This window comes from Artemia franciscana, chromosome 14 (genome assembly GCF_032884065.1).
Source record: "Artemia franciscana chromosome 14, ASM3288406v1, whole genome shotgun sequence".
Taxonomy (NCBI): domain Eukaryota; kingdom Metazoa; phylum Arthropoda; class Branchiopoda; order Anostraca; family Artemiidae; genus Artemia; species Artemia franciscana.
In genome coordinates this window covers 40,839,722-40,962,743 of record NC_088876.1, presented here as the reverse complement: position 1 = coordinate 40,962,743, position 123,022 = coordinate 40,839,722, and the positions used below count along the sequence as shown (strand labels likewise).

General features: G+C 35.1%; 2 protein-coding genes across 4 annotated transcripts; one reads left to right on the top strand and one right to left on the bottom strand.

Annotated features, from left to right (window-relative positions):
- Positions 1 to 17,010: 17,010 nt before the first annotated feature.
- Positions 17,011 to 88,245, bottom strand: LOC136035714 (translation initiation factor eIF2B subunit epsilon-like). 2 transcript variants are annotated; one of them, XM_065717665.1, is made up of 10 exons: positions 88,176 to 88,245; positions 80,886 to 80,995; positions 73,329 to 73,399; positions 67,713 to 67,904; positions 62,718 to 63,016; positions 55,338 to 55,416; positions 45,375 to 45,508; positions 36,256 to 36,554; positions 21,577 to 21,714; positions 17,011 to 17,129 (listed from the first exon to the last, which is right to left on the bottom strand). In XM_065717665.1, the coding sequence occupies exons 2-10, from the start codon at positions 80,973 to 80,975 to the stop codon at positions 17,070 to 17,072; spliced, it is 1,362 nt and encodes a 453-aa protein (XP_065573737.1). In that variant the 5' UTR covers positions 80,976 to 80,995; positions 88,176 to 88,245; the 3' UTR covers positions 17,011 to 17,069. The 2 variants fall into 2 exon arrangements, with proteins under 2 accessions (XP_065573737.1, XP_065573738.1); XM_065717666.1 differs by lacking the exon at positions 21,577 to 21,714.
- Positions 88,246 to 101,625: 13,380 nt separating this feature from the next.
- LOC136035713 (telomerase RNA component interacting RNase-like) lies at positions 101,626 to 118,117 on the top strand. Of its 2 annotated transcripts, XM_065717663.1 has the most exons (4): positions 101,626 to 101,725; positions 110,468 to 110,675; positions 111,434 to 111,508; positions 117,912 to 118,117. In XM_065717663.1, exons 2-4 carry the CDS (start codon positions 110,475 to 110,477, stop codon positions 118,014 to 118,016), a joined length of 381 nt encoding a protein of 126 aa, XP_065573735.1. In that variant the 5' UTR covers positions 101,626 to 101,725; positions 110,468 to 110,474; the 3' UTR covers positions 118,017 to 118,117. The 2 variants fall into 2 exon arrangements, with proteins under 2 accessions (XP_065573735.1, XP_065573736.1); XM_065717664.1 differs by lacking the exon at positions 111,434 to 111,508.
- Positions 118,118 to 123,022: the final 4,905 nt, after the last annotated feature.

Sequence of the window (123,022 nt, the reverse complement as noted above, 5' to 3'; positions counted from 1 at the left end):
CTCTTAGATTAATAGGATTTCGATTTTTATCGGGTTTCTTTTCAAAAGACTTAATTATTGAATCTTCAGAGGGCCTATGTATATTAATTCCTAGTGTACTCATATTAGTCTCATGTCTTTTAACAAGAACTTATTCTTCCCGAATTGCAGTAATATGTTTATGTTCCTATAATTATAATTTAAGTTGCCAGTACAGGGACGAAGAAGGGGATTATTTAACTCCTCTTTTTGTTCTTTATTGAGAGGCTGTTATAGGAGGATACATCTTTTATTGATGTTTTCTGGGGGACGTAAGAATCGTCTTTGGCTCATTTGAAAAGATTCTCCTTCTCTCTCTTATCATAGCAGGGGTGATCTTACCCTACTTTGTCAGATCATTTAGTTTAAGCGTGAGACGTTATGTAAGTAGAATATTATTTTTACCATTTATTACGGGGCGAACAAGCTTCATACCCTTAGTTATGGGTGAAGTCCTTTATCATGAGGGTGATTGTGGTTTGGTAGAAGAAGCGGGGCCGTCACTAATCTATCAGAATAGCTTATGGGGCTCATTTCTATTTTCGTTCTTAACCTCCTCCCCATGTAAGGTACTTATCCTAGCTTCTTTATTATTCACATTATTCATATATTTCTATAGCTTAACAAGAGCACAACACTGAAGATGTTGGGGTGGATGATTCCTGGAAATATTTAAAGGACATTTGTCCATTTATGCATTGAAAATGCATCGTATTAAATATACTATATAAATACGCAGTGAGTAGAATTTAACTACCCGGTTGAAGAGTTAGCAGCTCCCATCCTTCTTCCTGCCTCTTAACAGGGGCCATCCCTTCCTGTTCATTAACAATGAAGCACTATTAATTAGCTTCTGCTAAAGAGTGGGGGCCGAAGGGCCTAAATCTGAGAGAAGGAATACCCCTCTTTTAGGATGCAAAAAAGGGGATAAAAGGGATGGCCATCCTCTTTTAGGATGCAAACCCAATGTTCTATTTAAACTATTCTCCTGAATAAAGCAATCTTTAATAAAGTTAACAATTATTTAATTCATCTGAGGACACCTTCCCTTCACTCATAAAATACCCCCGCAACAAGGATGAAAGAAAAGAAGATAATTAGGTAGGTTGTCGGGTAAGACATGTTCAAATATACTATAGGTAGGAGTAGAGTAATCTCTACATCAAAATAAGAAAAATTAGAGTAATAACAAAGAACCGAATAGAAAAGGGGGTACGAGAGGAATTCAAAGGATCGAATCCGCATTCAAATGGGGAACTCTTTTCGCGATCCAGAGAGACTTTTTTATTCACAAACACTCCGAGGGCTAACATGATAAAAACAAGCATACACATTCTTAATCAAATTAAAATAATTATCTTTCCCTAATAGGATCCCTTGATTGGAAGTCAAGTATAATATTTATACTAGAAGGATTCTATTCCCCTCATCAGTAGATAGAAAGATAGAGAAATAATCACACAACGTCAACAAAGTGTCAATACCAAGCTGCTGCCTCAAACCCGAAATGATGTTGGGGGGAAAAGTAGCACTTAGCACGACGTAAAATATAAATTATGAGAAAAATAGTACCAATAAGTACATGTAAACCATGAAGACCTGTCGCTAAAAAGAATGTAGACCCATAAATTCTATCTGCAATAGTAAATGAGGCTTCTATATATTCCAACCCTTGGAGAAATGAAAAATATAATCCCAGCAACCCAGTAATTAGAAGTCCCTGGAGGCATTGACCAAAATTATTTTCTATTAAGGCATGGTGGGCTCAAGTTACTGTAACTCCTGAAGCCAGGAGGATACTCGTATTAAGCAGGGGTACTTGAAATGGATTAAAGCTCTCTACTCCAATTGGGGGTCATAAGGCCCCAACTTCAATATTTGGCGACAAAATTCTGCGAAAAAATGGTCAAAAGAAAGAGACAAAAAAAAACTTCAGAAATAATAAATAAGATTATTCCTCATCGTAACCCAAATCCAACCATCGTTGAATGTATTCCTTGAAAAGTAGCTTCTCGTGATACGTTCCGTCATCATTGATACGAAACAAATATGATTGTGACTAATCCTGTAAAAAACAGCATTCTATCAAAAGAATGAAACCATTTGACAAGTCCTGAAGTCATTGCAAAAGCTCCTATTCCTGTAGCTAAGGGCCAAGGTCTAATGTTAACCAAATGGTATGGGTGATTTAATTGATTCATTATTCTCTTGCGTAGAGAGTCATTAGAGTCATAAAACATAAGATTGAATAATAGCCACAGAGAATTCCAATATCAATAAGATAATCTGTGAAAAGACTACAATTGCAGTAATATAGATATTTTCTAGGCTACCTTGAGCTCCTAAAAGAGTCAATAGGAGATGGCCGGCAATTATATTGGCCGCTAGTCGGACAGAGAGTGTAATAGGCCGAATTATATTTCTAATGATTTCAATTACTACCATGAAAGGCATTAAAGGTGCCGGTGTTCCTAAAGGTACAAGATGGGCTAAAGCATTTGTGGTTTCCCTAATCCAAGTATACATGATAAAAGAGATTCACAGAGGAACTGCGAGTCTTAAAGTGACCGTTAAATGTCTAGTAGCAGTAAAAATATAGGGGAATAAACCAATAAAATTATTTAACAAAATAAATAAGAAAAGGGCAATAACTAGGATATTGGCACCAAATCTTGCCGGGCCTATAAGGAGGGATATCTCCCGATTCAATCCCATTAAAACTCTCTTAGCTAAAAATTGAGGTCGTGAAGGGATTAATCAAAAAGATATTACTATAAATAGGAGTGGAGTTAGTATTCACTATATAGTATTCACTGTATAGACACTATAGTCTTTCTAAGTCTTTTGAGGAAATCGGCCTCAAACTTAGCATTGAAAAATGTGAATATTTAGTTTTTATGATCAACATCAAAGTAGTGATCCTGCTTATGGTTCTTTTTCATTTAAGCTTGTTCCTTCGATTCGGTGGCTTGGCATTAGTATTTGTTCATCTTTAAAGTAGCGACAATTGTATTTATTATTATTGGCGGTGGTTTTTATTTGTTTTTAGTTTAGTTTTCTTTTAATTTTCTATCTTGTGCTGAAGACGCCTTGTTTGGATACAGGCGAAATATCCGCGTTGTTTTAGTGTTTCAATTCTACTGGCCGTCGTCTCGTTTGAAGTTTTCTTTTTGTGGAGTTTTATCTGTCTCGGTTGTTTATTGTCATGTCTGGCCAGTTCGGCTTAAGAACTTTCATTGTTCATCTTTATCGGCTTTTCGATCTTGTGGGCTTAATTATATTAAAAGTAAACTTAAAATTGGGTACGCGAAAATTGTCCCGAACCCAGGCAGATTTTCTCGAGAGGCTTTATTCAGACCTTATTGTACATACTGCGAACACTATATTGTTTCTTCTTGATTTGCGCCCGTTTTTTAACAATCAAGATTTGCAAGGTATAAGAGTTCTGTATTTTCGTTATTGCAAATATTTATTGTATCTGCCGCGTTCTTATAGAAATAGGAAGCTCTGTGCCCCAGATACTATTTTTGTTTATAAAAAACTCTATGCTAGATTAGGTGCTGAGGCCTGTCAACGCTTGGGTCCTTACCACCCTTTGATTAGAGTATATTGATTGTGTTGCCCATGTTATTTTGTTTTTCTTTCCTTAGCGTTTTTACTCCGCTTAAATTGTCAAAACAAGCGGGTAACAAATAAATTATTATTATTACTAGGCCCTCTCCCACGCTCATTTTCCTCCCAAAGTCACCGGATAAAAATTGAGACAGCAATTTTGTTCAGCATAGTCGAGTTATCTAATAACTATATCTTTGAGGACGACTTAATCCCCCATAGTCCCCATGGGAAGGGCTGCAAGTAACCAACTTTACCCATTGTTTACATATAGTAATGGTTATTGGTAAGTATACAGACATTTTCAGAGGGGTTTTTTCTCGTGGGTGGTCTTGGGGATTAGGTTAGTCTCTACTTTTTAAAACAATAAAAAAAAACTTCCGTGTACAGACCGAGGTATTGAGGAAGAGACAGCCTCTTTCATGTACGGAATAATTTCTGTTCGTTTTAAGTTTTAATGTCAATCCTTTCTTTCAGTTAAAAAACTTCTTTTTTTCTATTTAATAACTTAAAAAGAATGAAAAAATTGTCTGATTTCCCTACCATTGTCATTTTTGCTGACAAAAAGATTTTTTTTTTTAATAAGACCGAAAAGTTTTGTTCAACTTAAAAAATTGAAAAAAAAAGAATAAACAAAATAGACGGACAATCACACATGAACACAAAAACACACTTTAATGAAAATAGTATAAAGACCTATTTATCACAATTTTACCAATAAACCTAAATGCATTACTTAATCTGAGGACAATTAACAGCAGTGGGGCCGGAGTGAAGCCAAAGCTTAACTTTGCAAAGTTTACGTTTGCAATTTTTTTTTCTTGTAAAATTTAAAAATATAGCAAAAAACATTTATAATGGGATAAAATCAGGGCAGTAAGCAAACGCAAACAGCAGCATATCTACTAATATAGAAAAACAGTATCGTGGTTGCGGTGTCAGACGCAAATTAGTAAAGAATGAATTTAGTAAAAGACCGGAATTTACAAAGGATAGATTGTAACTCCAAGGCCAAACCACACCTTCTCACAGCTCCGACCCTGAGAAGTAACTTCGACAAGAGAGAGCCATGGAAAAGAAACACAAATTTAAAGTGTACTTACGTTGAGATTGTTCTTGGTGCATGTTCTTTAGCATCCATAATCCAGCCAACCTGAATTTTCTGTTTCTTTTCTGCTGTCGCCCTCAGGTTTGCCAGCTAGTTTTGAAACTGGAATGAAACGAAGAGCAACCGGTTTGTTTTTTGTTGTTAATTTTTTTTTTTTTTACTTAAATAAAAATTCCTTGAATTTTTACTTAGGTTATAAAAATTTCAGAATTCGACAAGTGACGTCATATTCGTTTAAAAGTGACTTTATGAAGGCAAGTGAGCAAAGGCCTGCGCTTTTTATTGGTATTTAAGATAAATCGTGACGTCATGTATGACGTCACCTACTATATATAAAGCGGTTTGTGATTATTTTGCGTCATATGATTTTATAGATCCAATCAAGTAAGTTAGAATGCTTTTAAGTGAAGATCCTTGCCAGGTTGGGCAAACTTTAATTCATCAAAATACTGCTTTTCCAGTGTACAAGGATATAGATGCGGATCTGAATGACTGCAGTCTAGTTGGGTTCAGCTTTGGAAAGCCGAAAGTGAAGATAGTCAAGAGGAAACCAATCATTGAGAGTGTGGAGAAAACAGAAGTCTATGAAGAAGAGTGCGAAAGATTTATGCTTATTTTTAGAGCCTTTACGGCAGAGCTGACGGATTGTATTATAGAGAGAAAAGAGAAGGCAGCTTTTCGGGCGAAAGAAATGGAGAAGCTGATGGACCCTTGTATTAAACACCTCAAAGCTGAAACCAAAATAATGAAACGTCGACGTGACTTTAAAAATGAAATGAAAAAGTATGAAACGTTCGTCAAAATCTACACAGATGGCTCTGCGGCAGGAGAAGGAGTGGGTGGATGCGCAGTAGCTATACCTGAACTAGGACGAATCCAAGTCCGAAAAATCGAAAGCGAAAAAGCGATTCAAGCAGAGCTACAAGGCCTCTTAGAAGCTCTCAAAGTCATTTTAAATCCGACGTGGAAATTGGGCGACTCTGTTGTTATTTGCACGGACGCACTGACTGGCTTAGAATCCCTGGTCAGTATCAAGGCTTGCAAAAGAGAAAGACTAATACCACGGATTCAAGATACAGCCATTAGAGCTTCCAATAAACTTAAGGTTTTAAGGTTTATGTGGGTACCAGCACATATGGGAATAGTAGACAACGAACAGGCTGATTTTGGTGCAAGGCACGCGATAAACGTCATTGACAGTAAGGCAGACATCATATATTATGATCCAAGAGGAGAGAAGGATTTCTTGCGTGACAATTTAGCCAAAAAAGCGAAATTTCTTCCGAAAAATGAAAAGCTTGAAGTAAAAAAGAAAAAGCTGTTGAAAGCTGACCAAAATATGACAAATACGTACTACTAGGGTTCCAGAGGATACTCAACTATTTGTAGTCTATTAAAAAAGAAAGATTTTAACATTTACCACCGAAATAAATGTTACCAAGACGATAATCCTGAGTAGAGTATTCTCATTTATTTGTGTGATTTTCAGCGCTTTGAGGCCAAATTTGTCTCTATTGTTCAAATAAAATATGATTATCAACCTCTTTTATCTCTAAATTAGGAATACCTTAGCCTTAGCGATTATTGGCGTAGGTTATAATTATCAGGTTAAAAATTCTGCAAATTACACAAGTTATTAAATTGTTAAATTAAATTAGGAAGGGCTTACCTCAGCCTAAGCCGTTGCGGATGTAGGTCACGATTAGAGGTTTATGATAACATAAATTAATATTACAAAGGTTTAGGATTATTACTCTTTCTGGATGGCTTAGTCGACCTCTTTGTGGGAAAAGCAGTGGCTCATAGACGCTGCGCCGGTTTTCTTTTCGGTGGCGAATAGCTGATTTTTGATTTTTTATTAGTATGGAGTTTCGCTGCTCAGAATACTTCAGTGACATATTGGTAAAATTCGAACAGGTAGATGAGTCTGCTAAAGTTCGTTATAGCTCAAAGAGCATGTACTACATAATAGCCAACGTAAATTCGAGGAAGGGGTGACACAATAAACAACACTAATAAATCTGTAGAATCAAGAGTTTTTTTTCACAATTTTTAATCTATTATTTTTCAATAAACAGTAGCGTTTGCTTCCCTTCGTGTCCGTGTTTTCATGATACCTTTCGTTGTACTCAATGAAATCCAGTAATCACAGTATCATACCTTTCAGCCCACTGTGTGTCACAATGGTGGAGTAGCTTTTGATGACAGATTAACAAAAATTGTCCTTTTTGGCCAATTGTCTTGGCGGAAGCTGAAAGTAGGTCGTCCTCGAATGGGGTTGGAAGATGCCATCATGAAATATTTGAAGAACCTTCTCTGAGGAGGTAAAGAGGTAGGCTTTGGATAGATTGGGACGGAGGAAGAGTATGCATAGCGATCTTAGCCTCAGACGGCTTAGTGCTGCGGTAAGTAGTATCCCCATAAGGTATTCAATGGGAGCCCTATCCCTAGTTTTAGAGGGTGCCCTATCCCTGGATTCAAGCGGTGCCCGTTATTCCATGGCAGTCAGCAGGTGCGCGTCATAGGTAATGTTTATTCAATGGTTGTTATGCATAAAAAACTGAGTTGTAGGGAGAAATCTTCAGGGGCCTTCTGGACCCCAGGATTTCCATATAAAAATTTTCAGGGCTTCTTTACCCCAGAATATCTTTGAATGCTCCTTAAAAAAAACTTCAGGACCCGCAAATTTGGGAACCTTCAAGACGCCAGACCCTAGGGAGCAATCCCTCCAGGCCCCCTAGATTCCAATTTCGTCAAGCCCCTAACCTAACCACCAGGGACCTTAGCATCCAATTTCACTGGGGGCCGCAGCATCCAATACTATCGGGGCCTTAACATCAAATTTCACCGGGGGCCCTAGCATCAAATTCTTTTGGGGGCCTAGCATCCAACCACCATGGGCCCTACAAACTTCACTGGGGGCCTAACATCCAATCTTAACGCGGGGTCCTAGCATGCAATTTCACTGGGCCCCTAGCCTGGCCGCCAGGGTGGCCGTAGTGAGCAATTTGACACAGCAGGCACTTATTACGTAATGGGTTTTGATTACTTTTGACAATTATGTAAAGGGATTTGTTAGAGTCCGTTAGTCAAGCGGGGAATCCCCGGTCGTCGCTTAGGGTGGGGAGGCACACATTACGCAATGACGATGTACATGTTGGGTGTTATATAATGCTTTAAGAGATTTCCTTTTTTCAGGATTTCATTTTTCTTCCAGACTCCATTGTCTTTCAAGGCGTTTTCCTCAGGAAAATTTATTAACTAAAGATTATTGTCAAAATTAGGATTTGAAAGAGCCATTTCCATCCAATGGAATGGTGCCCCGGACATCTCGACCATGAAGGTCTTTCTAACATTCTGTTTTGAGGAATACTTTCTACAGGATAGCCTAACAAATGTACAAAACATTATTAAAACACAGCAAAAGCACTTAAAACTCAACAACGGTAAAAACAAAAGGTGAAAAAAGTATATAAAGAATACAATATAAGCAAAAATAACAATGAACTAAAGAAAGATGGGAGTCCTAGCAACCAATTCCAGAGGGGGAGAGATGATATGATAAGTAAATTTAAGCTATATTAATGCTATTTCTTAGAGCTCTTAATGGAATCCCACGTTTCTTTAGCCCCAGACTATGCATATTCACGCCACTACAACAATATGTGGCTAGCTCATACTAGGAATCACTTCCAGGGGGAGGGTTGTTATTAAAGGTAAAGTTTTATTTACGCTTTTCGGCCTTCTTTTGGCTAGAAATATTGTCTTGCACCACAAATCGGCTGAAAACTCCGCTTTGCTGTGGGAGTCTTTTTGGCTAAAATAAATGTTTATGTTAACCCTTGTTTTGTAGGACTACCTGCACGATTGGAATAGAATGCGCCACCGTACATCATTAGTGACGCTCTGGCACTTCATCATCATTCCTAAGACATTTTTTCAAATATATATTTGGTTTAACAAAGAGATATCCAATTCCATTTCCCCCGCTTCTGACCCACGGTTACAACGGTTGCACCTCCGATTAAACCGGTTTCCACCCCGATTCAACCGATTCCAAATCTGGCTCCACTTGCGTCAGTTCGGGCTCCCCGACTTCCGTCCGCAGTACCGCAATTCCGATTCCACCAATTCCGCTCCAAGTTCCGTCAATTTCAAGATTTTTAACGAAGCTGTACCCGCGGCAATTTACGACTGTTCATTTAAAATAGCTAGTTTTTTATTCGTTTTCGATCACTATCATTTTACATTGGAAGGATAAACACTTACATGAGACTAGTTGCAATCTGATTTTTTTTTTCGTTAAATCTGTTGCATGCTGATTTTTCTCTTCGTAAAACTTGTATACTGATTTTCCTCCTCGTGAAACTGATTTTGTTGCGTGCTGATTTTTGTTCGTGGTGCTTGTTGAGTGCTGATTGTTGTTCCTGAAACCTGTCGTATGCTGATTTTTCTCTTCGTGAAACTTGTAAATTGATTTTTCTCATCTTGAAACTTATTTTGTTCAAAGAACTTGTTGTGTGCTGATTTTTGTTCGTGAAACCTGTTGCAAGTTGATTTTTCTGTTCGTGAAACTTTTACATTGATTTTTCTCATCTTAAAACTCGTTTTATTCATGGAACTTGTTGTTTGCTGATTTTTTTTCTCGTCAAACCTGTTGCATACTGATTTTTCTCTTCGCAAAAATTGTACATCGATTATCTTCTTGTGGCACTAATTTTGTCCAAAGAACTTCTTACGTGCTGATTTTTGCTCGTGGAACTTGTAGAGTGCTGATTGTTGTTCGTGAAACTTGTTGCATGTTGATTTTTATCTTCATGAAACTTGTACATTTGTTTTTCTCCTCATGAAACTGATATTGTTCATGGAACTTGTAGGGTTCTGCTTTTTGCTCATGCGTCTTGTTGTGTGCTGATTTTGGTTTGTGAAACTTATTGCATCTTGATTTTGCTGTTCGTGAAAATTGTATATGATTTTTCTATTCGTAAAACTGAATTTTTTATGGAACTCGTTACGTGCGGATTTTTTTGGTTAGTGCAACTTGTTGCGTGATGATTTTTTTCCAAAGAGACGAATTGCATGTTGATTTTTCTTTTCGTGAAACTTTGCACATTGGTTTTTCTCCTCCTGAAACTGATTTTGTTCATGGAACTTGTTACATGCTGATTTTTTTTTGTTCGTGGAACTTGATGCATGCTGATTTTTTTTTGTTCGTGGAACTTGATGCATGCTGATTTTTGTTAATGAAACGTCTTGCATATTGTTTTTTCTCTTAGTGAAACTTATGCATTGATGTTTCTCTCCTTGTGAAACTGATTTTGTTTATGGAATATGTTGCGTGCTGATTTTTGTCCATGGAACTTGCTGCGTCCTGATTTTTCGTTCGTGAAACTTTTTAGATATTGATTTTCTTCCACAAGAAACTTGTACATAGATTTTCTCTCCTTGTGAAACTGTTTTTGTTCGTAGAACTTGCTGCGTGATGATTTTCGCTGATGAAACTTCTTGTATTTTGGTTTTGCTCATCGTGAAACTTGTACATTGATTTGTTTTTCCTCATTGAACTATTGTTTTGTTCATGGAAACTGTTGCTTGTTGATTTTGTTCATGGAACAGGTTGCATGCTGATTTGTATCTTCATGAATCTTGTATATTGATTTTTCTTCCTCACGAAACTGATTTTGTTTATATGTTTTGTTGTGTGTTGGTTACTGTTCGTGGAACCCGTCGTATGCTGATTTTTGTTCATGAAATATGTTGCATGTTCATTTTTACTCCTCGTGAATTTTTTACATAGATTTTTCTCCTCATGAAACCGTTTTTTTTGTTCATGAAACTTGTTGCGTGTTGGTTTTGTCCCTGGAACTTGTTGCGTGCTGATTTTGTTCGTGAAACTTCTTGCATGTTGATTTTTTTTCTTCGTGAAACTCAACTCATACATTGACTTTTCCCCTTGTGACCCCCTTTTGTTCATGGAGCTTGTTGCTTGCTGATTTGTTCATGGAACGGATTGCGTACTAATTTTTGTTTGCGAGACTTTTCGCATGTTGATTTTTCTATTCATGAAACTTGTACATTGATTTTCTCATGGTAAAACTGATTTTGATTTTGTTCGTGGAGCTTCTTGCGTGCTGAATTTTGTTCGTGGAGCTTCTTGCGTGCTGATCTTTGCTCGAAGAACTAGTTGAATGCTGATTTTTCTTCGTGAAACTTGTTGAATGTTGATTTTTCAATTCGTGAAAATCATACATTGATTTTTCTCCTCCTGAAACTGATTTTGTTCCCGAAACTTGTTGTGTGCTTTTTTTGTTCATGGAACTTGCTGCGTGCTGATTTTTTTCGTCAATCTACTTGTATGTTGATTTTTCTTTCCGTGAAAGTTATAAATTGATTTTTTGTCCTGGTGAAACTAATTTTCTTCATGTAACTTGTTGAATGCGGATTTTTTTCGTGGAACTTGCTGCGTCCTGATTTTTGTTCGTGAAAATTGTTGCAAGTTGATTTTTCTCTTCGTGAAACAGTAAATTGATTTTTTCCTCATGAAGCTGATTTTTGTTCATGGAATTTGTTGCAGGACAAGTCATAAAACCTAACTTGTCCTAACATACCATGGGTAGGTTAGGTCTAGATTCCACCACAGTTGGTACGGTCCCCCTAACCTAACCTACTACAGTTTCTATGACAAAATCAATTTCACGAGGAAAAAAAAATTAATATACAAGTTTCACGAGGAGAAAAACCGATATTCAACAAGTTCCACGACCACAAATCAGCATACAACAAGTTCCACGAGGAAAATATTAATCTGAAAGTTTCACGAAGAGAAAAATCAACATGCAACAAGTTCACGAATAAAATCAGTATGCAGCAAGATATACGAACAAAAATCAACAGGCAACAAGTTTCATAAAGAAAATCAGTTTCACGAGGAGATAAAATAGATGCACAACTTTCATGAAAAGAAAAATTAACATGCAAGAAGTTTCACGAACAAATAATCAGCACAAAGCAAGCTCCACGAACAACAAAAATGAGCATGCAACAAGTTTCAGGAACAAAATCAGTTTCACGAAGAGAAAAATGAACATGCAACAAGTTTCACGAACAAAAATCAGCACTCAACAAGTTCCAAGAAAAAAAAATCAGCACACAAGAAGTTCCATGAGCAAAATCACTTTCATGAGGATACGAATCAATGTACAAATTTCACGAAGAGAAAAATCATGATGCAACAAGTTTCACATAAAAATCAGCATGCAACAGGTTCCACGAATAAAAATCAGAGCGCAACAAGTTCCATGAATAAAATCGGTTTCACGAAGAGAACAAATCAATGTATAAGTTTCACGAAGAAAAAATTAACATGTTCACGAAATAAGTGTCACGAAAAAATTCAGCACGCTACAAGTTCTATGAACAAAATCGGTTTCACGAAGAGAAAAATCAATGTACAAGTTTCTGGAAGAAAAAATCAATATGCAAGAAGTTTCACTAACAAAAACCAGCACGCAACAAATTCCACGAATAAAAATCAGCACGTGATAAGTTCCGCGAAGAAAATCAGTTTCACTAGGAGAAAACTTAATGTACAAGTTTCACAAAGAGAAAAATCAACATGCAAGAAGTTTCGCGAATGGAAATCATCACGCAACAAGTTTCACGAATAAAGATAAGCAAGCAACAAGTTCCATTAATAAAATTAGATTCACGAGGAGAAGAATCGATGTACAAGATTCACAAAGAGAAAAACCAATGGACAAGTTTCCCGAAACAAAATCAGCACACAACAAGTTCCATGAACAAAAATCAGTACGCAACAAGTTTCATGTGCATAATCAGTTTCACGAGCAGAAAAATTAATATACAAGTTTCACAAAGAGAAAAATCAAGATGCAACAAGTTTCACGAACAAAATCAGCACACAACAAGTTCCAAGTACATAAATTAGCACCCAAAAAGTTCTTTAAACAAAATCAGTTTCACGAGGGGAAAAATCAAAGTACAAGTTTCACGATAAGAAAATTCAATATTCAAGAAGTTTCACAAAAAAAAATCAGCACGCAATAAGTTCCAGGAACAAAAATGAACACGTAAGAAGTTCCATGAACAAAATCAGCTTCAAAGAGAAAAAGTCAACATGCAACAAGCTTTACGAACGAAAATCAGCGGGCAACAAGTTCAACGAAGAAAAAAAAAATCAATATGCAAGACATTCCATGAACAAAATCAGTTTCAAGAGAAAACAAAATCAACGTAGAAGTTTCACGAAAGGAAAAATGAGCAACAATTTTCATGAGAAAAATCAGCACTCAACAAGTTCCACGGACAAAAATTAGCACACAAGAACTTCCATGAACAAATTCTGTTTCAAGAGGAGAAAAATCAATGTGCAAGTTTCAAAAAGAGAAAAAGAAGCATGCAACAGGTTTCATGAACAAAAATCAGCACACAACAAGTTCTACGAAAAAAACCAGTTTCACGAGAAAAAAATCAATGTAGAAATTTCACGAAGAGAAAAATGAACATGCAACAATTTTCACAAGAAAAATCAGCACTCAACAAGTTCCACGAACAAAAATCAGCAAGCAAGAGCTTCCATGAACAAAACCAGTTTCACGATGAGAAAAATAAATGTAAAAGTTTCACGAAGAGAAAATCAGCTTGCAACAAGTTTAACGAATAAAAATCAATATACAACAAGTTCCATGAACAAAACTAGTTCCACGATGAGAAATCAATTTACAAGTTTCACGAAGAGAAAAATCAGCATGCAACAAGTTCCATGTGAGTGTTTATCCTTTCAATATAAAATGATAGTAACTGAAAACGTATAATAAACTAGCTAAAGTAAAACAGTTCAAAATAGGGATGATACCTTTTTATTGACAGTATAATAGATACTTATAAGTTATAATATATATAAAATTTTTTAACTGGATATTTCGAACACATATACAGGGTTCAGCATCAGCAGTAAAACTAAAAGACATGAATAAAAATAAATAAAATTTATGCCTAATAAACTAATTACATATAGTTTATTGCTCTTATTTTTTTCAATGCAACAGCCGAGGCAAATCTCTTGGACCTTTTCGGTTCCGGTTCATTAGAATTATCTGACATATTACGTGGACAGAGGTCATAGCTCTTAGGTGAGGTGATATTTACTTTATTTGACCTCAGTAAATTATCATAAATTGAGTTCAATCCAAATTCACCTGTATCTCTGTTTATGGAATTATTCTTGAATAGAATTTTTTTTTAATTTCAATTGTTTCCCTGAAAGTTTGCTTTAAACCTTGGGCCCTAGAAATCAAAGAAACATTTTCAAACAAAATAAAATGATTTGGAAAATTAAAGATATGCTCCGAGAGGAGCGACGTGAAATCTTCAGGTTTGGTATTTTGCTTTAAAGACGATGAAATAGAATTATGATATTGTAGCAATCTCGTTTTTAAATTCTGGTTAATAGGTCCCACATAAGAGCTTCCACAAGTACATGGGATTTTATAAACCCCACTTTCGTCATGGAAAGGCAGTGTGGTCTTCGAAGTTATCTAAATAAACTAGCTATTGTCAATGACCAGCCATAGATTACCACGGAGGTAGCTGCATAAAAATCTTGGAATTGGCTGAACTTGGAGCGGAATTGGTGGAGTCCGAATTGGGGACGGAAGCTGGGGAACCCAAACTGACGCAAGCTGAGCCAGTTGTGGAATCAGTTGAACCAGGGTGGAAACCCGTTTGGAAAAATGTCTTAGTAATGATGATGGGGTGCCAGATGGTCAGTAATGCCGTACGGTGACCCATTCATTTCTAAAGGTGCAGGTAGTCCTACAGAATAAAGGTTAACACAGTCATTTATTTTAGCCAAAAAAGACTGTCCCACAGCAAAAAAGCGTTTTCAGCCGATTTGTGGTGTACAACAACAATTTTAGCCAAAAGAACGACGAAAAGCTATTGCGTGAAAATTCTGAAATATTAAATTGATTTAGAATTATCAAAAAATTGTACGCATATTGAGGCTCGAGCTTCAGAGGCAGTAATGCCGTACGGTACCACATTCGTTTCTACAGGTGCAGGGAGTCCTACAAAATAATGGTTAACATAGACATTTATTTAAGCAAAAAGTCTGTTCCCCAACAAAGCAGCATTTTCGGCCAATTTGTGGTGCGATTCAGCAATTTTAGCCGCTAAACTAAAGAAGGCGCGAAAAGCTGTTGCGTAAAAGTTCTGAGATAATAATTTAACTGTTTTTCATTGCATTGTTTCCTTCTTTCACACATACATATACATCATTACAATGATATATATATATATATATATATGATATACATTATATAGATCATTACAAGCACACACAATGTGGAAAACTAAAAAAAAAAAATTCAGGAAATATCTAATTTTTCTTTTTTAAGTTTCTAACTTTGACAACTCCCGAGCCTTCGGAACTTCTGTGTCCGTCACGTATTCGCAAAATTGCCTGAAAATGCTGCCAAAATCGACTTTACGAAAAAAAGACAAACCATTCAGATTTTACTAAAAAAAGTATGAAAAAATTCTTCTTCAATAGCATTAATTGTAACAGAAAAATTTGATAATAGAGAACAGAGGTTACGCATCAGTTCATATTCATTGTCATCTAGAAGAAGGCTAGTTTCCCAATTTGACACAAAACAATTGCCAGAGGGCAAGTGCAAAAACAATAGCCTAATATGCTACAGCCAGGCTGTCACTATGGCCACATAAGCTCCTTTCTAAAGGAATTATTTTAACAACCCCTGACTATTCAGCTTCGGCTATTTTATAATGCTGAGCTATGTATCATACCTGAACAGATCATCCTAAGACGCAGAAGATTTCTCGGTAAAGGTGCAGCAGTGGTTCAAGTTCTTTATTGATCAAAGAGAAAAATGTTTTCACATAACTATCAAATCAATGGCCCATAATGAGGATAACCTGTGCATTATATACACAAGTAACAATAAATAAATAACAGTATCTCCAGATACAGTATAATATATATATATATTATATATTATATATATATATATATATATATATATATATATATATATATATATATATATATATATATATATATATATATATATATATATATTATACATTTATAAATACATTTATTTTTCTATATATTTCTCTTGTTCTCATTTCCTGCAAAACATTCAATCAGAACTATATACATGTACAAGTCATGGATGCATATTTATTGGTTCCTTTTTTCTTTTTTTTGTCAAGGTGATCGTGTCAAACCAATGATCATATATAATCAGTACAGGGCTTGCTCGAACGAAAACTACATTTGTGGTTAATGGTACCTCTGTTTGCGATGGTTTCTTTTTTATTTCAAGTTTGATTTGATTATTCATTGTACTTTTTGTCGTTGTCAATCTCACTTATTCATTGGTAATGATTTGTGTTTGTTTTTGATTAAAATTTTTATTATTTGAACTTACTTTTGCTTGCCTTTGGCTAATTGCCAGCTTTCTGTATTTCTTTGAAAAACTTCTTTATTGAAAAACGTTCTTTTAAAATAATTTTCAGTTCGTCTTTGATTAACTTTATTTTTCTATTGTTAGATAGTTGGATTAAATATGTTTCTATATGTCGGATTGAATTTTCCGTTGAGATTCCCATGTGCGTACAATTTAGTTGCTTGAAGCCTATAGTCATTTTATTATCTTGAATAAGTGATTCAGAAGGTAACGATAAGTGGTAAGGAGGGTAAGTGGATCCTCTTTCTAGTTGTTTTGTCTATTCTCTTAGATTTTGAGAAATACAAGAGTGTATTTCCAGCCAAAAATTATCTGATTTCAATTTAATACATTTTCTCGAAATACTTAAGGCGACGGGAAAGAGCAATTTGTTTTCCCTCTACTGGCTTGTTTATTTGGCTTCTCTTAATGACCTACGCTGAAAGAATAATGTTATTAGCTCAAAAAGTGACTTCACGAAAATAAGCCAGTGAAATTACAGCACTTTTAAATACGGAAGGAAAAGGCGACAGTCTCTCTTTTTTAATTATTTTGAAGTCATTGTACAGCACCAGGCAATAAGAGCCGTGGTGCACAAAGTAAAAACTGCAAAATTGTAACTAGGCATGAAATAGTATTCCTTTGGCTCCGCCCCTCAGAAGGTCTCAGGATCGTTCTTCTAAGAAAACTTGACAAATTGTATTTTTGAGCATATTAAAGTTGTTTTCTAAAGAACCCCTGATTTTAGTTCGTTTTTTCTAAATGAATAATTCAAAATTAAAAGGAAACAAAAATTTAATTTTCGTCAATGTTGATTTGAACCAAATGTTACTGAGTTATTCTTCTTCTTCTTCACTCTCTGTTTCTTGCTGAAGCCAAGTCACCAAGGCGGATACCTGAAAAAAAAATTCATTGCCTCAAAAACAGGTTAGAGTTTGAATCTAATATCTTGGGGGTAACAATAACAAAATGTACTTTTTGCTTTAACAAAAGAAAAACAGCACTAGCTTTCCATTGCCTGGGGAACAGGAAGCATTACAGCAACTTTCGTCGATAAAAAACTTCCAAGAGCAATTCTTTGGTTTCTTTTCTTCACCGTCAATTTAACCCTGCAGTTTTCTATCCCCCCCCCTAAATTTTAAGAAAGTATATTCTAAAAATAGTTTTCCTTCAGAACAAAGACGACATGTTCTTTAAAGACGGTTCCAAAATACACTTTAAAACAAGTACATTTCTCAAAAGAATAAAAAGCTGGCAGGGGTAGAGAGAGGAGAGAGAGAGGAGAGGGAGAGAGGAGGAGAGAGAGAGAGAGAGAGAGAGAGAGAGAGGAGGAGAGAGAGGAGAGAGAGAGAGAGGAGGAGAGAGAGGAGAGAGAGAGAGAGAGAGAGAGAAGAGAGAGAGAGAGAGAGAGAGAGAGAGAGAGAGAGGAGAGAGAGAGGAGAGAAGAGAGAGAGAGAGAGAGAGAGAGAGAGAGAGAGAGAGAAGAGAATACCACCAGTCGGCTAAGAATGATAAGAGCCAGTATTGGAAGAAAATCGCTGAAGACATGGAAACCGCTGCCTCCAGATCCGACCCCACGAAGATGTATCAGCTCCTAAAAACAATCAGGGGTAGATCAAAGAGGTCTACTGGTGCGTCCATCGAAGATGAAAACGGTAAGTCACTCTCAAATAATTCAGAAATGATAAATCGCTGGAAGGGGCACTTTGACAAGCTTCTTAACCAGCACCAACTCTCCAGAGCAAGGGATCATAATCAGCGTTGCCATAATTCAAGTCGCAGCCCTGATGACCTGCAGGAACCAAAATCACCCAGCAGTATTTACAAAGACGTGAACGTGGCTCCACCCACGTTAAATGAAGTCCAACAAGCAATAAAGCCTCTGGTGCTGATGCTATTCCAGCTGAACGTTACATGTATGGAGGGACAGCACTTGTCAGCAGGCTGCATAATCTAACCTGTCGTTTATGGGAAAAAGAGGTCGTTCCACAGGACTGGGGAGACTTTTATCACCCTTACGTCTTCAAAAAAGGGCTGAAGACAAAATGCAGCAATTATCGCAGGATCTCTCTCATCTGCACTGCTTCCAAAATATTTGCCATAGTGCTACACAATAGTTTTCGTATCCAGCGCAACATGAACACAAGGCCCAATCCTGCGAGATTCCGCCCATGCATGGGACCAATCGACCAACTATTAGTCTTAAGACAAACCCATGAACACAGGGCAAAACACCAGAAACCGACAGTGTCTCTATTCATAGATTTTATTAAAGCTTTTTATTCTGATCTAAGGAATGGAATCTGGAAGGCAATGACAGAGGATGGAGTACCAAGCAAGACAGTCAAACTCATCAAAGCATACTACCAGCATTCGAGAACCCAAATTCAGATCGGTAGGGAGCTCTCCTCGATGTTCCAAATTGAGTTTGGTGTCCGACAGGGATGTATATTGTGTCTTGTCTTATTTAATTTCGTAATCGAATGGATTATGACCAGAGCAATCGCAACCTTTTCAGGCGTTGAAGTAAGTCCCAACTTAGTAATCACCGATCTGGGCTACGCCGAGGATATCTGTTTATTAGCTGAATCTTGTTCAGAAGCATAATACATGCTATCAAAGGTAGCTAAAAAATCCCCTCTAGTCGGCCTGAAGATAAGCTCCTCGAAGATCAAAGTCATGGTGTCTTGTATGTGAACTCCAGACCCCCCCCCCTCCATTTTACTAGAACAGTCACCCATAGACAAAATTCCTGAATTCAAGTACCTAGGCTCTCTGGTAAACCCAATAGGAGGATGCACATCAAAAATTCGGTCGATAATTGCTTCAGCAACTGGAGTCCTCATCCAGCAAAATTACTCTCTATGGAACCAGAAAAATGTTCGTTTGAAGACAAGAATAAGGATATATCAGGCCCTTATTGGGTCTGCCTTACTATACGGCTGTGAGACGGCTCTGAAAGCATCCGACATTCAAACATTCAACGTATTTGACCATTCATGTCTAAGGAGAATCATTGGCATTAATCTCCGTGTTCGAGTCAGCAATGACGAATTCCCGCAAAATCTGCCATCAACAGTTTGATTTGGCCACTATAATTAGTCAAAGATGAGTCTGAAGGTTCGGTCTTACAATTCGCCGCCCACACCACACCTTCTTCAATAAAGCCCTCAGATGTAAATTTCTTCCGGGATGGAAAAAGCAACATGGGGCCATAAGAAAACGTGGTTCACCAACCTCAAGGCTGACCTAGACCCAATCGGTAGCTTGAAGAAGTATGGACGAAGATGGGAAAAGTCCTGGCTCAAATAGATTGAACCACTTGCGAACGACCGAGAATCTTGGCTTACTACAATGACGAAGCTATTGGACGCCAGGGAGAGCTGAGATGCTTGAATCCTGCTACAAGTACAAGCATAGTCATGGAGCATGACAGCTTTCTGGTATCCAGGAACTTAATGGTGAAAGGTAAAAAAAAGGTAAAGGATACGGCATTAGACTTTACAGTCTGTACCGGCGGTGCTGATCTCCGTTTCTTGGCCCTTCAGCCAGGAAGTGCAATGGGGGGTTGGGGGCCAGCCAACCTGTGCTTTCGCACACCCTTCCTGTTTACCTTCCCCAGATTTCTCCAGGTACCCATTTAGAGCTGGGTCGACTCTGGCTAAGCTTACAGAGTCACGCCACTGACCCCCGTCCCAAACCGAAGAATTGGGTACACCGGGATTCGAACCCGCGTCCTCTCAGACAAGGGGTCCCGAATCCAACGCACCAACCCATTCGGCCAGGGCGGTGAATAAATGTACTGATTCTCATTCATAATTGCCATAAACAGAATTGCCAAGTTTCCAGGAATTATAGTGTGTAAAACGAATTTCTTTTTATCAAGCTGTTTTTAACGATTTTTTACCCAATTGGGCTAATATCTTTAAATTTCAAAAGCCAATTTCATTTTTTAGTAAACCAAGTGGCAGAAACAATCTTAACCTCACAAAAGGGTTATAAGATATAAAAGCAGAAAAAATTATTTCCACCTGCTATATACTCTTTTTAGCATTTTTTTTTGTCGAAAGACGTTGAATAAGAAAGTAGCACCGTTAAATACCCTTAATTTTTTGAGCTTCTTACCGTTTTGACACAACAATCATTAAAATCGTGCCATCTAATAACAGAGACTGAAAACCGATTCATTTCAACATTCTTTTTATTTCGACCTCATTTCAACCAGGTATAAAATTCCTACTTTTCTTCATAAACGTGAAAAAAGGTCATTTGCATAGCACTTTTACCACTAAGGGTGTAATTATGATGTCACCTGGAGTCACAGATGTTCTATCTTTCAAATGTCTAGATTAAAAATATTATTTAAAATTTATGTGGCTTATCTTCTGGGGCTGTGAGCGCACCCTGGAAAACATAGGGCATTGAATGAACGCCATTCTTGCGCTTGATAGCCCTCCCTCCTTTAAAAGATCTCCCGGACGAAAAATTCCCAATCAAAGGAGCTTTATTTTCATGAGCAAACCTTGAGTTCAGTACGAAGGTTAATTCTCGAATTTCTGAATCCCATTAAGGCTATCAGAGTATGAAATTAAATTGATTGGCGCTAAAAGCCCATAGGTCATGGCAAAAAACATAAAACAAGGAACAATTACATAGTACACAAATCTTAGCATAATCCTGCGGAACCTAGCTCTATGATTCATTGCGAGACAAAGGAATCACGCCAAACTTCTGACACCCATAAAACATGCATCAGCACACACTCTCACCAACCCCTCAAAATAGAAATCCCCCCACTACCAAACACTTCAAATCTCCACTCATTCAGCTCTTCACATTCACATATCAAGTTTTATACATTCTCTTAACCCTCGACACATAGGACAAAAATAAGGACCAGACTTTGACCTTTCCCTCCAGATAAACTTTCTTCTTTGTTTCAGTGGAAAACAACCAGTCCTCATTTCAATCAATAGCTTTATTTCATTTTTATTGAAACCCACCTTAAACAACAAAACCTTGCTCCATACTGCCTTCAGCCGACAATTAAACACCCGTGAATTTGAAAGCACGCGCTAGGCCTGCATGCCTGTGTTTCCTATAGCATATCATAGTTAATAACACCTTTCTACAAGGATAAAGGGGAAACATCTTCCTAAACGGAACTATAGGGGGAGGGGACAAGGTATTTTTTTACGATTCATGAAAAAAACTATATAATTCGAAACGATTGGGACAGGAAATCTAGGGAGGGGGGATTTTTTTTTCTATGTTAAATTAGAGCCCCTGTACAAGGAGAGTAAACAAAGGTCTAATAGGGTAGTAAATTGGGCTATTTCTTACTGATTTTGAAACTTTTTCATTCTCCAAATTAGAATGCCATTCAATAATAGCCTCAGACGTGAGGACATCCACATCATAAAGCATATGCAGTGTATGCTTCAAGTAGCTAAGCGATTCAACCCGTGTTGAAAAGAACTCCTGCAAAAGAAAAAAAAACATCAACGGATCGTAAACATTTAAACACCACTATCGTTTCCGCGTGCCACCTGACACCAGCGCCAGTGCCACACCGTCAACTGACACATCTGCCACTGTCAACCGTCAACTGACTACAGCCATGCTTGCCTATGAAATAAAAAATTGCACACAACAACAGCGCTAACGGATTAGTAAGGAGACACTTTTACATAATTTAATCACCAGAATCAAGTTCTATCCCTGTAGTGTATTGCTACAGCTGAGTTTAAACTTTGGCTCCCGTATTACGAAGCTGAGATCAATCCCACCGCAATAATGTAAGACAACAATGCTGTCCGTAATTTTTCTAGTTGAGCATTGTTCAACTTTCAATCAGAAAATTTACGATTAACCACTTAGAGTCCATAGCTAAGGCCTAATTTTTTGAAGCTAGAATAGATGGGAGCTCAGAAAAGAAGTTTTTTTATTTGTAACAGGAATCTGGCAATAGTTACAAGGACATCGCATGAGCAGAAAATAATTGGGTAGAAATTAATGTTAGTACAATCTTTTCATATCAATTACTAGTCATTTTAATTTTGTGCCCTGAAATACAAAGGTGACTTTGATATTAATAGAACCTGCTATTTAATCGACAGATATAGGTTTGGCTAAGGCATTGATGCACGTTCTCAGCGGGATTGGGGGGTCTTTGGTAGTTCGTTAGCTAATGTCATCTACTTTAGTGCATTTCAAAATTAGATGGCGGGTTCGCAGATAGAATCAAAAATAAAATTTCCTATGGATAGACTTTGGTAGTTCCTTAGCTAATGACATCTACTTTGACACAAAACAAAATTAGATGGCGTGTTCGCATAAAAAATCAAAAATAAAGTGCCCTCTGGATTAACTTTACAATAATATATGTTTTATATACAATTGTATATGGATGGACTTTGGTAGTTCCTTTGCTAATGACATTTACTTTGAAACAATTTGGAATTAGATGGAACGTTCGCATATAGAATCGAAAATAAAGTTTCCTCTGGACTTTACAATAGTGTATGTTCTATATACTATTGTATATGGATGGACTTTGGTAGTTACATAGCTAAAGACATCTAATTTGATACAACTCAAAATTAGGTAGCGCGTTCGCATATAAAATCGAAAATAAAGTTTCCTCTGGATGGACTCTACAATAGTATATGTTCTATATACTATTGTATATGGATGGACTTAGGTAGTTCTATAGATAAAGACATCTACTTTGATACAATTAAAAATTAGATGGCGGGTTCGCATATAGAATCGGAAATACAGTTTCCTCTGGATGGACTTTGGTTGTTCCATAGCTAATGACATCTACTTTGGTACAATTCAAAATTAGATGGCGCGTTCGCATATAGAATCGGAAATAAAGTTTCCTCTGAATGGACTTTACAATATATACGTTCTGGGTGGAACAGGCTTTGATCTCAACTTAGTATTACGGACCTAGAGCTCAAGCTCATGTGCAGCAGCATACTGCCAAGCCGATGCAAGGACCTTAGCAGTCAAGAGGTATCGGTAATCCGAGGCATACAATGGTAAATACCTATTGAATCTAAGTCAACTGTAAGACAAGTTATACTAATTTAAAGTCAGAATTGTGTTTTATCAACCTAGTCCAAGAAAGATATCAGGAGATGGACCCCACCCATTCCCTCAAGGTCCAAAAATTAAGAATTTTAGTCAAAATATCACACTATATTTTAATTATCAGCCCTAAATCTTATAAGAAGTCTGCTAACTAACCCATTCCGTAGAAACATAATAAGCAAATTCATCAAAGTAAAATTTTCTGTAGATATTTCGCATTTATAATCAGAAAGGCCTCCTCATCGCAAATGAAGAAAAATAAATCAGCCATAAATTAGAAGAAATGTAGACTGAAACAAAATGAAACCCATTAACAACATTAAAACCAAACCTTAAAAAGTTTTTTTTTTGAATAAATACATCTAACCCTACATTCTAAAATTCAAACCAAAGCATATTTTTATCTTTGGCTTCTATTGGCCTCAGACCCGTTATCTTCTGTTCTTCTTATGATTTTTCTTTGGAATTTTAAACGTAGATTGGAAATTTCTAGTGCGAATGAACTGCGAGTCAGACACTAAGAAAAACCGATTTATTCATAGATATAGCCACCATGATGTATCAGTAATTAGCCCCTCCCCTAGTCCAAAAATTGACAACGGCTCGTGTGGCTGTGCCATTGTCTACACCGTGAAGATTACCGATACACCATGAAGCCCGCTAGTAAAGCACAACCACTTGAAAATCGAAAACGTCGACCTGGAGGCCAGAAGAAAGACGGTCGGTGAAGGTAAACGACGTAGAGCCGCTTGGAGGGTTTCGCCTCTTCGGTCAGTTCTGGGACAGTGAATGGCTGGACGATGTCGAAGCCATTGCATATAACCGTGCCTCATGGAAAATTTCTACTGGAGAAATCATGGACGCTGGGCGAGGCAGAGCATAGTCTAGTTCCCGTCAAAAGTAAAGTAGGTTAAGTATGTTAAACAAGAGCTAAGAGCTCATATGGCACTTGTGACGAGGTCGGAAGAGCCGAGAGCTCATATGGTACGAGGTCGGAAGAGCCAAGAGCTCATTTGGACGAGGTCGGAAGAGCCGAGAGCTCATATGGTACGAGGTCGGAAGAGCCAAGAGCCAAGAGCTCATTTGGCACTTGTGAGAAGGTCAGAACCCTAAAGTTAAACTTTATAGTACAAGATCCTTCTAAATATCAAATTTCATTAAGATCTGGTCACCCTTTCGTAAGTTACAAATACCTCAATTTTCAAAATTACCTCCCCCTCCCCAATTCCACCAAAGAGAGCAGATCCGGTCCAGTTATGTCAGTCACGTATCTTAGACAGGTTTCTAATTCTTCCCATCCAGTTTCATCCTGATCTCACCGCTTTAAGTATTTTCTAAGATTTCCGGTCCCCCCAACTGCCCCCCCCCCCATTTACGTTTGATCCGGTTGAGATTTAAAATAAGATATCAGAGTTACGAGGTCCTTCTAAATATGAAGTTTCATGAAGATCCGATCACTCCTTCGTAAGTTAAAATACGTTATTTTTCTTATTTTTCAGAATTACCCCCCCCCCCCCCCCCCCCGCAATTGAGCGGATCCGTTCCAATTATGTAAATTACGTATGCAAGACTTTTGCTTATTTTTCCAACCAAATTTCATCCCAATCCTTCCAATCTAAGCGTTTCCCATCATTTTAGGTCTCCCCCACCCCAAACCTCCCCCAATGTCACCAGATCCGGTCAGGATTTAAAATAAGAGCTTTGAGCCACGATATCCTTCTAAAAATCAAATTTCATGAAGATCCAATCACCTGTTCGTAAGTTAAAAATACCTCATTTTTTCTAATTTTTCAGAATTAACCCCCCCCCCCCAACTACCCAAAAGAGAGCGGATCGTTCCGTTTATGTCAATCATCTATCTAGGACTTGTGTTTATTTTTCCCCACCATGTTTCATCCCGATCCCTCCACTCTAAGTGTTTTCCAAGTTTTAGGTTCTCCCCCCTCCCCAACTCCCCGCCCCCCATCACCAGATCCGGTCGGGATTTAAATAAGAGCTCTAAGACACGATATCCTTCTAAACATCAAATTTCATTGAGATCCGATCACCGTTCGTAAGTTGAAAATACCTCATTTTTCTAATTTTTAAGACTTACTCCCCCCCCCTCCCAACTACCCCAAAGAGAGCAAATAAGTTCCGATTATGCCAATCATGTATCTGGGACCTGCGCTTATTTTTCCCATCAAGTTTCATCCCCGATCCCTCTACTCTAAGTGTTTTCCAAGATTTTAGGTTTCCCCCCTCCAACTCCCCCCCAATGTCATCAGACCCAGTCGGGATTTAAAATAAGAGCTCTGAGACACAATATCATTCCAAACATCAAATTTCATTAAGATCCAATCACCCGCTCATAAGTTAAAAATACTTCATTTTTTCTATTTTTCCGAATTAACCGGCCCCTTCTCCCCCCCGGATGGTCAAATCGGGAAAACGACTATTTCTAATTTAATCTGGTCCGGTCCCTGATACGCTTGCCAAATTTCATCGTCCTAGCTTACCTGGAAGTGCCTAAAGTAGCAAAACTGGGACTTTAGGTTTTCCCCCTCCAACTCCCCCCAATGTCATCAGATCCGGTCGGTATTAAAAATAAGAGCTCTAAAACACAATATCATTCCAAACATCAAATTTCATTAAGATCCAAATACCCGCTGATAAGTTAAAAATACTTCATTTTTTCTATTTTTTGCGAATTAACCGGGCCCCCACTCCCCCCCAGATGGTCAAATCGGGGAAAACGACTATTTCTAATTTAATCTGGTGCGGTCCCTGATACGCTTGCCAAATTTCATCGTCCTAGCTTACCTGGAAGTGCCTAAAGTAGCAAAACCGGGACCGACAGACAGACCGACAGACAGACCGACAGACCGACCGACAGAATTGGCGACTGCTATATGTCACTTGGTTAATACCAAGTGCCATAAAAATTACACGTTTTAGTATTTTACTCACACTGTGTTTTATTCTCATTTAATTACCACACATGCTTTTCACTGTCATTTTCACAATTGTAACATTTGACTCGTTATAACTGATAGCGTTTTCTTGTACTACTGCTTCTGATGACAGCTTCTCATAGCACGAAGTCAGATGCTGCTTGCACTTATAATCCCTCAATTACTCAATTTAATTATGCAAAAGACTCTATCCAGGGGCGAGAACGGAATTAATGTTAGAGGTTGGAGGAGGGGGGGAGCTTACCCAAAAACTCAGACTCTTTCCTTAGTATTTTCGCCCCTTCATCCATGTAATAAATGGAACTTTCGACATTCTAGGGGGAGCAATACCGTTGGATTAACCCCTGTCTCTCTCCTCTGTTTGGTTTAGTCCTGTTTACGCATGTAGATACATGTATATAAATAAAATTAAGAATTAGCTTTCTTCCAGTTGAGTTTACATCTTAGCTACTCAAACTTGAAGCTCTCCGCAAACAGTCCTTGAACCAAGAGAGCAATTCTAAACTGAAAACTCAAAACATTTCAATTAAAAAGAATATTTCATCAATTCGACCCAAAGTGACGTCATAGGCAAGGGCGTTCTGTAAGGACTGAAGGTCTAATCACCAAACAGGTTAAAGCAAGTGACGAGGTATGAAAAATTCCGTTGAATTGAAAATTGGTTTTCTAATTTTTTTATTTTTTTTTTAAATATATATATATATGCAAAGTGTCAACATAATTAAGAGAGAACTTAATTATAATTAAGAGAGAACTTCGAGCCCGGTTACTTATCCTTAGCGTTTTAGAGACGTAAACGACGTCAGAGATTAGAAATCTATTTCCTTGAACCATTCTGGATTAGTTGCTAGATAAGTTACACCTACTAACCCTAAAAAATGTAGTATAACCAAGCATAACTCACGTCATAGGTAAACAAATAATTCGATCATTTTAAAAAGAAAAAATCAACATAAAATTAACGGCAAAGAATAGAAATGACAAGTGAAACACCTTCAGGAATCTGTAAATACCCATTCTAGTTAATTAAAATGGGAACTTTACATTGGAATAATGTGGTTATTGTTGGTATCTGACTATCCATAAGCGCCTCGGGTTACCAGATTAGTGTCTATTGACAACTTTCACTGTTCACGGTCTTAATCGTTTCGACAGTTGGATAAGTCCGATCCTTTTCGAGTTTTTTCCAGCTTGATTTGGTCCCAAAATTGTTTTGGAGTCGCTGGTACAATAAGAACTATTTAATAATACTCTTAGTCACAATAGCAACATCCTTAACAGTCCAGTTTTATTGTTCACACGTTTTATTGTTTTCGTGAGTTACAGCACCAAAGTAACTCATTTCAGGGAGGTCGAACTTGCCCCCTAGTCTGGGGTAAATCCGACACCCCCAAGTAAATTCTATGCTCGCAGAGATAAAAATTATGTCACCCTAAGACATGATAGAAGATACTTCTATGAACAGAAATACCATACAAAACAAAAACTCTTGTTAATAGTTTTCGTGTACCACAGGAGAACATAGATTTTCTGCTTACCATGGGGTAATTCTTAGTGTTGGCCTTACCCTGTACATAGAAGAAGTATTTGAGAAAGGTATTTTTTCAATTTTTTATTATAAATACGAAAAAGGTAACGCCATACTTCAAATGATATAGAAAAAAATTGTAATGTAAATCTGGTATCAGAGAAAAAACGTATTATTTTGTGAAAATAAGGGATTAAAAAAATGTAATTAAAAAAAAAAAAATAAAAAAAAAAATATAATTTCAATTAGTATCAGGGGGAGTCGAGAAATCAAAATTTTGATCACTTGCAGGCCTAGTGTGCTTCTGACATGCTGATGACATGCCAACTTTGGAATGATGATAGAATGAAGAGACCAGCTCCAATGGTCCGGCAAAGATGTATTCAACATCGTCAGTTTCATCTTTTTGAGGCCAGTCATATGAATAGTTGGCTAGGCTCAGACAGCAAAGATATTTTATGCAAAGAAAACTTTAATCAGGGAAATCAAGCACACTTCTGACATCTGACACTTCTGACACTCTGACACTTCTGACAACAAGGCACGGGCCTTGTTGATCAGGTTGGCTATCGTATGCTACAGCATAGTACTCATTTAGCTGTATTTTTAGCTTCTTTTCTTCCTCTTCTTTATTCTCACTGCCAACGGTATAACAGATGCAAGCCCGGTCAGTTTTGGAACTGGGACGATCATTTTTCTTTTTCATTTTCGGCATTGACTTAAATATATTCTCTTTTACTTTCTCTTTTTTGTCCTTGACCTTTTCTTTTTTCTCTTTCTCTATTTGTTCAAGCCATCTCAAAGCCTCTACAGCTGTGACTATTTAGGATTCTAAAGCAATTCTCTGCCTACCAGATGTCCCGGGTGCTGAGGCATCTAGAGATGGACACCGGGCTGAGGCCAAGAGAAGTTCTTCAAAGGATTTCTCATGTACATGAATCTTTTTTGGACTAACCAACATTGATATAGTAATCTGAGTAGTTGTAGTATTCACTATAGTTCTCGCTCTTGTTAAAATCTGATGTCTTTGTCCCAACGTCTCATTTTAAATTGGCTGGATCAAACGTCGCAATGTCTATCATGTTGCAGTTGATACGTGCTGGAATATTGGAATCGTAAATTCCTGTTATTTAAAATGATTATTTAATCAGTGAAAGGGTAATATACGTCTCCCAGATCTGACATAAAATATTCACGAGTCCTTTTGGTAACACGTCACCTGGGTGTGCTCATTGTCACTTCACAAGCTTCTGCTCATAGAATTATTTCAGCCCTTCGAAAATAACCATGTCAGGGGGTTGCAGAACGTGGGATGCATGGAATGGCAACTTGAGGATAGTAACATTCTTTTTTGAGGCGAGCTCCATAAGTGCCAAGAATAAATGGGAGCCCTAGCCCTCAAGAATAAGAAGTGTTTTTTCATTCACCTGAGGTAGGGAAACATCTTTAAACTAGTTATGGCAAAGTTCTACTGTCTTCAATCCTTTCATCTTGATGATTGAAATATGCATCTTGATAATCTTTAATAGGTAGCCGTGAACTGCAAGTGTTTTTCCCCGAGAAGATTACCAGTAGTGGCAGTTTCTCACCTGATGCACTAATACACGCAGGAACAGGTGTGTTATCACTCCTATTGCCACTAGTTTGCCGCTTTGCTCGCGATCCTTTTGCACCAGCGATTTTAAGGCTACCAGGATCGTGACCAAAACGCAAAGTTTTGTTCAGGTTGTACCAACATTCTGGTTTGTCTAAAATATCAAGCTCTTTTTGTGTTTTTGTAGCAGATCACAAATTCCTGGAACGATGAAAGAGCCTGCTTATTGCACAGCCCTCAGGGTTTTCAAGTCACTCAGGTTCCTTAAGCCAGATTTTGTTTCTTTTCTCAAACCCAAACCACCAGTCTTCACCTTGCCAATTCTTTGTGAAATGGGTACTGATTTTGTTCTCACTGATATATTCTTTGACTTCGGCTAGGAGCTGTTGTTTGGTAAGCCCCATGTCCCCCTTTTCCATGACATTCAGGAAATTTGCCATACTCTGTTCAACATATTTGGGCAGTTCCAGAGGTTTTCCGAGAGTAATAGCAGGCAAGTCGGGGAAATCTCTTTGCTTCTTTGTCTGAGCAATTAGTAGGTTGTAAATTATTTTAACATTGTAAATAGTTGACAAAATACACTTAAATATAGTGTAACATTGTCAAAGCCAAGCCACTTGTATACACAGAGTAAACCCGACCCCCATGTCGGAATTTGACGCGTATGGGGTAAATTTGACACCCATTGTATCTTCTGACTGGTTTGAGAAAATACTAATAAATAACAGTAATTAAAATTTGCTACCTACCTCATTGCCAACAAAAATGCCCTCGTCGAAACTTTGGAATTGATTTATTACAAAAAGAACTGAAAATGGCGGAAATACTGAACGCCACTCCTCCTTCATCCCAATCTATTTGAAGCCTCGCTCTTTACACCCTCCCAATAAGCTCCCATTTCTCTTAATTTTTTCCTTACGACATCTATCCACCCAATTCGAGGATGACCTGCTTTTCATTTGACCCTATATTGTTAGCCGACAAGGACAATCTTTGGCAATCTTTCATGCACAGAACATGCCCTAGCCATCTCCTTTCTTTCATTATAACCTTGGAAAGAGGGATTGAACCACATTTTCCGTAAAGCTTGCAGTTTAAGATACGGTCAGTAAGCCGGATACCTAAAACTATCCGTAGACAAATTCTCTGAAAAACATCTAGCAAATACTCCTTCTTCTTTCGGCACGCCCATGCTCCGGAACCATACTTGACCAGTGACCTCTTGGCATCGATAGAAGAATAAGATTAGTACATTCGGCACCCAATTTTAGTTCCATGTAACACTGCAAGGTAATTAGGTTGCAACAGTAATCATAGAAATTTTCGGTGAAGCGTTTTCAGCCATGGAAAATCAATTGACTGACTATCTTAAGCCCCATTCACAGCAAGATTTTACTAATACCAAAATTTAGGCCGTTCCAAAACCCGGTACTAACTAATGCCATTGATCAGATTTTACCATTCCTAATAGATAATTTAAACACTGAATCCACTAATACCATATACATTCCATGCATTGTCTTTATCTCATACCTCATATTCTCCTCATTTCTCTTGTATAAGTGTTCTTGAGCTCCGACAAGTTAAAGCAGTACCTCCCAATTTTCACTTCTTTACTATCCCTCTTTTTCACTTATTATTCGTTTTGTTTGCTATTTTGTTTTCTATCTGGAAGAGGTTTAGATATTAGCCAATCAGAATTTCATTGTAAGCGGGTTTATTTTCACGTTCTTTGAATTTTGTGTGGGTTCAATTTCACAGTTTGATTTTTGCGCGGGTTGACTTTTACGAGCACTTAAGTGAAGGAAAAGTGTGATTAAAGAAATTTATAGGCAATTACAAACTCAGTAGGCTAACTGGAGCAGACTTTAAGCCGAAAATTCTGATGCGTCAAGTTAAATTGCATGGTGACGCAGAAAACCATCATGGGAGGATCCTTTATAGGAGGACAGGTGCGATAGGGCATAAGATCCAGATCTATGGACAATGACCTTAGCAAAGTGCTGCCTCAACCCTTTCTGGATACCTGCGACTGGAACCTTGCGGTCAGTTCTATTCCCACTTGAGGAGTGGCCTCCCTCGAGGACATTATAGCCTAGAAAACAACACAGCATGTGCACAGGATTCTGACTAATGAATAATTCTTCTGGACTTGGTCTGTTTTGAAGGGCGCTTTCAAGCTGAAAAGCCTCAATTCGTACTGGAGGTCACAGGGACTTCTTGCTGTCCGGTTCTAAGCCGGCTTAAGCACTTCAGTGTAGACTTGAGAAGATATGTTGACTCTGTCCTTCTCTGGTATCCAGGATCATTGCTTTTCCTGAGGCCAAAACAATTTCAATAATTAAAAAAAAAAAAAAAAAAAAAAAAAAAAAAAAAAAAAAAAAAAAAAAAAATCAAAATTTGAACTTCAAATGTTACGACGTTAAACAATGACTATCGTATCGATATTTTGACTGACAAATTCAGACAATTCGAACTTGATTTATTCGAAGTTTCAGAAAATCATATCCCAGGGGTAGAAAGCAAAAAAATAAGATGATACTGAATTTATTTATTCAAAAAGGAAGAATGAGTTACATAGACAAATAATTAATCCTCCTAGCTTCACTAATGCATTAATCATGACGATCCGATCTGAAAAAACCACATTACACAAGGGTAGTTCATTTTACTTGGTCACAGCGCTAACTATCTTCGTTAAACCACTCAAAGCCACCTAATCAAAAGCCCACGAGATGGCATTGCCTGCTTGACGTCAAAGTCAAAGCGTAGAAGGCGAGGGAAAAAAAGCAGGCGGCGAAACCAGAGCTTCTTGATTCCCATCAAGATTTCAGAGAAAAGAATGAAACCTAATGGAATTAAGAGACATTGAATACCAACGGCACTTCAATATACACCTCCGTACTAGACTCCACCTCCACTATTACCATGGTAAGAACAACCAGTCATAATGATCACTTCAGACCCACCTTACCTGAAACCTGAAGTATTTACAGCAAAAACACGATTGCCTTATATTTTGCTATGAAACGCAAGGCCTCTAAACAACAAGGAAGCCGAGGTAGGAGTTCTTATCAAACTTGCGAGTAGCCCGATTGCAGTCGTTACGGAATGCTGGGACATTACTGACAAAACTGGCCGCATAAACAGATATACAAACTTTTTTAATACAAGACGCGATCGAGGCTTGTAGCACCACGGTGGAGGTGTTGGAGTGTACATTTGGCAAAAGACATACCGCCAATGCTTTTCAGCCAACCTGCCGACACTTGTCATAAAGTGATATGAACTGAATGCGAGCCGAACTTTGTGTATAGACGATTTTTGCGTCTTGTACTCGTGGTTGTGTACTATCCTGAAACTGTTAAGAACAAGAAAGCCCTGATACATTATCTACAAATGTTTATTGACAATGTGCACCGTCACTACACTGCTCCTGCGTTTGTAATTATCAGCGGGTTCAATCAAACTCACAAACAATGGGTATCCAGCATACCCGACTTGCAGCAAGTTGTGGAAATTCCCACCCACTAGAGTGGTAGTATAATGTACCTCATACTAATCAACCTTTCTTGCTATTACCTTCCTCCCTGTTCCCTCGGTCCACTGCAAAGCTCCAATCACTTCATCATTCTGTGGAAGGTAAGACTACTTTCCCCAGACCAAAGAAGAAGGAGTGTAAAACTCGACCCATTGCTAACGACTGTATCTGTTCTTTTGGTAGATTTAAAGTCGAGCCACTATATTTTCTGCTTCTCCGAAACATCATGAAAATTTATCCACTAAAACAGAGGATAACAAAGGAATTTAGAACTCCTAATCATGACCCACTGCAAGCTGCAAGCGAGTGGTCGAACTGTTGCTGCCAAGAAACACCTTGACTACACCCAGAGGCTAATAGAGTAGCATAGAAAGCATAAGTCGCGGTAAAGTGTCACCATTTCTGACGGCTGACCCCCGAAAATGGCGATCCCAGGTCAAGCGACTATCTGGTATGAGTGTTAGCATTGATCTGGAGGTACAAAAAGACGATGTACTTTTCTATCGTCAGCCCAAGTGAACACATTCTTTGGAAATATATGTCTGACTTACTCATCATTCACTGAAACAGATTCCAAAAGTCTCAGCCAATCTTTTGGACTACCAGTTTGCTGAGGACACCTGAATATGCAGATTGTAGGGAACTGCAGAAGGTAACAAAGGGTTGTGCTTCATATCCCGGAGAACTGCTAGTCAAACTTTTAATTGGATATGCAGAATTTCTGGCTAAACCTTTGGCGTCCGTAATAAATTAGTGCTTCAGAGATCAAATCTTCCCTCAAGCATGGAAGAGAGCATGTGTCCGGGTTATACTTAAAGTGAAGGACCCGAAATCATGTGGACAGCTCCGTCCAATTTCAATACCTCCGAATCTCACCAATGTTATTGAATCTTTTGTATATCGTGAAATCCTGACGCAAATCAACCCTCCCCAAGACCATTTCCAGTATGGCTGTTTGAAAGGAAGCAGTCCTACTCTTTATTTTGTGCGTGTCTATCACCTGACAGTTGAATGGCTAGACAGGGGAAACACAATAGTAGACTTTCTACTCACTGATTACCATAAAGTGTTCAATTAATCCCCCATATCACTGCTATATAAAACCTGAAGCAAATAGGGGCTAGAAAACAGACCCTGTTGTTGATAGTCAATTTCCTTTGAATCCGTCACCAGTGTGTCTATGCACTTTTTGCTGGAGAAATCAACTCTGAATGGTCTGAAATAACGTGTGGTGCTCCCCAAGGCAACAGGCTGGCTGCCTTACTGTTCTTGACTGTGATCAAATACGTTCTTGTTGACTTTGATAGACGCTATAAATCTGTTCACCTTCCTCAAAATCTGTTCACCTTCCTCAAACTTCTTGTGTATAAATCCCAACCAATACCCCAATTCTAAGGTGAACTGAAGGATAGTTTCACTGATTAACGTCAATAAAACAAAAGTAATGCGTTTTGATCCGATTGAAAGGGACAAAGCATGTCCTGAACCCTAGTTCCCTACCAATTCAACTGCAATTACTCTTGGTGTGACTTTCAGTACTGACTGTTCTTTCAACTACCCTGTTTTTAACCATGTGAAAAAGGGAAATTATGCTTTGCAATCACTGATTACACTTCGACGACTAGGTTTCCCAGTACACTCCGACGACAAGGTTTCCCATTAAATCAGTTACGATCACCATATATCTACTATATACGTCCCTTGCTAGAATACGCATGCCCTGTTCGGGGACCACAAGTGCACAATATTGCCATATTAAGTGAAAATCTAAAGCCAGTTCAAAAACGGGTGACAAAAATCATACTGGGCCCCAAATACAACACGTATGCGACTGAAAATGCAACATTGGAAATACCAACGCAGAGAGAGCGGAGATTCCATCTCATGTGCAAATTTGGACAGTCGCTCCTCGCTAGTGAAAAAAACACAGTAGGTTGTTGCCTCCTCTTTTTCCTCCAAAGCCAATATTCGACACACAAACAAGTTCGAGCAAACAAGACTGAACAATGAATCGCTTCACCAATTCTTTTATTTCGTTGTATACTGGTGTCACTAATCCTGCTTATTCTTTTTTCCTGTGTTGTAAGAAATGGCGTAATTTAGTTGAGGTTTTTGCCAATACTCTAAAAGCTGCTTTAGATGAATGATTCTTGAATCTTCTATGCTAAACAATTTTTTTGAAAAAAAAGTTTTTAAAAATGCGGTTCATTAAGGATGAAGACCGCTCATCAATAGGTGACGGCTACTTCTGCAACGACAGGAAACTTCAAGTCTCCTTGTGAAGGCTTTCCAGCGATGTTGAGTTTGATTCTCTACTTTCGATTTTCCTAATCCACTCCAATCCGGCAACGTTACCCAAGAGTAGCACTTCGCTCAACCAAATAGCACCCAAACTTGGCACTACCAGCCCCAGTTTACAAAATGTGCGTGGAAATTAAACAGTTCCTAGTAACGAAGTGTAGGTAAGGAGCGACTCGGGAGAAATTTTCCACAGGGCGCGATTCCCCCTCCTGAAAAACGATCAACCATCAAATAAAAAACACATTTAAAACCGAACCGAAAGTAAGGAGCAACATTTAAACTTGAAATAAACAGAAACTATTCCGTACATGAGGGGAGCTGCCCCGTCTTCACTCCCTTCCTCGTTGCAATAAAGCTTTTTAGCACTTTAAAAAACTGTCTTTTCCAATTCAACTGCCCTTGTGCCTCTGTAATTGTTTTTAGAGTATTTTGACAAAAAGTAAATAAGAAGCAAAGGATTGAGGAGGGGACAGCCCCCTCATGTAGGGAATAATATATGTTCGTTTTAAGTTTTAGTGTTGCTGTTTGCTTTCAGATGAAAAAACTTGCTTTTTTAATTAAAATTTGAAATAAGCTTCCATATAAGCCCTTATTCATTTCTTTTTGGCTTTGTGAGCCCCCCCCCCCTCTCCGCCTGGAAAAAATCAGTTCAAACTTATGCAAAAATGAGATTTTTCTTGATTTCCTGATGGAGGAAATCCCTTATCCGTATAGATTCTCGATCCATCCATGGTCTGGTTTTCATTTAGGTCTTTCATTCGTCGTCTTTGGAGGGTTTCAAAACTTTTTCAATATTTCCAGAAGTTTGTTTTGGGGATTTCAAATTAATTGCCAACTACTGGATAAAGTTTATGATTTCCAAATGAATGACAATCAAGAATGTTTCATCCAATATAGTTTCTTTAATTTATTTATGTATTTTGAATTTTCTGTTACTATGAACTATCGGTCTCAACTAAGTTGTAGCTACTGCTGCAACTACGATTAAAGGTGGTAAACTCACCTCGATAGCCTCCAAGCAGTTTTTCTGAGTTACCATCTTTTCTTCTACGATGTATCTACCTAATACTTCAGAGAAATATTTGATCATTTTCACCAATTCTTCTTTTTGACCTCGGGGATCCTTACTTTCGGCAATTTTAGAATGCAGGACGAGTATGGCTTTTATAACGTGATGACCTAATCTGTCTGTATCAATATTGTACGCATATCTAGAAGCACTAATTTCTAAAATCAGATTTTTTGATTGAACTTTCTCTTCATATCCTCTTTCCAAGCTGTCGAAAACCTCCTTGTAGAATGCTGTAATAAAAACAATAAGTAAATGATGAATTCAAAATATCCTTTAGGATATTATGAGCGGTAGCTTGGTTAAAAAGCAGCTAAGTGGGGAAAGATACTGACGCCGAGGGACAGTTAAGGTGCCCCTTCCCCCTTTTCGACTTTTACTTCAACTGGAATCGTGGTAACCGTACCAGTGTCTCTAGATGACAAAACCGAATCTAGAGGCACTGACTAATTCTAAAGGAAGATTTTTTGACTGCACATTAAATGCTATTCTCTTTCCAAACTGTTCAAACACTCCTTATATAATGCTGATGGCTTTGTTGGGTGTCACTATTTTTTGTTAAAAATCCAAGAATAGCTATGATAATTGAAGGTTGGAATTGTTCATTATACTTCTGAGAATAAAATAGAACATGTGTTGTAAATTGAACTCTGTAACTATCTCTATCATTGATTCTATTTTTCAAATCTCTAACAACAGAATTTATTGAAAAATTAACTGTAAGGGAATTTTCTCAAATCCATTGAATACTTCGATTATTATAGTGTTCTTCCTCTTTAATCATATTCTCTGTGATATCTAAAACTTTTCATGTTTTTCTCTTTATTTATAAATAAATTCAAAATGTCAATATTCCTATTTTTTTGCACTGTTTATACCGCTTAAATCTCTAATCAGTTTTCGAGTATCCTCATTCACTTTCTTATTAATCTTAACTTGTTTATCAAAATAAACTTTTGCTTTATTTTTCACTTAATAATAATTTCCAGCAGTTGGAATCTGTTTTGATTAAAAAAAAATTAAGTTCAATACTACCTTTATTTCTCATAGTGTTAAAGTGACTTCGTAAATCTGAGATGGTTTTAATCTTTTCTATTATTTCAGTTTCTAACCCTGTTTTTAAATCTGGAATAATATTAAATTTGCAGGGTTTGTTATCATCTCGACGCTTTGCGTTACGCTCTAACTCAATTAAATTATCTTCAAGTACCATTTTATTATTAAGATGATTATTTCTTTTATTCAATAGCTCATCCTTCCAAGTGCTTTTATATCAAATAGTTTCGCTGCTGCGCGTAACTCATGGATTGTGTAACGCGACAGTTTATTTTTTTGTCTTGACGAACTTGGATTTGCATTGTAAACAACTTTGAATCACTTGTATGTCAGCCATTTCTTAGGAGCTGATTTTATTAAACTAAATTCCCAACTTGAAAAATAGTCAAGCCTGAGGGATTTTATTGCTTGCTATATACTATTCTTGAGACTTTCTTGGGAACGTAGAAATCTGTTATTGTTTATTAATATGTTTAATAATTCTATTTTTTCTTAATAATTTAAATCTGAAATAAATGAAGATTCATTGTATGCGATGTAAAAAGGTTACTGCAACAGAGTCTTTAACTAGGATAGTTTCAAAAAGAAATGATGTGCCAATGATTAAAGGTATTTGTACAGTTTGTGGTTCCAAGAAAAATCGTTTTTTAAAAAGGAAGCAATGAACAAAAACATTGGATAAAAGGAAGTGGTATTTGTACTGGCAAGGGTAGCGTAAAAAACAAACTTTTTGAACTTTATTATTCAAAATTTTCAGGAACTGATAATTTGTAGAAAATTAAAAGAACATGGTTCTACTGAATCAAAAAGTAAAATCAAAGAAGTGTTGCTAAAACAGTTATTCTTTACACCATCCAGCTTATCATAGATTTAAAAGAAGACCCGCTTAAATTCATAGCATCGATGAGCAATGGCAAGCAGGTTTGGTTGATGTGCAGCAGTATAAAAATGAAGATAATAATTTTAATTACATTCTTAAGGTCATCGATTGTTTTAGTAAACATGTATTACTCTCATTCGTTGACAATTATAAAAATTCTTATCATCGATTTATCAAAATGAAACCAACAGAAGTGTGTAAAAAAAGAAAAGAAAACATGATGTACAATAATTTATTTCCTGATTTTGAATTTCAAAAACCATCCATAAACAAACTCAATGTTGGTGATTTGGTTAGAATTAATAAAAATAAGGGTGTTTTTGTTAAAAGCTACCTACCAAATTACACAACCGAACTGTTTCAAATAGCAGTAGTGAAAAATACAGCCACTAGAACGTATGAACTGTCGGATAAAACTGGTGAACTCATTATTGTTGTTTTTTTGGAAAAAAACTCTCGAAATTTATTCAATAAAAACTTTCATTCTATAAATGGATCCTATAACGTTGAATAAATTATTAGCGAGTATTGTGAAAAGTGGAGAAATACAAATCAATACAGTTCAGAAACGTTCCTTCGAGCAAGCTGGATTCCATGACTATGCGGAAATGTTTGGTGCTCCAATCGTTGAAGCAGAATATACAAATAAAAATATGATTACTGATAAATAAAATGAAAATGACACTAATTTAAGAAGAGGATTTCAAAGACTGGACCAATCGTTAAACAACGCAGTAGGTTTTCAAGGAAGCAATGAAGCCCAGTCAGGTCAAACAATTTTGCTCCCGAATAAACCAAATTTCTTTGTTAATGTGGATTCTGGGATAAATGAAGAACTTCTGATAGAAATTAATAAGGGCTTTGATCCTAAGCGATACTATTTTGAAATGCCTAGTTTTCATTTAGAAAATTATCAATATATAAGAGGCAATAGATGAATCAGGAGCACTTAATCAAAGATATGGAGGAAAGATGAAAGGTGTGAAATCTGGTGAATTAGAAAAAAGTCTCAGTTCGTAAAAATCTAAGGAAGAAGTTTAAGAGCTATTAAAAATGACTTTGATGTTATACTACCTAAACATGGAACTGGGATTTACATGAATGCAAATGATATGATTGAAAAATTATGTAGTTTGCCAGGTAGCAGAAATGCTGGAAATACATCTGATGAAGTGAGCAATGAAGCTATTGACCTGCTCGATTCACTATTCAAAAATAAAATTATTAAGAGAATGACTATAATATTATTTACAGCAACTATATCAGAATTTGAAACTTATGAAGAATAATACTTTCAGTAAATAGTTTATTTTATTATTAATGGTAACAAGAATGAGATCGAACAGTCGTATACAAGTACTCCGATCAAGTTAGATCGAAACTCTGCTTATGAAACAGCTTTAACTTAATGTACAATATGGTATTCATGGTATAATATTAGTGATCAATTTAAAAGGAATACGTTTGAATACAGGGAAAAAGGATGGATGGATTAAGGTGTTGTACCGGGTGAGTTGTAAAATGAAGAGGGTTTAAATTATTTCTTAACTCTTTATTTCAATTCATCCCTACATCGATGCCAAATCAGTATATTATCCAATCTAGCAAGAAAGAAACTTGGTGTTATTTTGAAAGGGAATTATGAATTTCGGTTTAATAGTGATTTATGTTTTATTTTAGGATTTAAAAATGATCCTGAACTAAGAAGTAGATATCATGAAGGTGCTAGAGTTCCAAATATTACAAGAAATGTTGATAAAATAGCTATTCACTGCTCATTAGTGGATAGTTCAAATGTGAATAGGAATATATGTGTTCTGGAGTTTTGCTCTAAAAACAGGACCTGAAACGCTACTCTGTGAGATTCCTATAGAAAGGCAATATCGTCGAGTCAATCGAAATGAAAATATTAACGTACTAAAAATTATCATAACTGATCAATTAGGCAGAGTAATTGATCTTAATGGAGAGAATGAATATTGATTTTTTTGGATTTGAAAAAAGTTTAATGAAACTATTTAATAAAATTTGTCTATATTAAATGTTGATCAATAAGAAACAATTATTATATACAAGACAGTAATGTAGTGGGGTTGGTAGTTTCTTTAAAAATATCACCAATTCTCGATTATTCAAAACGTTTATAAAAATTTAAAAAGATGAAGCTCGTTCCATGTATAACACTGATTAAACCTCAACTGGAATAATTTAAAAATAGAGCGACTAAATATGGAAAACACTGGACAAAATATAATTAAAGAGAGTTAAATGATGTGAGATCTCTTAAAAATATAGTTTAAACCAATAAGAGATTTTTCAATAAACATTTTGATGAACCGAGAAAATGCTTATTGGATGCAATAATTTTAGGGAAGGGGCTTAAACTAAATCCCGGTGATGCTCTTGTTGACACCCTCCCTTAAAATCGAAGATCCGCCTCTACTGTTTGAAAGTCTTCTGAAGTTTATTTAATAATTTTTTCCGTATATAAATGGCAATTAATCAAGTGACTGCTCCTTATTGGGAAATATTTGAAAAGCCTATTGCTAATGATTCTACAGCCAAAAATGAATATCCAGAAATTAGAGAAAACAATGTGAATGTATCTCAACAATAAAGTTATAATTTCATTTTAAAAGACGTGTAATCTTGGATTCTTCTAAGTGATAGTTATCTTTATGTAAAATTGAAAATAACACGATTGGATAGAACAAATACGCGAAATGATGATGAAGCTACTTTAACAAATAATGAATTTAATTTGTTCAGAAATGCGAATATATTATCAATGGAAAATGTATTGAAAGCATTGATTATGTAGGTATAACGACTACTTTTAAAAATGTATTACAATTTTTAGATGACTATAGTCGAATCGCAGCTACTAATATGTTTTGGTATAAAGATAAAACCCAACCCGTTAATTCTCTCAAAGCACAAAATGAGTTTAAAGCACTTCTACACCGTGCGCATCAGGTGGTGAAACCATTACAACAAAAGAGCTTTTAATAGTGGTTTATTTAAAAGATTGAATAAAACAAAAGAAAGTCAAGTGGTTAGTATATATTTAACATTATCACGATTATTTGGAAATTTTCAAGATATTAATCGTGTTTTTAGAGGTGTTACATATCAAATTATATTAAAAAGAAACTAGTTTTTCCAATATGATTATAAAATCTTGAGCCCAAAATTTGAAAGTAGATGTAATATATTTATCATAGATGTTACCAGTATTCCATCCCAGTTTACCCATAGTGACTCAATTAGAAGCTGGATTAACGATGAAAGGGGAACAATTAGAAGCTGGATTAGGAAAGGGCAGCTCATTTGAATTAAGATGGGCAGCGTGTAATACCTATGGCAGTGATAATAAACGTATAAAGGATTAACATGGAGGGTAGTCAGTGAACGCTACAATACAACTAAAATTTTTGTTGTGTTACAGAAATTTGAAAAATATAATAGTTATACGCAAAACAGAACGATATTTGACCATTTGAACATATAGCATTGAACATTTGACCATATAAACATAATAACATTGAAGCGAGAGTAAACAGATATAAATATCCCCAAAAAGATCTTGAATAACATTCCAGTGATTCTAATGAAGATTATCGCTTATAAACAATTTTTCAAGTTAGGATATAAACATAAAAATGTTGATAGTGGAAATATTGTGAGTTACAATGATTTGTAACTTACTTACAAATCACATATGGTGCAAATATATGAATATATCCTTTATTTTGTTTTGATGTTTCAAAGCATGAGTGATATAGAAATTAAACTTTTATTAGATCACCTACCTACTAATCCATATAACATTTACTCCGTTATATTTTCAGACAGAAAAGAAATCATGGAAGTTATTGGACATTAGAATGGAATACACGGTTAAAAACAATGAAAAGTATTACAACTAAATATGGAAAGAAAATTGCTATCATTTTTGATTTTAAGTGTGAAATGGTTGATCTATTTGCACCTAAACATTTTGGATTCTAAAGACCCTGATATTGAAAATGAATCTAAAAATTAGATAAAGTCATGATTTTAAAAGAAATTGAATGAAAAGGGAATAAATATTAAATCCTATTAAATTACTATATTTTATCGGAAGTATAGAAAAAATAGAATATAATTAAACTCTTTTTTCAGATAGTCATCAACTTCTTATTTCTCAAAAACTGTTTTGATCTTAAAGCTCATGATCAGAAATTGTAAAAATGTTGGAAATTTTTATTTAAAATGGTGTGGATTTAATTGAAAATGGGGCAAATTGATAGGGTGATCTAGGTAGGACTAGAACCCGTGTTCAGAATGTGAAAGTGTAAAATGAGACCAAACTTGATTTCCAAGGACCTGTTTTCATTTTGAATTTAGGGATGGGAAATGTACAAAATGTGCAATACTTGATGTTAAAATGATGTAAAATGAACTGAAAATGATGTAAATTGAATCGATAAGATAGGTTGGACAGAACCGGCAATTACTATATTACTTGTGTGTGTGTTTTTCGCTCTGTGTATTTTTGTCTCTCTCTCTGTGCCAGTGTGTCTGACTGTGCGTCTGACTTTGTGTGGTTGTGAATGTGTGTGAATGTGTCTCTCTAAGTGCCTGTGTGTCTGACTGTTTGTGCGTATCTGTGTCTGACTTTACCTGGCTTGTGTGTATGTGTATGTTTTTCCCTCTGTGTTTTTTGTCTCTTCTCCGTGCCAGTGTGTCAGCCACTGAGCGTCAAAGGGCACGAGTTGCCATGCAACATTGCAATCTAACGCTGAAATGGTAAATTTCTGCTCTTCAAATAAAAACAAGTTATTTTTTAGTTTATAAAGCTATTTTGTAGGAAAAAAGGTTGAAAAGCCCTTAGGTATATTAATATGTGCCACAGGAAGTCACGGGGCCGGTAGATTATTCCACGCTGGACCCAACTGCCCAGAGGCATCCGAAGAAATGTCACTGTATTTTTCATTAATTTTAGATGATCGAATATTCTGTAAATGAATATTTTAGCAGAAGAATGCGCAAAAAAGTCCTTGGAATGACAGAGGATGCCGTGCGTCATCCATATTTGCTGAGGTGGTGTGAGTTGCCGTGGACTGGCATGTTCTATAGCTAAAAGCTAAGGTGTTAAAAGAATATTTCGGAAGAGGGGGATTAAAAATCTAACACTCAGTCAAAGAAACGTGGTATTTACATTAAGAACTCTGATTTTGCTAGTACCAGGGAATAATTAAAGTTATTTCAATTAATGGAATATAACAGGCCAGCACATTCAATAGAGCAACAGAAATTATGCATTTTCATTAAGACCTCTCAGATATACATCTTAATATGGCTTTAAATTTACCTCTAATAACAATCCACTTCCTCTGGAATTGTTTGCTAAGGGATGGGTTAGCCACATACAGTTAAGATGAAATATGTATAGTCTTGACTCAAAGAAACGTGGCGCTTTCATTACAACCTTTCGGACATAACTAAATGCAAAATTCTTTTTCTTTTTTCTTCGTTTTCATGTTTCATTTTTTTAAATGTGACTCTGCTAGTATCAAGATTTCAATGAACGTAACGCAACAGGCAGGCGCATCTAATAGAGCAATAGAAAAGAGACATTTTCATTAATATTCCCCAGAAATGGCTCTTAATAGGGCTTAAATTTACCTCTAATGTCAAACCCCGCTCCTACCTCTCTAGAATTCTTGCCAGGGTTCCCACCTTTCTTGAATTCATGGTTATTTTTGCTTATATTTTATTCTTTATAAGCCTTCTTCACGTTTTGTTTTTGGTTTGTGCGTTTTAATTGGTTTTTCTGTGTTTTAGTAATGCTCGTAATTTAGTTTTTAATGATAAAAATTAACAAAAGTTGTTGTATACAATAAAAGTTTAGCCAAAGTCTATGTTTGAGCAGCCTATGCCTGAGAGGGTACCAATTCCATTCGGTACCCTTTGTCAGAGTTTGGCAATTCTCTTTGGAGGATTTCGCCAATCATAAAATGGAAAATCCTTTTGGGTCAAAATGGTTTGCCAAATGCCACGTTTGAGCATCCTATGTCTGAGAGGGGAGAGTTTACCAATTCCCTTCGGTTTCCTTTGTGAGAGTTTTGTAATTCTCTTTGGGGAATTTCGCCAATAAAATGGAAATTTCTATTGGTCAAAATGGTTCGCAAAATGCCAAGTTTGAGCATCCTATGCCTGAGAGGGGAGAGTTTACATTGAGAAATTGGTAAGCCTTCTCAAAGAGAACCGAAAGGAATTAGGAAACTCTCCCTCAAGCATAGGTTGCTTAAGCTTGGCATTTTGCGAATCATTTTGACCAATAGGAATTTCCGTTTTAGGATTGGCAAAATCCCGCAAATAGAATTGCCAAACTCTCACAAAGAGAACCGAAGGCAATTGGTAAACTTACCCATCTGAGGCATAGACTACTCAAACTTGGCATTTGGCGAATCATTTTGACCAAAAGGAATTTCCATTTTAGGATTGGCGAAAATGAGTCGCAAAATACCATGCATAAGCAACCTTTGCTTGAGGGAGATTTCCCCAATTCCTTTCGGTTTTCTTTAAGAAGGCATACCGATTTCTCAATGAAAATTCCTTTGGATCAAATGGTTCACCCTGGATTTAAGGACGATTTTGTCTGTATGGATTTAAAGTTCCAAAATTTTGACTTTTTCTTTTAAACCAATTTCAGTTTCTTCAATTCAATTTTTGAATCTTGAAAAATCAGCACCAAACACTCAATTAGAGCAGTAACCCAGAGATAATTCCTAGGTTGAAGTCTAGCGCCAAGTACGCCCACAATAACGAAATATGAATGTTTTTAGCTTAGAAAACGGTACGGTTATGCCCAACCCTTCAAAAAACCAAAGCAATAATAATATTACAATTCACTTTATTCAAAAAAAACATGCGACGGATAGAGCCGATCATTAGTTTTGTTGTCATATACAGCCTATTAGAGGCTGGTCCTCCCTACCGATGAGCTCTACTTTCATAACATGTGGTCACTAATTTTCTTAATTTACGTTTTGCCGTTACTTGCAGTAATAAGGACCCAAAATAAGACGACAGTTAAAAAGAGAACACTGAGAAGAATTAATAAAATTACCTTTTTCATCTCTATTATCACCATAGTCTTCAAGATATTCAGAATCAGTCTCTGATTCCGACTCACTAGTAAAGTTTTCAACACGAATAGTTTTAGGTACTTCAAATATGGTATCAAAGTCTTCAAAGTGATTTCTATAAAACAAAAAAGTACAATAAAAAAGAAATCAGTTGTATAAAAGTATGAAAAAGAAACCAATTTTAGAACAAGAGCAGTTGCATTCAAGGCAGCCATTAAAATCAATGAAAGAAACCTTCCAATACGTAGTTTTCTTGCAAATACAATTCTAAGGACAAGTTTTTACACTAAAATCAGAAACTTCTAAGCGTGTTCACTAAACGTACCGAAACACTCTGGCATTCAGCAACACTCTAAAACAACACAAAAAACTCTGAAGTATGCTACCATATCTGACAACAAATTTGTTCAAGAAAACAAAATTTTAAAAATTCTTGGAAAGACCATTTTTCCACTCAGATATTTGAGGTTTTGTACAAAAATTGTACTTTCACTAAATTATTCGAGGAGAGGTAGGTTTCTTTCCATGTACATCTTGGAGCTTTACTGGAATTAATAAGTCATCTATATTCACGGCCATTGCAAGAATCCTTGTAAAATCGAAGCTTAAAAAATTACGGTAGTTGAGGTTGCTAACTCAGTTTAGCAGGTAACATTTAGCAAGTTGCCACCCAAATTAGTTGATCGGCCTGCTATAACGACTGCCTATCTATTAAACTTGACAAAAACGAAGCAGTCTTTAGTGCACCCTGTTCCTTACTATCAGCATGACAGTCATTTTTACGCAGTTCTGATTCAGTCTTTAGGCACCACAGCAGAAATATATATAACGAGCAGTAGCCAAAAGTTTCTCCAAAATTGAATCAAATTCAAAGCGCTCTAGTTTGGAAGAGTTCCTAAACTGTCAAATCAATAGGTCCCATAAGTTGGTCACGATGCGCCAAACATTTGTCACTGCGTGTGCGCGAGGGCGGAGTCATGAAGAGTGGCTTAACTTAATGTGTTTCGAAAATCTTTAATGTAGAACATAGGACTGTTTGCTACTGTTCGTTATGTACATTTCTGCTGTGTTAGTTACTGATCATTCAATACACATCCGAGCGGCTTTGATAGTTATTTTCACGTACCTTTGCCCCTAAAACATTTATGGAATATATACAGTTAAGTAACAACTCGGAGTACCTGAGAAACTACTTAAAATGATAATAGCCCTCTATGAACGTAGCGAATGCTCTGTTCGACCCGAAAACGGGGAGACATGGTTCTTCGGGGTAATGTCTGGTGTTAAACAGGGATGCATTCTATCTCCGTTTCTGTTTATAATCATTATGGATTAGGTTCTACGGCAGTCATCAGGTTCTGGAGTAAAGATTAGCAGCAGGCAGGTCTCAGATCTCAATTTCGCAGATGAAGTAGTCACAAACATCAAAAACAAGAAGAAGAATAGTGGAATCTTTTCGTAAGACAGTTGAATTCTAATTTGAATGAATACTTCAGCCCCGTGTCCAAGGGCCGTCCTCAGCAAAACATAGATATATAAAGGAAAAAAGACTTGCAAAAACCAATAAAACTAAAATGAAATCTTTTTTAAACAGTCCCAGTATACTTACTTCAGCGAAGTTCAGCCAGGACTGATAAATATAGCGATGTGGAACAAAGCAACTCATTGAAATGAAAGAAGGATAATTAAAAACACGGTCTTATTGCTAATCTTGCCTTTTTGGCAGATAACCTCTAAGGTCTTTTTGTAACTGGTTCTGTGTTAATATCTACTGGTTTTTTCAAATATTTTGGAATATCATTTTTAATTAAATTTGTGTATAGAGTATTTAGTGAATATTCCTCCAAGTTCTTATTCAAGGAAATATTATTATTAGCATTAAGTCTAATTCAATTGCTTCTCGAACTACCTGCTTTATGCCTAGATCATTACTAATAAGGGCAGATTCTTCAAAAAGTATTTTGTGGCTAGGATTTTCAAAAACATGGCTGCTTAAAGCAGAATCAAAGGAACCGTTAGCAATATTAGAATTGAGAGCTTTGGATATAATTTTAAGCTGCTGTAGGCGTTTCTCTAATTCTGGTGAGTTCAATTTACATAGTGTTTGCCAGAGTCACATGGTATTTGATAGACTCCTTTTTGGCGATTAACTGTGGTTTTATCTTTACCATAATTTAGGAAATTTATGATTTTGAAACTATTGGTAAATGCTACATACAGATTATTTTGTGTGCAGACATTTTTTAAGATTCGTGGTGATTTTTGGTGGTAAAATTTTAGGTAAATTATATGTGAGGGCTTATCAGGATTCTCACATGGTAAACTACCATTGCGTTTACGCGAGTGTCTTTTCAGTCAATGGTTAATTGCACTGTTAAAAAATAAGATAGGATACCCATTTCCAGAAAGTATGTCCCTGATAAAGCTTATTTCTACTGTGATGTAGGAATTAGAACAAATGTTTAGGGCACGATCAGCGAGAGAGATTACGACAAGTCTTTTAACTTGTGGGGGGCGGTTTGATTTAAAATGCAAATATCTATTTTGTGTTGGTTTTCTGTAAATAGTAAAATTTAGTTTATCTATGCTAAGAATAATCAACACATCTAGAAATAATATTTTATTTGCAATTTCTAAGGTAAATTGTAAATTTCTATCATATATATTAAAGTGGTCTAAAAAACACCCTAAGTTCATTTTCACCATAACTCCAAAGTGAAATTATGTCATCCATGTAACGTCCCCAAAAGACATGTTTCAAGAAATATGAATTTAACGCCCAATTTTCAATATATTCTACATAAATATTAGCCAGTAACCTGGAGAGGGGTGTTCCCATCGACAAGCCTTTTATTTGCAGGTAAAAAGAATTACGGAATTGGAAATGCATTGAATACTTGTTACAGTGTTTAATCAAAGGTAAAGGTAAAGAATACGGCATTGGACTTTACAGTCCCTACCGGCGGTGCTGATCTCCGTTTCTCGGCCCTTTAGCCAGGAAGTTCAATGGGGGGTTGGGGGCCAACCATCCTGTGCTTTCGTATACCCATCCTGTTTACCTTCCCCAGATTTCTCCAGGTACCCATTTAGATCTGGGTGGGACTCTGTCTAAGCTTACAGAGTCACGCCAAAGACCCCCGCCCCAAACCAAATAAATTGTATACACTAGGATTCAAACCCTCGCCCTCTCAGACAAAGGAACCTAAATCCAGCGTTCCAATCCATTCCTGTAGCAATCTATTCCTGTTGTTGAAACTTCTATTAATGATAATTTTAATTTATTTTCTAATCATTACTCAGATACTGCTACATCAATATTTGTATACATAAAAACAGTGTCAAAACCGCTTATAATTATATTTTCTGAAATAAATTTTTGAGTTTTTCGAGTAAATCTACCGAAAAATGTATGGTATGATTTTCGAGAATAAAGGAAAGATTTGAAAGCTGTACATGGCCATTTTCCAATATTGGAGGCGGATGCTTTCGTATAAGCTATGATGGGTCTTAAGGGAATGCCTCGCTTATATAATTTTGGTAGACCATGAAATTTTGGACAAAAGCTGCCACAGGGTAAAAATTCATTACATAATTGTGGGGAATTTTACCATTTTAATTTTTAATTCATTTATAATTTTGTCAGATCGTGAGTTACAGTTGTATATGCAGTTTTGCCATTTAGATGTGAATAAAAAAATTTCTCTCGTAATCTGTCATATCCGTAATAACAAGAGAATTGCTTTAATCTGTTTCAGTTATAATAATGAACTAGTCTTTGCAGAGATTAGGTAGAATTTTTAGGTCATATAAATTATCTAGTTTTATATTGGCAGGAGAATTAACCTTTCTTTGGTTGTTGTAAAGGGCATCAATAAGACTACCCCTTATTTCGTCTGGGTTGGAAATAGATGTCTAAAATTTGTGCAAAGAGGACTCAAACTGTGCAAAGAAAGGAAAGTAAATCTTCCATAGGAACTTGTTTTGGAAGAAAAGAAAATTTCGGACCTATTTCGAGAGTTTGAATTTCCTTTGGGTCAAGCGTTCTAGAGGACATATTAACAACAGCCGGTCCAGGAGTGAATCTTGGAGTACAAACTGGGTTATTCATTGAAGATTCATATCGTAGGTTTTCTAATTTTTTATTAAGTCGTTCCCTTGATAAGCAAAAATCATGACTAAACAAATTTCTTTCCAATCTTCCCACCTAGCTAAAATCAACAGAGCACAGATTTTCAAAACATGTTTTTCTAGAGATTTTCTTTCAAAGGAAATAGTGTATCTTTTTCGTTTTTTGTCTTTAATAAAATATATTAATGTTTTTAATTTTTAATAAAATATATTAATGTTTTTAATTGTAATGTATGAGCAAATATGACCTTCTTTCCAGGTATTCTTCTTCTTTCCGCAGCTCCACTCCGAAATGTCTGGCGAGGCTTTGTAGAAGCCCTATGTGCCACACATGGCCCTGGAGAAACTAAGGTCTAATGTAACAGTTAGATCATTCATTTCTAAAATACAACACTAACAAGTTAGGAGGCGTTTGAGACTTTGACATATAGGAGACTGAAGGGGTTTTCTTCTCAAGATTCCTATTTCCGATGAAATATACCTACCTTAACCTCCCCATCTCTCTATAAAAAAGAGAAAAAAGTGAGGCTTGCCCTCAACAAGCAGTAATTATACTAATAATAAACTCTAATATGGCGTCGCCAAAGTAGTAGTCCTTAGTTTATTGCAAATTCACAAGTCTGTTTAATTTGTCCAAGAATTAAATGTATTCCTAAATTATTATATTTCATCAATTATAGTTTTTATATATTGTTAATTTTGAAACTATATATATATATATATATATATATATATATATATATATATATATATATATATATATATATATATATATATATATATATATATGGTAGCGATTCACAAAAAAGTAGGAGGGCAAGGATATTAGGGGGGGGGCGACCATTTATTTTTCAAAGTCTAGGGGGTAAAATTGCCTCCTACCCCCCCCCCCCCTTATTAGCGTCCCTGAGGATACTACAACTGCATGATTAGTCAGTAGAGCCTAACCCTTAAGCTTCATTCCAACTTCCATCTCCTAGGGACATATTTTTTTCACGTTCATTGTCGCTTTTTTTTCTAATATTTATGGTTTAATTCCACATGATTCTGCGTTTTTCCAAAAATTCCCTGAATGAATTTTTTAATTCCAGCATTGAATCTACCGGTGTTTTTTGTAATCAAGCAACAGAGAGCGTACGATCAGATCACAAATCCAGTGCTTTTAAAATTGGAACAGACTGCCCTTGGAATCTCAGCACATGCTTTATGTGAAGAAGATCTTTCTAGTTCGATTTCGTTTAATGAACTTATTTCTTGGCTGCTCCCATTTTCTCTCTTGAATGCTCAACTAAAGCAGTCATAAGAGCTGTCATGCACACTATTTGCTAGTGCTCCGAAAATGCTGTTGGCACCACTCCAGATGATCCAGAACACGGTAGATAGGACGATCTGCACATATACACATGACTTGCTCCAGCCTCTAAATAAAAGGTTTAATGGTTTATAGTTAAAGGTTTATGAAACAGTTCGTGGTAACGAACTGTAGTAAGAAGCGACCCGGCTCAATAGTAAAAAAAACTCTAAAAAATGGAATTTTGGTACCAATAGCTACATCAAAAGAATCAAAAGTTTTTTACTGTTTTAAAATGTAGAGTTAAGTGAAAGAGTCAAATTTTAGCGTAAAGAGCGGGGCGTTGAGAAGGAAAAGCCCCTTTCATATACGGAGTAATTTCTGTTCGTTTTAAGTTTTAATGTCGCTCCTCACTTTCATTTAAAAAACTATTTTTTTTTATTTAATTATAATAACGTCGATGGGTGTTTTCTACCAGTACATGAATTCGCCCCTCTCAGACAAGCTCTCTCGCACTGTGACCTCTTTGTCCAGCCATCAAAGCAGACACGAAGCCACACAGTTTGGACCAATTATCTAAAGGTGGAGACGCCAAGAACAGTACTTGAGGGAGAGCTTCATCCAGCGTTACACTTCTATCTGGAACGATCTTCCTTGGGATATTATTCCTGCATATCTCTTTGTTGACTCCTTCAAAGAAGGTTGAACAAAAACCTCGAGGTATCAGAACGAGGTAAGTGAATAGTGACATATCCAACACATTTAAGTCCCTGGCCCCGTGAATACAGGGATACAAAAAGAAAAAAAAACAGAAGAGATCCCTCTTAGTTTGCGGTTTAATTACGTTTTTTTCTTTAAACGTAATAACTAAATGATATTTTAAATTCCTTTTCTCCCCCCTATCCTCTATGTCTTTATCTTTTTCGCAGCTTTTCTTCATTTTCTCTTTGACCTTTAAGCAGGGGCGTAATTTACTATGAGATAGGAGAGGCCAATTACCCCCTACAGACCTCAGTTTGCACCCTCCCCCCAATCTGAAACGTAGTTTCTGCAAAAAATCAAGATCCAACTAACATTTGCCTGCATAATTTACGCATAGAGAGGAACAGTTTAGGTTTTTGTAGTATATATTTGCCTTTATGGCACTATATGGCTCATTTTTCAGTTGTAACTTGATTTGGGGAAAATGGCTCCAATTTTGCCCAAACCCAGGATATTGACGAAATTACGCAACTGCATTTGAATATTTTAAAATATGTTACACAACATATCCATCAGGTATGATTTTGTTGGCTATTTTTTGTTTTTTGCACATTGCGCTACAACAGCAAGTGGAGGTTAGCAATTTTCTTTAAAATAAGCCCTTAAACATTTCCTTTGATGTCTCATTGTCCCCCTAGCAAGAGAGAAAAAGAAATAAAAAGAGGAGACGTCAGTGTTACCCATGCAAAAAAATAATTTTCCTTGTTGTTCTAACTAAAAGGTAAGGTAAAGGTAAAGGATACCGCATTAAACTTTACAGTCCTTAAAGGCGGTGCTGATCTCGGTTTCTTGGCCCTTCAGCCAGGAAGTGCAATGGGGGGTTGGGGGCCAGCCATCCCGTACTTTCGCACACCCTTCCTGTTTACCTTCCCCATATTTCTCCAGGTACCCATTTAGAGCTGGGTCGACTCTGGCTAAGCTTACTGAGTCACACCAATGACTCCCGTCCCAAACCGAAGAATCGGGTACACTGGGATTCGAACCCGTGTCCTCTCATACAAAGGATCCCGAATCCAGCGCACCAACCCACTCGGCCAGGACGGCTTGTTCTAACTAGGGGCATTAAGTTTCCTGTATAGGGTTTTCGGACATCAATTTTAAGGGTCTCAGATAGGGCCGTATCCAGGATTTTTTCCGGGGGGAGGGGGGTTGACTAAAGGATTTTCTCCGGGGGGAGAGGTTACAAAAATAAAAAAAAATAAAAAAAAATTCATTTATAGTCAATTTTGTAATGTTTTTGTGAGTTGGACAAACATTTCAGAGGGTGTTCTAACCCTCTAGCCCCTCCCCCTGGATAAGGCCTTGGTCTCAGACAATTTTTTGAAATTCCCTTAAATTTGTTTTCAAAATAGCATTTTATTATCAAGACTAATCACGACAACGGTTACGGGTCGTGAATAAGCTGATAGTATTTTGTCACTTGCCAGTTATTTTAACGTGTTTTCTTATTTTTGGTTACTATGGGCCGTTGTTTGTCTTTTACTAGGATGCAGCTACTGCTGTAACTACGATAAAGTTATACACAGATAATAAAAGATGAGTAATAAAACTATACATACATAAGTAAACATCTTCCCCAGTGGCGGAACTGGCTAGTTCACATTACTTAATAGATATGAATATACATTTACCATCGTGGCTGTTCTTATTAGCTATCTTTTATTGAACTCCTTCTCAAAAGGGAGACTTAGTGTTTTTTTCAAAATTCATTGTTAATAAATTTAAAATCAAATTCAATCCTTTAAAGAATTAAATAAAAAACAAGTTTTTTTTAACTGAAAGTAAGGAGCGACATTAAAACATAAAACGAACAGAAATTACTTCGTATATAGAAGGTGCTGTTCCCTCCTCAACGCCCCGCTCTTTACGCTAAAGTTTGACTCTTTCTCTCAACTCAACTATTTTTGAGTTGTCAGTTAAAAAACTTTAGCGCAAAGAGCGGGGCGTTGAGGAGGGAACAACCCCTTTCATATACATAGTAATTTTTGTTCGTGTCGCTCCTTACTTTCAGTTAAAAAAAATTGTTTTTTTTTATTTAATTTCTGAAAGTTTTGAATTAATGCATGTTTTGATTTTGGTTCTCCGCAGATGAATAGTTAAAACGAAATTTACATATTTATTTTTTTGGCTAAATGGCTTTCTAAATAGTTTTGCTCGAATGATTTTGAGAATGGAGCGGGGGAGGAGGAGGCCTAGCTGCCCACCAAATTTTTAGTTACTTAAAAAGGCAACTAGAACTTTAAAATTTTTTACGAACGTTTTTATTAGTAAAACATATACGCAACTTACGAATTAGCTTACGTAATGAACTTCTGAGTATATTTTTATTATATTTATGAGGGTATTCACCCCTTCGTCAGAACCTCGCTCTTTACACTAAAGCTTAAATTTTGTCCCAATTCCTTAAGAATGGCCCCTGAATCACAAAGGTCGTAGAATAAATAGTTGAAATTACTGAAAATACTTTAGCATAAAGAGCGAGGTATTAGGAGGAGGTGAACCCCTCATATGCGTAATAATTTCAGTTCATTTTAAGTTTTAATGCTACTCCTTACTTTCAGTAGAAAAATTTTTCATATTTATTTTTTCTTTGTTTTTTTAAATGATGCTAGAAAATCTTGCGCTCCCTTCATGGAAATTTTTGCGCCCCCATGACGAATTCCTCCATGCAAAGTTCCCCCAACATATCCCCCTCTTCTCAGCCCCCTCCCCCAACCAAAAAATCCCCCTTAAAACGTCTGTACACTTCCCACATTACTATATGTAAGCATTGGTCAAAGTTTGTAACTTGTAGCCCCTCCCACGGGGACTGTGGGGTAGTAGGTCGTCCCCAAAGACATAATTATAAGGTTTTTTGACTATGCTGAATAAAATGGCTATCTCAGAATATTGATCCGGTGACTTTAGGAAAATAATTAGCGTGGGAGGGGACCTAGGTGCTCTCCAATTTTTGGGTCACTTAAAAAGGGCACTAGAACTTTTCATTTCCGTTAGAATGAATCCTCTCGCAACATTATAGGATCACTGGGTCGATACGATCCCCCCTGGGAAGAAAAAAAAGACAACAGCAAATAAACATGCATCCGTGATCTGTCTTCTGGCAAAAATACAAAATTTCCCATTTTGTAGATAGGAGCTTGAAACTTCCACAGAAGGGTTTTCTGATACGCTGAATCTGATAGTGTGATTTCCGTTAACATTATATGACTTTTAAGGGGTGTTTCCGCCTTCTAAAAAAAGGCAAATTTTCTTAGGTTCGTAATTTTTGATGGGTAAGACTAAACTTGATGAAACTTATATATTTAGAATCAGCATTAAAATGCGATTCTTTTTTTGTAGGTTTCCTAATTCCGTTTTTTAGAGTTTTGATTACTATTGAGCAGGGTCGCTCCTTACTACAGTTCGTTACCACGAACTGATTGAAAGAGGTTAATTCTACGCAAAAACTTTGACTTTGTTCCAAATTTAAGATCGCAGATATACAACACGAAGCTATAAGCTATAATAAGCTCAGTTATAAAGTTATAACTGAAGGGATTTGGCAACTATGCAATTTCCATCAAATATATTTCAAATAAGAGGCTTTTGAATATGGTCACAGCAGCGTTGTCACAACAGAAAAAATGTATAATTTAAAGAAACAAGAGTTGAGGATTTTTCTATACAATTACAAATCCAGGTAAAATTTTAGGCTGATAAACATATATTATTATATAAAATTTTAGTTGAAATAAACATAAACTGAAAAAATCAAATCCCTTACCTAGGATTGGTTGTAAGTTTTCCTTCAACTTCTTCAATATAAACATTATTTGTTATTACTTCATCCTTCATTAAAGCGTCTGAAAATTTAAAAAATGCTATTACAATATTATGCAAACAAAATTAAATATTCAATTAATCAAACACATAAACAAATAAAATACACCCACACATGTGCAAAGGAGTTTGCCAACAGAGTCTTAAGTTAGCAGAGAATTAGGAAGGGTTAAGCCATAGGTTTAAGCACTGTGTTTATAATAATACGGGTCGTCACACCTGACCTCTATTTGGGCTCTAAGTCCATTTTTGATAGTTTTATTACCAGAGCGCAAAAAAATCCGAGTTCACAAAAAGGCAGCATCCTGGAGGAAGGGGGTTTGGAGGAGTGAATTCGAAAATACCTTACTGGGCATTCCTTTTGACAATAAATTTATTTCTGAAAATTTTAGTTGCCTGGCTCACGAACCTCCAAAGTTAATGAAAAGTTCCACAATTCTGATTTTAAAGGAATTGTTAGTAACAATTTTAGTATCAAATCTTTACAAACTAACAGAAAATTGTAGGGGTAAAGCACCACTTTTCAGAAAAACTTTCTTTACTACTTCCACTTGAATGAAACTTTCAGGAGAGCATAAATAGCAAATTCTGAGAATCTTTGAAACACACCAAACTCAACGAGTTTACTTAAGAAATATATTATCTACCCTATGTGACAGTTCTTGTATGTTACTGTAGCTTTTATCCGCTTTCGTAATTGTTACAAAATCTGCGTCTTATCTTAATCAGCTTCTTATTATCCCCAGATTTATATTACAGCTAATAGCAATTCACAGCTGCACACGCTCCAGCTCCGTCCAAAAACATTCAAGGCTTCCCTCCTCCCAATCTTTACACCTTCCCAAGAAGTTCCAATTTCACTTAATTCTTTTCTTGTAACCTTCCCCCCCCCCCATTCTGCGATGACTTGCTTTTTGTTTGGCCCAACATGGGTAAGTAAAAAGAACAACCTTTGGCTATTTGTCATCCTTCATCCACAAAACGTCCACATCCGCAAATCTCAAACATTCTCGCATTAGCCCTAGAAAACGGGATGGAACCATATTTTCGCAGAGTTTATTGTTTTAAATATGGTCAGACAAGATATTTATTTCAAAAGATCTCTATCACAAGCCCACAAAGGGCCGAATTTGGACTTCAGAATCGACTAATCACATCGTTGCACCAAAACTGGCAAAACGCAATTAAAAAAACAACAACCAAAAATCATAATAAATAATTACTTATGAGTAAAAAATTAAACTAATAAGTCAATTAAAAAATTAAAAAGATAAAAACCGGTCAAACTAAACTTAAACAAATACAAGTCAGAAAAGAATTAAAAGGGACATTAAAAAAAGGGGGGGGGGGGGGCAAAATAAGCAAATAAATACAAAAAAAAACAAGATATATATGTATATATATATATATATATATATAAATATATATATATATATATATATATATATATATATATATGTATGTATATATATATATATATATATATATATATATATATATGTATATATATATATATATATATATATATATATATATATATATATATATATATATATCATGAAAAGATAAATCACCAATGCAACAGCACAAACACACACACACACACACAAAAAAAAAAAAAAAAAAAAAAAAAAAAAAAAAAAAAAAAAAAAAAAAAAGAAACAGAAGGAGAAAAGGAAGACTGTTTTCCTAAATTAGTGATTAATATAGACCAGCACTTGAATGAGGCCTTAACCCTACTCATCCATACAATCACATAGGTGAAACAGCATAGTCATACACAATCAACCATAAAGAATAATCCATGGACAGGCAGTCATGTCGTCAATAAGTATAAGTCGTCATTTACCAAACAATAGAAAAAATAATAAAGATAAATATTTCAGAAGCAACAACCCAATACAAGGGCTCATCAGGAAAAAAACAGAGAGGGGGACAAGCAAATAAGTTCAACAACCTGGTCAGTCATGCAAGTACCCAAAACAATCCCTAGTTTTAAATTAATGCTTTGAAATATTTTATATCTCCCCATTTGGCAGGCCAAGATACCTTTGTGGAGACTAATGTTTTATGTTTTTATGAATAAAAAAAAACACCTTACACAATTGTATCAAATTAATTAAGGTTTCAGCAAATTGATTCAAATGTAATACCGTCCTTTTAATCAAACAGTTCGTGGTAACGAACTGTAGTAAGGAGCGACCCGGCTCAATAGTAACCAAAACTCTAAAAAATGGAATTTTGATACCAATAGCTACATCAAAAAAATCGCATTTTAATGCTGGTTTTAAATATATAAGTTTCATCAAGTTTAGTCTTACCCATCAAAAGTTACGAGCCTGAGAAAATTTGCGTTATTTTAGAAAATAGGGGAAAACGCCCCCTAAAAGTCATAGAATCTTAAAGAAAATCACACCATCAGATTCAGCGTATCAGAGAACCCTACTGTAGAAGTTTCGAGCTCCTATCTACAAAAATGTGGAATTTTGCATTTTTTGCCAGAAGGCAGATCACGGATGCGTGTTTATTTTATTTTATTTTATTTTTTATTTTTTTTTTTTCCCCAGGGGTGATCGTATCGACCTAGTTGTCCTAGAATGTTGCAAGAGGGCTCATTCTAATGGAAATGAAAAGTTCTAGTGCCCTTTTTAAGTGACCAAAAAAATTGGAGGGCACCTAGGCCCCCTCCCACGCTAATTATTTTCCCAAAGTCAACGGATCAAAATTCTGAGATAGCCATTTTATTCAGCGTAGTCGAAAAACCTTATAACTATGTCTTTGGGGACGACTTACTCTCCCACAGTCCCCGTGGGAGGGGCAACAAGTTACAAACTTTGACCTGTGCTTACATATAGTAATGGTTATTGGGAAGTATACAGGCGTTTTCAGGAGGATTTTTTTTGGTTTGGGGGAGGGGTTGAGAAGAGGAGGATATGCTGGGGGAACTTTTCTTCGAGAATTTGTAATGGGAGAAGAAAATTTCCATGAAGGGAGAGCAGGATTTACTAGCATTATTTAAAAAAAAACAATTAAAAAATAAAAGTGAAAAAGCTTGTTCAGCTGGAAGTAAGGAACAGCAATAAAACTTAAAACAAACAGAAATTATTACCCATATGAGGGGCTCACCTCCTTCTAATACCTCGCTCTTTACGCTAAAGTATTTTCAGTAATTTCAACTACTTATTCTACGGCTTTTGTGATTCAGGGGGTCATTCTTAATGAATTGGGATAAAATTTAAGCTTTAGTGTAAAGAGCGAGGTACTGACGATGGGGCGAATCCCCTCATATATATAATAAAAACATGAGAATACAAAAGTTCTTTACGTAAGCTAATTTATAAGTTACGTAAATCTTTTACCAATAAAAAGATTCGTAAAAAATTAAAAGTTCTAGTTGCCTTTTTAATTAACCAAAAAATCGGGGGGCAACTAGGCTTCGTCCCCCGCTCTTTTTTTCTCAAAATCATTCGATCAAAATTATGAGAAAGCCATTGAGCCCAAAAAAAAAATATGCAAATTTCGTTTTGATTATTCCTCTGCGGAGAGCCAAAATCAAAACATGCATTGATTCAAAAACGTTCAGAAATTAAATAAAAAAAACAAGTTTTTTTAACTGAAAGTAAGGAGCGACATTAAAACTTAAAACGCACAGAAATTACTTCGTATATGAAAGAGGCTGCTTCCTCATCAACGCCCCGCTGTTTACGCTAAAGTTTTTTACTGTTTTAAAAAGAAGAATTGAGAGAAAGAGTCAAACTTTAGCGTAAAGAGCGGGGCGTTGATGAGGAAGCAGCCTCTTTCATATACGAAGTAATTTCTGTGCGTTTTAAGTTTTAATGTCGCTCCTTACTTTCAGTTAAAAAAACTTGTTTTTTTTTTTATTTAATTCGAACAGGACTTATTAGAAGTCTTAGAAGCTCATATCCCAGAGGGTAGGAAGCATGAAATTAGATGAGATAGAATTTGTTTACTCAGGCAGGAAGGACGGGGTACATAAATAGGGGTTAGGGCTCAAGATGAATAAGGAAGCTGGCAAGTCTTGCTTAGGCGGGAAGGTGTTAATAATAGAATACTAATGACTCATTTTATAACTAAAAAGTTCAGGATATCAGTTATAGTAGTATATGCCCCTGTATATGACGGAGATATTTGTGTATTCGGATGAATTTTACTTACAGTTACAGAAATAAAAAGACAGGATTCCAGGTATAATATGGTGTTTTTATTAGGATATTTTAACGCCCAGGTCGGTAGAAATAGGAATTGATGGTGTCCTAGCACAGGTAAATTTGGTGTAGGAAAAGAAAGCAGCGATGGCTACAGACTGTTATAATTTTGTAGATATAAAAATCTAGTTATAACCAATACGGAGTTTGGTCATTAAATGACCCATAAGTTAACATGTGTTCACGTGATGGTAAGACAGAAAATCTTGCTGATTATGTTACCGTAAATCGAAGACTGGCAGGATCAATAAAAATATTTTAGGGTATATAGGAGTGCTGTTACTGATGTTAAAAGTAAAGATCACCATCTGATAGTGTCTAGGGTTAATTTAAAGCTGAAATTTCAGAAGGAATCCCACCTTACGGGAACTTATGAGGTTGATAGACTCCAGGATAAAAATTTGAGAAAAACGTCTCCGGGACAGATGAATAATAAACTGGAGAGTTTAAAATTTGACAAGGTGGAAGATGGATTAGACACTTTTAGGAAAACAATTTTTGGAGTTACTGATGGTGTCCTAGCGAATTTTTTTTTATTTTTTGCCAGAAGGCACATCACGGATGCGTGTTTATTTGTTTGTTTGTTGGTTTTTCCCAGGGGTGATCGTATCGACCCAGTGGTCCTAGAATCTTGCGATAGGGCTCATTCTAATGGAAATCAGAAGTTCTAGTGCCCTTTTTAAGTAACCAAAAAATTTGGAGGGCACCTAGGCCCCCTCCCACGCTGATTATTTTACTAATCTCACCAAATCAAAATTCTGAGATAGCCATTTTATTCAGCCTAGTCAAAAAACCTTATAACTATGTCTTTGGGTACGACTTAGTCCCCCACAGTCCCCGTGGGAGAGTGCTTACCTATAGTAATGGTTATTTGGAAGTGTACAGAAGTTTTCAGGGGGATTTTAGGTTGTGGGGGGTTGATAAGAGGAGGATATGCTAGGGGAACTCCCCTTGGAGGAATGTGTTATGGGGGAAGAAAATTTTCATGAAGGGAGTGAAGGATTTTCTATTATTATTTAAAAAAAAAACAATGAAAAAATAAATATGAAACAGTTTTTTCAACTGAAAGTAAGGAGAAGTATTAAAACTTAAAACGAAGATAAATTATTACGCATATGATGGGCTCACCTCCTCCTAATATCTGGCTCTTTACGCTAAATTATTTTTAGTAATTTCAACTATTTATTCTACGGCTTTTGTGATTCAGGGGTCATTCTCAAGAAATTGGGAAAAATTTAAGCTTTAGTGTAAAGAGCGAGGTACTGACGAGGGGGTGAACCCCTTCATAGACGTAATAAAAACATGAAAATACAGAAGTTCGTTACGTAAGCTAATTTGTAAGTTACGTATATCTTTTACTAATAAAAACACTCGTAAAAAACTAAGAGTTCTAGTTGCCTTTTTAAGTAACCAAAAAATCGGAGGGCAACTAGGCCTCCTCCCCCGCTCCTTTTTTCTCAAAATCATTAGATCAAAACTATGAGAAAGCCATTTAGCCAAAAAAATAAATATGCAAATTTCGCTTTAATTATTCATCTGCGGAGAGCCAAAATCAAAACATGCATTGATTCAAAAACGTTCAGCAATTAAATAAAAAAAACAAGTTTTTTAACGGAAAGTAAGGAGCGAAATTAAAACTTAAAACGGACATAAATTACTTCGTATATGAAAGGGGCTGCTTCCTCATCAACGCCCCGCTCTTTACGCTAAAGTTTTTACTGTTTAAAAAAAGTAGAGTTAAGAGAAAGAGTAAAACTTTAGCGTAAAGAGCGGGGCGCTGATGAAGAAGCAGCCCCTTTCATATACGAAGTAATTTATGTTCGTTTTAAGTTTTAATTTCGCTCCTTACTTTCCGTTAAAAAACTTGTTTTTTTTTTATTTAATCCTCTCTTAAGGTTATTAGTTCCTCTTTCCTCTTATATTCTTGAAAGTAACAGAAACGCTAACGAAAGTTTACCCTACACATATTATCACCAAGAGTTCGACCCATGAAATGAATTTGACAAGAAAATATAGGAAAATTAGAAATAATATGGATTCCTTTAGATAGGGGGGGGGGCACTAGTCACAAAGACTCAACCCTGAATAGCAGCTTACTGCAAATGGCCTCTAAGTAACAATTTTAAATGTTAATCGTATCATAACGTTTTTAAATATTATATTAATTGGAGGGTATGATACCAAAAAACAACATATATATTTCTCTTTTATTTTATTTGTCCATTATATATATATATATATATATATATATATATATATATATATATATATATATATATATATGTATATATATATATATATATATATATATATATATATATATATATATATATATATATATATATATATATTATATGTATATATATATATATATATATATATATATATATATATATATATATATATATATATATATATATATATATATATATATATATATATATATTATATAATATATATATATATATATATATATATATATATATATATATATATATTATATATATATATATATATACATATATCACCCCTGACCCCGTTCTAAACAAAATAATCAGCGACACCAGGTCTCAAACCCTTGTCTTCGTGAATAAAGAATTTCAAGTAAAAAAACACGGCATTTTTTTTAACTACCCCAAGACAATCTTCTATGTCATGTCTGTGTCTCTCCGCAATTTCATTGTTAGCTTATAAAACTTTTAATTATCCAGAAGCAAGAAAAAAAATTGTTAAGATTGTTTAAATAATGTTAAAATTGAAAAAAGCAATTAAAGAGGATAAAAAGGTCATAGTCGTGGATGTGATGAAGATGATAAACATAGATTAGCCAAGAAGCATTAAGTGTATATTCCCTAGTTGAAAAAAAAGTTAGCACAAATAGAGAAATAAGTCTAAGTCTTAGAGACCAGGTGATGGTACCACAAATACACCTAGGAGTCAGTTCTATATCTTGCAATTTCAGAGGGGAAGGTCGCACATAACTCCACATTACGTATATTCTTACTTAACATAGTCGCTGTATTATATTTCAGATGTTGATTGTATGAATAGAAGGGCTTCAATATTAGAAACAAGGGTTTAGAAAAAATCCTACTTACGTTTAATTAAATCTTCAATTGAATGAAAATCAAAATTCTCAACGAAAGAGGGAGGAATTTTCGGGGAACAAACATAGACACCTGAGTTAATCATATCAAAACGAAGCTTGACATGGTCAATATCCACTGCACTATTAACTTTATATTTTTGCTGATATCCTTGATTATAGCCACAGAGTTTTTTGGTTGCGTCCACAATTAGAAATTGTTCATTTTCACTGGTTCTATTTGGGTGACCAGGAACACACGATATAGTGGCAATTGTCAATATGGCGTCTTTGTCTTTCCTTAGAACAGACCTAAAAACAGGAAATCTTTGAATCCCTTTTTCAAAAGCAAGATTCATGGTTCTGCTGATGGAAAACTAGACCAAAATTACTTCTTGGGCTCAATTTAAATCTCAATTCATACTCAAATTACTTTATTTCTCATTATTTTTCTTTTATTAACTCATTATAGATATCAATTTTTCGTTCACTGCTTCGTTCTTTCAGTTGGGTTTTCGTTCAACCGACCGGCGGAGATAGTAGCGATGAATTATACTTACAGTTAAACGAACGAGCAGATAGGGTCCCAGGTAGAAATATAGTGTTTTTATTCAGATATTTTAATCCCAAGGTCCGTAGAAATAGGGATAGATGGTATCCTAGCCTCGGTAACTAATGACTACAGACTGTTGCAATTTTGTAGGCAAAGCAATCTAGTTACAACTAATAATATTTGGTCATAATAATGGCCCATAATTTAACAAGGTATTCACAAGATACAAAGACAGCTAACCTTATAGATTATTTTATTGCAAACCGAAGATTGGCAGGATCAATACATGATACTAGGGTACATAAAATTGCTGTTATTGAGGTTAAAAGTAAAGATTAGTACTGCCTAGGTTAACTTAAAGCTGAATTTTCGGAAGGGTAACTATCTCCCGGGAAGTTATGATGTTCGTAAGCTCCAAGATGAACATTTGAGAGAAACTTACCACGAACAGTTGAATACTAAACTGGAGAGTTTAAAATTTGACAATGGAGAAGATTGACGGAATAATATTAGGGAAATACTTTGTGAAGTTGCTCATAGTTAACAATTAAAAAAAAAAAGAAAGTTAGCAACGAAGCTAGGAATATAATAGAGAGGGGAAGTGGATTGTACAAGAATTATCTGAGGGAGAGATCATATGAAAATAAGAGGATTACAAAAAGAGTGGAAAAAGCATTTAAATACGAACTAAGGAGGCGTGAGGTGGAGGCCATGGGTAAAACTGCAGAGGATTGCAAGATACAGCTAGACGGCGTAATAGCAAGATATTATACTGGCATATTAATAAATTGAGAGGGAGTAGTCAATCCGGACATGTCCCAGTTACAGATAGGATCGGGGCCACAATTAGTGATAAGGAAAGAATTAAAGAAATATTGGAATAACGTTTTGAGAATGTGCTAAACAGGGATAGAGTTACAGGAAAAGATATAGAAGAAAATGAAAAAGTTTTTGATACCTTGGATGTGAAGGTTGTTTTGCGGGGAAGAATTAGCGACAGTACTAAAAGGATTACAAAATTATAAGGCCCCAGGTACTGATAGTGTGGTTAAGAAGTTTCTTGAATATGGTGGCTCTGAGGTTAGAAATACGTAACTGAAGATTATGAATATGATTTTTTCAAAAGGGGAACTACCTAGCGAATTTAGGAAAACCCAAAATGAAGCTACTGTATAAGAAAGGTGATACGAGTGAGTGTGGTAATTACAGAGGCATTAGTCTGATCTGTGTAGGTAGCAAATTACTTAGTAATATGATATTTTTTAGAATAAGAGATGCTGTAAACATAGTTTTAAGAGAAGAACAGTGCGGTTTTAGGAAGGGCAGAGGATGTGTCAACCAAATTTTCACTCTTAGGTTAAAAATCGAGAAGCGCCAGAGTTATTGAAACACATTTAGTCCTCAATTTTATAGATTATGAAAGCGTTCGACTCTGTTGATAGAAGAGCTTTAGCGAAGGTCTTATCCTTGTATGGTATACCAGACAAATACATAAAAGTGATTAGTGCTATGTACGAGAATAACACTGCTGAGTTTAAGGTAGGAAATGAGACTAGCAACTGGTTTCGCATTAAATCAGGAGTTAAGCAGGGTTTCGTTCTGTCCCCCTTTATACGGTTCATTTTGATGGATTTTGTCTTAAGGAGCCCGAGAAAGGCAATGGGAGAACACGGACCAAATGGGGAAGAAAAACTTTCCATGACTTAGGTTATGAAGATGATTTAAGCATCCTAGATGAAAGTGTGAGCAAAATGAATTAACTTTTAGAGGTTTTGCAAGTTCAGGCTGCTAGAATAGGTTTGAAAATTAATGTTAAGAAGACTAAGTCACTAAGACTAAGAATAAGTGAAGATGAAAGAGTGACGTTGGGTAACGAAAAAATTGATCAAGTGGACAGATTCACTTAACTTGGTAGCATTATTAGTAAAGACAGTGGGAACAGAGAAGATGTTAAAAGCAGAATAGCAAAGGCCCAGGGTGCTTTTTTACAGTTGAAAAAGCTTGGAAGAATAGGAAGATAAATCTTTGAACCAAGATAAGAATATTGGAAGCTACAGTGATGACAGTGGTCAAATATGGTTCTGAAGCATGGGCGCTCCAAAAACACACAAAGAGTTGCTAGATGTTTTCCAGAGAAATTGACTATGTATTGTTCTGGGTACCCAGCTGACTGACCGTATTTCAAACAGTAGGCTGTACAATAAATGTGGTTTACTCCCGTTTTCTAGGGCAATAATGACAGAAAGGTTGAGATGGCTAGGTCACGTTCTGCGGATGAAGGATGACAGATTGCCAAAGCTTGTTCTTATCGGCAAACTGTCGTCAGCTAAACGGAAAGCAGGTCGTCCGCGGTTGGGGTGGAAGGATGTCATAAAAAAGATTTAAGAGAAATAGGAAGTGCCTGGGAGGTTGTAAAGAGGGAGGATTTGAATATATTGGGATGAAGGAGGAGTGCTGTGGATGTGTTTGCCTCGGGCGGCTTGGTGCTGCGTTGAGTTATTAGCAGTAGTAGTAGGAGTATTCTCTTTAGTATAATTATGCATCCTTAACTTTAAATTTGGAAATAATTTGTTTTTCTTCTGCTTCTTCATGAAGACCAGGCTCAAGACCAATTATAAATATATATTTTTGAAATTGCATATATTGTTTCTTGTGGCAATAATATATTTTCCTTTCTGTTTCTAGTTTGAGAGCCCTTTTTTAAATTTAAACGGATAGCATCATACCTAGAACCTACCCAGGTGGGGTTTAAGTAAGAAGAACCTAGAACCTAGAAGAACCTACCCAGGTGGTTTAAGTAAGCTTAGAGAGAGTGGTTCAAATATCTCGAATTTTAGAGGCTTCCATAAATTTCCCTGAATGAAAGAAGGGTTTCCGAAATCTCCCGGAATTTTACGTTCATAAATATGTGAAAGTTAGTACGAAATCAAATCTCTAATTTTTGTTAAGAATTTTTTTTTTGGGGGGGGGGGTCATTTTAGAGAGCCCAATATCCTTTTTGGGAAATTTGAGGGAACTCTAGACACTTCAGGTTGTAGAAAAACTGGTTCGGACACACGCCCCCTCCACCCTGAAATCTCTAGATGTTGGTCTTTTCCTAAAATTTCTTGCATTATCTATATAATTCGCCTGTTTTCGGGGACTTCTTTTTAAGTTCTATGCCCCCAGAGTAAAGTTTTACGTATATGCCTTATTAAATATCTCTGCAATTATTAAGTATCTGATGCTCTTTTGTCCTCTTTTTGTCTTTTGATTCACTCCCCCTCCCTCTTTAAGAGTTGTGCCTTCGATACTACTCTTAAAGAATTGAAAAAATCTTCATGACAGAATAATTTGTAGTTATAGACAAATAAACTAGAGAGATGTAAAACAAGGATTGGTTCTAACCATGACTTTCACTGAGAATTTTACAATATCCAAGGGATCTCCTGTAAAAAATTCGAATGTCTTTAAAGATCCCAAGATATTAAACAATAATATATACTTCATATGCTTTTCTTATGTTCCTGCAATATTTCTACCTTTAACGAATAATAGTATTTAATTTATAATTATTTCACCTAGAGATATTATTAACATATGCATAATTGTTAATATAAACTATTTAATGTGCAAAATATTATACAGTAATGCATACGTTATACTACTATTACTACTACTAAAAACTCACCGCAGCCCCAAGCCGCCTGATGCAAACACAGCTACGCAAGCTCCTCCTCCATTCTGTTACAGAGAGAAATTCGTTATAGAAATGAAAAATTCAATGAAAAATATCAAAAATCCATATTTATAATTGAACTTGAGCCTGGTCTTCATTAAGAAGAAGAAGGTCAAAGATTATTTCCAAATTTAAGATTAAGGATGCAAAATTATGCTAAAAAGAATAAACAACCACAAAGAGGAATGAATTATTACTATTACATTTACTATTACTTTTACATTTGCTATTACTTATTACATTTACTATTACAAATTATCGCTATTACAAAATTAAACATTTGACACTCGAACTCTTGTTTTCCAGTTTCACTTAAATATTTGACAATTCTTGTGTTCTGATTCTGCTGTTATCTTCTCAAAAACAGCAGCCAATATGATATTTTTTGGTATAACAAAGGTATTTGGTATAACAATCCAATATGATATTTTTTGGTATTAAAAATGTTACACCACGAGGATTTTGCAAGGTAACGTTGCACAGCATCCTATTTATTCGTTTAATTTTATCAACTAAAGTTGACGATCCAAATATTTAAGAGAAGTAAAAAAACTCCTTTATTTCCAAACTACATACAAAGGAAGTGATGGGGTACCCTGAGATTGTTCCTAAAAAAAAATCGGGCACAAAGACTCGAGTTCCTCCAGCTTCAACCCACCCCCTCCCCTTCCTAGAAGACGAAATTGTATGTATCTAAGTCAATAAAGAAAACAGTTCTAGCTTTAAAAAAGACCTACTTATGTTTTTCCATAAGAACATTCAAATCTGTGTTTGTTAGTATATCTCCCTCGAAGTATATAAAATCCGTTGACAACACAGATTCATGATCCATAACTTTAAAAGCATCTGCTGCTGTATAAATCTCTTCATTAAGAATAATCAGCTTCTTCCCCTCTAGTTGTTCACCAAGATCCTTAACAAACTGCTTGCTAAGAAAAAAGAAAAAATCATATTGTTATTAAAACAATAATTGTATACAACAGAAAATAAACAGCTATAAAACAATCAATAAAACAATAAAATAATAAAATAATGTTGTTATTATAAGAACAGTTATTGCAGGCTGCAAACAATAAACAACTATAAAAAATACTAAAACAATATTGTTATTATTTATAGAAATATTGTTTTATTGGATCATAGGCGTCTGGTAACATCTGCGTTGTACATCTTTTGGAAATAACAGGTCTGGAATCTGAAATACAAAACCCATCTAACCTCTTTCTACGCAGGAACTTTACTTTTGGAACTTTTTATGCTAAATTCATATGTGCAATAAAACTTCTATAGGCTACTTGCATTCCTGAAAATGAATCAGATTATATTTTGAAAATTATTTTAAGAAACCGAACAAAAACATTATGCCAATATATATATATAAAAAAATAACTGATTGCTTACTGAAAAAGAAATTGTAGTTTATCAATGTTTATATTTGAAAAGCAATATTGGTGTACTGGAAGAAACCGATCATAAGCACCAGGTAATTTATATCTTTGTATTTATTTCAGAGGAAAAGAACAAGCCATTTTTGTTTTGTTTAATTTCTTTTTTTAAGGCCCCCTAAAGTGATAGATAAAGTAATTTTTGACATTCCCATTCTTTTTTTGACATTGAATTTACGACATTCCCATTCGTGACATCTATATTGTGAAAAACCCAAGAAAATTGAAAATCTTTGTTTATTTAAGACCACCAGTAATAAGGGAGGCTACAAAGATTAGCAAGAAGGTATCATTTTGAATTAATATTTAAATAAAATGATATAATAATGTAAAACGAAAGAATTTAAATAAATATCTAAATAAAATTATAAATAAAATGGTGATGATGATAAACTTTGTTTTTATGACTGGTAGTTTGAAGGTTTCCATTTCAATTTCTATACTGCTGTTCTTGGAAAGCAGGTAGAAAGAAATGAGAAAACCCCTTGATTCTAGGTTTAAAAGCAATTATCAAGGGGGAGAAAAACTCTAGATTTAGGTAGAGCCGCTTCCACTGCTGTCATTATGGGTATTCGTAACGTTGTTCACGTTTCGGTTTCAAAAAATGGGTAGCTTGGTTCCTTTGGGTCAAATTCTCCGAGTTTGATTATGAAAAGAAACATTCTTATAAGTAAAAAAGTGAATCTTTCTAGTTATGCTATTTCCAAATATCATGGTTGCTTTTCTGACAATGCAACCGCCCCCCCCCCCCCTGATAGTCTCAATAATATATTTCTTATCCCTAATAACGTATTTCTTCTTTAATTAATCTTGTGATGTGTCATCATTTCTTGATGAAACACGTTTCTGCAGATTTGACCGCAGAACAACAAAATTGTGAATATAAACATCATTTGGAATGATTTTAAAAAGTGGATAACTATCTTAATTTAAGAAAAAGATACAAAGAAAGAAAGAAATAGTTTATTTGAGCCCTACGGCCATACACAACATGGTTTAATGATACAACATTGCATAGAACACAAACTCAATGTAAAACAATACTTATTTTCATTCACTCGGGCTCGACTGAGCCTCTTCCGCCTTTTTCCACATATCGTGCCATTTTGCATATGGTTCCAGGCTTCGAAGACCTCAGGATATCAGAAAGCAGCACCAACCGATGGTCCCCCCAAATTTCATCCCTAAGACTTTCAAGCTCCTGGCACTCCATGAGGAAATGGGCTAAATTATTATCCTCAATTCCACAATACCCACATTTACCATTTGTACCCTTTTTTTTTTTTAAATCTCTGTTCCTTATGTACTGGAAGGCAATTTCCCCTCAAATGGATCCATGATTTTAAATATTTAAAAGGTAAATTTAACTTAAAGTAATATTCTTCCCCAAAATTATCTTTTACTTTACTATATTCTTTCAGTGTTTCCGACGAACGTACTAAACAACCCCACTCCTGTATCTCTTGGTCTCTCAATCTCTGCATAATTTTTGGAAGGCATTGTATGTTTCCGGGTCCGTTTCCTTCCACCCACAAATAAGAGAGGCCTAATTTATCAAGAGATTTCTTGATTTGTTGAGTCCAAGTAGTTTTCCTATTAATTCGAAGCAAATCATTATAAGCTTGTTTAGCCAATCAGTCCTCAGGAAGTTGGGTTAATATCAGCCAAAACTTTAATACTTGATAAAGTCGGTGCAGTTTCAGTGAGAAGATGCCGAATTCTCCTTTGATTAGCTGGTTATTTGTTGTCTGGTGCAGCCCGAAAAGTCTTCTGTAGTATCTAAACTGGACTTATTCTAGCTTACCCGCGGCCTCCAGGCCCCATAGATCAGCTCCGTAATGGATTGTCGGTTTAATTTTCGAATCAAATATTTGCTTAAACATATTTAATGACTTCGACTTTTTCACTAGGTCATTACGTAATATTGCAACCACTGCTGCTTTCCCTCGCTTTGACATTTCGCTCACATGTTCCTTCCAACTGCAGTTAGGTGTTTATCTTAGTGGGTTTCATCTCGCAATTTTATGTTTTGTTCATTGATAAAGGTAACTGCCTGAAGATTATCAACGAATTGGTGCTGAATGAGATGATTTGGTTAGGAATGGTAGAGTTGTTCGATGAACTAACGCATCAGTTTCCTCATCAAAATGACATAACTATCCTAGGAATACCAATAATCATCTTCAGAAAAATTAAAATTAATTAAAACCAAACATAAGCAATCTTCAATTTCAAAGACAGAATACTCCACAGAATAAAGACTTCAACTTAACACAACAGATTAACCCGGGGATCAGTTAGTAGAATTTAACTTATTTTTGGAAAACGAGCCCCTAGAAATTGTTTGCATAAAAGAATGACGTTTGTCTTCTGGTAGAAAACTTAATGATAAAGTTATTCTATTGATAGAAAAGGTATGAATTTTACATCAATTATTTAAAAGGTTGAGGCCTTAAAATACTTGTTAGAAAAGATTTTATAAGTTTTCTTGTACATGTTGACCTCTGGTCATCCATGGAAGTATTAGTTGCAAGGTAAAAATTTCAGTCTTTCAGTATCTTAAAATTTATTATTTATAAATCAATTTAATTTATTTAATAAATTAATATTTAATAAATGAATTTATCTAATAACTTAATAAATTAATTAAATAAAAAATCTTGTTAAATTAATTAAAATTAATAAATTAACATTAATTTATTATAAAAGACAATCTTCTTTCAATAATGGTGTATTTAAAAGCCTATTAGACCTTCCTTAAAAACTGACAAATACTTGGGTATTTAAATCTTCATCATCTCCTGTGGGTTCCAACTCACCCAAGAGATGAGCGAAAACTGTTGCTATTGGATTCAATCTCTCCTATTTGACACCCTTAATATCCAATCACACCTAAAAGTTTAGTAATTTATTTCTTTGTAACAGACAATCTGCTTGATGAAAGGTGTCTATATTATCAGATAATCTGGGTTGCCAGTATTATCCATATGTTATATAATGTCTGAAAGGCCTCTTTTTTGAAAATCCACATGCTCCTAGATGGATATTTTATGATGATAATTAAAAGCTTAATATTAAAATTGAACAGTAACAGGAGATAGCAATGGTAATAATAAAATAGTCTATATTTTGTTAGAATAGCCCACCACTGTAGGCTGAACAAACCCATATATTTTTAATAAAAGGAGGGATTTTTTATGGGATTTTTTTAATAAAAGGAGGGATTTTTTCCATTTTTTTATGGAGGGATTTTAAATAATTTTATATGTGAACACTGACCTAGATTCACTTACTAATTCAGCAACGGTGAAAGAGTCACTTCGAAAAGGCCTCCTTTTTTACGGTTTGTCTCTTTATAGGGTCGAGCTTATTTCCACCGGAAAATCTCCCCTCCCCCTACAGAAAGCCCGCCCCCACGAGGTAAATTCCCTCCATAAATAGAATTGAGCAGCTAAAGAAAAAATATGGCAAATAAAAAATAATAAAGAACAAAAAGGAATTTTGGAATAATCTACCTATATTCCAAATATAGGCAAAATATATGGTGTAGAATATCCTATAGCATTTATTTTTACATTTTTATCTTATTTAATTTTTCGTGTTTCTGTAGAATCTTTTTTTCACTGATCCGATTTGAAACTTACAGCTGTATCCTTTGGCCAGGGGGACTAATGTACAAAAAACTATTCAAAGGATTGGTCCCTTTGAAATTCGTCTGTCTCTAACAAAGAGGGCCCAAAAAAGGGCCGATTTTCTCGATTGGCCAGGAACTTATATAAAACTTTGGGCTAAGCTCTCTCAATACACAAGGAAAAAAACATTGCTTCTCCTCAGTTAACTGTCTCAGTGTTAACCTTTATCTTACCCTGGAATGGTAACTCAGACCCCAAAATCATGCAAAAAAATTGAAATAAAATAAAATGTGAAAATAAATACTATAAGGAATCAGAAGGCGGTAACCTTTTTTGGCCTCGGGACAAAATCAACCACAATGCGAATATAAAAGGGTCTTTTGGGTCCGTGATATTTTCATTTTGAAACAGTCTTTAAATGAATAATGAGAAATGTTTCCTTTAGAAAATAACTAAATAACTATAATATAATGTATAAAACTAAAAAAAACCTTTCACGGGTCGTAGGTTACAGATCCCTGTTCTATACAACATGTTCTGCCTATATTTTGGAGAACTATACCTATATTTTACCTACATATACATACAAGTAGAATATTCTAAAATTTCATATTTGATTTGTCATAGTTTCTCTGTAGCTACTGTATTTTACATGTGGGGGTAATTTTCAGGGGAAATCTTCCGCGGGGTGGGGGAGGGGGTGTGTTCCGGGAGGGGATGAGTCAGACATATTTATATGATTAAGCGGACTTAGATCTGCAATCTTTATTTCTTATTCTTAATCCGGCACAGATGTTTGGATTATATTGCCAGGCTGGGGAGTTAGTTCGTAGCGTTTAATGTTTTCTTTGTTTTACAAGGATTTTTTTTTTCTTTTACTATTTGACAATTTGTATAGTACTCAGCCAACAAAATTCTTTCTGTTCTACAAAACGTGTTAATCATCTTTTTGAGGGATTTAATGTTTAATTACTTTTTAGGCTTACAAATGCAATATACAGGAGGTAAAAACCAACTTTTTGACATCTGCTCATCTTCGCTTTTCATCGTGGCCATAAAGCTCTGGAGAAACTACCCCCCCCCCCTGAAAAAAATGTTGCACAAGTGTAGTGAATGTAGCTGAAAACTTATTTAACATAATAACACAAAAGGGATCTATTATTGGTCCAATAAAAACAATCCACCAATTGGAAACAACTTTACATTCTTACGTCAACCAGGGCAACAAGCCTAATTAGTCATGCGAAACAGGCATATTACGCCGAGATTACTTTACCGTAGAAGATCTTTTTCCGTTTTCGACTTCGAAGAAAGGATATACACCACATTGAATCCAAACTTCAGAGCCTAGAAAAGAGTTAATAACAAATTACTTAATGAATATAAACTGCCTCCTCACCACTTGCTGGTGCTTTGAGCAAATGCCTCCAAAGAACTTGCTCCCCAAATCCAATATTTTTGTCCCTCAAAAATTCAAAAAAGCCCCTCAAGTTCATCATTCACTTATTCTCATCGAACATCACATTTATGTTTATACAGGGATTTTATTAAAAACATTTTCTTTGAAAGGGAGGGAAAAAACTCAAATGAAGTCAAATTATAAGAAATTATGCAGAGAATTTTGACTTCTCTGAGGAACTGGGTCCAAACCCTCCCTTTCTGCTCTGCGTACTCAGCTGGTTATATTTTAACCAGCTGAGTATGTTTCTACTATATATATATATATATATATATATATATATATATATATATATATATATATATATATATATATATATATATATATATATATATATATATATATATATATATATATATATATATATATATATATATATATATATATATATATATATATATAGCCATCATGATGTAAAAATTATAATAATATATTTAATGAAAGACAACATTTTAATAATTAGGGTTCCTCAGAAAGGGGAACTCTGTCAACATCGGGCTCCAATGGCCAATCAGAGCTCCACTGGCCTATTTGACTAAAGAATAGAAAACATTTTTGGGTTGGGTTTTGACTGATATTAAGAGCAAGTTATTTGTAAAGAAAAAGGGTTTCGTGGGTGTCCAAGATATAGAAATAAGTTATTCTGATATCAAAAGCTGCAATTTCTGACAATTTTTGTCAGTGAAACAGAGGATATGCTTTAGAAAAGAATAAACGTTTAAGTATCTTAACACCCAAATAAGATAAAAGAAAACCAATTAGGTCAATTAATAGAATTTGTTCATTTTAACAGAATGGGATTAAGGTACTTATGTACTATACCGCCTACACTCGAGTGCTTCATTTAAGTAGAGCCGGTATTATGACCATGTATGAAATTCATTCAGTTTGCGATAAAATACAACAAAATTTATATTAAAATAGTATATATTTTCATCATATTTCGTGATATTTCATTAGCATTGAACGTCAGAGAAACAAATTTTGCTTAAATAAAGCACTTGAATGTTGTGATATAATACATAAGTGCCAGCGTAATAACATTTGAATTTTCACAGTCAATCTAAAGTACCTTTTCTTAAATTAATCCAAAAAGGAGTGGGGAGCAGCAACATAACTAGGAGACCCGCTCCCTGCGGCGCTTTTCTAGAGGCAGCACATCAAGCAAAGGAAAAAAATTGCATACTTTGGGTCACAGCAGGGTAAAAAAAAATACAAGGAATCCTAACTTTTTATTGCAGTCCCCTAAAAATATGACAGAATTCCAAAAAGAATAATCTTTAAACCATCACAGGGCTACTTTTTTAAATAACGTGACAAATATCAACCAATAGCGTAGTAAAAATGGGGAGGGGGCAAGGGTTCTGGCTTATAGCCCAGTCCCCTTGAGCTTCTAAAAAAGCGTCCAAAAAGCTTAATTGAAGTTCATAAAAAGTAAAAAGGAAAGATTATCTCAACTGGTTACTAAAGATTTATCGTTCAAAGTACTACGGCACTTGTGTCTTGGTTTTGAAATATTGCCCCCAGCACACCATCCATCTTAATGATCACCCACATTTTCTTTGTAATGCCCTAAATTACTTAATTAGAGACGAAGACCACACTGCCTTTCCATAACAAACAAACAAAACTTGGAAATAATAGGAAAATTTTCTCAAGACAGTGGAATTCAATCCATTGAATATTTCGCCCTTATTTTGATGAACTTAGAAACTAAAAATATTTTTAGAATTTTTTTTTAAACAGCCCTAGAATGCTTACATCGACGAAGTTCAGCCAGGACTGATAAATAATGTAATGTGAGATAATAAATTCATACAAACGAAAAAAAAAACATAATTAAATACAAGCTTTCAAAAATAATCTTGCTTTTTTGGCAGCTCTTAAAGGTCTTTTTGTAACGGGTTCAATACTATTGTAAATTGGTTTAGTAAAATATCCAGTTAGGTCATTTTTAATTAAATCTGAGCATAAAAGATTTAGTGAATATTCCCATAAGTCCCTATTTAAAGAAATATTATCATTTATTTTGAGACTAATTTTGATTGATTCCTGAGCCACCTGTTTTATCCCCAAATCATTAACAATAAGAGAAGATTTAAAAAAAAGAATTGTGTGGCTGGGATTGTTAAATATATTGCAAGCTAAAGCAGAATCAAAGGAGTTATTAGAATTATTAGAAATTAATGCCTTGTCTGTGTCTTCTTTATGCCGGTATAGCCGTTTTTTCTAGGTTCTGATGCGTTCTGCCAAAATAGCAATTGCCACAGTCACATGGTATTCGATAAAACCCTCTGTGGCGAGTAACTGGGGTTTTATCTTTAATGGAGCTTAAGAAATTTTTAGCTTAAGAATTTTTGGAACTGGAAGAAATTTGTGATTCTAAAATTATTAGTGAAAACTGTATACAGGTTATTTTTTGTGCAAATATTTTTTAGTTGTAATTTTTGGGATGTACAGAAGATAGATTATATTTGGGGCCTACAGGAGCCTCATATTGTGAAATATCTTTGATTTTACGGGAATGTCTTTTTAGTCTATGGTTATTTGTATTATTTACAAAGGAATGGGGTATCCGTTACCAAAAAGAATATATATGATAAATTTATTTCTGCATTTATGTACGAATAGGAGCAAATGTTCACGAACGTAAATGACAGAAGCTACAACTGCTATTTAAACTTGTGGGGGTGATATGAATTAAAATGAAGATGTCTATTGTTTTGCGCTGGTCTTCTACAGATAGCAAAATAAAGTTCATCAGTATTATGCATAACTAACACATCTAAAAACGGTAGTTTATTTTCACCATCAATTTCTAGGGTAAACTGCTAATTTCTATCACAAGTATTAAGATGATCTAAGAAACCCCAAAGTTCAATTTCCTCATCATTCTAAGTGAAATTACATAATCCGTGTAGCAACCCCAATAGACATGTTTTAAAAAATACGAATTTAATGCCCAATTTTCAAGGTTCTCAACATAAACATTTCCCAGTAGCCCGTATAAATGTGCTTTCATTGGTAGCCCATTTATTTGCCATTCCATTTATTTAATCCATTTATTTAAAAGGAATCACAAAACTGAAAATACATAGAAAACTTACTACAAATTTTAGATAAAGTCATTAAAACTTCACAGTCAATTCCGGTCGCTGAAACTTCGATTAAGTGATAATTTTCTTCTATTTTGTTTTTTAATAATTGTTCAAAAATAGCCACATCTATATTCGTATACATGGAAACAATGTCGAAACTACTAACTATTGTGTCTTCTGAAATACTTGTGCTATTAAGTTTTTAACTAAATCTGCCGAATTACTAATTTAGAAATTTTGGGAATACAGCAAAGGTTTGAAAGCTCTGCAAAGCCATTTTCCAATATTGGAAACGGGGGATTTAGTAAATGCTATGATAGGTCTTAAGGGAATACCTTGTTTATGTATTTTTGGTAAACCGTAGAATGTTTATAGAGCTTTAGGACAGAAACTACCGTGGGGGAAAAGTTTATTGTGCAACTGTGGGGTGATTTCACCATTCTGTTTTAGCTGCTTTAATTCATTTATAATATTATGAGAAAACTGATCAGTAGCATCATGAGTTATCGTTTTATAAGTAGTTTTGTATTTAAATGTGAAAAGATTTTGCTTTCATAGTCTGTTTTATCCATGGCAACATGGATAAAACAGCACGTGAATTGCACGCACGTGAACAAGCACGTGAATTGCTTTTGTCTGCTTTGATTATTATAATAGACAGCTCTTTGTGGGGAGTAGATAATATTTTATGTCATGTAAATTTTTTGGTATGAAAGTGGTAGGAGACTTAACCCTTTTTTTGGCTGTTACAAAGGGTATTTATGAGGCTAAACATAACTTCATCAGGGTTAGAAACAGATGGGTAGGCAAAATAATCTCAAAATAATAATATATCTTTCAATGGGGACTTAGGGAAATATTCACAAATTTCTTTATACTTAGATTTAATTAAAAACGATCTAGCAAAATATTTTACTAAACCAATTTACAATAGTATTGAACCCGTTACAAAAGGCCATTTAAGGTTAGCTGCCAAAAAAGCAAGATTAGCTTTGAAAGCTTGTATTTGATTATTTTATTTTATTCCGTTTGTATGAATTCATTATATAACATCATTTTATTTATCAGTCCTGGTTGAACTTTGTTGAAGCAAGGATCTTAGGGCTGTTTCATAAAAAAAATTTTTAAAGTTTTTTAAAAACAATTTTAGTTTTAAAGGTTCATTTTATATATAAAATATACACATACATACATACATACATATATATATATATATATATATATATATATATATATATATATATATATATATATATATATATATATATATATATATTAGCATTGTGCTGAAGACAGCCCTTGGACATAGGGCCGAAATATTCACTAAAATGAATCCCACTATCTTGAGAAGATTTCCCTACTGTTTATAGATTGTGTTTGTTTGCCCTACATTACGACAATACTAAATGATCACCAATTGTCACCAACCTGTTGTTGCTGGATGTGAAGAATACCAAATACTGCATTGTAATTTCTAATACTATCCCTACAGACAAGTTCTACAAAACGTGAAGATTAATTTGTCTTAGATTAGTGTTGCAGAATCCTTCATACACTTGATCAAAACTAAAAGAAAATCTGTTGAAAAGCTAATTTATAATGGAAGAATTTCAGGCAGGTGAGCTCAAAATCACTAAGCTGCTGAGGTCTAGTGTAAAATAACGCTTCAGCAATGGCTAGTGTCCACGTGAGGGTTAAAGCTTGCATGAAAGTCATCAACCCAAAACTACAGTTAATTCCTTGCACCAACTATTGCAACTATTTGAGCGAACCAGATTCAAAAACTATTGTGGTGAAACATAAAGAATTATAAAGCTTATGTTATTTGATACTGCACGAGAAGAATTAAGTAAAAAAGGAAACGCATCACTGCTACCCATGCGAAAAAAATTTATTTTCCTTGTTGCTTAAAATACGGGCTGTAATTTTCCTAAGTGGCGTTTCGATAATTCCAGTGGCGCAGTTTTCATTTGATGCGACATCATTTTATGGGTTTCAGGCTATTTTTCGAAATTTCCAGATATTTGTTTTCGCACGAACTTTTGTCATTAAGATTTGTCGACATAATAAGTTACCATTACTGAATCGGCTTCAAATGGTGATTCTTCCTCATATGACAGTTTTTTTTTAGCGTTTTTAAATTTTCGTCTACTATGGGCTAGAGTTCGTTATAAATAGCTTTAATGCCCTGAATAACCCATATGAATATCCAAGAAGGTTTTATGCTAAACCTCCAAAAGCCGAGTCTACACCTAAGCAAATAGCAACTATTTGACAAAAATTTTCAGAATTATTGTTCAAGTGCTTGCGTTTGTTTCTTTTTTTTAGTTGTTGATCAAACGCACTTTCTGCTTCTGCTTCACAAAGGGTGAAAATGGTTGTTCTAGACGAGTAGAGTGTAAAATGTGAAACCATCAAAATTACATGGTTTGATGCAAACACATTGCTGATGGCAATTCTGCTTCTGCTTCACAAAGGGTGAAAATGGTTGTTCTAGACGAGTAGAGTATAAAATGTGAAACCATCAAAATTACATGGTTTGATGCAAACAGATTGCTGATGGCAATTCTGCTTCTGCTTCACAAAGGGTGAAAATGGTTGTTCTAGACGAGTAGAGTGTAAAATGTGAAACCATCAAAATTACATGGTTTGATGCAAACACATTGCTGATGGCAATTCTGCTTCTGCTTCACAAAGGGTGAAAATGGTTGTTCTAGACGAGTAGAGTGTAAAATGTGAAACCATCAAAATTACATGGTTTGATGCAAACACATTGCTGATGGCAATTCTGCTTCTGCTTCACAAATGGTGAAAATGGTTGTTCTAGACGAGTAGAGTGTAAAATGTGAAACCATCAAAATTACATGGTTTGATGCAAACACATTGCTGATGGCAATTCTGCTTCTGCTTCACAAAGGGTGAAAATGGTTGTTCTAGACGAGTAGAGTGTAAAATGTGAAACCATCAAAATTACATGGTTTGATGCAAACACATTGCTGATGGCAATGCATCCATTCCCAGTTCTGTGCTATCTTGGTATTTTGGGATGAAGCTTTTAGGAAATTTATGACGCCCAATAAAATTTGAAAACACAAAGGCTAGATCTTCACTAATGTACCATCAAAATGAGTACACTACAAGTATGCTTCAAGAATCACCAATAGAAAATCATCTCTGTGGCTTTTGACTTACCAAAAATGTGTGTGAAAGAGCCTGATATAAATTGAGCCAAGCTGGAAGAGATAGCATAAACATCATCTGAAGATGAGTCAGTTAGTCCTAATCTGACATAAAACGAACTGAAACAAAAAATCTTCAAATACCTGAACAGAAATACTACTGGAAACAACTTCTGAGTTTCAACAACTATGGGACTGAACAATTCTCTTCCAGTCTCCCAGTTCAAGCTTAAAGTCTCCTTGATTCACATTAGTAAATCAATAGTAATCTCAATGCATCTCAAGAGTAAATCAGAAGTTTTTTTTTTATTTTTTCACTGAAAATATCACAAAAAGATATTTTTCAATAAAATAGTAAAAAAAAAGTATTTTTCAAAATATAGGAAAGGGGCAAATATTCCTCCCCCTCAAATAGCATCACTGCTCTGGACAACCTTCATCCTTCATCCTTTTTATAGATAAGCTTATCTCTCTTAGAGCTTAAAGAGAATTCAAATTAAAAAAAGACAATTATACTCCTCACAAATATCAAATGCAAATCAAGCAGCATCACAGAAGTAAATATTCTACTAAATATGAGTATTCTGCTTTTGATAACTTGAGCCTTTAGGAGTTTCATTAAATTCGTACTACATGAAAATCCATATCTGTAATGTTTATATTCTGTTACTTATGTCTTACCTAAATGAAGACAGATATATTTGATGACAATTTGCATCATTTTACTTGTGTCTGAATAAATAAGCTATCGATGACATTTTTTTTTTCAAACAAAGTTGTAATATTGTTGTTATTGTTATTTCAAATTGGCAAACCATAAAATACTCAGTTTGTTTAGGTACGTGGTTATTTCCCCTGTTCATGAAACAAAGATAAACTTGAAGATGGAGTAAAATGGTCACAGATTATTTATCAACCTTTGGAAAGAGAGGTAGACTATGCTTTCTCAGTCTCAACCGGGTAGCACCTAATTGGGTAGCAACTGGGTAGCAATGCTAATGACACCACCACAGGCGGGATGTAGAAAAATTGGCTAAAAAAAAGAATTAGTGAGAGAAAGTTTTGCAAAAAAAGTTCAATGAAAAAGAGTGACTTACATAACTAACATTCCTTAGAATGGTGCAATTATCTGATGAGGAATAGTAAACTGCAATCTTATCTTGATCTCTATCTTCTTTCTTTACCATTTTCTAGATATTAATGATAACTAAAATTAAACAAAAGTATAAAAATTCCCCATATATATATATATATATATATATATATATATATATATATATATATATATATATATATATATATATATATATATATATATATATATATATATATATATATATATATATATATATATATATATATATATATATATATATATATATATTATTCTACATTCACAAACAAACAAATAAATTAAACAACAATTTCGCACTGGAAAGAATTTCACAAGGGCTTGCAGTCATGCAAAAGTCCATGTAACAACTTACCTATTAACTCAACTGTTTACTTAAAACTTCACTTTTTAATTAAAACTATTATAAATAAACCAAAAATAAATTAACTATAACCTATATATATATATATATATATATATATATATATATATATATATATATATATATATATATATATATATATATATAAATATATATATATATATATATATAAATATATATATATATATATATATATATATATATATACATATATATGAAAAAATAGGTAAATAGATAAACAACTGAGCTACAAAATAAATGAAAATATAAAAAAAAAATAATAATATCAAATCCAGTCTCCATCACTCTTCAATACTCAACTTCCCTCACCCTGCCCTCTCATCCCTACCCTAACCCCTGCCCACCCTTACCTCTCCAGCTAACCAGACAGATGTTTTTCTTAGCAAGTTACATTTCTCTGTCCATTCCCTAATGACATTATTATGAATTTCATTTCCCTTGATCTTGTGCAAATTCCAATAAGGTACAGCAGTATGCCTTTCATGGGTGGGAAATCATTCCACTAGCAGCATCTTCCCAAGATGTTTTATTGAATTTTTGGGGTTTTTGAGTAGTTATATTACTAATAGTCTTAGGTAAGTTATTTAAGTTCTTAAATGCACTTTTTATTTATAAGCAATCAGTAGTTTTGGGGATTTTCACTGGCTCAATTTTCCATTTTTTCTAGTTTTACAATAAAAATACACAAAAAGGTATTATCAATGAAAATACCCCCAATGAGGGTTCTTTCCAAAATCTATGGGGGTGACAAAAAAATCTACAGGGGCATATCTCCCTCCCCCATTGACACCATTAGCAGAGAATATAAAGAATTACACAAGCTATAGAGTTATGACATCCAACTAGGGTAAAGAGATATGATATAAACATGCTTCAATGATTTAAACCTGCATTTACTCCAAGGTAGCCTATGGAATTGCTTTATTAACTTTAAAGATGCAAAGACAATGATTGTCATTAATATCATTTTTGCTGATGAAAAGACTTATATATGGTTAATCTTGGAATTACTCACCTAGTTAGAATTCTGTAAAAGAATCCCTAAAAAAAATTATATTTATAGTTGGATAGTATAACTGGATTACTTATTGAACTATGTATCCAACTAAATATATATATATATATATATATATATATATATATATATATATATATATATATATATATATATATATATATATATATATATATATATATATATATATATATATATATATATATATATATATATGCCGGCTTATTACAAAAATAAGAAAAAAGCAGAGTACCAAATAAAAAAAAAAAATTATAAAAAAAACATAGCTAATGCTAAAACTTAATTCCATTAATCACATAAACACAATCACATAGATAGTTGAGTTAGAAGTGAATTGTATAGCTTGTCAAAAAATTGCATGGAAACTCTAAGCTCTGTGTTAATCACTTTAGTTGATGGATTTAATATTCCATATATTGACAAGAAATATTTTTTTTTTTTACACTTGGTAAGAGAACACATTTCCCAAGGACAATATATACCAAATTATGGGAGAGACAACAGCACTGAAAAGTTTTGAAAGCCTATACCTAACTGCAGATTTTTTGAAAGACAAAAAACTCCCAATGCCCCTAAAACTTCTATTTCTTTTCCAAGATAATTCAAAACCCAAAACTAGTGGAGTGGAAATCTTCAGGCCTAACAATTATAATTTTCAAATTAGGCCTAGGATAGTTCTCTCAATTTTGAAAGGAGGTAATTCTGAAATGAAATGAACAATTGTTCCATCAATATTTATAGAGCTGTAAAAAGATTATGACTTGCTTTCTACATGCCCAGTTCTCAAATGGAAAATAGGGCAAAAAAACATCTTTTTTGGGAAATAACATTTTCTTTGACATTCTGGAAAACTAGACTCATGTTTTTGGACTACCCTTACTTTACTATAGCATGACATAATGGGAGTATATTAACAAGATCCCCACTGTTTATATGCCTTCTTGGTGTAATTTTCACCAATAACTTGTCATCATAAATTCAAAATGTGGTCTCTGTTTTGATAAGCAATTGAAAAGAAAAGTAATATTCAATATTTGTAATTTACAGAATAAATATCAAGCAATAAAAGTTTCATTTTTAGAATCAGAATACAATCAGCTTTCTGTTAATATGTGAATAAAACTGTCACACGGAAAGGATATATGCACCAAAATGGGATAATTGGTATTTCTAAAAAGAGGTTCTTCTAGATAAGTCAATAAACTAATAAGGAAAAATTCTAGTTTAGCTAATTTTGGCTAAACTGGAAAGCGGTTAGGTAAGAAAAATGAAACTTTCAGTAATAAATCCAGGGCTAAAACATACTCTGGGAAGGTATTGCCAAGTTTCTAGGGTAAAAAACCATATCCATTTGAGCAACATTGTATAAAATAAAACCCTCACATATTATTACCAAAGAGAAATTGAAAAGAATTGTATATATCAGAGTTAAGCTAAAAATCTAAGCTATACAACAATATGGTTTTTATTAAAATTATTTAAGATCAACACTTGAAATTATTAGTTTATTGACTTACCTACAAGGACCTCTTTTTGGAAATACCAATTATCCTATTTTGATGTATATATATCCTTTGGGTGGTTCAATTTTATTCACATATTATCAGAAAGCTGATTTTCTCATGATTATCTAAATGTAGCTTTTATTGCTTGATATTTATTCTATAAATCACAAATATTAAGTATAATTTTGGTAATTGTTTAGTTTCATCACAAGCTGTCTAAAGTGGAAACTATGCTACAAAGCAGCATAGTTTCTAGTTTAGAGCACTTAGAAATGCTAATTCTATAAGCGCATCAATTTTTTAGCTTTCTAAAACCCATTTTTAGCTTTCTAAAATCCCCCTTCAACAAACTAAACCATAAAGTGGACAGGGTTTTGAAGCTGAGGGAAAAGTTGGGGTTGTACGGTATAAATGAAGTTATATTTCAAATACTATTTCCAATCATCACTGGTAATTTCTGTATAGTAGTAAGTCAAAAGATAAATAAAAAACTTATCTATCCATTAATGCTAAAATCCACTTTCACTTTTTGAGTTTAAACTAGCCAGTGAATCAGAGCAATTAGTTAAATAGTACATTTATGTTCTGTTGATTTGAAGAAATGCCTTTTAACAGAACGAAGATTGTATTGTTTTTCAGTTCAAGATTCAACTTGTTTGAAAAGATGCTTTGGCTATGGGAAGGCCTTGGTGAAACAAATTTGGCTGAATACTAAGGTAACATTACCTATAGAGCAAAGCAAATTAGTCCCTGAGCCCATCAGGCAGCAGAACAAGATCTGTATTCTATGCTTATTGAGTAATTATTTGGCCTGAAGCCTGAAAGTGTAAACAAAAAGTAAGTCATAAAAATCAACTAGCAATTCAACCAACCAGAATACAGACCTTGCCCTTCTGCCCATGGGGCTCATGGACTAATTTGCTTTGCTCTACAGGAACTGTTACAAAGCAAAATCAGACATTTCTTTTCTTCAAACAGCTGGCTAGTTTAAACTTGAAAGTGAATATTAGCATTAATGGATCTGTAAGTTGTTTAATTATCTTTCAACTTGCTTCTATAAAGAAATTGACAGTGATTACCTTAAATCCCACCTTGGAGTGATATAAGGATTTTCCATCCTTGTGATGCTCCAGTGATGAAAAAAATTCGTTTGGTGTAGATTGTGGTTGTTGATTTAGACTCTTGTGGAGGACTTTACAGCTTCCCAATTGTAAAGGAACTCCTGGCAGAGCCATTCCTTATCAAGGTGGGACTTGAATGTGTTGGTTGAAGTTTTAGAAACTGTTTCCTCAGATTGATGACTCTTTGGCTGAAGAAATGACTTCTATGTCTACTCATGGAATGCTGCATGGGGAGCTTCATTGAATGTCCTCTAGTACCAGAATACAAGGGATGTGCAAAGAGACTGGGAAGGGTATTTTTAGAAAGGATTTTCTTTGTTAAAATCATATCATCCCTTTTCCTTTGGTATGTCAGTGTTGGCAGCTTCAAACAACATGGTATTTCTTTGTATGGAAATTTATTCACACAACTAACCATCTTAGTGGCACAATGCTGGACATCCTCAAGCAACTTCTTGTATTTAAAAAAAAGGGGCTGCCAGTGACATTCTGACCTCCAAATGTGGTTGTACAAGCACCTTATATACCTTCATAAAAACTCTGGGGTGTACGCTGGAGATGGTTCTTTTTATGATACCAAGAGATTTATTTGCAGAAGATGAAACAGACTTAGCATGGCTGCTAAACTTTAATTGGTGATCAACAATAACCCCAAGATCTCTTTCATCAGAAACAGTGGAAAGGAAGTTGTCTTGAATGAAATACTTATGATGCTTGTTGTATTTGCCAAAATGGATGACATGGCATTTGTCAACATTAAAAGTAAGGAGCCACTTGTTAGCCCATCTTCCTAGACTGTCAAGATCTGTTTAAATTGATTGCTGGTCAGAGGGAGTAGCCGCTTTTCCAACTAGTTTTGAGTCATCAACATAAAGGGTAATAAGATTTGAAAGGAGGGTGGGTAGATCATTGACATAGAAGTTGAAAAGTGTTGGTCCAAGAATAGTGCCCTAGGGTATGCCACTCAATACAGTTGTGGAAAAGAGACATGAGGAGTTCCTTGTGAATCAAAACTCTGACACTCTGTGATCTTTCAGAGAGGAAGCCCATAATCCACTGCACAACATCTCCATTGACACCTTCAGCCTTCAGTTTGATTATGAGAAATTCAAGACAAACCTTAACAAATACTTTGGACAGATCAAGAAGAATCATGTTAACAAGAAGACCCTTATCAAGCAGTGTAGTCACTAACACTTTCATATGTTTGGATAAGGTTAGTGTCAACAGATCTACCAGATTTAAATCCATGCTGTGATGTGGAGAAGATGTTATTAACTTCAAGATGTCCAATTAGAGCTTTATTAACAAATCTCTCAAGCACCTTAAAAACTGCAGAAGTGGTACTTATAGGACAGTAATTTTCTGTAGAGTCTCTTCATCCCTTTTTATGGATTGGGGTTATATAAGAAGTTTTCCAATCATGCAGAAGTTCCCCATTTTGAAGAGATAACTGGAGCAGCACACACAAGGGGTAACTGAGAGCTTTTCAACACTCTTTAAGAAGACATGGTCCCTTTGACTTATTTACATCAAGCTTTTTAAGGCTATTGAAAATCATTACTTCACTTATTGACAAATCAGACATAGGAAAACAGACTTCATATGATAGAGGATCTGGTGAGGAGGTACCTGAGTTTTGGATAAAGGCAGAAGCAAATTGAGCATTTAGAAGGTCAGAATTATCTATTGGAGATGAGTGTACTACACCTTGGGCAATAAGGTGAGGAATAGTGTGATGATTTGGGTTTTTAGCAGAGACATGTCTACAGAAAGATTTTGGGTTTAACTTGATGTCACAAGCTAATTTTTCCTTGTAAGCAGATTTCAGTTTTTGACAGAATCTTAATTCCAGTTATGACTAGAATTAGTATTTTAAATATAATTTCACTGATATTGTACAACCCCAACTTTTCCCTTGGCTTCAAAATTCTGCCCACTTTACACATTTTTAGTTTTCCCCATGGAGGAGGAGGGACAACCAGAAATGGATGCTCTTCTAGAATTAGCATTTCTAAGGGCTCTAAACTGGAAACTATGCTGTGAAGCAGCATAGTTTCCAGTTAAGACAGCTTGTGATGAAACTAAACAATTACCATAATTTTTTCTTTTTAATTGCTTGTCTAAACAGAGACCAAATTTTTAATTTATGCTGACAAATTATTGGTGAAAATTTGACCCATAAGGCAGGGTTCTTGTTAAACCCTCCTATTGCACCAGGCTGTAGTAAAATATAGGTGGTCCATAGCCCATTGCTATTTTTCCAGAATACTAAAGAAAAGTGGTCTTTCCCAAGAAGAGCTATTTTACCTTATTTTAACCCTACCTTGATTTATATATCTTAGAAAATTGTCTACTTGACAGACCTATATCTATTGAAATTATGACAAAAAAAATAACTTAGCTTTCAGTCACTACTTGCTTTTTATCTGGCTCTGAAAATGTAAGTCCTGTTTTATGAGAAGATTTTAAGCCATATTGATGTTTTTTTTTTCAAAATTTAATAAGTATATTTGCAGATCTTTGAAAACTCATAAATTGGGATTGGGCAAAGATGTGAAACTGACAACAGTTTTGTTGTTAGCCTATTTTACTTAAGCAGAAGATCTAATTGCAAGGTTTCACTTTTATAACATAAAGATTTAAGGTCATCAGAAGTCACTGTCCTCTGGAGGGAGAAGGAGTGGAGGTAGATAATTCAAAATACTTTTCCAGGACATACTTAAAGTCACTAGACCCATCCCTGAAAGTCTTGTTTTCCTAACCTAACCCTTTTCTAAGATAGAAAACAGTAGGCTAGCTAAACTAGAAGTTTAACACTAATATTTTTAAGTGTTGGGTCTTAAAAAATTTTAATTATAACCATATTGATGCTTAACTTCAATTTTTAGCCATTTACTGGTACATACAATCCTTACTTGGTAAAAAGATGTGAGGGTTTGAGTTTTACATAGTTTTGTTGAATTGGATATATTTTTACCCCAGTACCCTAGGATATGGTTTTACCTGACAATTTTCCTATTGATGGGGACAAGGTGGTTAGGTTACAATCCCCAGTAAAAGGGAAAACATAGGCTGTGTCATTTGATGAAGAAATTTCATCCGAGTGAAATAAACAAACAATGAACTATCAACAATATCAAGTGGGACCCAGTGAGATAATAAAATACTTCTCAGTAGTTAACAAACAAGAAAATTTAACTTCTACCTAAAGAATGAACACAAAACCCTCGTGACGGTTCTTTTTTGAACTAATCGCAGTGTTGCCGACGTTTCGAAATAAAATCTGCCACAATTGGATGAATGTACCAAAGACAATAAAATGTGCCGCATCCCAATTTTTTCCCACTATCTATGATAATTTTGTAAAATATATTTTCATTCAATTTCTTTCTCTATTCCTTCGTTTTTCTTTCCCTTCTAATACAGTAAATTACTTTTGACAGTACTTGAAGAAATTGTTCGGAGTAACCTATATTACTACATAAATTTTTTAATACCGGCCAAAAAAGTAGTTGTTTTTCGGCAATTAATGACCGATTATAGCACATCCCTCAAATTGGTCCAAAATAACGATTCGAATAAAAATCAGGGGCTAAAACTGGATTTTAACCTTGTATTCTCACAGAGTATTGCACAGAGTAGTTGTTGGGAACCTTTTTTCCATTTAATAGTTTGCATACAAATTCCCCCTGTCCCTTTTATGAAGATCTCGATGGAGGGGAGGATTGCTCCTGTAGCCCTCCCCTATATACGCTACTCCATAAAAGCAATACGGGAAAAAATATTTTAAATTGAGACTTATCAGGGGGTTACGGTATGGTGTAACATGTAATGGATATTTTAATGTTGAAGCAACATTTTTCTCGAAAATACCTTTATAAGTTCTTTCACTCACCATGTAAGGTCAGGTTGAATATATTTCCACAAATGGTACAATAAAGACCATGTCTTTCATTATTTTTTAGGATCACCTTAAACATTTATTTAACAGCATCATTTATTTTGAAACTGGAACTGTCTTTATAAACTTTGGGTAATCTTTGGTTCGAACTACTCTATACTGCAAAAACTACACATAAAAAATAGACCAGAAATATGACGTTAAATATCACTATCTGAATCAGTAGCCATGGCAGCCCTCGTAGTTACAGATTTTCTCTATCCTATTCCAGTATGTAGCCGGTTGGGGTTTTTCATCATGCTCATGGGGGGTTTCAAGTCTTTGGTAACGACTCGTCTTGCCCCAAAAACCACATTAGGAGTAGTAAAGCAGACTTAATTTTTCAATTTTATTTTGTTAAAGTGACAGTTAAAAAGGTACTCTCGGCAAAAGCAAAAGAATGTGGTAGGATAAGCATTTGCATCGCGAACTCACCCAAGAATAAGAAACATTTGACTTGAGGACCATCAGATCGTTGAACTTTAAAACAACATAAACTGTGTCAGAACCTACACATTTTTGAGATCAGCGCAAAATGAAAATCTTTTCCATTCTTTGGTAATGTTTTCCACAGCAGTCTCCTTTGCCAAATTTGGAAACTGGACGAGTAGCGGGAAAATGCTTAAGTTTGAATGGACAGGAGACATAGCTATCTTTGGGTCCGGTCTGTCTAAGTTTTTAGCTGACGAGTATTTTCAACTGAAAAACCTTTTCCTATTTTCGTCACTCAGTTGTATCATGTATTCTGTACACATTGTTTGGAAGGTAGTTGCAGCTGATAACAAAATTTGGTTTTTGATAAATATAACCACTACACGACTGCCAGAGTCTACTTCTTTCATATCTCGAAAGTGCTGTGGGTCCCTGAGCTGTATTAAAGGTGCTTCTGTCACCTCCATGTAGCATGACTTAATAAAATGATTGATGATCACTTTATACAGCTCACTAATTCGACTGCACAATATATAAATTTGAATATCCTCCGACTAAAACAACCGATTAAGGTCAGTAACAAATGGTAGGATATATGCGAGGAAAGCAAAATAAGTCTTGAATGTAGGAGACAATAATTTTTCGAGTATAGCTGTTGCATGGGCTGGCTCGTTTTCTTTTTTAAGGCTTTCACTCTGAAAGAAAAGCATCAGTCAATCCCATTGTTTGAGACAACGCATAGTAACTGGATGTCGGGAAAGCCACTTAGTTGTAAGACGGCGCAGGATTCTGTTTTCGTCAAGCTCATAAACTTCTGCAGTTCGACAAACTCACCAGCCCTTTTTGGGCTTCTGCCAATGTAATTGTAGAGGTCTTAACAGAATTCTCCGACGTTTTTAGGTAGCTTATGACTTGCTGCCCTGGCACAAAAATGGATGAAGTGGAATCTACACCAAAGATCATATAGGTTTGTTAGATCCTGCAAGAGCTTTGATTGCATACCACCTTGTCCCCCCATCATCACAGATGCATTATCTGATGCAGAACCAACCAGATTCTGATTTGGCACTCCAATCGCTTTAAACGGAAGTTTTGTTAACACTGTATATAGACATTTAGCTGTGCACTGCTGTACTTCAACCAATTACGAGAATGAGTCCATCACAACTTTCTTCTATCCACCATTCTTAGCTTCGTTCACTTCAACGTCATAACAAATAGCACCAACTAGGCTTTTCAATTACTCACATCAGTACATTCGTCAATGATTATCTAAAAAAAAGTTCGTTCTCATTATGCTGCACAAGTCCACATAAGCTGCTTCTCCAATTATTGTCGATGAATTTCCAGTGAAGACAGTAAGGTTCTCAATCAGTTTCTCTCAGGCAACTACACAATCGAGTGAGGTGCCGTAACCAACGTCTCTCGTCTAAAACAGAATGCTCACGCAAGCAATCAAAACCAGAACACAGCACCACCCCTCTAGTTTACTGTGTCGTCCATTTAGATTAAAAAATAAATCTTGAAAGAGTCCTGATCAATGAAAGGAGCAGCAAAGTTTCATCATGATCAATCAAAGCAAGAATGATAAGAAATTCAAAGAGACTGTAACAGAGCTTAAAGGCTGCTTGTAAAAACAGTAACGCAATTCGTGACTTTATATTGGGACAAAGAAATCGGAAAGCGGGGGAAAGCTTCTTTTCCTTCTCAAATGCAAATGTAGAGCCCAAGCCGTAAACAATGTAAATAGTCCAAGTTTTAGTGTTACGAAAAACATTATTGGTAACTCTACCGTAACCTTTCATGCATGGATGCATGATTAGTAACAGCTTAGTGTAAAGTGACAAAAGCTACTGCACTGCTAAATCGAATGCATCAATAACCACTTCCACTGGAACAAATGAGGATTTTTCTGCTCTAATTACTAACGTTGATTAACTTCTTAATAAATTAAATGAGTTGAAGTCTTTGATTTATTCTAAGATTTATGATATGGTCCGGTGATTGAAGTTTGTTCTAAGTCTAGTGCTAACAGGCTAGAAGACTTCAGTGTCAAGATTCCAGGCTATGGTGTTTGCATCTAACTTCGAGTCCCTTGATTGTAACCGGGGTCCATTAGCATTATTTAAAGCAAGTTAGATCCGTAGGTTTTGACCCGCGTGAGAGTAACAATGGAGTAATAACCAAAGTAGGCTGTATTTATAGAAGTCCATCTGCACCAGATTTTCAAGAAACATAGCAGACTATAGCAACAATGCTGTATCAAGCCACCTTGCGTTAAACAGGGAACCTTCTTATAGCAGATAATTTAACGTCCCGGGCATCCCATGGATATTGGGACACCCTTATGTGCCTGTGCTTACAAATAGAAGAAGAGGCACAAATCTATTTACAAAATGTTTTCACAACCTAAATTTCTCCCAGATTGTCGATCAACTAACTAGAAATCGATTTTTTCCAGAGACAGAATTTACTGCACATGGGGTTCCTACGGGATAAATACAAGCTACAGAAAATAAATTATTTACCAAGTGTGCGATTAGAAAAGAGCTAGAAGGTGTAGTCTGGTCTCATCTTCTTCAAGGGGATGTAAACCAAAAAGGAACTAACCTAAAAGATATACTACTTCCACTTCTATAAAAAGGCACACGTCAATTAACTTACGCCCAAAGCCCAAGACACCGTCTCTCATGACCTTCTAAATGCGAAAGGAAAGAAAAAAAAGGATGGTACTAAAGAAATCATAATAAAGGAGGGAAAGAATAACATTTTCAAAAATTTGCAAAGGCTAGAAACAAACTACGAAATCAAACTAAGTAATTTTAAGCAAGTTTTTGAGTCCAAGCTAGCTGATGACAGCAAGAATAAACCGAAGAGTTTTGGAAGTATATGTCCAGTAAAGACCACAGAAGATGGTCAGCAAAAACACTCTGTATGAATGATGGTGAGGAGGTGACTAGCTTAAGAAATGTTGCTAAGCTTCTCAAAAATCAATTAATATCTGTTTTTACCAATGAACCAGATGATCCTCTCTCTTGTACCCCATCCTATGACATCCCTAAGCCAATGCCACCTATTCAACTCTCACCTCCATTTGTCCGAAATTGACTTAAAGTGTTAGACATCAACAAGTGTGCTGGTCCTGAAAACTTGCATCTAAGACTGTTAAATGAGCTTACCATAAAAATTGCACAGCAACTGCGTAATATTTTCCAACTCTCATCATAGGGTTTTCTTACGGTTCGGACTCACCAGGTCCGAATCTCTTTCTCCTTTGGTGAGAAGGTTTTCTCCAGAATATGTGATATCGTATAAGTGGCGTCCCCAAAGGTACTGTTGTGGGACCTACTATACTCCTTATATATATATATATATATATATATATATATATATATATATATATATATATATATATATATATATATATATATATATATATATATATATATATATATATATATATATATATATATATATATATATATATATATATATATATATATATATATACATATATATATGCATATATATATATAGATCAATCAATCAATCAATCAATTTATTCATAACCCATCTACAAAAAGAGGGCGGAACGCCCTTAAGATGGAGTAATAAGAGAAAAAAAAGGCACAAATAAATACAAATCAACACAATCAAACAATTAAATAAGTAATGCTGACCATGGGTGAGACACTATCGACATAGAAGAACAAAAATCATGAAGCCTTTTATCAATAATAGATGTAGGAGAAACTAGGTGGAATTTGTTCACTAAGTAACTATTTCTAGTCCAAGGAGGGTAACTGAGAAGGAATTTAGCATAACGAAAATATACTCTACGAACAGATAGTTTCTGAGGTTCACTAAAAAACTGCCAAACCAGACAAAGAGAAAGGAGATGAGGTACAACTAGGCTATTATAAATTTTCGCAAGATTTAGTTTATCAATATGTTTAATATTAGATGCAATTGAAGCATAAGCAATTCTCAGTTTTTTCTTCAAAAGTTCAAGGGATAAATTCACAGTTTCTTTCATATTTTTTCCAATAGACATTCCATTTTTGAGAAAGGGGGACATGAACATTAGCTAAAGATAAAAAAAAATAGGGTCATTTGTCTCTTTAAAATTGAAAGCTACAACAGCAGTTTTATCAACATTGAAAGAAAGCCCAATATTTTTATATTCATTATAAAGCTGATTAAACGCGTTTTCATATCCACTAAAAGTACGGCTTAGATTCAAAACGTCATCTGCAAAAGTTATTAAAAATAAGTTAAATCCACGGTGAATGCAACTAAAATTAACAGAATTTTGGGCATTTAAAACAGAGTTATTAAATAAAGAAGGTGAGGTAAGGCCACCTTGACGGACTCCTTTCAAAATATCAAAAAGGGAAGATCCCCCCTTTAACTTCGTCTTAAGGTGATGGTACATATACAGAAGGCACTTCACTATACAAAAATTTACCCCTCTTTTATACGCTTCAAATAAAACTTGGGAAAAAATGCAAGAGTCGAAAGCACGAGCAACATCTAAAGCACAAAGGATAATATTGGCATCTGCTTCTTTCTGCATCAGCAAGAACATGAACTGTTATAGGTCGGAACGAATCACACGAAGTAAAATCCTTTTTGCCTTTTTTCGGGATAGGGGTTATTTAACCAACTGTAAATTGATAAGGAACAACTCCGTTTTCAATAGACATTCGAAAAAGTAGAGATAAATGATTAAAAAGAAGAGCAATTGCATAATCAAAATGTCTGGCAGTAATTCCATCAACTCCCGCGGAATTTCTTTTCTTTAGTTTTTGACAATAAAACGATACATCACTTGGCTTAATTATAAATGTCGAAGGTCCGTGTTTCTTCAGACAAGCACTTAATTCTTTTTCAAGTTTTGACTCAAGAGCAGGATCGGGAGAAGAAAACTCATGCTTATAATAATTTATCCACTCAGGCTCAGGAATATTATTTGCACTAATGTGTTCACAAGGGCGTTCAAATTTTTTCCAGAGCTTCGAAGGGTTCTCTGCAATTTTATGAGCGTTTTTCTCAATAAGATCAACCTTATGTTTTTCTTAACACTTTAGCAAAAAAACGTTTAGAACGTAGCCGCAGACCATTTATAGTCCCAGACTTAGGCCTGCCGCAATCCCTCCAAATATTCAGCCAAATTTTAGAAGACTCGCACGCAGAAATAAGGGAACGGTTTTTTGACCAACCCTGAACTTGAGAGCCTTTCCTAATACGCTTGCACGGGACAGCTGAAGGTTCAGCACACTTTAATGCATGGTTAATTTCAGCTAGATAGGTGGTAAGTCCGATGGCTATTTCTTTTTCACTAAGGCCAGAGCGCGTGGACAACAAATGAAAGGGCACCTTTATTTTATTTAATATTCTGTCACATTCAAAACGAAACATCTCGCGGTTAACTTCTTTCCAGTCTTTTATATAAAACCACTTTTTATCTGGCTGTTTAGGGGCATGAAACGAAGCATTTATTTTCAACTTTATTGGAAGGTGATCCGAATAAAAGCCATCACAAATTACCTCGACAGTTTCACAGGGGAAAGATGCAATAAAATGATCAAGGTTTCTGTTTTGTCAGCAACTGAGTAGGAAGGGGAGAGGGAATTCAGAAGGAGTTGGGTTCTTGGCGATGAACTGTCTGTTAAGTCACAATTAAAGTCTCCTGCAATCAAAACTCGAGCATTTGGACGCTTTGAAACTCCCTTCACAAAACTCGCTAGCTTTTTGCAAGCATTTATGAATTTATTCTCTGATTGCGAAGAGCAGTAATTAGTTGGCAGGTAAACGTTTATACAGATTAGATCCGAAAATTCGGCAGCAATGAAATGGTCATTCGACTCAAGGAGATTGATGGAAAATTGTGAAATAATAGCTAATCCGCCTGAAGGTCGGCCACGGCTCTTATTCATTTTCGCTGGGTGAAATAAAAGATAAGAATTCTGTGAAATGCTGAGTAAATTTTTCCTTTCATGAGACAAAAAATGTTCATGCAGAAAAATTATTTCATTTGTACTTAAAAGTTCAGAGAGGACTAGGCCTTTGTCAACCACTTTGCCATTGATATTCCATGATAAGAGACTTAAGGCTCGAGCCATTATGCTGACTTAACTTTAGTTAAAAGTCCTTGGGCGACTGGACATTTGAAGCTGTAACAGGGATGATCCTGTGATTTGCACAATGCACACTTCTTGGGCCTTTGACAAGGAGATGTTTTGGAGCTTGAATGACCATGGTCACCGCAGACTGCGCAAATAGCTTCATTTTTGCAGCTACTGGATATATGTCCGTAAGCTTGCTCTTGAAATATCTTACCGGGAGGGAGAGATACTCAGCCACTTTGATCCTCTCATAATCTATGACTGGGGGATTTTTTATGGCATTCATAAGATCAACTTTGGTTTCAAATTTCAATCGAAACGAGCGGGTGTTGCCAATCTGTCTTGAACTGACACATTTAGGAATCAGTGCGCAAAGTTCATCGTCATTTATATTGCTGGGAACAAATCGAGCAATACCGAGGTGAGAGGGGTCCCTGATTGTTGCAGAAAGAGATTTATCACCGTTCTGAAAGACCCCGACAAGAGTTTCTACATCAGCATTGCTAGCTGTAACAACTCGCCAATTATCTTTTCTGGGCTGAACTTCGACAATTTTAGAGCACTCTCTGCCACACATTTTTTGCAAAAAGTCTTTCCTCAAATCGTACTTCGTGAGGTCAAAGGGCAAATTCTCGAGTACCACTGCATATGAGGGCCTTGTTTCAGTAACTGTAGGAACAATCGAGGGGGCGGGAGGGTCCTTATTCATGAAATTGTCTAGCTTATTACACACTTCTGTAACTTTTATGGTGATTACCGCAGCTATCTCACCAGGACAGATAGGGACTTCGTCAGGTTCAACTATCACAAAGACTGGCAGCTCAGCGTTACGTTGCTCACAAAGTTCAAGTACCTTTAACATTTCGTTAATATTGTCTTCGGCACTTTTTTTAATTATATATATATATATATATATATATATATATATATATATATATATATATATATATATATATATATATATATATATATATATATATATATATATATATATATATTGCAATGGCACTTCCTCATTATCTGTATCTAAGTCCCTTTTGGAGGATTTTCCAAAAGGAAGATAAGAAAAAAAAAATGCGGTCTACATATTATAAATATGCAAAGTACCTCTTACGGCTTCCACCATGGACAAGTAACCGTATTGTGACAAGTCGGTATGGGATCATCAACCCTAATGAAGCAATATTAGCCCAGATCGCCAGATATAACTCTAATGTTGTTACTCATCCTTGGGCAATTATTTTGAGGCAATAGGTTTTTTATTTTTTGTAGTTAGATACTCATGTGTTCTTTATTTTTCTTGTGTGTTGTGTATTCTTTTGTAGTGAGTTTTTTTTTTTTTTTTTTTTTTTTTTTTTTTTTTTTTTTTTTTTTTTTTTTTTTTTTTTTGATGGGAATTAAATGTGCATGTATGTATGTATGTATTCCTGTACAGTGATATTTAAAGTTGTATGTATGCAAAAGCGGTTCAGTGCTTCATCGAATGTTCTTTATAAATTATTCCATTGTTGTGATGTTTCTTTTTTTTTTTTTTTTTTTTTTTCTCATATTCCTTTTTTTTGTCGTTTTGTCTGTATACTCCGTCTCTGTTTACTTTGTATTGTATGACGGGTTAGAAATAAAATAAATAAATAAATATATATATATATATATATATATATATATATATATATATATATATATATATATATATATATATATATATATATATATATATATATATATATATATATATATATATATATATATATATATATATATCAACAATATGCCTAGTGGAATTAAAAACAACATCACTCTCTATGCTGATAATTCCTAGCTGTTCGGACCCACTAATCGACAAAGCCTGTAGTCTGACCTACTTAAAATTCAAAATAGGCAGAATATTGACTATTTGAATTTAACATATTATACAGGGCTTCCACTTTTCGGTTTCAATTTTCCCTATTTTATATCAATTTTTCCTAAAATTCCTTGTCTTTAGATCTGATTTCTCCCTATTTTCCTCCCTAGAAAAAAAAAGATATTTTGCCTCAGATTTCCATACTATCTACACGAAAAACGTAACGTAAAATCAAAGTGTTATTTTTTACTTTACATAATGATATATATAAAATCTTTTACACTATTGAGAACACAAAAGAAATTTCAAGAAAGTGTCATCTCCAGCACTTCATCGCACGTAGCGTTTGCTTTTGTCTTGAAAGCAGCAACAGCTTTCGGTAAGCTGACAGTTGATGAAGTTTTATATTCGTTTTTCAACCAGAAATTAACTCGAATAAGTGAGATTAGTGTGACATTCTTGGCATTATTTCCGATGTCTGTGTTGATTAATTTCAGGAAAATATGCAAACGCCCAGCTGGTACATTACTAAATGGTAACAAAAGCATCAGTTTTGTGCCCTTCCGCAATTCTGGGTACTTGATTTCACCTCTGCAAGTCTTCAGACTAAGTATCTTCATCCAGTAGCACTCAACTGACATTTCATCAACTTGGGCATCTCCCAAATGAAGCTTAATGATATCGGTCATAGCCAGAGATTTCCATTCTACGTCCATTTTTGGACGCAACACTTTTCTGTTAGAACGGGATATCTCACAAATAGTGGCCTTAGAGATTTTGGCTTCAAATTTCTTGCATTCCTAGGTTCAATCAATGCCAAAATGTCATAAATTTTGTCTTTAAACCTGAAACGGTCTTGAATATGCTTAATTAGGACTATATAACAGTTTCGACAAGACCGGTAAAAAAAATTAATATTATAACTTGGCTCTTGAGCATCTACGCGTTCTTGCATTGAATCGGTTACAGCTATTCCCCCATATGTCTGGTTTAAAGGCAGGTACTCACTTGAAAGGTGAAGATTCAGTTCGGTAAACAAACCAACACTGCGAATATAGTTTAGTTCCATGAAGTTAGACGCAACATCATTCACAAGTTTTCTGACACTTGCCTTTAGGGAATAAAGACGTGGAAGCTCAGATTGAAAACTGTGTTGGATTCATTAGAGAGGCCAAGAGAGTAGTCCTTAAATTTAAAGTATGGCTTTGTCAACGTGCTTTGTAATGTTGACAAGATAAGGTCATTGGTTGTAGTTATGTCGTCAAACGTGGTTTCTATGAAATAATGAGTAAGAGCAACCCGGTGCTCAATAAGCCTCTTTATGCAGGCATGAAGGGACAACCAACGGGTTTGTCCTGGTGCAAGAATTGGGAGTGCTTTGCATTCAAAGAATTTCTGAAATTGGACGTACTTATTTCGCCTGGAAGTACCCCTCGAAAAGTTGGCATAGATATTTCGCGCCAAGTCTTCTAGTGCCTTGGGAAGTGACAAGCATGCATAGGATGAATATAAGTGAATAAGATGGAACGAGCATTTCACATTCAAGATATTAAGCACCTTGGCTTTCATTAGCTTTGAAGCAGGTCTATTGCCTCCAAACTTGACATTAGTAGTATCAGCACAAAATCCAACAATATTTTGCCAGGGAATCAAGTTTTTTTCAATGACTTATTTGATGCAGTTAGTCCGACCCTCAGCTGATCCATCACTACACTTAACCATATCCAACGCTTCAACATGACATTGTAAATCTTTCTTACCAAAAAATATTACAATGATGAATTTTTCAGTCTTTTGTTTGAAAAAAATCAAACTTTCACTGAAAATCCTTACTTTACCCTAGATTTCTCTGAAAATCCTTACTTTACCCAAGAATTTTCCTTTGTCCCTAAATTCAAAATAAGTGTCCCTAAAAGAAGTGATTTCTTCCTAAAATAGGGTAATCTCCCTAAAAGTGGAAGCCCCGATATTATAGTGCAGTGTTCTTCACTTTCTTAGCAATAACTCTCGTTGTCAGTGTAATATGTCTGATCATAGCTCAATATTAAACTAAGTGCTTAAGATAAGTCCTGAGGAAAGAGATATAGAAGTGCTAATAGTAGAACCAATAGAAGAAAACTAAAATTCCATAGCTAATGGTAACAAGCAGTCTTAAGAGCAAATCTAAGCACTGGTCTCCTTAAATACGTCATAATTAGCCGCTCCCGCAAAGTCTTTCTAAGACTCTATATGGCTATAATCAGGCCTATATTGTATTTCGGTGCACGTCTCCCCTCCCTTCTTATACGAATGAAACTAGCTTAATTTAGGGAGTTCAAAGGGGGGCCACAAAGCGCATACCTGGCCAAAATTATATCTCTTACAACAAGAGACTGGAACGCCTGCAGATTTCAACACTCTTTTTTTTAGACACAGCCGTGGTGGTATGATTCTGGCCTACAAGTATAACACTCAACCTAATGTTCCACTTTTTACCAAATATTTTGCAGTAAAGTGGTTGGCAGTTCTTAGACGGGGTATGGGGTAAGGTCTGAAGGGGACTAATACTAAGGTAGTTTTCCGCTTAGGGTTCGGCCAGACTAATTATGCTAGGCGTATTTACAGGTCATAGATGAGAAGCATAAATAATATTATAGAGAGGCTGGGAATAGATATGATTACTTTTATTGAACGCCACAAACAGCAGTACAATTGTCTGGTTACATAAAAGCCACTGGGACTATTTGCTCCACAGGATGTAATGGCAAAGATATGATTATGACTGTTAGATAGCTAAGGACACTTGCGATTTCAAGACAATCCTAACCAAAAGGACCAAAAATCACCTAAGAATTATTAGATTACAGCTGCTAGATACAATAAAATATATTGTTTATACTTTAGGGTTAACCACACTTTCCGGACTACAGCTGTTCATTAGCCAAGATGTGGATATTTCTCAATATCCTAGAACGACCCCATATTTCCTGGTTTTTCAAAACCTGTGGTAATTTTATGGTTAATTTTCAAACTCTTGTCTTAGTCAAAGCGGTATTTACACTTTGTGAAATCTCATAGTTTCATTTCACGCCATAAATACTCTATTTCAAATGAAATCAATTTTTGCTTTAATTGGTCTGCTTACCACTTTTTAAACCTGCAACATACAAGACGCAACTCACAGAAGATGTCTAAAAATCTGCTAATAAAAGTCTCCAAACACGGTAATATTTCCTCTCCGAGTGCATTGTTAACGACTGGAATAGTCTTCAAGATGATGCCCAAACATCTCCCATACTCTGCATGAAGCTACTGTTGTGCGGCGCGGCGGTGTCAGCTTTAAACCCATGAAAAATAGTCATTACAAGCGATACCTATCTTTTGGTCACTCTTACTGAGTAGGCTTAAATTACATCTGTTCAGCAGAACTCTCCTACAGAGTTTCACGGGGCGCTAACACAGCGACAAAATTTCATCATCCTCAACACGGAGCATAACAGATCCAGTTTGGACTTTAATTTTACTCCGAAGTGCAAATTAAGGTAATTAAGGTAACGTGCACTTGCTAGCATCATGATGAATTTTATTAATAAGAAAATGGCAGCAGAAACTATTAACTTAAAAGTTTCATTAGTATGAGAGCAAAAAAAAAATTATTTAGCCTCTAGATTTTTTCTTCTGATTCATCTTTTCTTCTACGCAGAGGAACGCATGATACTCGCCAAGAATTATAGCCCGTTCATGCGCATGGGTACCAGAAAGCCTATCGCTACCATCCAGTTGGTACCCATTAGTTTTGGACCTAGGGATATTATCTATTTCCCAATGGTGTCGATTGGTTTTCCGGGTGTCATTGAGCAAAAGAGAACAATAATTTTTAAAGCCGATAGCATATCTAAGTACACAAAAGTTTGAGATTTATACAGTAGCGGTTTTTATTCAGAATCATCAGTTTTTATCAAGTACAAATGCCTTGTATGAAAACGTGATAAAAATAGATTTAAAGTCGGTTGCAGTGTTTTAACGCCACCGCGGTTTTCTGCCACCTTTTAATTCAGGTAGGTCAGAATAAACATAGACATAAGAACAGGCTTAGACATAAACATAGAGATAGACATAGGCATAGTCATAGACACAAATATAGACAAAAAGGACATAGACATAGTCATAGACACAAATATAGACAAAAAGGACATAGACATAGACGTAGACTAACCTAATCTGTCTATTCTGACCCAACTAATCCTCTTGATGATACAAGATTTCCTGGGTGGCGGAAAACAGCGGTGGCGTTAAAACACCCACTCCGTAAAACCATAGTAGTATCATTAACCGAGAAACGGGGCCTTTACATCATTCAGTATCTTTGAAGAAAAGAGTAAATCGACATTAAAGGAAGGCTAGTTAAAACTTTTCTAGGATCTTCAAGTCAAGTATGCTTTCTTCTGTCTTATGTGATCATATTTAGGGATCTTGTAGATCTTCTAATTAATTTGGATGCAAATCAACCTCTTCCCTCTGATGGTATCCATGTATAGTCTTAGTAATACATTTCTCTATTCTATACAATTAACCCCCACCTCTATGATGGTCCCTAAAATATAGTGTGATGTAGCCCTAAAATCTACAGTAAAATTCAAGTTTAGCTAGCCTACTTCTAGCTAGGCTAGCCTATCTTTAAAAGGAATTAGGTTAGGAAAGTGAAACTTTCAGGAATGGATCATTAGGCTAAAGGATGTCATGGGAAGGTATTTTGAAGTATCTGCAGTAAAATTTTAGTTAATTTACTTCTTGCTATCTCAGAAAGGGTTTAGGTTAGGAAAATGAAACTTTCAGGGATGAATATACAGACTAAAGTATGTCCTGGGAAGGTATTTTGAAGCACCTACCTCACTCCTCCCTCTACAGGGCCCTGACCTTTGATAACCTTTAAAAATATGTGTGTTATTAAAGTGAAACCTTGCAAAATAGATCTTCTGCTTAATTGAAGTACAACTAAATTGTTTTCAGCTTCATAACTTTGCTCAATTCAGTTTTATAAGGTCTTAAAGATATGCAAATTACATTTCCTAAATTTTGAAGAAAAAAAAACATTGATATGGCTCAGAATTCTACTCAAATAACAGGTGCATTTTCAGAACTAAAGGCAGAGAAATTAGCAACTGGTAAATACACTTTCAGGCATCAGGCCAAATAATTACTCAATAATCATAGAATACAGACCTTGCCCTGATGCCCACAGGGCTCATGGGCTAATTTGCTTTACTCTATAGGTACTGTTACCTTGGTATTTAACCAAATTTGTTTCACCTAGGCCTTCCCATAGCCAAAGCATCTTCTCAAACAAATTGAATCTTGAACTGAAAAACTGTATAATCTCCATTCTGTCATAAGGCATTTCTTTGAATCAATAGAACATAAATATAATATTTAACTAATTGCTCTGATTCACTGGTTCACTGGCTAGTTTAAAGTAAAAGTGGATAATTAGCATTAATGGATAGGCAAGTTTTTTAATTACCTTTGACTGACTACTATAAAGAAATTACCAGTGATGACTAGAATTAATATTTAAAATATAAGTTCATTCATATTATACAACCCAAACTTTTCCCTCAGCTTCAAAACCCTACCCACTTTATACATTTTAGTGTGTTGATAGGGGATTTTAAAGAGCTAAAAAATGGATTTCAGAAAGCCAAAAAATGGATGCACTTCTAGAATTAGTATTTCTAAGTGCTCTAAACTGATAAGTGCTATCATTAATTTTAATGTTAAAATGCTATTATGAAAACTGATTTGTAGATTAAAAAAAAAGAGCCAGAAGCCCTTCAAAAATGACTCAGGTTCTTTGAAAGTTAAGTTTCAGCTCCTTTAAGGGCTCAAGATGTTGTTTCCCTGAGAAGCAATAACAACAAACTAGTATCCTATATCTTTAGGCCTATTGGTTATATATGTCAATCCAAGGGGGGTGGGGATTGTCAGAGCAATAACCAGGGGTGTAATTTTCTATAGGGTAGGAGGGTTTTCCTCTCCTCTCCCAGCTGAAATTTAGGGTTGTCAGAAATTTTGTCAAAACTAAGACAAGTCTACTTAATTCAAGCATCCACAGAAACCAGTCAGTTTTCTTTGGTACTAATTTTAAAAAAACTTTCTACAAGACAAATTTTTCAAAGAAAAGTAAAGAGCTCCATTAATCCAAGAATGAGCAAAAATTAAGTCAAATGGTCTTCCAAGCAGAAAATTACCATAAATTACTATCAATAAATAAATGAAACACAAAACAAACAGAAATTACAATATATAGTCAAGTAAACTCCAAACAAGCAAAAATCAACATGAGTAGGGCTGATACCCCCCATGCCTTCCCAAGACCAGAACACAATTTGCACTTTACTGGAAAAAAAAGAAAGGTAAAATTATTTCAAATGTATTATTTTTGTTTTCAGTAAAGCAGAAATTGTGTTCTGATCTTGAGAAGGCATAGGGATTATCAGCCATGCTTGTATTAATTTTTGCTTGTTTGGAGTTTGACTTGGCTATTTGTTGTAATTTCTGATTGTTTTGAGTTTCATTTATTTGTTGATAGTAATATATGGTAGTTTTATTTGTTTATTGATTGTGATTTGTAGTAGTTTTACACTTAGAAGATTATTTGACTCAATTTTTGCTCACTCTTGGGTTAATACAGCTCTTTACTTTTCTCTGAAAAACCTGTAAATGTCTTTTTAATTTATTTCTGTTTGTTTTTGTTGACATAGTCTTTTTCAGGGAAAAAAAATATTGTACATCTTTTCAGTTTTTTTTTCTATAAGAATCCATAGTGCAGGTTGTAATTTGTATGTTGGAGAAACTTTTTTGACAATTTTGAATCCTGACATGAACAGTATAATTTTTCATTTAATTTTATAGCTTCTGAAGTAGACCTGAAAAATAAAACTTCAAATCATTCCCCAAAAATTTTATTTATGCTCTTTGACAACCTGGATACACTTACCCCTTTTTATTTATTTAAATTATAAAAGCAGAAGTAGTAATAGTAGTATCCCTAAAAGTTTAAACTTAATACCCTTGGTTGTTCTTGATATATTGCTGAGGTGTCTTATTGGCAACCATAAAGACAATGCCTTTTGATTCATTTTAAAGCCACATTTAGTTTTAAAGCATAATGGGCCAATTGCATAATTGTGGGAGGTTGACATGCTTAATATCCCTAAAGACATAGTTGCTAGACTATTCTACTATCCTAAGCAAAATGGTTGTCTCAAAATTTTGACTGGATGCATTTGGAAAATGAATTGGCTTGAGAGAAGGACTGCTTGCCCTCCAATCTCTTGTTACTCTTAAAAAGGGCACCAGACACTTGTGCTGTAATTGAAATGCAAGGGGGAAGACGTTTACCATGGGCATTGGAGGGGAGTTAGTTGCCCTTAAATCAAACTTAACTGTTAAAAAGGGCATTGGTCTTTCCAATTTCCAATCAAATGGGCTGTTTTTGAAGTTTCTACAACAAAAATGGCCATCTCAAAATCTCTGTAAGATGTATTTCAAGAAAATACAAGGTATGGGGGCTATCCACACTTTGATCACTGAATCTTAAAAAGGGGACTTGAATCTCTTATTACCAATCAAACAAGCCCACTTTGAAGTTTATACAATCATTATTATTATATATACCTTATATGGCCCCAGGGCATAACTTATGACCCTTTCCCTGAGGACTGGGGGGGGGGGTGTCATCCTCAGACATAATTTCCAGACCTTTCAACTATGATGAACAATATGGCTACCTCATTCAGTTGGATATGTTTGGGCAAATGGTGAACATGGGAGGGGAGTTACTTACTCTCCAATCACTTTTGACTATGAAATAGAGTACTTGCCCTTTGAATTTCCAATTGAATGGACTGTTGTTGAATTTTTTACAACAACAAATGGTCATCTCAAAATTTCTATCAGATGCATTTTGGAAAAATACCATGTGTAGGGGGGGGTCCACCCTCCAATCACTCTTAATTTTAAAACAAGCACTAGAAAATTTGATATCCAATCAGATGAGCCCACTCTGGAGTTTTTACAATAATCATTTCTATATATAGCTTATGACCCCAGGACTTAACTTACAACCCTTGCCCTGAGGGCTGTGGGAGGTTGTCATTCTCAAAGACATAGTTTCGAGACCTTTCAACTGTGTTGAACAAAATGGCCATCTCAAAATTTTGATTGGATGTGTTTGGAGAAATAATGGCTATGGGAGGGGAGTTAGCTGTTCTCCAATCACTTTGACTATTCAAGAGGGCTAGCTCTTTCAATGTCCTATTGAATGAGCTCTTTTCAAAGTTTCCAAGACAACAAATGGCCATCTTAAAATTTCTATTGGATGCATTTTGGGAGAATACAAGATGTGTGGGGGGGGGTCCACCCTCCAATCACTCTGAATCTCAAAAAGGGTACTAAAACTTCTGATTAGCAATCCAATGAGGCCTTTTTCAAGTTTTGTAAAAAGTCAGAATGTTACACTTTAAATGATCACCATTTCTATATATACTTTATATGCCCCCTGGGCATAACTTACAACCCTTGCCCTGAGGGCTCTGGTGGATTTTCATCCTCAAAGATATATTATTTGGACCTTTCCAATACATTGAACAAAATGCCTATCTAAAAATTTTGATTTGATGTATTTGGAAAAATGGTGTACATGGAAGGGGGGTCAGATGCCCTTCAATCACTTTAAACTATTAAAAAGGGCACTAGCCTTTTCAATTTCTATTTGAATGAGCTCTTTTCTAAGTTTCTAGGACAACAAATGGCTATTTCAAAATTTATAGTAGATGCATTTTGGGAAAATGTACAGGGGATGGGGGTATCCACCCTCTGATCACTCTAAATCTTAAAAAGGGAATAGGAACTTCTGATCACCAATCTAATGAACCCCCTCCAAAGTTTATGCTATCACCCTTTCTATATATACCTTGTATACTCCCTGGGTCTAACTTACAACCCTTGCCCTAAGGGCTGTGGATTGGGTTGTCTTCCTCAAATACATATTTTCTGGATCTTCCCACTACATTGAACAAAATGGCTATCTTAAGCCATTAGGGGGTTAGTTGCCCTCCAATCACTATTGACTGCTAAAAAGGGCACTAGCCTCTTCAGTTTCCAATCAAATGAGCCGTTTTTGAAGTTTCTAAGACAACTCCATTGATACAATTTGTCCTAGTCTAAACAAAAAAAAATAAATAAAATAAACCATACATTGTGCCCACATTGCTCTTTACTTTATCTTTGTTTTATTCTTTGTCTTATTGTACTATATGGCTCATTTTTTCAGTTCTGCTGTCATTTTTACTTGTCTTGGTAAAAATCGCTCCAAGTTTGCCACACCTCCCCCCCCTCTAGGATTTTGACAAAATTACACCACTAGTGATAACTATTGTATTGAGCAGAAAATAAAGAATGTAATTGTACCTTTTTTATTTGTTTTTATATTGCTTAGGGCTATGGAAGGTGTGCTTGGGATGAATTGTTAAAAACCATGAAAATGAGAATGAAATTCATAATATGAAAATGTCTCTCTTTCTGTCCTAGCATTCTTCCTTTTGGAGAGGTGCTATTCTCCAGTTTTGCCCAAATGATATTTTTAATGCATACTGTAAAGTAAGAATTTTGTTGTTTTCTTTAAAATTTTACATATTTATTGGGCTGTATGTGGGGCCATCAGGATGAGGGAGGGTGAATTTGCAGGTAAATGGTACAACAGCCACTAGCACAGCTAAAAAGGCAGAGCTGCTGCATACTTTCAAGAAAAATCATTTAAATCGTTTAATCAATTCTTAAAATCATTTAAGAATTGGCACGGCTCAGGCAAAATAAACCAAGGATTAATATGGCTAAGTCTAATTGTATTATTTTCTTGTAATCACTGGATGTTTACCCATGGATCAAGGAATTAAATTTGTCCAATGCCATTATAAAACAGATGACATATCTGAAATACCTTGGGATTGTGATTGATGAAACTTCATCTTTTAAGTAAGGTGTAACTAACTAGTAAAATTCTGGCAAGAAATTTAGGTATAATGAAGAAACTCCAGCATTGTTTTCCTAAATCTGTCCTTTGCCATCTTTTTTTTTCTAATACACCTGTATTTGCTTTTTCTTCAAGTATTTGGATCTCTACTTTTATATCTATCCTAAAACCATTGAGAGTTCTACAAGGCATGCAGTAAGGATCTTTGCAGGCCTCCATATAAGTCTGTTTGAGCATTCTACCCAAATTTTCAAAATTTTGATGGCTGCTGGCCTTTCTGAATTTTATGCATTGTGGTTTATTTGTTGACTTCAGCAGGATATTCAACCTTGTTGTTTTGGTGATTTATTGTCAATTAGTTCTACTGTTTATTCTCATGATACAAGGGGTAGTGTTGACTTCTATGTACCTAGAGGTATTTCTTCCCATTCGTGTTTTTCTGTTATCTGTAGAGGTACATAGAAATGGAATAGTTTGACCAGTTATATAAAGATTTTGGAGACCTCAATTATTTAGAAAACCATTAAGGAACTTCTCTTTGTAGTATATGAGTTTTGATTTGTTTATTTATTTATCGGGGGGTTTTGTTGATGTTATGTTCTCAGAGGAAAAGTAAAATATATGATATTTTATTATTGTTAGTGAGATGATATTTGTGGTGTTGGTGGCCAAACATTCTTTTTGTTTTAAAGATTTTGTTTTTTTACCTCCTCCATGGACAGGCTTTGTTTTTTAAGGGCAGTAGCAATAATTTTTATCTATATGCTTTGTGAATAAATCCTTCTCTAAAAAAAAAATAAAAACTTGATTATCATATTTAGAAAGAGCTATAAAAAAAGGAATTTAGTTGTGCGTTCACCTTTTCCCTATGTCAGCTATGGAATTTTGTATAGTCTATATTTACCACCACAAGGAAAAGTGGTGAAAAATTCTTGACAAAGGGCTTTGTCCATCTTGGAAAGAGGTTGAGTTAAGTGAATAGTGCTGTCAGTGTATGTTGATGAATCCAGAACGTCAGTGATCCTTAAGAACATATTTTGAGGTACTTGACTCCACCTCTTCCATCTCCAAATGCTATTGACTGATTACAATCAGAAAAACACCTAATTTTGTCAAAAAGCATCCAATGTGTTTGGGAATAGGATAACATAAGGAATCTATAACTTCTACTTTTATTTGTTTAGCATGATTTCTTCAGGAGTAGCCAACCACTATATAGTTACCTTTTTTTGTCAAAATATAGATAGATTAGGGTGTAGACTGTCTTGCAGCCTTTGCAATCTTCAAAGTCTTAAAAATAATGAAAGGGTAGAGATAGTAGCTTGACAACACTTTCCCAGTGTGTTGGCTACTTCAGACCTTGTATTCATTCCCAAAAGTGTCCCTCCTTCCTAATGGTGCTAGACATAGGTGTGACTGTACATTAAATCAAAAGGAAACACAATATGCCAAACAAAATTCTTACTGTTATATATGCAGCAAGATTCCATTCAATCTTTGTTTATTATTATTTTGAAATAACATGACGTCATTGAAACTCATTAATATCACTGTGTAGGGCAAGAATCCCAGTACTAGGACAGTACCTAATATTTGACAAAATATTTTTTAAATATGTATCCTTCTTAAACTTTGACAAAATGCCCATAACCTTCAGTGTAATGTACATAGTTTTAGATAGTTGAAACTAGACTAGTTGAAGACTGTTGGCTACAGTCTTGTAACTTTTTTCCAGCAAAATAACTTGACTTACTTACTTAAGTCTCCTGCCGGGCACTGCTTGGTGTAGAGAGTGATGTCTGCCTCCTCCACCCACTTCGGTCCATGGCGAGTATTTGCTCTTTGCCCTGTCTGATGTTTGCCATTGCCAAGAACTCGGACAGGCTGTCGGACCAACGTTTCTTTGGTCAGCTTTGAGGTCGCTTCCAACCAACTTTGATAGCGTCGAAGTCATAGATCATCTTTGCGGGTAGATGTGGTGGCATTTGAAGCAGATGCCCAAACCATCGTAAGGTTCGCTCGGCTGCTTGAGTTGAAAGCCAAGACTGCTTTGTGAGCTGCAGAAGCTTTTCATTGCTGACGAAGTCAGACCATTGTAGGCCCTCAATCCTCCTCAGGCTCTTTGCATGAAATACGTCTATTTTCTTGAGGGTTGCAGCTGATGCTTGCCATGTCTCAGCTCTGTAAAGCATCACAGAACCGACTAGAGCGTTGAAGATCCGCAGTTTTGTTGTGCGACTGATATTTCGTTTTCGCCAGAGGTGACGATTCAGTCTACCCATGACAGAAGACGCTTTAGATAATCTTGCCTGCAGCTCAGGGAGAAGTGAGCCATTTGAAGAAATTACGAAGCCCAGGTAGGTGAAGTCTTTAACAACCTCGATGCTAGTGGTGCTGTCCAGGCTAACTGGAGAGTTAACAGCAGGAGAAGACGGGTCTATGACCATAATTTTGGTTGAAAAGGGCCTCTTGGCTATCTTCTAGTAATAATCTAATAAAGGTAGAAAATTTCCCACCTGAGACTATAGGTAGGCAGGCTTATAAGGCTTAGGCTGCTTGTTTGCCAGTCAGTCTGGGCAACCTCAGTCCCCCTCTTAGCCTACAAGTCTAGTGGACATTGTCCACCATGAGCCAACTCATAAATCTTGGTCATCTCCATTGCAATTCCATTGGGTATTTCCAGCAGGCAAAGCTTGTATAATATGAACAGTCTCAGTTGCCCAGTACCCTGCAAGTTCTGTAGACATGGTTAGTTATAAATCTTTAGATCATTTTTTGGGGGTCTTTAATTGCCTTTAAATGGCTCACAGAACTGATAGACAATTTGAATTACCCTTACTTTACGGCTTTCTACCTTAGTTCTTCCCTAGGATGGATGATGGACTATCTATCAACAAGTGAAATGAATCATTTTTGTACAATTCTTAAAAAATTAAAATTTTTGTTTTAAAATTAGAATTTAAAAAATTAAAAGTTTTGCCTGAGAGACTGAGAGTATCTGTCTTAGCTTAACTCTAATCAGTCATGACTCAAATTTCTAGTCACTTCCACCAAGTTGATCTTAATTCAAAAATCAACACATTGAAGGACAGTAGTAATAGCTGAGTAGTAATTAATCTGAAAATTTTGTTGATGCTTTCAGGAATAGAATGTCAACTATGAATTCATCAGCTATCAAAGTCCCTTTCAAAAATGATGGCAGTTTCCTAGAAATGTTCAAAAAGATGCAAGAAGAACAAAAAAAGCTGATGTCAGATGATCCAGCTACAGAACAAAAGAATGATCTCAAAAACAAGAATGAAAAGAAATTGGTTGATAAAGCTGGTGTAGCAACACCCCCATTGCCTATTGTAAGTTTACTCCTTTTCTTTTATAAGATGTTGCCTTTTCTTTTTTAACATACGCTTTTCTATTATTTTTATTCAACTTTAATTACAAACTTGGAAAAAGGCTCAACAGAAAATTTCAGTCCTAAAAAAAATACAAAGTTCTAGTTATGAGTATTTACAAAACTTGCCGCCAATGGAAATTGCTAAAGTGTAATTTCAGAAAAGGAAGTTTTTTTCTTGTGATTTGTTTACTGTTAGCTTTTTCATTTTGCTTATAATATAAACTTATTGGTTTAACATCTCTGGTCAATTTTGTATCAATACTGATGTCAAGAAGATATTGGCAAAAAGACTAATAGAAAGTATTGTTAATACTATTCAGTAGAAAGTTATTGTTATTCTATTTCAGTTATTTTCCAGCAGCATAATGACGTTAATTTTGTGTGTCGAAGCTATGACGCCTTTTGCTGACAATAAATTGGTTATAAATTAGCCCAGACTGCTTGAAATGTCTCTACAAATATTTCATTGGTGAAAATCAAGTTTTTGAATAGGTCTCCAGCAAACAGTATTAGAATAATTTTCTTTGGCCAAGTTGGCTAGCATGTTAAAGCTTATTTTAAATTCAAAATATTAATTAAAGTAAAGGGATTTTTTTTTGGTAATTACTTCTATAAATTTTTTTCTTTTGTTTATGTTCTTTCGAGAGTAAAGGCCCTATCCTTGTCATACTGAATTGAAGTTGTCCAACATTAGCTCAGTTGTGAGAATTTTTACAGGTTGGAAAACGTAAAGCTAACAAGGTGCTTCCTACTGGGATAGTAAAGAAACAAAAAACTATTGAAAATGAGATGGTAAGTTCACAGGTATTTATTATTTGTAATCTATTCTTAATGCTAATCAAGTTAGAGGAAATATAATTGAATCTCCTATATTGTAAAAGAAAATAATAAACTGGTTGAGATTTAAGTGCTACAATGCAGTTTTAATTTAAATTGTTTTGATGATCTCGTAGCATAGGCGGGTCTGAACCTTGGGGGAATGAGGGTCTCAGAGATTTTTTGGGGAAAAGAGGGTTATCTTGATATTTTACCAGGTGAGAGAAGGGCAGTAAACCCAGAAATGGTTAACTTTTAAACATGTATTTTTCCTGTGAGATATGACTACTATTTTGGACCCACTCATCTTTTGCCGGTGTGTTTAGTAGGAAAAGGTTATTCAAAATCTTGTTAAATTCTTAACTGAATATGTGACAGAGGGGGGGATTCACCCCTGAGAATGATCTAAAGTAATCCCCTACCCCAACAAACACATCACAAAAAAGTCTTGGCACGGAAATAATTTTTTTGTGAATTTTACCCCATCTCTAAAGGCTGGGTTTGTGTGCATGTATTGTCATAACCATCGACATTTTGGTGTCATAATATAAAAAAAAATGACATTAAACAAAACCTTTGTATTTCCCTTGCTGATAGAGAAATTGGTTGCTTCTGGGAAGATGAGTGTTTGTCAATAAAAGAAAGAAAATATTCTGTTTTATTGAATATGGTTTTTGTTCTGAAAGATGCGAATTAATATTTTTTCAGAATTTCTGAAATGAACCTGATTTTCCTGAAGCAATATTATTGCATCAGTATATGTAGCATACAGTTTTGCGGCGTACTTGGTAAAATGTATAATGCAGAGATGCAAGCTTTGTTAAAAATAATAGATATAAGCTTCATTCGTAAGCTCATTGGCATCAGTTTGGATGCAAGGGAGATAAGTAACCCCCCCCCCCCCATCTTTGTGTTCCCCTAGATTTTGAAAAATACATTTTTTGGTATTTTCATTATTGAGCAAAGCAGCAGAATTACCCCCTTGATTTTGGAAAATATCCTCTCTCCTCACTTTTTGTGAATTAACGCCACGCTACAAGTTGTTCCATTCAGTAAGGATAAGTTTGGACCAGAGGATAGAAGAAACCACCTAAATCATCAACTTATTCATCCCCATTAAGGCCTAGCCAAAGTCCAAGCATTTTACTCCCTAGTCAATTCTTTTTCTGAGGTGGCAACTTGGTCAAAGACAAAGGTGTCAGTTTTCTTCGTCGCTTCAACTAAACAAACAAGAAAAGGTTGAACTTAAGGGTTTTCTCACTCAAAATTACGATTATTGCATTGTTATATATAAATATAATTTTTTTAATATATATTTATTAACGAGCAGTTTGGTGTCTGCACGCTACTTATTCTCCAGACTGTTTAAACTGGTTACAACAAACTAATACTTCACTGAATTGCTCCTGAACAATCCGAGTGGTTAGTCCCTTGGTATAATTTATGCATTATCACGCGCTCCGATTACAGCTGCATCTAGTCTTTTGAGGGGATTTTTGACTTTGGAACACAAATATGTAAAGTATTTGAAGGGACTATTAATAGAAATATATTATAGATTTGAAAAATATTATAGAAATAAGTTTCTGATTGTTGAATAGGATATTTTTTGCTCTATTTTTTGATACCCCACAACAACAGTGTCAGGTGTAGCAATCTAGAATGCAAACCCGAAAGAGGTTTTATAATTGTTTTGGAATTATAAAAAAGATAATTGTCGGCTTTAAGATTTGATTAAATCAAAATATTCACCAGATTTTTTTTTCCATCTGTTAAAATAAAAACCGCCGAAATCACTAATTCAGGAACGTCAGGCAAAACTCCGAATGTTTAAAATGGGAGGAATAGAAAGATTCTTTGAGAGCCCGTCCTGCCTTAATCTTGGTAGCTAAGGAGTTATTCAGGCTATTGCACGTTTAGGGCTGAATATGTTTTCAACTTTGTGTTTTTACTTATTGAATAAATTGATAGCTTTAGAGTCACAAAGATTTTGTCAGTGCATGCTACTAATATATTTTGTGGAAAGACATTATTCTACTACAATGAAAATGTAATTATTTTCTTTATATACTGCAAGTCCTGGGATGAGAGTAGGATAGTAAAAAAAATAAATCTAATTTCAATATATGGATAATAAGACTCATCAATAAGCAAAAATGTGGAATTCCAGGGGAGCTGGTTCTTGTTGTTCTCTCCATGTATAAGTTCCTGGTGTAATTTCAGAGTTACATAGCTCCAAAAAAGAGAACATTTGCGATTCTCTAACTTTTACTGGGGCATCTTAATAACTTCACTGTATTTATGGTAAAAGAAGTGGCCGTTAATTATGATTTTCCCAATATGTTTCAGATTTAAAGTTTGGAAAAAAAATATCATGTAAACAGTTTTTCAGTTGATGGTCATTTCCTATATGTGACCAATTAGATTCGGGCATTTTCAGCAAAAGCTACGGTAATTTACAGAAGAAGATTCATCAAAAGGGGACAACCCTCTTAGTTTATTATGTAAAGCTTTTACAGATATTAAATAAAATAAAGTACACCGCACACTGATAAAATATATTATACCAATTAAGCCTAGGAAACTGGCTATGCTGCCTGTTTGTGCCAGACTCAAAGTTCTCAATTTTGCATACTTCTGAAAAAACAGTGTTGTCAGCACTGTAATAGGGTTTTCAGCATCATAATGCATTAATAGGCTAAGTGAGAAAACGGATCGATGTAGCTAAAAAGCAGCTTGTTTAACCAGTCCAAATCATTGATTTGCTATCAAAGTAGTTTTAAGCAACATATTTGTCACATTGTTCTTCTGATTCGAGTAGGCTTCTGGTGCTGTGCTGATCTGGGAGCCACTTTTTTTAATGATTTCTAACTTCTTTAGGCATCAAAGATTTTTCCTATATAGATCCTCTCTCAGAGTTTAAACAAATTGAATAGAGTTGTAGGGTTAGGGAAGGGTGCAGTCCCAGTTCTTAAATGTAAGTTAGGTCAGCAGTCCTATGCGTGGGTATGCATTGGCATGGAGTAAACTGACACCCCTATTCAAGAATTCGATATGTTTGGTTCAACTGTGATACTCTAAATGTGAGGTAAGGTACCTGGTACTGGTATACTGCCTTTTGATCAGCACTTTCTTCAATTTTTGTGTCACTGCTTCTATTTTCCCTATCTATTTTTTAGAGGGCGAGGTCCCTGAATGAAAGTTTGTTTCTTTACAATTTTCTAAAAATTGAAATCCTCAAACACACAAGCTTTAACGCGAAATTTAATTGTTAATTTTTGGGAAGTTTTTGCAGAACCCTATTTTCGTTCAGAGACATCTTCCTACTTCCCCTAATATAAAGATCCCCACTAAGTCAACTAGATATAGTAACTTCTAGGAGTGCTAGTCACCAGTGGCGAATCTACAGCATTTTTATTGGGGAAGGGGGCAAGAGGGTCCATATCCGGATAGTCAAGGGGCTTGAGATAATCAATATTTTTTCTCCACATTATTGGGGGTAACTGCCCCCTCCTTGCTCCCCCTCCCAAACAACGGCCCTGATAGTCATTGTCATCTCAGGCAGACTAGCATGTAGGAAAGTAAATGCTATTTAAGACAGTTTATGCTAAAATTGGAAGGATTTACTTTTGATATTGTTCTAACAATTTTCCAGAATAGATTTTGATCAAAATTTCCACGATTTGGAAAATCGTTACCTAAGGTATCTGAAGAACCTGCTTGGTAATGTCAAAACTGAGTCAAGGTTCAGGCTATAAAGGCCCATTTTCTTCACACAGACCCAAAAAACATTACGTCATGGCTGTTGGGCTGTTGTAGTTCATTTGGCCGTGGTATTGCGATATAGAAGTTCTTGCTTATCTCTTCCCCATCCCCCCAATGTCGAAAAGCACACCTTGGTAGTGTCAATATGTGCACTAATCTTTCCTTCATTCTAAGAACCCCATCCGTGAGGTTCACATCGGCTTGTGGAGGCAACACTTACCCTTCCAAAAGATAAGGGAGAATAACCACCATTCGCCATCTATCAGTGGGAAGAGGCACTTGATCATCAGAACTGGCACCATCCAAAGAACTTTTCTCTCACCTCAGATTGCTCCTCAGTAGATATTTTCTTGTGCAATGATTGGTGCTTGATTTCTTCAGAATGATTCAACCCCCCCCCCCTATATCGCAAAACCTTTACACTTTTTGACTGGTGATCCTTTCTTATTTTCAGGGTTTTTCTTTGGAAAAAGTCAGTGAAAATTGTAAAACTAAAAAAAAAATTCGATGATAAGTCAAATAAGAAAATATATAATGCAAGTTTCCGCGTTAAAAATAATGAAATATATCTTGTTCTTAGTCCGAGGGATTTTACCCCCATCTCCAGCAGAAGCAGATGGTACAACTACGACCTTGATAAGGTTAAAATTCTCTAAAATAATAAATCTTGTTAGGAGTGGGTGGTGATTTTGTTTATAATTTCAGACTTTAAGCTATTACAATTAAGTCCCTCATGAGCTTTGCAAATGCAGTTTTTCTTTTCTTTTTGTAATAAGCAAGGAGCTGTCACCCCGCAGCACCATTGTTCATGTTTACTCTAAAGGAGGGGAGATTAGAGGTTAATAATCTCCCCCGCGCCATACACCTTTCTATCTCTATCTGAAGGTTCGTGGGGAATTAGACAATTGGGATATTGAAATGCGTTATTTTAAGCATATGTCCACGCCCACTCCTGCACAATAACCCACCGTCTTTCCTTCATTATGGATGATATGCAATTAAACATTCCATGGGCTATCTTAGAATTTTCAGTCGATAATAATTCAGTTCTCTTTGAAGCAAGATTGTAGTTAGGTGCCTGCCACAAAATGGCAGTAAGTGCTTTCCCGTGGGGTAATCTATTTGGTCACTTAAAAGGGCACTAACATTTTTAATTTCCGTTCGATGCGATTCTGTAATCTTGTAATCTTTCAACGATTCTGTAAAGATCTGTAATCTTTCTTCTGGGAAAGGAAATGCAAAATTCTAAGTTTTGTAGGTATGGGTTTGAAACTTCTACAGCAGGTTGTGATTTTCATTAAGATTGCTAGCCTATTCGGGCGATTTCTTTCAAAATTGCTAGTCTGTTTGGGAGAGTATTGATAGATATTGTTACACGTAATGAATTTTACATATTTGGAGGCAGGGCTAAAAAGAAATATATTTGATGGATCAAGTGTTATTAATTGATTCCCCGTGGGGGAATCTATTTAGTCACTTAAAAATGACACTAATGTTTTTAATTTCCGTTCGATATGATTATCTTCGGGGGGGGGGGGAACAACAAATAAACACGCACCTGTAATCTTTCTTCTGGGAAAAGAAATGCAAAATTCAAAGTTTTGTTGGTATGGGTATAGCCTATTCGGGCGATTTCTTTCAAAATCGCTAGTCTGTTTGGAGGAGTTTTGATAGATGTCGTTAAAAGTAACGAATTTCATATATTTCGAAACATGGCTAAAAAGAAATCTTTTTGATGGATTAAGTGTTATTAAAAATTCTGTTTTCTAGAGTTTCGGTTACTATTGGCCTGAGTTTCTCCGTAGTTGAGCTTCTTTACCACGAATTGTTAGATTCACTTACTTTTTAATTTGTAGAATGTGATTTTTTTTTTTCTGCAGAATCTAGTCTTAATACACCGAATTTACATAAAACTGGCTGCTGCAGACATGTATGTACGCATAATCTTGTTCTAGGGAGGAGAGTGGGCGAGAAAATGGATCATAATCATGACAAAAGGTCTTTGAAAAATGTATGAAAACATAGAGTGGGCGAGAAAATGGGTCATAATCAATGGAAAAGGTCTCTGAAAAATGTATGAAAACATAGGACAATACTGAGATTTCTTTGAGGGTATTAGCTTTAAGCCCCTCTTCATACGTAGAGCCTGCTTGAAAAGTTTGAGTCAAATCAACTGCTATGTTAAATGGCTGTATAAAAAGCGCGAATAAGAGCTATCAAGTTCGTAGCTCAAATGTTTTACTCGATTTTCATTTTTATTCTAACGCCAAATCCTCTGATTGTATTTATATTAATTATACCAGTTTTTTCTTGAAAAGAAGAAAATTATGAGGCTTTTTAAATTGTTTATTCTAGCCATTAGCTGACTTGAGTTAGTAGCTCAATTTTTTTAGAGTTTTGTCCTGTCATTTTATTTACCTTAATTGGATTTTCGTGTAATAATTTAAAAGGAGAAAAGATGTGAAAAGAAGATAATCCTTTCTTCTTTAAAAGAAGAAAAGATGTGAGGCAAATCAACAGACATGAAATTCAAGTACTAGTTTATGTCTGGCTTTTGAGCCCATGGGTACTCTTGGTTATTTTCAGTTTAGAATTTGTAGTTATTTATTTCCAGCCATTAGGAAAATTAAGTCCAATGGAACGATACCTACTCGAGGTTAAGAAATACAAAGAAGTCACATGCAAAGAAGAAAACGTTGGAAGGCCAATTATTAAATAAAGTTCAAACCCGGTTTTTAATCTTATCTTTGTGATAGATGTTTTTTTTACTGTTTTACTAACGTAATGGAATTTTGTATCGATTAAATTTTGTGGAAATTCCCTGTTATGCTTTATTTTGTCTACGTTTAGGATAATCATTTTTTTCATTTGTATTTAACATGTCTTGCTTTTGAAAATTTTCGTGAAAACTTTCGTTGTCGCTATTTAAAAAAAAAGGAGGAGGATGGACTGTGTGGGAAAAATTAATGAAGAATCTGAAATTTTAAAAGATTTTGGCCTATAGCCAATAACCTTAAATTATAGCTGGTTACGGGATTGAATTCGGTTTCACTTATATTTTGCATGTGCCTTGTTATAGTTGATTTTGGCTATCTTTTCGGGTTTTTCAGACTTTAAAAAGTTTTTTTTTCATTTTTTTTAGAAAATCTTGATTCTGGAAAGAAAACCGAAAGACCGTATGAAGAAAATATGCGGGGAAATATGAAAGCTCAAAAGAGTTCGGTCAATAGCCAATGAAACCTCTATTAAGTTAAAGGCGGTTATACAAAAAAAATAAATAAAGTCAAGACATTTTGCTCTACCAATTTAATGGGATTTGGTATCAGATTTTTTAGGGGATAATTGGACTGAAACATTAAGAACTTTGGACATCGATTTAAGTTTTTTTCCGAATTCTTTAGTATATTCGGTGGCATCAACTGTGAGAGGTAGCTGTCCCCCTCCCCCTCTAGATCATCAGCTGAAAAAGTTCACAGTGTGAAATCATGCAAACTGCTTTTAAATGCGCTTACTATACCAGTGATTAAGGTAACTTAAAACGGTACTTCTCATAGAGGGAAAATATTCACCCAAAAGTTAGAGCAAAAAATAGTGCCGGAGCCCGGTGGCTTCGCCATCGTGCATGTTGCTTTTAAACACTTGTGCAAAAAATATCCATTTCTAAAAACTGGTACCGGTTACTCAGGAAACTCCGTAGAAAATCAAGAGCTTTACCTCGGATCCCATAAACTTCACACTTTTCCAAGAGTAGATCATGGTCAACTGTATCAAAAGCCTTCATTAGGTCTAGAAGTACTGCATCAACCTTTAGTCCTTGGTCTAAAGCCATATTAATAATACTTGTCAAAAATATCGATGCATCATCCGTCTTCCTATTCTTTCGGAATCCAAAGTGATTCATATTCAAAAGATGAAACTTCTCAAGAAATGTGGTTAATTGAGAACTAAAACATTTTTCAATCAGACGATTAGTAACTGGTAAAACTGATATTAGGCGATGATTACCAAGATCTTTTCTGTCACCACCTTTATAAACCGATGTCACTCTTGCATACTTTAAACAATCTGGAGACTTATCTTGTCTGAAACAATCATTGATTGATGACGTCAGAATACTAGATATAGATGGAAAAATACACTTCAAAATTTTGAACTCATCAATTCACTGCCAGACGAACTATTATTCATGGCATACACGGTATCACTTATCTCGTCCACGGTAATCAACTTTAGATGCAATGATACATCTATAGGGGGCGGTAAAGTGGATCCGGAAGGTGAGTCTCCCGGAAATGGGGAAATCGTATCGGCTATTTTTGAACCTACTGAAATAAAATGATTTTGAAGCTTATTATAAATCGTAAAATCATTTGTAGCTATGGCCTCATTTACTATCACTTCATATGGTAGTATATTAGGACTCTGACCTATAACACTACGGATTATTTGCCAGGTTTTCAATGAGCCTCCTTAAATTTCAAGCTAAAATACCTTTTAGAGTGAGTGAGTTTTCGCCTCACGAAGAAAACTATTCAAACCATTACGAAAAATACCATATTGTTCTTTATTCTCATCCGTAGGTTCTAAAGCTTGTAACTTCAATTTATCTCTTAAATTTATTTTCCGAAGAAGATCTTGTGTTATCCATGGCTTCTTTCCATTATGTTTTCGCCCTTTCATATTCTTAACAACTCCCGCTTCCTTAGCCTTTTCCAATAAGCTTACTATAAAAAAGTGCGAATTTACAATTTGCATTATTCTCCTCTCTAAGCAGGGACATTCAATTAACTTGAACTAGATTATTATTTAGTTTTACAAGGGTATTTTTATCAAAAACTACAGACCTTTTACTCAAGTCAGAATTTACTTGTTTTTGAGTAAATACCTCAAAATCAACATTGAAGTCGTCAGATTCAGCATTTACAACAACTCTTGGGGATCTAAAGGGTATATTTAAATATATTGTCCAAAAGCCTTGCGGAAGTCCTAGAAACTCTAGTCGGAATGTTAGTCGTAGGTACTAAACCATAGGACAGGCAAAGATTTAAAAGTTGAGAAGTCACCAAGGACTCAATATCTAACATGTTGATGTTGAAATCACCAAGAATGAAACAAGGTTTATTGCTAGATTCCACTTTCGCCAACTGTTCACGTAAATGCTCAAAGAATTCTTGGATAGAGCTAGAGGGAGACCTATGCACAATGACTAAATATGCATCAACATTATTTAATCTAGCTTCTAGAAATAGTATTTTACACACCATTTCATTATATTCGCGCTGATCATCACGGATTTTCACATGCAGATCTTCACGTACACAGGCTACAAGACCTCTGTGCTGACGTAGCTCTCAGTTCCGCGTTAGCAAAATGTACCGCAGTATATCCAGAAGAGCAGAGTTATGATCACCCTGTCAAGTCTCCGTTAAAGCTACAACATGGAAGAAATTAAGATTAGCTAAATTGACTAATAAATCAAAAGTTGCATTAAGACATTGGAAATTCAAATTCTAAAATCATGTGATTCACCATGCTGACACCTAAGATCATAAAAATTATATTTAAATATAAATTTAATATCTCCAGGGGGTTCAGAAGCCGGAACAATAAAATCCAGATTTCTATTAGTACTTTCATTAAAATAATCATAAAAGTTTACCCTCTGATTTTCCAAATCAACTGTGCTATGAGCCCCAAGAGGAGTAACAAGTTCTCTAACCACTATCTAATAAAGAACTAAATGTTTGTGGTGTCGAATAGGGCGAATACCAGTCACAATTAAATACGCGCTCTCAACTCTCATAATTTGATACAACAAAAAACAAAACCAATCACCATTCCCTTTTAGCAACACCTAACCTAGCTAAATATTACAAAACAACTAAATTAAGTTATAACTAGAAAAGAGAAAAAGAAAATTAAACATCTATTCATTCGAATTCACACTTAATAAACAATTTATTAAACACTAAATATCACATCTATTAAAACAAACTAAATTAAAAAATTAATAAATAACCAAAATAGCGATGCAAACAAAACTACCAACGTTTTTCAGAAAATAATTCACTCATTCTCATACTTTAGTCCCCTCATACATACTTTCACAATTTATAGGCTATTCTCGTATCGGCATATCTTTACTGCTTATCATTATGTTTCTTAAAAAAAATATCTGGAATCTGCTCAGACATATACTATTCCACGGGAGCGTTTACATAATGTCCAACGTACAGAAGAGGTAGTAGTGACTTTGAAACCCAAACGTCCAATTCACGGATTTAGCAGTCCATAATTTTCTGTCTATGTGCCAGTAATTTCCGACGAGTCTCTTTAACAGAAAGTGGCATAGTATCTGTCAAAAAGATATTATAAATAATGTCAAATAGATATAATTGTCAAATAGAAATAAATAAAAGTCAAAATAATAAATAAATAATAGAATAATAATTATAAAATAATAGAACAATAATAAAATAATAAATAAATGTCAAATAGATATATATCAAATAGAAATTAGAGAAGTTCATCACTACTTTTCTATTTAATTTTTTAGTTTTTTTTTCAGCAATGCCAGTCGAATCTCTGCATTATCCATCTCAACTTTGATGTATTTTTTTCCTTTCCATGTTCCCAAACTGAATAATCGCAAATATGCTCGTAGTCTAACCCATGTTTGACGACCTTTTCGAACACCACTTCTGCTGATTCCGCGTCACTCGCCGAAACGTTCCATAAAATCACATTATTACCCGTTTCTTTACTTTCTACTCGTTGGAGGTTTTGCTTAACTTTATATAACTCTGTTGTCAACTTCACATTCTCACTAGCCAAGATCGAAATTTGCAACTCCAAATTTGACGCTTCATCTTCTATGGCAGAAACTCGCGGTTTTAATTTAGAAATTTCTATATTTGAATCCGTCACTGATTTTTCTGCTTCCATTAATCGGTTTTCTACCGCTTCCATACTAACTGCTAGATCTTGTAAAGTAGTTGAATCGCCCAATACTGTTGCTAAAATTATAGCTTTGCTGTCAGCTAACGATTTTATTGACAATTCTTCAACCGATATGCCTGCCGAGACATTTGAAATGTTAACTGTCAAGCTCTTGCTGCTTCTTTCGTTTTTTCGTCATTCCTAATGAACATCTCCAATAGATTTGAAATAAATAATCAAAAGAATATGCTCACCTAGAAAGCTCCTTTTTTACCCACGTGGAGCGGAACATGCAATTTGCTTTATTGAGCTACTGGGAACAGCTAAATTCACGAACAATCAGCCCTTAATTTGCAACTTTTCCTCACCAATAAACGATTTTCTTGACATATTAACCGATTTTCTCATCTCTTATCCCTCCTCATAAATACCTGGCAACCAGTGTTGGGAAGTACTTCAAGTACTTGTACTTCAAGTGCTACTTAAGAACAAAATCAAGGTACTTGAGTTTTCCTTAAGTACATTCTTCCTGGAGTACTTAATACTTAAGTAAAATAAATAGGTACTTGAAGCTCTCAAGTACAAATAAATTCGTAAGTACTTTCAAGTACTCTCCGAAGCACACTTCACTTCAATGGAATGACTTAATTTTTACAGAAAAGGATTTTTCAAAAAAGGAAATTTCAAGACTCGAAAGTAGTAGGATTTCAGGATTTGGCAAAAAATTGTTTGAAAAAAATTTTCTGAAAGAAATATTTCTTTGGTAGCATTTACCCGACAGTCAAA

Bases quoted from the DNA above. Each gene is read 5' to 3' on its own strand.
- LOC136035714 (XM_065717665.1), bottom strand. From the start codon at position 80,975: ATGGTAAAGAAAGAAGATAGAGATCAAGATAAGATTGCAGTTTACTAT. The intron at 67,905-73,328 runs GTAAAGTAATCT...CTTTTTTCTTAG, and splicing joins ACGGAAAAAGATCTTCTACG to CAAGCAGTTTGTTAAGGATC. The intron at 21,715-36,255 runs GTGAGTTTACCA...TTTCTTTTGCAG, and splicing joins ACTGCTTGGAGGCTATCGAG to GAGTTCTTTTCAACACGGGT.
- LOC136035713 (XM_065717663.1), top strand. From the start codon at position 110,475: ATGTCAACTATGAATTCATCAGCTATCAAAGTCCCTTTCAAAAATGAT. The intron at 110,676-111,433 runs GTAAGTTTACTC...GAATTTTTACAG, and splicing joins CAACACCCCCATTGCCTATT to GTTGGAAAACGTAAAGCTAA. The intron at 111,509-117,911 runs GTAAGTTCACAG...ATTTATTTCCAG, and splicing joins AAACTATTGAAAATGAGATG to CCATTAGGAAAATTAAGTCC.